Below are 104117 nucleotides of genomic sequence, written 5' to 3'. Positions count from 1 at the left end.
TTTGGCCGCCTGGTGCCTCTTTCCATTTGGAAAGATGGATTACAGTCGTTAGCAGATAATGTCAACAAAGCCTCTGAGATGATTTGATAAGACTTGGAAGCAAAATGATTTCAGACTAGCAATGAGCTCTCGTGGTTTTTTTGTTTTTACCTTGGTTTCCTTTCTTTCTAAAGGAAATGGTAAAGAAAATAAAAAAGGCACTCCCAGGGCGAAGCAGTTTATTGTCAGGATGTCACAGTCACTGGTCACTGGTACTGATTATGATCTGTTATTTATCGGGCAAATAATCCTGATATGACCACTGGTTTCATGAACTGCTTAACTTAATTGGGGTCACGGTATCATTGAAGTCTGGAAGCTGGAAGCCGGAATAAGTGTTAATTAAATTAAATATTATCTGATGAGCCCTTAGCTAGGCCCAATGGAAGAGAAACTGAATAGTACAATAAATGACCTTTGCCATTAAATCCTTTGGGGGAAAAAATGAAACCAACACAGGAGTATTTAGCACAGTGCATGTGTGAAGCATACATGCTTGGAATCATAGCAGGTGCAGGGAAGTCGCCAAGAGGAACAAGGTACCAGCAAGAGAAGGGATTCCTGAGAGGAAAGAGCTGCTTAGCAGCTGAACATCCAGGGAACTCAAGGAAGATGAGAGCCCAGAAAAGTTCCATTCGATGTATTAGAAATGGAACCAGTGATGAGAAAAATGTCATCATAGGAACAGGGAGCAGATTTCAGGGCTCTAAGGAGGGAGTGCAGAGTGAGAAAACTAGGGGAAATGTGAAGAGAGGGAAACAGTATACGGTGGTCTCTTGAAATAAAATGAGGTTCTAAATGGCACTATAATCGAAAGTGACAGAACCCAAGGATGAGAATGTAATTCCCATTAATAGAATATGCACTGGGAAAGTATTATGTAAGACACATGCCACAGAATTTTTGGTGTATGTCATACTAAGGTTAAAAAAATAGCACAGTGAGAGTCCAGAGATTTCTAGAGATTTGTATCAAGACAGAGTAAAACAATGACATTACAGACCATGCACTCCACATTGCTGATTCACCTGAGCTCAGAAACCACATGAAATTTAGCAAGTCCAGCATCCATGCCACTTAGGACTTCTGGTACTCTGGGTACATCATTCAAACTCCCTCTGCCTCAGGCTGCATAAGAGAGAATCAAAGTGTCTACCCTACAGGATTATTGGGAAGATTTAATGAGACAACGCATACAAAGCGGTTAGTGCGGGGCCTGCTACTTGTTCATGGAGGTATTCTTTAGCCACGCTGATACCAGAAAATACGATAGCAAGCTCCCGTGGACAAACTGGCAGCAGTTAGTTCATACAAGAGAGGGCAAGTTTTGCTACTATACACACCTGCTATAATACCAATGTTTTCCTCTGGCCCTAGTGCTGTTCCAAGTGCAGGTCACTATGAAAAATGTCCTGGAGTGATCAAGGTCCTCTGTGCACACAGTCACACGCGACAGGGAGCTCCCCCTGTGACCTAGGGCTGGGCATTTGGACAGTGCAGTCTGGCCAAACTCATGTCCCATTCAAGGTTATGGCAGTTCCACTTGCTAAATATGAAAGCCCATCTGCTCAGGGAGAAACAGAGAAGCCTGAATTATCTATTCCCTTTTAACTGGGAAAACATTGCTTATTGATTCTGCCAAGAGAGCACAAGCTATTTATTAGAGCATGGGAAATAAATGGAATATGTTGGCTCTTTACTTCAGAAGGGAATTTATTTTTCTTTTCTTTTTTAAACTGTGTTGCAGGGATGCATGAACATTCTGTCTTTGGCTTCTGTAGGTGAACTGTTAAGGTAAATATTGAAGTTTAAATTTAATTTCAAAAAAAGGGGAATAATACATTTTTAAGCAAGGACATAGCCTCTTTATGTACCTATTGCCATGGGGTAAGATAATAAACTGAGAAAATGTTCTGAAGATTAGCTTGGGGCTTGGATTAGCTTTTTCTTCTCCTTTCTTAGATTTTCTTCACTATGCCACCCCCTGATATACTTATTTCCCTGCTCCAACACTCCCCTTTTGTGGCTACAATACCACTATGGACCTCCAAAGTTGGTACATTTATTCATTCACTCAAGAAATGTTCTCTGAGGGTGCATCCAGTCATTCTGCTTGGTTCCAGGTTGAGAGCAGTGAAACCCAAAACCAGCCACAGACAAAGCCAAGATGAACATTTCAACTAAACATAAGATGTTCAGATGATCAGATGAAACGTAGTCTGCATTGTGTAGGCAAGCTGCTGCAACAAAAAGCACCCTCCACCCCCCGCCAAATTTGGTGGCTTCTCACAGTAGACATTTATTTCCTGCTCACGTAACAGTTCACTGCATGCATTTGGTGTGTGGCCTCCATGTGGTGATTCAAGGACCCAGGCTCCCCTAGGGTGTTGAACCCTCTGCATCCAGACAGCAAGTTAAGGAAGACGACTGAGTGAGGGGTCATACAGGAGGACTTGGGGATCACACCTGGAAGTACTGTGGATCACTTCTGCCCATTTTCCAGAAGTCAGTCACCTTATGTGGTCACCTTAATTAAGTCACCTTAATTATGGTCACCTTAATTGCAGTGGGTGCTGGGACGGGTAAACAGTCACCAAGAGGGCAATGCCTCATGGTGAATGACTAGTCAGTCTTTGTCAAGAAACCTGAAACTATGGTACCAAAAGCCCAACACACCATATGTCTCCTATGATATGTCTGCTGGTGGCATGGACACCGCCCCCCCCACTACCTCCTACCCCACCCGTCCCAGGATATTCTCTCTTGCTGTCTCCTCTTCCTTTTGCTCCTTCTTTCCATTCCTCTTTGCCTTGCCCAGCTTGCCAAATCCATCTCCTTGCAGGCTCTAAGGTGGGCCATCTCATAATCTTGCCTTCCCCACGTCTTGGCTTACAGGTTGCACATTTGGAGTATGCCCTTCCCTCTGTCCTGGCTTTTCAAATTCCTCTCCCACCCTCAGTGCTTGGATGGATTCCAGTGTCTTCCAGAGTTTGGCTGATCACCGATCACCATGCATAGCCCTCCACCTATAATGCTCACTGTCTGCAGCACCCCTAGGGCTTTCTCACTCACCACCAGGTCGGGAGGCTTTAGAGTAATGCCTCATCTTTCAGTAAAATGGATGCTGTTAGAGAGGATGGCACCTGTCATCCAGACCTGATAGCTGGGGGAAGGAGACTGAAGTCATAGGAGATGCTGGCCCACAGCTCTGGTCCCTGTCTGGGTGTTCCCTGCAGCATGGGCTGTCTCCAGAGCCTTACCTCTGCTCCTGTGTCCCCACACAGAACCTGAAGATGACAATAGCTGCCCCACCTCTCCTCCCAGAAGGGTTTTGAAATTCAAACAAGGTAATTTAGATATATCCAGAAGGAGGACAGGGAAGATTATTCACCTAGCTCACCTGACTGGGAGGCAGCACACGGGGCGTCCTGGGAATGGGGCTCAGGTGATGTCCCAGCACCTGCCAAGGGACCAACAAAGCCCTCATTGTGTCAGCAGAACAGAGTGGAGACGGAATGGCCACCTGTGGTGCTTCCTGGAAACTGGAGAAGTTTTATCTGAAATGAATAAGAAGGGGTACATCAGGAATGAACACCCCTGGCTTTGGGCTTTGAAATGAATAAAATATTTTTCTTCAGACAGAAGAAATAGCAGGCTACCATCACTCTGGTGGCGACTCAGAGCTCTACTTAGAGGGCATTTAACGCCCCTCATGGTAAGCACAGGTGTACTGCCCAGGACCTCTGTGTGAATAAGCCCATTCACCTGTCTCCCTGGGAGCTTTTGCTTTTGCTTGGGCCCTCTGAGTTCACTCCGGGAATGTCACCGCCCCCATAGCTGGAGTGACCAGAGGAGGGCCCTGTGAGTCCCTTGCTAGCAGCTCTGGAGTCAGGGCCATGCAGGGGCTTAGATAGGACTGTGATTTCCTTCCGCTTTGCTTCTCCCATTTGCAAACCTGGGAGCAAGTACAAGCCATATCATGGAGATACTCAAGGGACTTAATTGTTAATGCTTAACACCAATGCTGCACACGTTAAACATAAATACCGCTTTGCCAACAATGGCCTCTTGATGAGGAGATGCACAAGTCCTCTGAATGGATGTATCATTGGTTAAACCAATTTTAAGCTGGCTGAATAAACCGAAAAGCACAATTTCTATAGGACATCTCATTTTCTCCCTTTGGAGAAAAGCAGATTGAAATCCAAGTGTCTCCTGCTCTTTTGCACCATTTTTGAAAGCTTACTGGTAGAAAGGGTGCTGGACATGCTCCCTCTGCTGTCTCTCCAGTTAGTCCTGGAGATGACGAGTTTGTGCTTTTATCAGCGGAGGCATCCCTTGGTACATTAGTGGGTGCCCTAGGAATGGGGTCAGGACAGTACCGCTCTGTCCACCTCATGGGAGAGAGGTGATACCCCAGTCATATCATGCCCTCAGTGTGGTATACTGGCCAGCAGTGTGCAGAAGAGGCACCAGCAAATCACTGTTGGTGGCTAGGGATCCCAAGGAGGGAGCTACTCGCTGTTGGCCAGGGAACCGGGCCTGTCCCAGTCACACTCTGGGGACAATGAGGTACGAAAGCAAGGCAAGGTGTGCTGCTGTGGGCATTTTCTGAGGTCATTTTGTCTTCATGTACCATATCTCCACAGATAAATGTACCCATGGAGAGAGGCACATGGATCTACAGACACCCCCACACCCAGCCACACCTTCACAGAAACTTGCCCACTGACATCCCAAATATCCGCAAAGGCAAATGTACAGACTCTTCACAAATGCCCTACAAACACCCCTACATACTCCAGAGTAGAACAGCCCTACACACTCCTACATTCACACATTCACCCCCATAAATGCCCTATAGATACTTTGCAGGCACTCTCACACACCCTACAACCCCTCCACACCCCACTGACACCACATAGACACTTTTACTAATATCCCAACATCCTTCACAAACATCTCAAAATATACCCTCCAAACTCCTGCACACACCCCTCCACACATCTTCCACAGATTTCCTTGCAACAGTCAGCCAAATGTATCTCCTGATTTTACCCCTCAAACTCCCACCCAGACAGTCACAGCTACCCCCTCCAGAACACTGCACATTACCCTCTGACACACACACAGGCATGACACAGTCACTTCCAAACACCATCTAGAGATCCAGATGCACTGCACACAGTTACCACCCCACATAGATCCCGTGTGCAGCCACACACACAGGTCCTGTACACACACACACACACACACAGTCACACACATGTAGTTGCCCCTCACAGGTCCTTGTGTGCACACAGAGATAGACACAAGCCAGATGTGCAAATATGTCCATACCTCTCCTTGGATAGGCCATACCACACACACAGACAGACTCACACAGAGACTCATCACCTGCAGAGGCTTTTGCCAAGACCTCACAGAAACTCTCCCTCCAACACGTGTAACACAGACACTCAGGGGCCTAACAAACACAGCTGAAGACACAGACATACAGACACCTTAGCTTCAATTCCTTGATTTGTCATTTCAGACAGTCTTCTAGCTATAATCTTGTAAATCAATAAAAGTTCTATATTGCAGACAACTGGGGATAGGGTGCACCACTCTATGGTCATGGAAGATTGGAACAGAAGAGCACTCAAATGAGATCAAATGGTGCATTTTTCCATCACCCTGGCCGGCTGGTTAGAAAGCCAGGATGGGGACCAGACATCTTGCTGTGCCCATGAAGAGTGCCGAGCGCAGCTGGAAGACTGTGCTGTGGCTTCTGGATTGTGCCGGATGCATTTGTTCCCCCTATAGCCTTCTCAGGGAACAAAGTCTGTTCTGACCCCTTTCATGCAGGAGGTTGTTGTCTTCCTCTCAGGGATAGCTTTTCTTCCCACATGGCCCTGCAGCTGGTTTTCCTTATAATACAAAAGGAAAAAAAAAGATGTAATGCTCCAAAAAATCCTCACATTCTCTTAGAAAATAGGTGCTTCCAAAGAGGGGTATAATAGTATGGTGGCTGTTGGAAGAAGGAGGGGTAAAACATGGAGATCAAAAAGAAAACCAGGAGGATGGATAAAGGGATTAGAATGCAAGAAATAGCCCAGACCAGCTGGTGGCCATCTGGGAGCTATGAAGAAAGAGAAGAACAAAGTTGTTGAGTTTCTAGCAAGTGGGTACAGTTTTATCATGAGAGGAGGTTACTGCTTTGAGGAACTGGAGAGAAGCCAGAGCCTTGCTGCCATTAAAAAAAAAAAAAAAAAAAAAAAACACTAGTGGTTTCCCTGAAGAATGGATTACAGTGAATTTGCTCCTGTCTCAAGTAAACTAGCTAAAGACACGATAATTTCAGGGAAAGTTAGAGGGTGTCGGGTGTGTAGGGATTCAAAACTTAACCTCTGAGTGTCAATGTGAAAATGGACAATGGGGAAATGAGAAAGGAGCTTGGGTGTGCCTCATACAGAGGTTGTTTTTAAAGCCTCAGATAAAGACCATGGGGAAGACAATAAATTATTATCATCAGTTATTTTGATTTTGGCAAAAATTGTATGTTTGCATCAGGGCTGTACAGAGGGGAGAGAAGCCATAAAGCCCATATGTACGCCATAATACATAGAGACAGTAAGCACCCATTCACCTGTCCCACAGAGAACTGAAGGACGGCATGTCTGAAACTCAGCTCATGATGTCTTTGCCATTCACCGACAGCGTCTCTTCTCTCTTCTTCTGCCTCTGCGAATGGTATCACTAGGTGCCCACTCCAGGCTAGTCATCCCACTCAGCCCTACATTCAAATAATTGGTCACCAAGTCCTGAAAATTCTCTCTCCTTAGCAATTATCACCTGTGCCCTCCTTTCTCTCCCCTCAGCCACTTCCTGCATCCAACCTATCATTACCATCACAGCGACAAATTCCTCACCCACCTCCTCAGCCTTCAACATCAGATCCCCACAGATCATTTCCCATATTTTTATTGGGTGTCTTTTTGTAAAACAGCAAGTCTAATCTTCCACTCATTTAACAAGCATTATTGAGCGTCTGTTGTGTTCCAGTCTTCATCCTAGTTGCTTGGGACATGATAGTGAATACAACAAAAATGTCTGCTAGATACCTAGTCAAGAGTCTAGTGGGAAGAAGAAAGCAATAAAAATAATAAATTATATGATATCTTTGAAGGCCCTGTGGATAAAAGGAAAAAAAAACAGCAGGGCACAGGATATCAACAGTGTTGAGGGCATGTATGCATGCATGCACGCACGTGTGTGTGTGGGTGCGTGTGTGCATTTGTGTGTGTGTGTGTGCCTGAGTATGGGCTAAAATAGGGTAGCCAGGGTAGTCCTCACTGAAAGGCTGGTATTTGCTCAAAGGAGGTGAGGGAGTGAACCATGGGATATTGGCAGGGAAGAACATTCCTTGCAAATAGAATAACCAGAGAAGTACTCTAAGCTCGCACAGCAAGTGTGCCAGTGTGGCTGGAGCAGAATAGGTGCAGGGAATAGAGAGCATGAGGTCAGAATTAAGGGAAGTTACTTGAGGCCTTGTAGCAGAATGGAGCCATGGGAGGGTTTTAAGCAGTGGGGGATATGCTCTGACTTCCGTGTTGAAAAATCACTGTGTTGATGATGGTGACTCATACCAGGGAGAGGCAGAGGAGACTGAGAGATGGCGATATCTCCGTTCTGTGGAAAATCCATCAGCGACTTTTCCTTCGTCTTCAGATAAAATCTGAACGTGTCAGTGTGGCCCACAAAATATTTCAGGATTGGGGCCCTGCTTATTTATTCATCACTTCCTGGTACTTTCACACTCCCAATGGCCTCGATGTTCTAAACTGCTGGGTTTTTAATAAGCATCTTCTTCTCTCCTCTCATCATGCCATGAGGCTGTGTAGATGGCTTCCTCTGCCTCAACCACAGTGTCCTTCTGAGACTTCACTAAGCCCCTTTTCCTCAAGGAAGCCTCTCTTCTCCATACCATGCATCCCAGAGCAGTTCATGCATACTTCAATGATTGGGATTATAGCTCTGAGACAAATTGTTCTGTCCACAATCTGTCTTTCTTACTAAATTGGGAACTCCTAGAGGGTAGTAATTTATTTCTGAGTCCTTAGTGGACATTAAATGGATGCATGGATGATAGACAGATGCATGGATGGGTGGTTGCTGGCTCTTCATCAGATCTTGAATTCAAAGGATTTTATTTTCAGTTTAAAATTAGTTAAGCATTAGAAAATGCTTAAAAACTAGTTATAAAACATTAACTTCTTAGTTGTTGAAGGGATGGCTGAAGGAGTGTGCTCAGGTAACTACTTGTGAGCGTATATGCTCATCAACTGCATGTGACGGCTGTGTGAGTGGAAAGTTAAATATAAGAGGAATCTTGATAAGTGGCCTCTTATTTGTCCATTGACCAAATACAATTTCAGTCGTGCATTATTTTCTTGACATGCTATTCAATTAGCAGTGGTTCACACTATAATCTTATGTTCCTTAATATTTAGCTTTCCCTACCAGCATCTGTCAGATGCATCATTCAGCTGAAAGGATTAATTTCTATTTGGCAAAAGATTGAGGAGAACCCTTTTAAAACATGAGGAGTCTTTTTGCAATACATATGCATTTCCTAGTTCATCTGTTTTTCTAGTGTTATCATTGCCCAGGTTGGGCCTCAGGGTCTTCTCATCATGAGAAATATTGTAACATGTTGGTTGTATGTGTCAAGCTGGAAGCAGACTCCTTCCCCAACTATTGCTTCAGGAAGGCAGAGGAAGCAACTCCCAGATGGTGGCTAGAGACATATTTCTCATCCTTTGTAATCCTTGGAGGACAGAACCCAAAGGAGCAAACTCTCCCTCAAAGTGTCACTTCCTCACCAAGGCCATCCCTCACAAAAGTACACTGTAGACTGTATGGAAATGAAACAAAACAATAGCACATTTTCTCAGATTTGAACATTTGAATATTATTCTAAGCCTGGAATAACTGTAATGTAATCAGAAGGTTTAAATAAGAGATGTGAAGGATTCTGAGTGAGGTCTCAGGTAGGCACCTTATCTAATTTGTGACCAAGCCAGTGGAATTAGAAGCCTTTCAACCACATCCCTGAGAGGTAGACATTTCAAATTGGCTTGGCCTTTGCAGGAAAAAGGAGCTTCTTTCTCAAGGCAGCCCCCCAAAATATGGATTATTTCTAAATGTTAGAAGGCAAACCCTTGTATGACTCCAAATAGACTTTCCACCCTTCCAGGAAACAGGATAGGTTGAACACATGCCTCTATTTTTATTCCCGCCTAAACAAAATTCATCGTAACAACAGGAAGGGGATTTTTTTTCCTCTGAAGGTACAGCCTCACAAGGATAAGGTAAATAGAAACAGCAGCAGCAAAAATGTGGAGTTTGGAAGACAGATAAACACATGGTAAGTTTTTTAGGAAACCCCAAAAAACTAAATCCTTAGGTCAGCTGTGGGAAAAGCTGAGAGCCAAAGAACCATTTTACAAGGCAGAACCCCCTCCCCCACAGGCCCCAGAATTGGTAGCCCTACTGGCTAAATCATTGATGCCATACCTTCACCTTTTAGGCAGGAAAAAGCAATCCAATGTCATTATTATCTCTGGGAAGACGAGATAAAATCCATTAAACAGGAAGATGCCATTATAGAAGAAAATTCGGGAAATAAAAAGTTCTTCGAATTTAAAATTGTGACAAACATTTTTTAACTCAATAGAATCGTTAGAAGATAATATTTTCCCCAAGACATAGAACAAAAAGACAAAAAAAAAAAAAAAAGAAATAAAAGAGAAAAGATAAGAAAACCATAGGACCAGTCCAGAAAGTACAATATCCAAGTACTGGGCATACAAAAAAGAGAAAAGAAAGGGAAGAAAATAATCAAATAAATGGTTTGAGATCACTTCCCAAAACATTAAGAGCAGAGAGAAGATTCTAGAAGTGTTGAGAGGAGGAAAAATTCAGTTCATCATACATAGTATTAATACTCACAATGGATTTGGAGTTCACCCAGCAATATTGGAAGCTAGAAGGCAATGGAGCAATCTCTTCAAAAATCTGAAGGAGGGGCACCTGGCTGACTCCGTCAGTAGAGCATGTGACTCTCAATCTTAGGGTTGTGAGTTTGAGCCCCATGTTGGGTATAAAGATTACTTAAAAATAAAATCTTAAAAAAAAAACTTGAAGGAAAATTATCTCCAGTGTTGAAATATACACCCAGATAAACTATTACTGAAATGTGGGAGTAGAACAAAGTCATTTTCAAAGATGCAGTGTTTCAAAATGTACTTCCCATATATGTACACTTTTAGAAAAGCGCTAAAAAGATTTTCTTTATAAAATGAGGGAGAAAACTGAAAAGAGGAAGAACAAGAGGAGACAGCAAACAGGAGGTACGAAGAAGAGGAGCAAATGGCATCGCCCTGATGACAATAAAAAGAGGGCCCAACATGATAGCTGTGAATCAGGCTCAGGGCAGCCAGAGCAAATCAGAAGATGAAGCCAATGAAATGAATGTCTCACAGGGCTGGTTGTCTTGAGAGGAGATTGAGATAATGGGTAAAAAATGCTAAGTACTCAGAAGTCTAAGCAAATGAAAATAGAGAGTCAAAAGATAATACTCCAGTCTGAGAAACCAAAAGAAGCAATACAGCCATGTTATTTAAAGACATGGAATAGATATCAAATAATCATCTAAAAGGAGAGAGTGTGGAGACCCTTGGGGATGGAAATGGGGAGAAGAGTCAAGCTTTTCAAATGTGCAGAATTATTATACTCTTTAAGCAAGTACATGTAGCTCAGATAGAAATAAAAATAATTTTTAAAGGAAAAGAAAAAAAAAATTCCCCCAAATGCACTTTTTCAAGTTTTTGAAGATGACTATTGTTTTCTCTTCTTCCAGACAAACGTTTCTAGTTTTCTCAGCTGTCTTTCATATGACCTCATTTCAAGATATCTTGTCATGAAGCCTCTCTTCCAGACACTGTCTGGAATACTCAGGACTGGACACCATAAGGCACCATATGGCCCACCAAACCTTTACTTACTGGCACATTACTTCCCACATTCAAGCCATGTATTCCTCATCCTTTCTTATAAATTGATGTTTTGAACCTAAATGCAGAGCCTTCATTCTTGCTAAATTTCATTTTATTGATTTTTTTTACAATAGATAAATCTATTTGGTTAAAATAATATTAAATGCTGACATTGACATCCAGTATATTCTTTTTCTTAGCTTTGTGCAGTCAATAAATTTAGCAGTACAGAGGAGACTGTTGAACATGGCACAGGGAGAACAGAGTCCAGTGGCACGTCAATAAAACCTCCCCACAGGGTGGGATTCACCTGGTACTATTCATTTCCCTTTGACTAGAGGTGTTCGCTCATTTGCTCAAAAGATATAATACAAGGACACCTTTGGGAGAAGAATGAAAAAGAAACAGTACTGGTAATAATAATTGCAGGAAGTTTTGGTTCTCTCAAGTCACAGTAGGACAATTGATTGTATTCTTCACTTGCATCTAGGTGAAAAGGAATGAATCTGTTAGAGCTTTGCCCTATAATGGATGAGCCATCTCACCTAACACACAGGCACGCACACACATAAACACACACATACACGCACAGTGAAAAAATTTCTCAGTATACCTGCTGGGAACCAGAGAACCCGAGTCCCAAGTGACACTGGTCTTCCATAGCCATGGAGCTTCTGAAGTGTGGGAAGGGTTCTCATGGGTAACCATAGAGAGCCCTACACTGCTTCTTAAGGGGTCCTGGGTGGGGGGCTGGGAACTTGAGGTTCCAGATGCCTTGACAGCCTCCCTCCAATCTCTGTGTCCTTGGAAATTAATCCTGGTGCTTGGATAGTGCTAGATTTTTTTTTTTTTTTTTTTGACAAACTGAAAGATAAAGTTCAACGTGAACAACTGGCTCCCGATACAAACATACTCAAACTCATCAAGCCAGAAATGTGGAGAGGGTTCTTCAGAATGGATGAAAAACTGATACAAGAAAGATGATTTAATTTTCTCCTGTAGATATCTTCAGACAAAAACAGCTTTTGTCATAGGTAACCCAGGAAATCTATCTGCTTTATGCCTGGTGGAGATTAAAAAAAAAAACAACAACAGATTATGAATCTTGTCTGAATTAAAAAAATATTGATGGATCAAACAGAAACTATTATGAGAATGGAATATAAATTACAATCAAGTACTTATTCCTTGTTTTAGAGACTTTGTCCCCATCAGGTAATTCAGCACGAGAGACTGAATGCATGTTTCCCAGCAGAATTTAAGGGTGTTTTCTAGAGTTTTTTCTCTTGAAATATGAATGCATGTTTAAAATCAGTCACCTTTGAGTCCTGAGCACCATCATCATCTCCTTAATCTCACTAAATCTGTAAACTTGGCCAGTTTTTCTCTTCTGCCCCATTACTGTCATGAAAATTCCTTCCAAGAAATTAAATGTATCTAGAGAAAAGTAACAGATGGTGAATGGTATTATGAAGAAGAGGTTAATGGAAGGAGGTCAGAAAAGTTTTTATTCGAGAGAGAAATTTAAATGAGAGGTTAATTGACAGAAAAAGTGAGTTGAGGGATTCTCAAAGTACCACAAAGGAGAGTGCAGCCTGAGGAGATGTACTTGTTATTTGCTCTATTGTTGAAGAATAGGTACTTCATAAAGTAACAATACCAGACATTTTAAACCGCTTCTTGAAAACTGCTTTTAAAGAAAAAAGTTCCATTTTACCAGTGAGATCAGATTCATTGAGGGTATTGTTATGGAAGCCAAATCAATTTAGACCATAAAATAAATCTTAAAAGAACAGCTCCACAGGTAACAATGGAGGTTGTCAGGTAGCCAGCATTGGTTTCTGAGGTGCCATAATCTGAAAGTAGAAACAAGACAAATAATGGGTCCTGAGTTCTGAAGTTTGGGAAATGAGCTCTACTCAATTAATAACTTTCTGTACTCTTTGGCTTAGGTTGGTAGGGGATGAAGGGCCTTGGGTGGAACATTTGAGAAAACTCAGCAATAAAGGGCTTCATCAGGCAAAGATGGTTGGAGAGGCATGTGTAAGAGGTGAGGTAACCTGAAAAGGAATTTGGAGACGTGAGTCTTTGCACAGACTCTCCCTCACCCCTTATGATGTGAGATAGCACGGCAAAAGTTATAACCAAACTGAGAGGAAGTGAGGAGTGATCACCAATTTAGACGGTCTCTTATCAGTCTGATAGAATCATTACTCACAGAAGAGTCTCAAGGAATAATTTTTGAATGGCTTGAAGCATACAAATTTAATACTTACAAGTAGTCAAAAGTAATGAACAATTTAAATGAAAAAATAAACTGCCATGATAGCAATGAAAAAATACAGAGTAAGATCAATTTAAAAAATAAAAAATAGAAAGTGCAGACTAAGAGAACTTTATTATGATATAACTAATACAGTGGGGGAAAAACCTAATTACTATGGGAAAAAAAAATCCAATATTGGGACTGCTTTTGGGGAAGCCAGTGCACTCCTATGGTTGCTGGTGGTATATATAAAAATGCCTTACTTACAGGTTTCAGTGAGTCAGAGATCACCGTTCCAGGTTAGATCTAACTCAAATATTTTCAAGGTCATCTCAAAGGATCCCTTGCAGCTCTAAAACAGTCCATAATTCTGTGACTTGCTGAACCACCCAAGCATCAATTATAGACTCTTGTGTACAGTTAGTCTAGCTACTAAGAATGCTTTAAGCTGCAATCCAGGCTGCTTGGGTCTGAATCCTGACTCTTCTACTTGTGAATTCTGGCAAGTTATCTAACCTTTCTGGGCCTCACATTCCTTATCTTTTAAAAAAAAAAGAACAATAGGAGATCCCTGGGTGGCTCAGAGTTTAGCACCTGCCTTTGCCCTAGGGCGTGATCCTGGAGTCCCGGGATTGAGTCCTGGGATCGAGTGCCACATCGGGCTCCCTGCATGGATCCTGCTTCTCCCTCTGCCTGTGTCTCTGCCTCACTCTCTCTCTCTGTCTCTGTCTCTCATGAATAAATAAATAAAATCTTAAAAAAAAAAAAAAGGAACACTAATAGTGCCTATCTCATAGGTTTATGCTGAGGAGTAAATAGGTTAATATGTATAATGTGCTTGGAAGAGTAGTTGACACATAGTAAAAAGTTAAGTGTTTGCTATTTTTAAATAGCAGGATAAAATGGCAAAAGATAAAGGAATTTATCTTTCTTTCATTAACAAAAATGTCAGGATATAGGTGGTTGCTGCCTTGCTTTAGCTTATCAGCGGTGTCATGAAGAGCCTTCAGTCTCTATTATGTCCCTTCACCATCTTTAGTAGGTTGGCTTTTTGTCCTTCAACCTGTGCCTCATAGTCTCACAATGGCTGTCATAGCTCTAGACATCATCTCACATATTGACTGTGTTTAAAAACAGAAAGAATGCCAGCCAGGGAAGAGGAAAAATTAGAGAGGGAGAGAGAGAGACAGAGAGACAGAGAGACAGAGAGACAGAGAGACAGAGACAGAGAGAGAGAGGAAGAGAGAGACTGCTCTCACACTATTTTCACATTTTCTGAAGAAGCAAAATATTTTCCCAGAGTCCCTTGATGATTTTACCTTATCCAAATTGGCCAGAACTGAGTCATAGGACATCTCTGATATCAAGGGATCTGTGCCTTGGTTTTGTTAGCAGACAAGAGGTATGAGAATACCTGTTGGGCAGACATGAGTCCTCCACAGTGAAGCATTCCTCTGGTTTTTTTTCAAATGTTTTGCTCCTGCTTCAGCTGTGGAAGGACAGTCTGTCTCCCAGAACATTCATGTGAATTGCTCAATAATTAAAGAGCTTTTATAACTCTGTGTGGTCACTGATGCCATTTCCAAGTTCTTCCCATTTGACTTCAGGATACTCAGAGTCCTTAGATAGTCAATATTAGTTGAATCCTTATTCTCTACTGGGCCTTGTGGGGGCCCTGAAAGCCTTCTGGTTGTACATGTCTGAGTGAGAAAACAAAAGCAGTACACATCAAGCATATCCTGGAGTCCAGAAAAGGAAGGGATCAAATGGTCTAGCACAATCAGAGAAGAGCCCATCAAGGAATTAGTGAGGCCTCAGAGGTTGGGAGGGAATTCCTGACCGGAAGGATAATCTGAGAAAAGGCTCCTGGTTGGAATAAACAGGATGTGGGAGGGAATTCATTCATATCCAATTGAGATTTTTATCTTTCTCCTTAGAACGTGGAAGAAGCTGCCCAAAATTGAGAACATGCCAAACATTAACATTAATAACGCTGTGACCTCTCCAAATGTAAACTATATTCGCTGGAAAGTGCATAGAGACTGGATTACTCAGGTAAAACAAAGGAAAAAATAAAGGAAGGAAATAGAAAAGAAAAAGAAAGAAGAAAGAAAGAAAGAAAGAAAGAAAGAAAGAAAGAAAGAAAGAAGAAAGAAAGAGAAAAAGAAAAGAAAAGAAAAGAGAGGGAGGGAGGGAGGGAAGGGGAAAAGAAAAGAAAGAAATGTTTAAATGAAAGTAAATTGGGATCTGCCAGACTGATGTATCTCTCCAGGTATATCAGCCAAACAGCATATATATATTGTTTAATGAGTGACCACTATTCCCAAGGTAACTTTATTAACTAAGCTGAAAACAAATAAAAATAAATGTTGCATGAAATACCCAGAATAGTACAAAGAATGATAAACATCTAGTTTCTAGAAGCTAGTGAGACTGATCAGTTTGAACTCCTGGCATGCTTGTTTTGGGGTTCCCATTCATCATCATTTGGATCTGAAGACAATAGGTGTGATTCCCTTTCTCTTTTTGTTTAGGGCCAGTAATATGACTTTAGACCTGAGAGTCCTTTCCCTGAAATTTTACTGGCTCTGAGAAGCTAAATTAGTGTTTCTTAAACACAAAAGCAAGCAAGATAGTGTTCTTTATGTTAAGGCAGCACAGAAACCCAATACAGAGTGGACACTTCCTGAGGATTAGAGAGAGAAGGGTTTTCAGGGTTGATAGAACACCAGGTAGGGGAGGAGAGACTCCTGCCAACATCTTTTGTCTATTCCTAAACACATCGGGCTTAAGGCAAGAAAAGAAAATATTAGTGGGTGAAAGGAAAACTAGGAAAACAACCAAATTTATTTGCTAAGTGAAAAGGAAAATTCAAGGGGAAGAAAAATTGGACCAAGAACATAGCATTTGTCTAAAAGATGAACACTGACCAAGTTTCAAACACAAGAAGAAGAAAATAAAATACCAATTCTGGAGTAGAAAGGAAATGAGAATCAAGTAAGAATATAAAAACAAAACAATCCAACTAAACAGCCACATGTAAAATTGCCGTATGTAATACCTATTATTTTTCAAAGGTGATTGGTTACAAGACCCTTACTTTCTTAAACTTTTCTGAGGTAGCTGCATATCATAAATTTATGCATCTTGAGTGTACAATTAATGATTGTTGATAAGTTTACTGGGTTATTCAATTATCACTGTAATGCAGTTTAAGAACATTTCCATTACCCCAATAAGACCTCTGTTAACCACGTAGAGTTAATCATCATTCCCACCCCCAGTGCCAGGCAACCACTAATCTACTTTCTATATCTATTGATTTGCCTTTTCTCTCCATGTCATGTAAATAAAATCATATATTATGTGGCCTTTTGTGCCTGGCTTCTTCTACTTGGACATTTTGTCCCACTGAATTGCCAGCCCTCATTGCCTTGGAAGGTGAAAAGAACAATACCAAAATCTAGAGTCAGTGCCATCCAAGGGATGACCACACAAGGAGAGGTGGGGTTGGGGGGGGGGTGGTAAACAAAGCCGGGCATTGGCATTGGCCATGTAAAAAGGGGGCTAACAGAGAGGGGCTATACCAGAGAATTCCCCATCACCCCAGGGGTGTGTTCCTGGAGTCCCCATTTGGAAGTCTGCCACATGAGCCAGCTTGAGGGAGCCCATTTCAATAGAGAAAACACAGAGACAGTTTTGAGGTTGCTCAGGGCACTGGATCCTGCTCTGCTGGATCAGGCCTCAAGCTCCAGAAACCCTGTCTCCTCTCCCAACCCCACCCCCCCACCCCACCCCCGCCCCTGCCCCACAGGCTTACTCTTTGTCTTCCTGTGTCTCTGGTTCTCTGGTTTCTGCCCTCCTTGAGGGTTAGAACTAAGGGTTATCATCTGGGCATGCCCCTCTGAACCTAGCATAGTGCCTGGAAGGTCTAAAAGAGAAACCAATCATTTCTTGTAGCTAATATGTTGCTCTTTTAACACTACTATGGCCTTATCCATTTTACATGTTTTATATTCTTCAATTTTTTTTTTTTTTTAAATGATAGTCTCACAGAGAGAGAGAGAGAGAGAGAGGCAGAGACACAGGAGGAGGGAGAAGCAGGCTCCATGCACCGGGAGCCCGACGTGGGATTCGATCCCGGGTCTCCAGGACCGCGCCCCGGGCCAAAGGCAGGCGCTAAACCGCCGCGCCACCCAGGGATCCCACATGTTTTATATTCTTAATAAGGACTTCCTCCAGGGAGGAAGTGTTCCAAGATCAGAAAAACTCCTCAAATCCCACCAACCCCTGTTCCTCGAACCTGAGACCAGCCCTGGCACCAGCCCGAAGATCCTGGTTCCCTAATCCTGGCACATCTGCTGCTTCAGAGCCTGGCTCTTGATTTTTAAAGACAGGGGAAGAGAGTCTTTTACCCTTCCCAGTATGATACTCAGCATAGTGTCCAATTTAAATATGATTTATAGTGAAGGATATGCTGTTTTCTCTGTGAAACCCCTGCAGCTATGTAGGCAGCATTCCGATTTTCTCAGAAATATCTAAAATACATAGTATAAACTTCAGCACAGTCTGCCAGACAGGATACCCAGGAATTGTTGTTCTGGTGTTAGCCTTGAGCGAGCGTCAAGGAGAGAGAACCCCCACACGCTCACTCCGCCAGGCCACCTACACATGTCTGCCCACTTGCAAAAGTGGGTTTTTAAAAATATGCCTATCCTCTGAGGAAGTTGTTCCTTTCTCTTTCTCAAAATGGGTGTCAAGAGAATGCTTTAGGTATTGTTACAAATTCTTTCTTGACCTGGTGTGTGATCTTCATATTAATTAGCATTTTGTCTTTTTTTGTCATTTCTAGCTGAACTACTATGATTCCATCAAAGCCGTCATTTCAAGCTCCAACCATGAGCCCACTGCTCTAGTAATAGGTACTGCTTTCACTCCCCTTACGTTCGTAATGTTCTCTGTGTGCCAGATCCTTGGATGTCTCCCACCTTTGTAATTTCTGCATTGCAACAGGCATCCCACACTCTGCAGCTCAAAATGTGACAACCTCCACTGTTCGGTTTGCCTTTAGCTTTATAAGCCTCACACTATGCTTTTGGAGAGGCAGAGTGAGGGAGGGCACTCCTATCAGGGCTTCACAAATACTGAGAGCTTGATCGATATTTGTTGATTTGAAATAAGAGCAAAATCCACTTCAGGCAACCTCAGGCTACACCATTTGAGCACCTCTAATGTGTTACAAGATATTAAATATACAGTAATGTCAACATAGGACTGCAATCTTGGGGCATTTGCGTGAAGTGAGAATGAGGAATATCTACAATTCAAAAGGCACACTGGAAATAACATTTTCTGTGATGGCAACAGAAAGACCCAGAACCTGAAGACCTTTGCATTTTTTGGAAGCTGGACTTTGACCAAATGCATTCAGAGAAAGGCCGAGGGAGAACCCAGATCTTAATCCATCCCTCATCTTACATCCTCCAATGCATAGCTAGTCTGGGTATGGGCTTGGCAAGGCTGACCCTGGGTCCATGAAGTAGGGAATGTGGCAGAACAAGTCTGTGCCGCTCACGTGGGAATCACTTTGTCTGGACCAGATGGAGGGCAGACATCCTGGTACTGGGTGAAGGACTGGTCTAGATTTGAACCAAGATCCTTTTAAATGGATCACTCCCTGGATACCAGCTCATGGTCAGAAGTAGATGCAATCTCTGGCCCTAAACACTAGTATCAGACACTGTACTAAGTCCCTTCATTGTATTATTTTAATCTCCAAAACAACCTTATGGTTTAGGTCCCACCGTTAGTGTCATCTTACAGATGAGTAAAGCGAAGCATAGAACTTGTCCTGAGGTATCATTCAAGGCTTTTTTTTTTTTTTTTCAATATTAAAAGAAATGTAATTCAAATGGGAAAGCAAAAGGAGAATTTCTTGGATGACATGAGAAGGGCAGAAGTGCAACCCAGTGTTGGGAAATCCTGGTAGCAGAGGCTCAGATGCTGCTCTGACTGTCTCTCTCTTTTTCTCTTCTGCACAGTGGATCCCTCAGAGGGTGAAGAGCCCATCTGTCATGCCACTTTGCCACCAACAGACTGGCTGCCACTCTGGGTCCCCAGTCCAGCTGCTCCTGAGAAGATTCCCAATAGAGCATGTTGGCCCATCTTTGGGACAATTGCAAGCCAAATGACCCAGGAAAGGCAGGGGCAGTAAGAACCTGGCAGTGTCTGTCCAACCACATGATGTATGAAGAGGTGTGCTTTCAGAAGTAAGAGTGAAGAGAGGAGGTTTGCTAAAAAAAAAAAAAAAAAAAAAAAAAGTGAAGAGTGATGACTGCACTGAGTCACACAACTCAGAAATGGAAGACCAAGGACTGGAATCCGGGTTGTCCAGGCTGGTGCTTGTAATCCTTGAATGCACAGCAATGGCATCCCCTGTGTGTGCACTAGAATTCCAGGGTCCCAGGCCCCCCTTGGAACAATGGAATCAGTCTACACTTGAAAAAGAACTGAAGGTGACTTATGTACATGTCAAGTCCAAGAAGCATCCTTTAGTCACAATAACAATATTTTCTCTTTTTTTGTGTTATACTAATATTTTTATAGTTTTTTCTAATAATTTGCCCTTTGAAGATCTCAATTCCTCATATTTACTTCATTAAACTTTATACTTATTTTGTGAAGCCCTTGAGAGTATGTTGGAAAGCCCCATCCAATTATTCAGCATCACTATCACCATATTTAATTTTCAAGTTTATTCTAACAGTGATTCCTTCCATGTGTTTAGTGTTTACTAATTTGTAAGAACTTTCACATTCATTGGTGGTTCTCAGTCTTCACTGCCTATTGGAATCATCTGCGGACTTAATAAAAGCTAGATACATGGGTCTTATCCTCAGATATTCTGACCTGACTGGTCTGGGATAAAGCCTGGGCATCGACACCTTTAAAAGCTCCCCCAGTGATTCTAAAGATTTAAAACTACTGTTCAAGGAGGTATGGCCCAGACTTCTGCATTATTTGGACTCTTTACAGTGGCTTTAATTTGCTGCCAAGGGCAAGAACCACTCACATTCATTACATTTCTTGTTTGATATTCATGATAGCCAGGTGAGGTATGAATTGTGCACATATCCCATTTTACCAGTGAGGACACCTAAGCTAAAATTTGCCCATTGGGTCACTTAGCTGGAAGAGGGAATTGGGATGCAAATCTGTTTTTTCTTACCCTAAGGCCACGAATCCACCTGAAATCCTGTAGAGTTGGGCTGGAAAAGTTTGCCCCTCGGGTCCTGGGACTTGTTTTAGGACAGCCTGGTTTCAAAAGGAAGATTCTGATCCTGGAGCAGAATAAATGTCTTGACTGCAGAGAAAAAGAAATGTTATAATTCATCTTCACATAGTAAGAAAGTTGTAGCCAATAAAAGCCATCTTTGACCGCTTTTGTGTACCTGACAGCAGCAGCCTGAGAAAGGAATCAGTGAAGAGCCCAGACATAGACACTCGTGTCTACTGCCCAGCCAGGTGCGCCTGGCTAGCTGCACCTGAGCATTTCTGAGATTTGGAAAGGCTGAAATCCTAGAGTTTTTTGTTTTGTTTTGTTTCCTGAGGTCACAGCTCTGTTACTTACAGAGCCAGGGCTGGAACTCAGAGACCTTCATTCTGGATTCATTGCTTCTGTCTGCATAAACACTGAATTTCGAGCTGCTTCAGTTTCTGAAGGCTGAATTTTAGATTCTTAGGATTCATATCCATTATCGTTCCAGAAAACCACAATTTCCCAGTTCCAAGAATGTCTAATGAAAATTCCCAAGAAACTTCATAACCACTGCACATCTTTTCCTAATGCTTTGGTGATTTAAATGTCAGTGAATCAGAAATGTATAAAGGAAGATTTCCTTGAAAGACAACGTAAGCTCGAAGGCTGTGAATCAGAGGTGGAAAGGGCCTCGGGGAAGCAAGGTGGTATTTCATAGGAGGCTGAGATCTCAGGCATGACTCATTACTGATTTTCCATGATGTTCGATGGCAACTGGAACAAAATTCTAAAGGGAAGTAGGAAACAAAAAAACCCTAGCATTTCAGCCTTTCCAAATCTCAGAAATGATCAGGCACAGTTAGGCTGAAAGGCATCATGAAAGAAATGGCTGTTGTCATGTGGGTGGGTGACTTCTGAGAGGTTTAAAAAAGTGTTAAATATTTTATTCATTATATATATACTGCTTGGTGAGTTCCAAACAGGCCCTTAAAATCTAGGGGTGGAGCTGTAGGAAGAAAAAGAGAAGGTGAGAGCCTGTTAGGAAGGCTGAAAGAAGAAGGTGATGATAATTCCAACAAATGAAATATCTGCAACTAACAGAGCTGTGACCTCAGGCCCCCATTTCTAGTTCAATAAAATGCTAGACATGAGCTGTGAGGATCCATCCAGCTCACATGCCCTGATCCCTAATTTTGCCACGAGTCTCCTGACCATCCCTTCTTCTGTCTCACGTTCCAGAAAGCAAGAACCACTAAAGTTGCTCATACTCAGAACCGCTATTAAGTCTAGACAAGTCTGTGATAAGAAAAGTCAGCACCGTCCCCACCCCAGTTACCAGCTCTGTAGTTTCTCGGGTGTGGTGCTGAGAATACTGGGACTCAGAGAGACTTTGCAGCCAGACTCCTGGAAAGAGCTACCTGCAGTTGCTCCTTCCAGTGCCTCACTTCCCAGTCTATGACCCACTTTGTCCCTGTCACACCTCCCAACTCACTCTTGTCAGGGGCCGTCAGGGCCACCGGGGCCCTGTGTGCTGCTAAATGCAGGGTGGATGCTCATCCCACTGGCCTCTCCACACCTGAAGCAACAGGTAACTTCAGCTCCCCTCCTGTACTTCTCTCACTGGGCTCTGGCCTCCAGCCTCTCTTGGTTCTCTCCACCCTGCTCATCGCATTGCTCCTTCTCTGCCTTTCTCCCATATTCCTACATGACTCCATGACTTGCTGCTGGAGCTCCAGACTTCTATCCATGCTCTTCTTCACTTCCATCTCCATCAGCCCCTCGGTGACCCCCTCCAGCACCATTACTGTCTGTTCCCAAATTCATGTGTGCAGGCCAGCTCTGCCCCCAAACTTCAAGTCTGGCATTTCCAACTAACATAGAACATCACCATAGACATCAAAATTAAATCCAAACCTGGACCCATGTCTTCTCCCTCACACCATCCTCCCCAGCTAGGTTGGTTCTAAGTCTATCCTTCCAGTTGCTCCAGCCAAAACCTACTAGTCACCCTTGGCCATCTCTTCCACAGCCCACACCAAGCCCGTGGGCTTTGTCTTCATACTGCACCCAGGATCTGGCCATTTTGCCCCAGCTCCACCCCTACTACCATCTAGTTGGAATCACTCTCTTTTCTCTCCTGGATTACAGGAGCCTTGCAATTCTCCATGTTTCCATCCCATCCCTATGGTCTCTTTTCCACACAGCAGCTAGGAAGAGCCTGGAAAACTAGAAGTCAGATCCATCCACATCCTCCTTTGGACTCCCATCTCCTTCACAGTAAAAACCAAAGTCCTCTAGGGCCCTGTGTGTCAACCTAGCCCTTATATCTCTGGCCCAGTTTTCTACTTCTCTCCCTCACCTACTCCATCCCACTCACACCAATCTTCTGGAATATATGATCTTTTCACCGGATCCTCTCTCTGCTTGGGAGGTTCTCCCTGCAAATGTCTGTCTGCATCGTTCACTCCCTCATTTCCTTGAAGTCTTTGCTCAGCTGTCGCTTCTTGGTGAGGTCCTCCTTGCCCAGTTTTTTTCATACATATTCTGGAACAACCCAGCCCCTAATCTTCCTTACCTTATTCTACCCTTCTCTACATCCATAAATCCAGTCACCTTCTAATAGACTATATTATTTATCTCTTGCTTGCTGTTTATGGTCTGCCCCCCCCCCATCAGAAGGTGAGCCCCACAAAAGTAGAGGTTTCTGTTTTGCTCAGTGTTGTGTCCCAAGTACTGGGACTAGTGCCTGGTACAAAATAGGTGCTCAATAAACATTTATTGAATGAACTTCTTTGTGGTCAGAATTCAAACTACATACGTCTCTCTTTCCAAGTGGTCTCCTGAAGCATTGCCTTCCAGGAAAAGTAGAATTCTGTGGTGACAAGTATTTTCCTCCTATGCTATATCCTCTTTCCATCTCCCCATCTACTGCCCCGCAAGCATGTTCTCACAGTGTCCTACACATATATCACTGCTTCAGTCAGGTCTCCATGTATTCACACACACACACACACACACACACACACACACACACACTCCTCCACAGGGTGCTATAGCACCAGTTCCCCACCCCTAAATGGGAGTTACAGAAAGGGCTCTGAAGTATAGGAAGTGCTTTCAAGTGTATTTGTTTACTCAAGGTCATAGAAGACAGGAATCTTTGACTTCATTTTGGTTATTAGTGAACATGAAAGGGAGATACATCTTGGTAGAGACCATGGAGAAACCGAGGCTGGGCCTTGAAAGTCTTACGTCTGCAGACGTGGGCAGGGCTCCATTTATTACTACAGATCTGTGGGCTCCTGCCACACTGAGGAAACTGATGGGCGGGGGGAATAAGATAAAAGGAAGGATGGGCAGGAGAGGCTCCAAGCTCCACCTCAAAAGAGGAAGAGTGAAAGTCTGAGCTTTGGGGAAACGCATCCACCTCACTGCCAATCCAAGGGGATGCTGGGAGCCCATAACTGTGGATGTGGCTCCTGGGTCAGCTCTGGTGCTAGCAGCTACATAATCTACCATCCTGTATGACTCCAGCACCTGAAGACTTGTCTGCTTGTTAGTTAGAGTGCTGGGGATCTGAACCTGCCTTGAATCTGCTCTAGGTTTCCATGGTGATTGCTTTAAACTTTTCATCATCCTCCCTTCAGACCTTGGGGGAGAGCTAGGCTCTCTGGTTTCCATGACAACCATTTAAACATGTATCTCTGTCTGGCTCTGTTGGAAGAGAACTGCAAGAGATCATGCAAATGAACTGGCTGCTCTCCCTCTACTTAAAAAAATAAAAATAAAGTGACACACCTGCTTAGAAGTTTCAGATCTTTGCTCATAACAAGAAGGGTGAAAGTGTCAAACTGGTGTTTGAGGAGGGTTTGCTGCATTGCTTTGATACTTCAAGTGCTCACACAGATACACGGGTTCACTCTGCCGTCTGAAGTAATTATCTGCACTCAGCGCTTATCCTCCCTTCCCCTCTGTCTAGCAGATGAAAGAGCCCTGGGTTCAAGGCTGTTTACCTTCCTGCTGCATACCAGAGGAGGAAGGGAAGGACAGGGCCAGGGGGACTAGCCAGCTACCCTACCCAAGCCAGCCCTTCACCACTGCTCAGAGAAACTGTGGACAGCAGGGTTGTTACCTCAGCATACCATCAATAAATTGTCCCAGCACTTGGGCTGTAGCCCCAGATAAGGTGGAAATCACATACCCCAGTCATTCAGAAATGGAATTCAATAGCCAGATGACTCTGAGGAAAAAAGGCTCAGAAGAAGTGGAAAGATGACAGCCCCGTTTCCCTTCCCAGACACCTTCCTGTCCTCCCCTACAGCAACATGCTCCCAAACCAGAGGTCTCCAGAGGCAGCAGTGGGACAAGCAGCCACAGACAGATTTAAAATATGTTTTGAAGCTGTGCACTAACTTTTAAAATTCTGGAAGTTTCCAATGAAAATAGATATTTCCCACTTCTCCTGAAACTTAGCAGATCTGCATCAGAGTCCCACTTGAGGAGAGTCTACTGGATTGAAGAAGCACACCCGTCTGAGAAGAAGCATGCACTGGCTTTGGTCCAGCTTCCCCAAAGAACAAATTCTTCTCTTTGTTCCTGGGAAACAGTTGAACTGGTAACTTCTTACCAGTAGATATGTAACACATAGGACATCCAGACAAAACCAATCATCCCTCAAGTAATTGCTGACGTCACAAATCACGAAAGAGAATTCTTATTTGGGCATAGGGGCAGGGGGAGGCTGGAAGATGAAATATTCTTCCACCTGCTTCATACAGGGCCCTTCAGCCACCGTGGACACAGCTGAGATTGGAGGTCAGAGTAAGCTAGATGGGGATTTCCTTCATGATCTTCTGGTGAGACTCATGTCTGACACCTACAGGAAGGCCTTTGATTGTTTCAGTATGTTGCTCCTATTTTCATTTTACTGTTCAGTAGATTCATAAGCAAAATAGTCATTTGACTAAATATATATGTCAAAATAATTATAGGAGAAAGTTGGCTGGTTGGTGGATGAAACTGATAGGTCAGTTCCATGAGCTCTGATTCACAGTTTGAGACACGGTTTCATTGTCTTCTTAATGACAAGTTCCTAACCCCTATAGTGTAAATTTTCCTATCTGTCCCATGGAGATAAAGTTGCTTCTCTCACTGAGTTTTTCGGTGATTCAAACAAAATTATGTATAGGGAGACCCTGGCACAGTGCTGGTTCTCAGTAGAAATTTGCTAGGTTCTTCAGAATGATTTGGCCTTCTTCCATTTCCTCCTTCCCTGGGTGACCCTTCTTGCCTTCTTCTAAAAAAGGAGGGGAAATGAATCTTGCTGTTCTTACAGACACAGTTTTAATCCTTCGCACTCCATGGTGTAACACCAGGGGCCAGAAAGAGGAAGAAAAAAGTAGACCTTGCTGAAAACAAGACCAAGACCTTTAAAAATCAGCAACTTGTCAGAAAATTTACTGATCATATTAATAAGTCGTGTTTTGTTTTTCTGTAAATATTTTTAGGGTGCACTATGGAAACAACAAATGTCAAGCAAAAGATGAAAGAGGTAAGGGGTGTTAGAAAAGATGTCGAGGCAAGAAGAAAACAAGCATTCCTTGGTTTACCCCAAAGGCGGGCAGGATGTGATCAAACTGTTTTTCACATCTACAAAGGAGTCAAGGCATTTTCATTCTGTAAGAGAAGGAACCTGCTGCTGACAGGTGGAATGGGCCGAATCATTCGAGTCTGGAATCCTTATCTGCCAGGGTAAGTTTTCTTTTTCTCTCTAACCCAAAGTGCCACTGACCTAGTAAAGTACATGAGCGCAAGACAGGGGATGGCTAATTCCCTTTGAGGATAATTTAAGAACCCGTTCAAAATTGATCTCCCATACACAAAGCCCGGGAAACTTCTGTTGGTGGCCACTAAAGAGTCCTTCTTTGGGGTTACTAAGCAACTCATTGGCCCCATTTACCAATGAAGAAACTGAAGCTTAGAGCTTAAAAACTTAAATAACTTTTTGGAAACAATGCCAGAATTGAGGTTCAAATGCATTTTGGCTGATTCTAAAAGACTATGTCATTTTCGTTGGTAAGTGTTGAAGACGGAAGAAGAGTGGAACATGGGGAGTAGTCTTCTTGTGCACTGGTAAGTGAGGATTTGTAGACAGGAACAAGTCATTTAGGGGGTGCCAAGCTTCCTCATTGAGCCTGTATACCAGGCATCAGTGGAGGAACGTCAAGGTGACCCATGTCCCTCAGCATGGCAGGCAGCTGCAGAGACAGTGCCATGAGCAGGGGGGCACATGGGACCTGATCCTACCCCTGTCATTTTCTAGCCCAGTGATCCTGCAGGAGGGCTGCAGTCAGCGTCCCCCTCGATAGTGGTGATCACAGGAGTACCTACCCTTCCTGTAGTAATAAAGATCATAAATGGGATCACCCATGTATAGCGTTTAGCACAATGTCAGATGCCTAAAGAGAAAGAAAGAAAAAATGATTTTCTAACCACTTCTATTATCTTAGACTCCCATTTTTCTGGTGACGGAGAAGAATTGACTTACCTTCCAGTGACTTGGTTATAAAATGACATTGTGTTCTCCCCTTCAACCTCAGCCCTGCCTCCCTTCTCCAGGCCCTGCCTCCCCACCCTCTCACTACACACCCAGCCCTGTGACCCTGAGGGCATTGTGATCCCTCAGAGTTCCTTAAAATAAACTCATATTAAAAATACCTTCCCCCTAGATCTGAATACTGTTAACTGTGGCCTGCATAAAGCAACAACCTGACATAGAATCTAGTCCAGCACCATCCTGTACTCTTCCTCATTTATTCCTTTTATAGTGATATTGTCAGCAGTTGGAGAAACAAAGCCCAGAGCTTCATCTCACACTGAGTTATGTTGCTATAACTGGGTATTATTTGCTTCAGTCCTTTTATCACACAAGATATATACTTGTGTGATTTCAGAAGGAGACATAACCCTCCTCCAGGCTGAATAGAACTGCCAGATCCGGGCCAAGTTTAGTCTTGCATTTTTATTTAGAAATAGCACATAGGAACTGCTTGGTGTTCATCTGTTCTTTTTTCCATTCTAGAAAACCAACAGGTATGCTGAAAAGCCACATGGCTCCAGTGGTCTACATCCATGTATCCGCTGAGGATAACAAAATATTTTCCATGTCTACCGACAACACTATTAAGGTTTTTGCCCTTTTACCTTTCTGATGCATTGTCCAACAGAGTTGCAGATAGAGAATGTGTATGTTTCAAGTTTTCTTTCCCCTCTGTGAAGCTCTGGAAGCCTCTGCATCAGCAGATAGTCAAATGGCAGTTACATTTGTGGGTTTGCTTTGGAAAGAGTAGATATGTGGGCAATTGAGGGGTAGTCTTTTAGAGAATTTTCTATACCTGGTATTGTTGGTATGAGTAAACCTTAAAGCATCTCAGTCTCTGTTTGCATGCTGTCCTCATTCCTCTGGGAGAATGTGTATTGGAGGATGGAGAATGGGGACATTGTGGAGGCAGCAGTCCCTCATTACTAGTGGTTATCTTATTTTGCAATACACATAGGGCAAGTGGGCCCTTTCTGAAATGTTGTCTGTAAGTCTTAGAATTTAAATCCTTTTGGCCCTGGTAGGAGTAGTGGTATCATCACCTTCATTTTGTTTGCCTTCACACCTCTTTTTATATGTACAGTTCTATCCACCTCTAAAACTCAGCTGCCCTGTGACCTTTGTATTGCACTATTTTTATACCCCCAAAAAATTTCATCGATATGCTTTAGCCATCATTTCATATGCATTTCATATGAATATGAAAAAGTTTTCATGACTTCATCAATATTTCTTTTTCAACTGTCATGGGGTCAAAGGGTGGGATTTTAGATCAGTCTGAATCAAAGGAATTGGAGCGTGAGGCAGGTCGGTATCATAGCTTTGCATAGGTACATAAATCAGTCACTGACCACACACATAATAAATGATTTATAGATGCTATGGGCTGAATCACGTCCCTTTAAAATCTATATGTTGAAGTCTTAACCACCGGTACCTCAGAATGTGATTGTATCTGGAGACACGGCCTGTAAAGAAGTAATTAAGGTTAAACGAGGTTGTATTGGTGGGTCCTAATCCAATATGATTGGTATCTTTATAAGAAGAAATCAGTACACTTAGATGGAGGGGCAACTGTGTGAAGGCATGTCAGGAAGGTGATCATTTGCAAGCCAAGGAGAAAGGGCTCAGAGGAAAGCAAACCTGCCTATACCTCAATCTAGGACTTCAATCCCTTACTTGAAACCATACTCAAAACAAGCCATAGACCTAAATATAAAAAGAGCTACAATTTCAAAACTCTTAGGGGAAAACACAGGAGTAAATCTTCATAACCTCAGACTAGGGAATTATTTCTTAGATATGACATCAAAAACAAAAGAGAAAAAAGGAGAAAATGAGTGAGTTTCATGTCATCAAAATTAAAACCTTGTGCCTCAGAAGGCACCAATAAGAAGGTGGCTAGACCACCTACAGAATGGGAGAAAATGTTGTCAATCACACATCTGATAAGGGACTTGAACCTAGAATACAAAAAAATCTGTACGCTCAACAATAAAACCACAAATAGCCTGGGCAAAGAACTTAAATAGAAATTTCCTCAAAGAAAATATTCAAATGGCCAGTAAATCCCGGACAAGATGCTCCACATCATTAGTCATTTTGGAAATGCAAAACAAAACCACCATGAGTTACCACTTTATACCCATTAGGATGGCTAAAATCAGAAGATAGAAGATAACAAGCATTGGCTAGGATGTAGGGAAATTGAAGCCCTCCATGCATTGCTAGTGGGAATTTAAAATGGTGCAGCCACTTTGGAAAACATTGTGGTGGTTCTTCAAATGTTAATCATGGAGTTACCATATGACCCACCAATTCTACTCCTAGATTTAAACCTAAGAGAACTGGAAACTTATGTTCACATAAACACATATGAATATTCATAGCAGTATTATTCCTTATAGACTAAAAGTAGAAATAAGCCAAATGTCCGTGAACAAATGAATGAGTAAACAAAATGTGGTATATCCATACAATGAAATATCATATAGTAATAAAAAGAAATGAAGTGCTAATGCATGTTACCACATGCATGACCCTTGAAAAGCTTATGTTACATGAAAGCCAGTCACAAAAGGCCACGTTTTGGATGATGCTATTTATATGAAATGTCCAGAATAGGCAAATCCTCAGAGACAGAAACTAGTTTAGTAGTTACTGAGGGGGTTCAGTGAGGTGGGATAGGGATTGGCCACTAATGGGCATGGGGGGTTCTTCCTGAAATAATGAAGATGTTTTAAAATTAGACAGTAGTGATGGTTGCACAGCTCTGTGAATATGCTAAAACCCACTGAGTTTGTACACTTGAAAAATGTGAATTTTGTGGGATGTGAATTATATCTCAATAAAACTGTTATTTTGTAAAGGAGGGGGAGGGGAGAGAGGGAGGAGTCAAGGGGAATGCAAGGCTTTGGGCTGGAGCCCACTGAGACAGGGCAGATGGCGGAGAAAAAGAGCATAAGATCAGGAACTCTGTTGTACATGTGTTGGATAGACTCATCCTGAGTTGAGGGGAGATGTCAAAGCTAGAGATATAAATTTGGAAGTTATTAGCATTTAGATGGAATTTTAAGCCGTGGAGGGGATGAGATGGAAAAGAGAGCAAGAATGAGCAATGGGGAGAAAAGCCTCAAAGACTGAGCACAGGGGCGCTGTGATGAGCTTTGCTCTCAGGGTACATGGACATGGCTCCTATACTGTGAGCTCAGAGTCCATCTCATGGCAATGATGAGGACATTTTACACAAAATTAGGTGCTGAGATCACAGTTGGTGATGCAACCAGGACCCAAACTCAGTTCAGTCCTTCAAGCAAATTTGATTAAAATGGGAAGATTCATGGACCTCAGTATTTGATTTATTTTGAAAATCAAATCCATCCTAAGGTATCCTCCAAAGCCACAAAGTTGGAGACTTCATATTTTTAATGAGCTTTTTTTTTCTCAAAACTTGGCACCATCAGATAATCATAATTCTGTATGTGAGGACACGTCTCCTACCCTATTTTCTTTTCCTAGTGCTTCTCCATTTTCTTCCAATCTAAAATCATGATTACAAGATTAGCATCTTGCCTGTGATGATTCAGGCATATTGAATCACTTCCCAAAATGTGTTTAAAATATATTGAAATCCTATCTTGGAAATATGGTGTGTAATTTATTTCAGAATACATTATTCCTATCAAATAAAAAGTAATCAACCAGGAACCAAACAGCTAAATTTCTAGCATGCCTGATCAGATAGTCTTCGTTCTTCAAATTGATTTTTCAGCCCAAATATTTCACTTCTCTAAATCATGGGGACATATGAAACGTTTTGGGAGTCTGCTGGTTTCTGGCATTACCCTAAAGGAAAGTAAAATGACAGGTTCAGTTTTTTGTTTTCACTTGTTATTTTCTGTGAATTTAATATTACATACCGCAAAGAGGGCTGTTTTGTGTCAACAGGAATTAGCATAGAAAAAAAAAGTTATTTCTTGAAGGAAGATAGCATGGTGTATTAGTTAAGATAAGGCTTGCCACTGTAACAAATAAACCCCATATTTTCCATAGGTTGAGATAATAGAAATTTATTTCTGTTTGCTGTCACACCCAAGGCCAGTGCTCCTGGTGAGGGGCATTTTTTCTTCCATTCAACCAGGCTGTCTTCATGCAGGGTCCCAAGGTTCTCAGAATCTTCTTCATCCCAGGACAGTGGGAATGAGAGAAGATAAGGCATATATGCCTCTTAAAAATTCCAACCATAAATGACCCATCACTTTCTCTCACATTTCACCAATGAGTTCATAACTCTGGGTGAAAGGGAAACCAGGAAGTGCCTTAGTTTGGTGGCCACTCCCCAGCAACACCTTTCCACTGTAGACAGAGAGTGTGCATTGAGGGGCTGGGGCACAGCATGGAGAGATATTGGAGAATTACAGACTTGAATTTGAACTCTGAAACTATCAGAAATTAGGTGATCTTGGTTGAAGTATTCAATCCCTCTGAACTCAGTGACTTAAATCTCTTGGACACTGGTCGCTTTTCTGTAAAATGGAAGAAAGACCCACCTTGTAGGTTAGTTGTGCTCATAAGCGATAATGTATGAATTGTGCTCATCATGAAATAGTTTTACCAGGTAAGACTCTTGGGCCAAAGAGACAAAAATCTAACTCAAGTAGTTTAAGCTAAAAAGGGATAATTTATTGATTAGCGAAACTGGATCATCAGATAGATGGTCTCATGGACAGCTGGGTTCAAAGATGGCACTGTTATTCCCATGCTTTCTGCCTGCACTTCCCTGGCACACTGTTATCCACTCCTAGTGCAGAAAGGCTGAGAAACTGGAAACTTATGTTCACATAAACACATATGAATATTCATAGCAGTATTATTCCTTATAGACTAAAAGTAGAAATAAGCCAAATGTCCGTGAACAAATGAATGAGTAAACAAAATGTGGTATATCCATACAATGAAATATCATATAGTCGGGTCCATCGATGCCCAGTCTGAACTCACAACTCAACTTCAGATTCACTGTCAGCTTCAGCCAGAAAAATTTGAGGGAAGACACAGATTGACCAGGTTTGGGTCTCCTGCCTACTGCTTGCAATCAGAGAGGCAATTCTCCTCACAGAAGATGAGAGGATGCTGGACAGGCCATAGATAAGTCAGCGATGCTAATTCGTTGTAGCTTCTTTTACTTTGGGGATTTAATGCCAACTTTCCGAGTCAACCTCAGCAACAATAAGGAGAGTATATTCCCACCTTTCCTCTTCACAGACCTCGTAGGGGTCCCTCTATAGCATCCCGTCTAAAATCACTCTCCCAGGCTTCAGAATTACCTCATCCTGCCCCTCATTAAAACTTCCTCTCTTTCAGTAACATTATCTCATGAAATAAGAAGAAATTACCAGACGAATGGATAACTGCTGATAAAAACTGGGTGTGTTACCTTTCTATTACCTTTCTATCCAGGAAAATTAGCATTTTTCAAGCAATCAATACTCCAGAAAGGAGTGAGAGATGCCTCTTGAACAAGTAGTTGTTGGGGTCACCTTTCCATAGGACTATTTTACTTTGATCACTACTATCACCCGCGTACTGACCTCCCAGAGTTTATTGCTTCCTGCCTTTTATGCCATGACCTAAAATAACAGATAAAAAAGCAGGCTAGAACTTTCAAAAGAACTTTGCTACCCGCTGGGGAGAACTAAGGAAAATAAACAGTATAAATAGAACAAATAAGGGTCTTGCTTAGGGGGCAGAATGCTTCAAATTTCCTGTTAGCTGATTTGCTTCCTGGAGTCACAAAGGAGGGGAAAGAAATGCCATCCAAGGACATCTTACCCAGTTTAGTCCTCGGATTTTCCAGTGCAGTCTTGGAGGGTGATAAGGCTGAGAAGGACTCCTACTCTAGCTGCTCACTGGCTCTGTCCCAACAGGAGAGTCATTGAACCTCCCTGGAACTCAGTGGATTATACCTACCTCCCAAACTTGGTTTAAGATCATATTCATTTGTAAAAAAAAATACCCCAAACTGAGTGACTTTAAGAACCCAAATTTGTGTCTCACAGTGTTAGAGGCTGGAAGGCTAAAGTCAAGGTGTCAGCAGGGTTTGGTTCTTCCAAGCTGAGGAATACTCTGTTCTAGGCCTCACTTCTAGCTTCTGATGGTTTGCTGGCAGCCTTTGGCATTTTTGGCTTATAGAAACATAACCCTAATACCTGCCATCATCTTCACAAAGTCTCCTCCCTCTTTCTGCGTCTGTCTCCAAATTTCCCTTCCTACAAAGATGTCAGTCATATTGTCTGAGGCGCTTACCCTACTCCATCACGATCTCTTCTTAACTAATTTTACTAGCGACAGCCCTATTTCCAAATAAGGGCACATTCTGAGATACAGGGGGGTTATTCGACATACAGATTTGGGGGAGGGGGACACATAATCCAACCCATAACAGAATGAATAAAACAATGCACGGAAAGCATTTAGCACAATGCTGGCGCACGTCAGCTCACTACGCAACAGTTGCCTTCGTGATGATTCTGTCTTCCCAGTTTTACACTTGGGCCCATCTGCTCTTCCCCAGGGATGTGGCCATCATCCCCTGCAGCTCTCATCAGATTACAGTACCTTAAAATACTACAAAAGCCATGGCATGACTTACATAATAATCATAGTAAATGATTAACAATAATATCATTCTAATCATGTGCCATCTTACCATGGCCTAGCAGCTAAAACACTATTTTTCACTAATATTTAAAAAAATCCCTAAGATTTTAATCCCTATAAATTAGGCATCATTATCAGTCTCCCTGTTTTACAGATGAAGAAACAGAGGGAAAGGGAATGTGGTAATTTGGCTGAGGCCACATACCCATTAGGCAGTAGAGCTGGGATTTCAAACTAGCCATGGGGATTCTGAACCTCCATGTCCTTGACCAAAAGCCATGCTGAGGTTTGTTCCCTGAGCCCTCCAAATATCCCCCCAGTGTCTGATTTTGAGGAACTGATTGAAAAATGGGAACACAGCTGGGGGATATAGGTAGCTCTGTGCACACATCGGACCCATGGTATCAGACCTACACTGTGAAAGATGGTCCATGAGAAGAGAAGCCACTGGCCACTCCTTGTGGTGGGGAGTGAGGCACAGGCATCTCTGCTCCTTGCTTGGTTTTATCACTGCAGAGGGGCTCAGGAAAAAGGGCCCCACTTTTGGCCAGGTGGGAGGTTGGACAGTTTTTAAACATTGGTCAGTCCCAACCAGACCCCCGCAACAGGTAATGCCTTTGCAAACACGGCAGAGTAACCTGTCCCAGACCTCCAGCTACTTTGTCTTCATTTCTTCCTCAGATCTGGGACCTAGAGACTGATAGCTGCTTGTTGACCACCTCCTCCAAAGCCAGCCAGGTATTAAGGGGGATTTCGCAGCCTGCCTCTATCTCCCCCTCTCCAGGGCCCTGTGTGTGGCCACGGACACAATTGTACTCCTACACCTGAGACTGAGGTATGAGGTTATACTCTTGGCCTCAAGCTGTAGCTCTCTGGAGGGTACTGAAGGGCTCAGGGTAGCTGCTTGCAACCTTCTACATAATGATCCACAGTTAAGATCCCTGGGTAAGCTCCTGAGCTATATGCTCCCAAGTCTTTAATCTTACATATTGTATTTGGTGAGCTCCCTTTAACATTTCCCATTAATTACTCCAACACCACCTCCCTGTTATCCAAAACATGGAATCTACCTCTTGAGTCCTTATTGCCCCACTTGCCCTATGCCTATAGTGAGTTGTCCAAGAAGATCTGGGGGCTTTTAATTCAGTCCAAAAGCATCAGCCCTACTTGCTGCAGCAGTGGCCCACATCTGAGACCTTGTCTCTACAGCAGGGCAGCCATTCAGGGACAGTACAAGCCCAGGTGATGGAACAGGCCCTTGAGGAGGGTCCCCTTGTGGGCTTTTCCTGCCCAGGGCCTCAGGGTCAGGGAGCTTGAATGTCTTGAAGACATCTCGGATTCCTCTGCAAATGAGTCCACCTTAGTTTCCTTGGCACACCTTTGCCAGGCCACATTTCATTTCCTCCTTGGCAAGGAAAGTGGTGCCTGGTTGTCTTTTCCACACTCAGGGAGGTCATTGAGACATTTGTCCCCTTTGCATGAATGTCCATTTCAGTGCCTGCCCCTGTTCTGCCGAGGCTGCCCAATCTTACAGAAGAGTTTAAATCCTGCCTCCCAGATACCCACAAGTCACCTAGTGTGATGCCGCAGTTTTACCGATGAGTGAACAGAGGCCTGGAGAAGGAATGAGTCGCCCAAAGTCAGGCAGGGTGTCAGGAGCAGAGCTGCGACTAGAACTCCTCTCTCAGGAGTTCCCGCTGCCTTCTTCCTGCGTCGTGCTCCTCCCACCGGATGGGCAAAAGTCTGACTGAGACTTCAAAGGGGAAGGAGAGCTTAATTTGTTTTGTTTTGTTTTTAAATTAGACAATGGGAAGCACATTGTCTAGTCTTCCTTCTGCAGAGCCTGCAGAGCTCCTAAAAGACACCTGTGAGTGGTAGAGAGAATGGGCTCTGCCTCCCTGGGTCTAGAGGCCTTGGGGTAAGTTGCAACTCCTGCCCTTGGCCTTGGCAGAGCTCGCAGGGCACACTGCCTGCGCCTCGAGAACTTTCAGGCCCTCTGCATACATACTAAAACTAGAAACATCATTATAACCTTCTCATGGTTCAAACATGGTCCATGATTACTTTCCCCACTTGCTGCACTGAGATAAACACATTCCTCATTCCCCGCCTGCCTGCAGCTTTTCCCTTCACTCTTCAGCAGGAGGATGACTCCCAAATCCATAGTCTTTGAGGACTAAGGAAAGGAGGAAGGGAAGGTTCAGGCTGAATAGTGTGGTTTGCAGGGTTCACATCCCCTGTATATGATAATGGCAAATGGATTTCCTGAGCCTAAAAGGATGGCAGACTGTCCATAAAGTGAGTTTTTTAAAAAAGAAATTTGTGCACATAGGCACATAGGAAGAATCTTAAATATGTCTCTTGTGTTTGGTGATTAAATCACAGATCAAGAATTGACTTTACAGAAAACTGATCAGGTTTCACGGCATCAAAACTCTACTGAGAAGGCCAGGTCATATGGCTGCTGCCTATGTCTATACCTGCTCTTCCTAATTTGCCCCCATAGCTGTGGGAAAGGCTCACATGGATGGGGAGCACCAGGGCAGAACAGTTGCCCAGTCATCAGTACAGCTGGGGCTGGAAGTGCGGGCTCTCTGCTCAAGATGCCAAAGCAACCTGCTGAAAAATGGGACTACAGTCCGTTGAATCGCTGTTTGTTCTACATGGTATCAATGTGTAGAAAAACAGCCTGTTGGATTGAGTGTTTTTTTCCTTTAAGCAAAGTGACTGAAATTCTACCTCCTAGCAAGAACAGCCGGGATCTCTAGCGCCAACACTTAAGTGTCAGATAATGTCTGCCAGTCCCTGCTCTGTCGCAGGGAACTTTGTGATCTTGATCAAGTTACCTGGTCCTTCTTAACTTTCTGGTGGCTTCCTCATCTGTGAAGTGGGGAGACTCAGACTCAGCGCCTTCTCTTCATATTGGGGTAGGGGTATATAGGTAATGCCAGGAGGCTCTGGCTTGAGGCCCAGCACTTTCTCTCTGCGACTGTGTCCCCCAAGCCCTTCCTTCGTCCTTCCCCACAGGCCAGACTTCACTTACAGCAGTCCAGAGACCATTCATGGGAAAGTGCTAGTCGTCCTTCTGCCAAGAGCTATTCTTCCTTGAAAGGGATTTCACCCACTGGAAATAGTCTGGCACTAAGTCGGAGGTTTTAGGTCCACTGAAACTTTTTGAGAAGCCCAGCTTTAGGGCCGAGTACTGGGAGGGACAAGAGAGAGAAGGCAAAGTAGTAGTAGTGGGAACCAACATTCATTTACGAAGTATCCCCCGCATGCCAGGCTTCTCCAGACATTTGACATCCTTTTCCTCGCTTATTCCTCACAAAATTTCTGTAAAGGATTCCATATTCCAGATGAGGAAATCAGCGCAAAGCATTCGATTGCTTAACTCCTGTGTGCTGTCTCCCAGAGGTGGCACACCGGGAAAGGCCCTTGGCCCCTGGGTGCCCATGGGAGGTGCACTGTGGTGCCTCGTCCCTGCTGTGAGTGAGAGGTGCTGCCCATCAGGATGGGATGATACAATTTGTGTTTATTTGAGGGAAGATGTAAATTCATAGGGAAGAAGGTCCACTGTGTAGTCGTATGAAACACACTCCTCTTGCCCTAAACAGGAGACATGTGCCATCAGTTTTCATGGTCATCATCCCCACTTAAGCAATAAGAATTTTCAGCAGTTAAACAACTTGTCCAAGGTCACAGACCCATTTCTATCCTCTTAATCTTTCTTTCTTAAAAGATTTTTATTTGTTTATTTATTTATTTATTTGAGAGAGAGAAGGAGAGAGAGAGAGCAGGAGGAGGGCAGAGGGGGAGGGAGAGGGAGAAAGAGAATCTTGAGCAGACTCCACACTAAGTGCAAAGCCCAACAGGGTGTGAGGTGGGGAGCCTCAATCTTATGACCCTGAGATCACAACCCTGAAATCATGACCCGAGCCAAAACCAAGAGTGATAAGCTTAACAACTGAGCTACCCAGGTGTCCTTATCCTCTTAACTTTTCTTTATAAAGCAATAGATGCCTCATCAATGGTATCCATGTCATACATTGGGTTCAGGTTTTCATTCTTCCTGTTTTTCATGAGGACGATCTCCCCCGGAGCCTTACCTAGCGGTCTCCCACCAAGAACCCATGCTGTGCTGCCGCTACAATCCAGCCTTCAGGCAGGTGGTCAGCTGTTCTGAAGCATCTGTTAAGTATCAACTCCTGCTTTCTTTAGCAATGATGTATTTGGGAGTGTGGGCCCAGCCCCATCGTCCTCACCTTGGAGCAGAGTAGAATGTTCTGGGGACATGCTGTCCCTGGAAGTTAGGAGTTCTACTAGAGTTCTTCAACTCTACTAATTATCAAGTATTGTTTGGACATTCTTGTTAGCTGGGTGGAAGACCTCACAGTTTCTCTAGTGGTTTGTCTTGTGAGCTATTTGTAAGGGCCATCTGGTACTAAGAAATGGTATTATTTCATGGTGGTGTAGGATGATTAATACAACCGTATTACCTACTTTATAACACTAATCCAGAGCTGAGGCTATGGAGTATTCCACATCCATTTGCCCTTTCACTGGAGTTCACGAGGATCACACTCATCCTCTCCTAGATGAATGGCACATCCTGGTCCAGGAGGGTACAGAACTAGTGCTTCTTGAATAAGGAGTGAGAGCAGAGAAGCACACACATCCCATAACTCATGTACTCCTGTCCTTGAGCTAATCGGGGGCCACATCCCAAGTACATTCAAGATATTTAAGTGTTCTGAAGTCTCCTAAATATCAGTTCAGTCACTTTCTGAATCACTGGCCTAAGCTCTGACATTACAAGCCGGTGTCCCAGGCCATCTGGCCACGCCCTCTTTCCTTCTTTCTGCAATTGCCAGGCACACCCTGTCTTTAGGATTTATAGCCCCGGGGGCACCACAGTCTGGACATGTCCTCTTCATGTTCACACCCACTTTGGCTTCATTCCCAGAGAGACTCAGTTGTCTTTGCTCATGTTCTTGCCAGTCCCTGCTCCAGAGATTAGTCATCACCATGGTTTTATTAACTATTGAAAGAAATAGATTATTTGGTCTGTTGATCAGAAATTTTTATGATGACTCAGTCTCAATTCATCTCAAAGAAGGTGGATTCCTGCATAGTTTGGGCTCATACTTATAAAGAATCATTTATCCTCCAGATTTATCAGAATCACCTGTTACTCCAAGGGCTCCAACATTCTAGTCTCAGTATCGTGCACTTGTCTGTCCCTGGTGCCGTCCAACATTTTCCTGTCTCCACTCTGGAATTTCCTGCTTCCTCCTCTTCTCTTACACACACCTCAGCAATCTTTCAAGGTCCAACTCAAGTCCTATCTCCTCCACAAAAATTGTCTTCAGTGCTCTCGACTCATACAGGCACCTTCCTCTTTGTGACCACCCAAGCTGATGCCTCCTATATAGTGCTGGATTCAGTTCTCACTTGCCTGCTCTGTTTCACACTCATGAGCCTTGTGTCTCTAATTATTCAGCAGGAACTTAGGGCAACAAGCAACTCATTTGTGTTTCCCTCTTCTTCCTTCTCTTTTTTTTCCTCTTCTTCCTTCTTAATCTGTCAAAACCCTTCTTATTCTTCAATGCACAACTCTGGATATCGGCTCCTCTGAGAAAAATTTCTAGATCCCTCCCACATCCAGGCAGAATGAAGGGCTCCATTAGCATCTGGGCTCCTAATTCTATGCTAGCAGTCTCCTTCAATAGCTTACTTTTGATATGCATTATCTTCCCTGCCTGTGGGTGGCAAAGAGATGTTGAATTGAGATATAAATACTCTCTTAGCTCTTACTGTATCCCTGTAATAAACTCTCAGATACTTACACTGGTAATAAACTCTCAGATACTTACTGAATTGAGTTATTGATTTAAGTATTTGCTCATCTTGCAGATCTATGTGTAATCTTTATAACATATGTCCACTGTCACGATCCACAGCATCTAAGCCACATTGCAGTTATATTTGTGGAGGAGAGAATATAACCCAAGATCTTCATGATGTCTGAAGTTATGAATACCACTACACCACATTTTATTCATTGAGTTGCAAAGCACAGTGCTAGGGACCACCAACTTACAATGCCTCTGAAAATGCTTGAAAATGAAATGATTTAAACTAATAAATATGCAATTAAATGTTTACAATGTGTTACATAGGAACTGCAACTTACACACATCCACATATACAGTTTTATTTAATATGGAACTTTACTTTTTAAGAATAATGAATAATTTTTCATCAACAGAGCTTACAACTATAAATATTTTGTAAATATTTTAAAATTAAGAGCAAAATTATATTTAATTTGGGATGTGGTTGCATTTTAATATGTTTAATTGAATGGGAACTTCAGAAGGAAGAAGTGCTTGGGGCAAGGAAGTTCTTAGAGGAGCCCTGCTAGGGCATGAAATCCCCTCTACAAAATGCACCTAAAAAGTATAAATAGCACCTTTAGACTTTTCTTGATTCTATAAATAGAACCCTGAAGTCATTTTTAAAGATATTGTAATTGCTCACTTCAATCTTTTCACTCTCATTACCTGCAGTAGCAGGTGATATTCTTGGGGGGTTTTCTTTTTAAGGAAACAAACGTGTGACTGTTTAATTACTTAATGGGAAGACAGGTCCATAAGGAAGATGTCTCCTTTGGGTGTCAATCCAGAGCTATTTTCCTCACTCAGGGCCCCTCTGCTCATTCAATGTCAACAGACACTTCATTCAGTTCTGGATCTCAACCACATTACACATCACTGCATGTTGTGAAACTTTGGGATGTTTGCAAATGTCAGAATAACTAAAGTAAAACTGAGTAATGCTGAGGGTCTATCACAATACTAAGGAGAACAAATTGGATGCACCTGAGCTGTAGACATCCCCAGAAATCCTGACATCATAACAGGACAGAGGGGAAGGAAGCAAAGTGTGCACTACTAAAATCTCGTCTCAGGTATATGAAATCAACAACAGTGAGAGGATGCCTTCTGGTTTCTGGATTGGAGGACTGGAAGTTTCTCTATGTCAATGGAACAGCCTCTTTTACAAAGTGGAAGACTAAAAGGAACATTCAGTAGTTCTGAGAAAGGGTGGTATCCTCAAGCATTTCTCCTCCCACACTGTCACTGCCTTTGGGTGCAGGCTTTCTGGAGGAAAAGCTCCAGAAAGTGCTCTCCTTATGGTGGGCACTTACCTATCCTAAGTCATGAAAGATACCACTCAACTCCCTCTATAGATGATTCTAATTCAAAAGTTGCTCAAGGGATGGAGCTGAAAGAAAGTAATTTCAAGACTGGAACTAGGTGGACTGAGCAAAATCTTAAAGCTGAGGGTTGAGAAGATATGTCTGTCCCTCCAAATAGGCGGTCTTTCTCACTCAGCTGTGCCTTGGTCCTGAATACATTTTGCTGCTCAAAATTCAATCAGCACCTATTCCTCTCAGCCTAGGTAGTCAGGAGATTTTTATCCAAAGATTTCTAAATTTCTAATCTTCTCACTGAGTGTTATGGGCTAAATTGTGTTCTCCCAAAATTCATATGTTGAAGTCCTAACCTCAGCAGCTAAGAATGTTACTGTATTTGAAGATAGAGCCTCAAAGAGGGGATTAAATTAACATGAGGATGTTAGAATGGGCCCTCATCCAATCTAACTGGTGTCTCTATAACAAGAGGAAATTTGGACACATAGAGACCCTGGGTGTGCAAACACAGGGGAAAGACCATGTGAGGACACAACAAGAAGGTGTCCATTTGTGAGCCAAGAAAAGGTATCTCAAAAGAAAACAGACCTGCCAACAACTTGATCTTGGGCTTCTAGCCTCCAGAACTCTGAGAAACTAAATGTTCATTGTTTGAGTCCCCCATTCTGTGGTATTTTGTTATGCAGCCCCAGCAAATGAATATGCTGAAGTAAGCCAACTTGTATTGGATATATAGATACTTTCAGGGTAAATTTTCATCTTTCATATCTATACTTTTTTATCTAGACTTCTAAATGCAAATTCTCTTTAATTTGATAGTCAATATCTCTAGGTCACGTTTTTTCAACTTCTGGATATAGGTGGTAAAAGTGTGGGACTTTGAAACAGGAAAGCTGTTGTCTGGATTTACTGGGGCTCATGGCAATGCTGGAATCACATGTCTGACCTTTGACTCCAGTGGAAGAAGGTATGTGTCTTCTCCAGTATCTTCAACCATTAGGTAATGAGATCCCTGACATGATTTCCTGACGGGAGACTGTTTCCTAGGCTAATCACTGGGGGCAGAGACCGCTGTCTGAAGATATGGAGCTACAACAATGGATATTGTCTGCACACACTGAAACATGGCAAGTCGCTTCCTACCAAGGATGTCCATAACATAATGTTGCGAGGGTGGAAATTTGTTGTCAATACAGAAGAAACAAATGAGATGGAATCTAGAATGCATGTAACAATCCTACACCCTTTTTCTTTGGCACTTTGTTTTACCAATGACTCTAAACTTCTACTGAAGAGAGACATATTTTACATAAATGTGTGTGCTCTGAGCTAAGCCTCCTGCACTTGGTCTTTTATTACCTGGTATATTTATGTAAGTTCTTAAATGAGCTTAACTTTTCTAAACATTTTAATCATCACATAAGTCAAAATCTAGATAAACAAACTAAAAGCCAGTCTGTTTTGTGCACTACTGTGATTTTTTTTCCAAGGCCTTTTATTCCACTTGTTCATGTGCTGTGCCTGATCCTCGTAGAATTTCCACAAGTCTGACCTGTCATCCTTCTATAAGGAAGATAAGAGAAAGACATTTTTTCAACTATCAGAGAACATAAATGAAGTCAAAGTAAAAAAGACATAAATTACCCAGGGTAATGAGTTTGTGATTCCTAGTTCTGCTTTCGACCTATATACATTCACTTGTTCACTCACTCACTCACTCACTCACTCACTCAACAAGTGCCAGGCACCGTGTAGGGTCCTGTCAGCAGAAGGCGAGCCTCTTTCCAGAGCTGAGCAAGGGCAAGTCCAGCTTTTTAGGGCAATGAATGTGACAAGAAGCCAGCAGTACTTTGATACCTTGAATAACCCCTAGATGTGGTCTGAAAACTAGAAAGTAAGTACTGAAGTTTTCTTCAATCATCAGTTTAGATGAGTCAATCTGTTCAAGCTGATTCAAGAACCAGTAAGAAAATTGTCTAATATACTTTGATAATGTTATCTTTCTAGATGAAAAGCAAAGTGAAGTGTGTGATTGTACCTACTTGGAGGTGAACCAAAATAAGTGAGTTATATTCAGTTTGGATATAGAGAGGCATCTTTTTGATACAAAATCTATCCTGGAGGAGGACACCAAGACAGTGAAGGGAATTTTCCAGGAGGAAACATGTCAAAGAATTCCCAAGGACCCCAGTTGCTCCCTGATGGTAATTTAGGCAACTAGCCTCTTCTAGAATATTGCAAGCAATTCTCTGCATGTTTTGATGACTGTTTAGAGGTAGGGATAGGGAGTACTGTATCTCTCCACCAAATGCTTTCTCAAGGAATAAATCACAGACTAGATTACTAGACTAGTTAAATTCAGTACCCACAGGTTAAAGAATAAAAATCCCATAAATTCTCTCCTGAACACTAAAAGAATAAAAACAATTCCTGATCAGTTTCTGTTTGTGTCTTGCCTCCATGGTTCAACCATGCTTTTAGGATCGAGAAACCCTCAGGAGGGTAGCTGCTCAGGGAGTAGCATCTGTAGACCTTGGAATTATAGATCCCTTAAGCACCAGTGAAAATACTGGCCCTAATTTATCAAATCACATTTTATCTTATTCTTCATAAAAAAAATTTTCCTGCTCTATTTATCATATTGACATGGCAAAATTAAACCACAGTGTTGATTGCATGCAAAAATTAAAGAAATGATAAGCTTAAATACTGAAATGTACTAGTTTGTTACTGTTCTAGGTGTATCATAGCTGTTGGATGGGACAAAAGAATAAATGTGTACTTTGTAAGGGAAATGTACAAAATCAGGTCTTCAAAATTCTGCTTACAATTGCTATCCTCCCCACACCCACACCCGTTGGTTCTTTCCCCACTAAAAACAAAGTTCGTAGTAATTCTTTATGCTCCTGCTCTCTAGTACAAGCCAAACCATGATAGAGACAGAGAATTTCCTCCCTTCCTCCCTCCCTCTTCTTCCCTTTTAAAAACCTTTTTTACTTTGTTTTTTTGTCTCTTCCCTCTAGTTCTCTTTTATAGGAAGAAGTATAATGACACTGCACCTAATTCTGGGAGGGGGGTGGTTCCCACACAAACAAGTAATTCTCTAATACCTACAATGTCCTGCAATTCAGCTCAATCCTGACACCCTCTCCCCGGGGATGGCATCTGATCCCAAGTTACAGGCTCACTCCCACGAGCCTGCCCTTCTTACCACCACCCCCCGCCCCCGACTTTAGACACCTCCCATGCTCTCATCACTTAAGAAGTTCCAAGAGTTTTAGGAGTCGTCTGCCAGAAATGGAGACCAAAATTAAATACTTATTCTTATCACAAATTGCAATATCACAAAATATTAGCTAGAAGAGCTGTCAGAGGTACGGAGGGCATTCCTGGGAATCCAAAGCAGATGGTACTTGGAAAGCATAGCTCTCCACACCTTACTTTGTGTTCTTACCCCTTGTACAGGCTGACATGCTCCCTACTCCCTAGAATGCAGGAGCTTCAGCTCTAACTCCTATGCCCTCATCCCTAAATGAGGGTTAGCCTCTCTGTCAGTTGTCCAGCCTTTTACTTTCTTCCTTCCACCTTGTCCTTTTGCCCCTGAACCTCTCTAAGTGGAAAGGGGAGATGAAATGCCATCCATAAGCATCTCTATGGGGAAAAAAATCTTGTTTTTATGGCTTAGAGATGGAGAAGGGATTCAGAGAAAGGGGAAGTTGAAAATGCTGACTGAAACTAAGTTTTAAATCTACCTGTGACATTTTATTTCCCCTGCTTGCTATGCCGGATGGTCATGGATTTCCAACAGTCTTTAAACATTGTAAGTTCTTTATTCATTTGAAGGTGTACTGTATTTCACAGCCTAAGCCTTGCATCCCCAGATGATTTGAGAGATGACTACCTGAGAAGCCCTGGCATTGAATTCATCCTATGGTATTATAGGTTCCTGAGCTAAAGGCTTTTGTTTTAACGAATGCAACCGTTATGGGTCTTATTATGAAGGCAAAGCTATGCAGACCATCCAAGGAGAGTTTGTCAGTTGACATATGATTCGTTGAAATGCAATCACCCAAACGTCAGAAGTGGATTGCTTTTTATTCTCACTAGCACTAGGGGAATTTGCTTTGACATTTTGAAAATCTACATCATTGGTGGGGTGAGGGGTAAGGTTATAAAATGTGCCAACACCTTCTCTCTGAAGTTGTGAGTGTGTTGGCAGCTCATTTCACTGCTTATACAACGTCCCCTCTTTGGCTTTGCATCCAGGATGCACCATGTGACTTTCATCACTTCTGGAAGCCTCAGCCACACTGGCAGGATGACCTGGTGAGCCCTGGTCTGCTGTCTTGCTCTCAACCCAAACAGTGGCACATGATGAGGATATACTTCACTCACAGCCTCACCCTGACTCTCCTGGGCCTGCTTAAGGTTATCACAAACACCTCAAAAGCCTCTGCAGTGGCAGGATTCATGACGGGTCCAGGTAGAGCCAGGAGCACTGATGTCCAAGCAGCTGCTTCCCTTCCAGGAAGAGTGATGGCCTTGTGTTCAGATTGGGGTATGGGGCCTCATTGACAGGCAGTGGGGGGGGGGAACCACAGGAGGAGGATCCCAGGTATATGTGGTCACAAATCACAGAAGGAGGCAGGATTTGTCAGAAGATTGTGGAAAAGAGAGAACCATTGACCTTCTCTTTTCTGTCTTCTCTTTTTCAACTGTCTTATACCACCACCCTGCCAGCTACTTGAAGGCAGAAGGGACATCTTAGATGACAAAGGACACTCAGTGGGAAGTATGTGGAGGCAAGGGAGAAAAAAAATGTCTTTACAGTGCCAAGAGAAGTGAATTCTCTTCATGTGGAAACTGTACCCCAGTGAGAAAGTTGAGAGGATAGTGGCCAGGAACTCTTTAATCTCTGAAGCACTGGTCTCAAAAACTCCATTTTGGTTTCTCATTTTCTTAAGGATCCATATCCAAATCCTCCTTTCAAGGAGAGTAGGTGATCTCAATTCCTAACTGCCTGTGTAAGCCACAGGTGGGAGCCCTGTAGGAATCAAGTCAAGGGATAACACACTCTGGGATTTACACTTGAGCTATTGGGAAGCCAAGCCCTTGATCAGAGTTGGTTTCCATTATCCCATTGCCATCAACATTTCAGCCTCAAACAGGCATCCTTGCAAATACTATGCTTGCCAGCACAACGCAGAGGTCAGGAAACTGTTAAAAGTATCACTTCCCTGGGGAAGGTAATAAACTGACTCAAGGAGAGGCAGCATCTCCTGCATGGAGTGATGCCCTGATCTTTGGGTCTGGGCCTCAAGGTTCCAGATGAGTCTTCGAGGTTCTAGAAGAGTTTTCTGTGGGCCAGCTCAAAAGGAGGAATACGTCTGCATCCTCTATCTTAGGCATCAGATGAAGGGGAGCTAGCCAGGGGTGACTGAGGATTTGAAGTCTGACCTTGTCCCTCTCCATCTCTTTCTTTAGAACCATGGGCACAGGGAAGACATCCTCTGTGTGGCTCAATGCCCACCTTTTCTTCTTGCCACCTCCAGTTATGATGGGGAGATCATCATTTGGAATGTCATCTCAGGCCACATGTACTGTAGGCTGAATACTCCCAGCCCCTCAGATGGTGCAGAAGACAGAAAATGTAGGTGAGGGGTAGGCTCCATGGCTGGTCTGCACAGGCCCATCAGGCTTGGATTCCTGGTATATCCTAAAGAGATCTCAATTCTGGACAGAGTCCCAGTTAGAAGGGATGAGCCAGGTTTCAGGTTTAACTTGTCAGGTCTGCCAAAGCTGGAAGAGGGTTTAAGAGTTTGGCTAGCTCAGTCCACACCCCCAGGCACTAGTCCATCAGAGCCTGTCTTAGACTCACCCACCACCTCTGGGAGCCTTTCCTCATCCACTGTCCCCCAAAGGATTCTCTCCCCTGTTGAGCCTGTTAGGCCTTGTTACAGTGCCAATTTTACCCCTCTGTCTTTACAAGCTCCTTTTGCCCAGCTAGCAGGCCTGCTCTCCCAACTCACCTCAGATACCATCTTCTGATGTGTCACTCAGCTATCTGCCCTCAGAATTTATGCCACCCTCTCCATCAGCCCCTTCAGGTGGCCCCCAGGGTCCCAGAGTCTTCACATTGCCCATGACCCCCTGTACTCCTCCACATGGGTCAGTCTTTATTACTTGTGTGTGTGTGTGTGTGTGTGTGTGTGTGTGTGCATGTGTGTGTGGTGTATAGTTTTGTTTTTTTACAGTTTGTTTGTTTATTGCATGCAAGGATGGTGGGGAGGAGCAGAGGGGGAAAGAGAATCCTTGAGCAGACCCCCACTGAGCATGGAGTCTGATGCAGGGCTTAATCCCAGGATCCTGAGATCAGATCTGAGCTGAAACCAAGAGTCAGATGCTAAACTGACTAAGCCACCCATGCACCCCTTATTACTTGTATGTTTTATTGCAAAACTTTTCCCCACGCTCCCACCCCATTCTCCCTAGTTTTTCTGCCCTGATTCCATTTCTTCAAGACCCTCTCTCTTTGCTAATGTGATTGTGGGCCCATTCTTTCACATCTTCATTTAAAACATATTGGTGTGTTTTAATGATGAGTTCCTGCCACGTGCCATGCCCAGTGCTAGGTACTGGGGATGGTAACCACACCCGTCTCCCTCCAAGTCATGAACCATTTGAAAAACGCACTTATCTATCAGTTTCATGGCAGGTTGTACTGGATGGAAAACCATGGGAACACACAGCCAAAGGCTTCCTATCACTCCTTGCCTAACCTCTAGTGTCCAGGATCATCCTTCCCAGTGGCAGTCTAAAGACACCTGCCAACAGCCAGGAGATCCACTATCTCACACCCATGGAACCCAGGGGAGACACAGGGCACTGGTGATTTTACATAGAACTGGGGAATTCTTGCATTTCCTGAAACCCAACCAGCAAACCCTCAGAGAACCCCATACTGTAATCCCCCACTTCAGGCATTTGATAAGTTACTAGTCAAGGAACAGCTCTAATGACTCATTTGATCAGAAAATATCTTTGAGCCATTCCCCTTGGGCATACCCTAAGGGAGATGCATAGAAAAGACTAGAGAGGGATCCCTGGGTGGCGCAGCGGTTTGGCGCCTGCCTTTGGCCCAGGGCGCGATCCTGGAGACCCGGGATCGAATCCCACATCAGGCTCCCGGTGCATGGAGCCTGCTTCTCCCTCTGCCTGTGTCTCTGCCTCTCTCTCTCTCTGTAACTATCATAAATAAATAAAAATTAAAAAAAAAAAAAAAAGAAAAGACTAGAGAGAGATGTGAGGCTTGATGCTGCCTTCAAGGGCCTCACAGTCTAAATTCAGAGACGAGATGTACATGCCCAAGCAGGTAAAATAATGGTAAAGCAATGCCATCATCTTCTGGACTGCTGTGGTTGAGACACACTCTGGCAGGCAGTGGTTAGAAACTGAACACCATGAGATTAAAAAGAAACTCTTACCTATAGACTTATTATCCAGTCTATTCCTATCCACTTTGCTATAACGTAAAAAAGATCCTTCTATGAGGCTCTTTCCAAGAGTGCTTAAAACCTTAAAAAAATCTTCGGGGAAAAAGTGGTGGCATTTTCTTCTAAGTGATTATTTTTATTGCCATTAAAATGAAAATAAAGTCACTGTCCAAGAATGCACTGTTGACCTTTCAGCCAGCAGCTCTAATTTAAAATCCTGTTTGCAGCGGCATTTATTGCTTAAAGTTATGTGACTGCTGGCTTTGAGAAACTCCTTTTCTGCTCCCAAAATGTAAAGCCAGCCATAACTACCATAATTCACATTTCTACATTGCACAAATGAGATGAAAATATGTGAAAGTTCCCTACCCGTCCAGGAAAGAGCAGTATTGGCTGTTCTTGAAGGTCAAACCAGGACCTAGTGGTTTTTTCACCACTGGGATTAGTTAAGAGGTCATCATCTTATTTGGAAAACTGTCCAGACAGTTCTTCTGAAGTCATTCTTAGTAGAGAAGGGAGCTAAGAGAGAAAGACAATTGTGCAAGCAAAGCCAAATGAGCTAAAAACAAATTCCTTCTGCTGACTTTTCAACATTTTACCTTCATTCTTCCTTATATTGGGGATTGCCACATCTTCCTTGACATCAAAGAGAAAAAGATTGACAGTGAAAGAGAGAGAGAGAGATTTCAACCAGCCTAAAATCCAGGAAAGCAGCGAGCTCACTGAAAGACTAAGGCTTTTTCTTTCTCCTCCTGCCCTTCCTCCATCCTCCACCTCTCCTCTTTCCCCTCCTTCTCTCTCGTCTTCATCTTTCTTTGTTAATTGTAGTAAAATACACACAGCAAAATGTACTGTGCAATGGTATTAAATATATTCACATGGTTATGCAACATCATCACTGCCAATCCACAGAAACTTTCATCATCCTCACCTGAAACTCTGTCCCCACTAAACACTAACTCCCCATTCTTACCTCCCTACTGCCCCTGCAACCACCATTATACCCACTGCCTTTATGATTTTGACCGAGTTCTTCATGTGTATGGAATCATATAGTATTTGTCTTTTTGTGGCTGGCTTATTTCACTTAGCATAATGTCCTCAAGTTTTACTCATGTTGTAGCATATTAAAGAATATACTTCCTTTTTAAGGCTGAATAATATTCCATTGTGTGTGGATATGCCACAGTTTGCTAATCTGTTTTCCCATCAGTAGCCACTGGGTTGCTCCACATTTTAGCTATTGTGAATAATGTTGCTATAAACATTGGTGTACAAATATCTCTTCAAGACCCTGCTTTTCAAAGATTTGGGATGTATATTCAGAAGTGGAATTGCTTGATCATGTGATAATTTTATTTTCAATTTTTTGAGGAACCTCAGTACTGTTCTCCACAATGGCTGCACCAATTTACATTCTCACCAATAATGCACAAGGTCCGAATTTCTCCACATCATCGCCAACATTTGTTCTTTTCTTCTTTCTTTCTTTCTTTCTTTCTTTCTTTCTTTCTTTCTTTCTTTCTTTCTTTCTTTCTTTCTTTCTTCCTTCCTTCCTTCCTTCCTTCCTTCCTTCCTTCCTTCCTTCCTTCTTTCTTTCTTTCTTTCTTTCTTTCTTTCTTTCTTTCTTTCTTTCTTTCCTTCTTTCTTTCTTTTTTTCTCCCTTCCTTTTATAGTCACCGTAATGAGTGTGAGGTGGTACCTCATTGTGGTTTTGATTTGCAGTTCCCAAATGATGAGTGATGCTAAACATCTCTTCATGTACATATTAGCCATTTGTAAATATTTTTTGGGTAAACCATCTGTTCAAGTCCTTTGCCCACTTTTGAATCAGGTCGTTTGGTTTTTCTGTTGAGTTTTAGAAATTCTCTCTACATTCTGGATATTAATTCCTTATTAGATATATGACTTACAAATATCTTCTCTTAATCTGTAGGTTGTCTTTTTAATTTGGGTAGTGTCTTTTGATGCACATTTTAAGAAATTTTCATGAAGTTCAATTTGTCTATTTTAAATTTTGTTACCTGTGCCTTTGGTGTCACATCCCAGAAATCACTGCCAAATCCAATGTCATGATATTTTTGTCCTGTGTTTTCTCCTAAGAGTTTTAGTGTTTTAAGTCTTATATTCAGGTCTTTGATCCATTTTTTAGTTAATTTTTATATGTAGTATTAGGTAAGGGTCCAACTTCATTCTTTTGCAGGTAGATATCCAGTTTCCCTACACAATTTGTTGAAAAGACTGTTCTTTCCCAATAGAACAGCCTTGGCACCCTTGTCAAATATTATTTGACTATAATTGTGAGGGTTCATTTTTGGGCTCTCTATTCTATTCCATTTGTCTACGTGTCTGTCTTTATGCCAGTACCACACTGTTTTGATTACTGTAGGTTTTTTTAAAAAAAGATTTTCCTTATTTATTCATGAGAGACAGAGAGAGAGAGAGAGAGAGAGAGAGAGAGAGAGAGGCAGAGATGCAAGCAGAGGGAGAAGCAGGCTCCATGCAGGGAGCCCAATGTGGGACTCGATCCTGGGACCCCAGGATCATGCCCTGGGCTGAAGGCAGGTACTAAACCACTGAGCCATGCAGGCGTCCCTGATTACTGTAGTTTTATAATAAGTATTAAAATCGAGACATGTGAGTTTTAATCTTCTTTTCAAGATTGTTTTGGGTATCTGGGGTCCCTTGAAATTCCATACAAACTTTAGGATGGGTTTTCTATTTCTGCAAAAATCATCACTGAGATTGCATTGAGTCTGTAGATTGCTTTGTGTAGTATTGACATTTTCACAATATTAAGGCTGCAAATCCATGAACATGGATGTGTTTCCATTTATGTTCTAAGTTTTTTTCAGCAATGTTTTGTAGTAGTTTTCATTATACAAGTCTTTCACTTCCTTAATTCCTAAGTATTGTACTTTTTGATGCCACTGAAAATGTTTTTGTAATTTCCTCTTCAGATTTCTCCTTGTTTGTCTATAGAAATGCAACTGATTATTTTGTGTTGGTTTTGTATCCTGCTACTTTGCTGAATTCATTGATTAGTTCTTAGATACTAAGGCTTTTTAACTAGGAAAACAATATAATATTATTTATTTATAAATAATGATATTGTCTATTATAACAATATAATATTTAATAGATATAATAATTTAAATAATATTTAATTATAATTAACATAACAATATATAAATATTATAAAATAGTATATTTAATCTTTTAAATATAACCACACCTGTCTCCTCCAAGTCATGAACCATTAGAAAAACACAAATCTCCACTTCATCTGGCTATGGAACTAATGCTCCAGTATCATGGGATTTCATGTGGTTTACCTCTTGGTAAATATAAAAAGTGACATAAAGGTTAATTTGTATTCCTCCAATCCAGGAATTTCTGGAGATCGGGGACTTCTTGAGAAGCACCTGTAAATTCCCAAAGTCTCTCAAATCCTTGTCTCTCTCCAAAAGTCCAAGGGCTCTGGGAAATGCCAGGGTTCCTGGGCTGCTGGGGCTGTTAACCTTCACACTTGACTTTATCTGGGTTGGTTCTTAAGCAGCGAAGGTACCTGCCCGCTTGCCCGCACACCTGTGTGCACAGCTCCTGCTTTAGGCCCACTGTGTGTTTGGGGGGGGGGGGGGAGAGGGCAGAGCTGCAGAAGAGGGAGGGGGAAAGAAAGGGCTGTGAGCATTGTGGAGAGCACAGCCAAACTCTCCCTGGTCACCAGGCCCAGACCAGAGTGTTTCCTGCCTTGCCTTCCTGAAGACACGGGCTGCCAAGTTTGAATCACCTGCTGCTTCCCTAATCACCAATGGGCCCGAAGGTGAGAATGGCATGTCATTACCCCCACTCCCCCAGAGGCTGTGCTGCTCTGTCTAAGACTTGGTTACTGCAGGTCCAGGCTTGGAGAGGGAGGGTCCCCAAGCACTCACTGCTCTCCTCTGCACCCTCTGCAATTCCTCCCTCCTGCTGCTCTCTCTCCCTAGAGCTCAGGCTGACTAGCCTCCCACCCCAGCCTGCTCTGGCCCAGTCCTGCCAGTCAGGGCGGTGGTCACACAGGGAGTGAGGCCTGACTCCCACTCCCTCCAAATCAAGTTTCCTTGCCCAGCTGCCCACTCAGGGCCCTCTGCAAGTGAAGTGGGCCATGGAGGACATCATTTAGTCAGGCTCAGTAAACACCTAACCCAGCCTGTAAGGGTAGGGCCACAAGCGACCACAGGCAGCCTGATGGAAGAGCCTGAAGAAGAAAAACAAAGAATCCTACATGGAAATTAGCTATGTAACCTGCTTGTTTTAGGACAAAGAAGCCAAGGCTCCCCTGAGAGCTTAAGAATGAGCTTCTGAGTCCAGATCTGCCACTAACTAGCTAGGTGACACTACACAAATGACATGACCACCCCTCCGCCCCCCAAGGCTTTAGTAAAATGTAACAAGTGGGCCACAGTCCTGCTCCAAAGCTCTAAGATTTTAATTAAAATTTCCAGTTGAAAGCAGCCAGCCACCTGTGTCTGGTTGCAAGGGGAGGCTCAAGTTGTGTGTATTGATCCCAGGGTACTTGAATGTTTGTGTTCCTCTCATCAAGTGGTAATGGAGGCTGCCTCCTCCAAGTTGCAGACTCACAGCTCCAGCCCCAAAGCTGGAAATGCTCTTGGATGCTTCTCTTCACCCTCTACTCTGAGGCATCTATGGCTTCTGCTTTACCCAGTGGAAGCACAGAGCATCCCTTGTCCCTGAGAGAAGAGGAGGAAACTGCATTCATTAGGGAGCTCCCAAGAGGAAGTAATATGCATGGGGTCCCCACTTGCTACATGAGCACCCATGTATAAAGCACAGTCAAGAATGGTGCATGACTGGTAGGCAAAAAGAACCGGCCCCTGCCAAGGATCCCTTTGACTAGGCAAGTACCAGAGTGTATTTAAAATAAGTGCTTACACATACATGCACATGTGCACACACACACGTTAATTATTGCCATAGCCCAAACTTCTGGACCTTTCCTCCATAGGCAAAGCTGGAGACTTTCTCATCAGGAAAGCTGCCTAGATTAGTGGAGAAGGAAAAGGCTACTGAGCCATTTAATCCAAAACCCATAAAGAGGACCCCGTGCCCCAATACTCACTGATAATTCTAACTGATCGGTTAGCCAAGGGAAAAAGGAAAAAACCCTGGTGTCACGAGGCTGCAGTGCCTGTCAGCAAAGGCTCAGAGACTCAGCACTGCAGGGCAAAGTGTACCCTTCCTGCTGTTCCCTCCTCACAGGTTCTGTCACTTTCTGGAGGCTGTTCAGTGGAGCCTGTCCCATTGCAAACTTCATTCCTGTAAGTTGGGCAATTGATTGGAAATAACTTCCATGCTTTAGGTTTGTTGTTTTCTCTTTTTCTTTCTTTTAAGATTTTATTTATTTAGTTGAAAGAGAGAGAGAAAGCATGAGCGGGGGGAAAGGGAGAAGCAGACTCCTGCTGAACAGAGAACCTGATGCGGGGCTCGATCCCAGGACCTGAGATCATGACTTGAGCTGAGGGCAGATGCATAACCGACTGAGCCATCCAGGTGCCCCTATGTTTTTTTTTTTCTTTTTTGACACTAGCCTGACTATGTAACACAGCAACTCTTCTGGGCTCTATGTTTTTAGCTTTACTTTCTATATAGCCTTCCTATCTTGCTGAAAGATTAACACCAGCACAGTGATTACTTCTAACTATAAATGAGATACAACATTCCACTTGCCATTGTCTGACAGGTAAGCTTTATCTGCAATGAGCCCCATGTGCATCTGTGATGGGCTGTGTGTGTGTCTGTGTGTATACGTCTGAAGGGCCCTATGTCTGTGTGTGTCTGTTTATGAGTGGTCCCGTGTGTATGTGACTGTGATGGGCTATGCTTATGTGTATGTGTCTGTGATGGGCCATGTCTGTGTGTGTCTGTGATGGACCTTGTGGATGTCTCTGTAATGGGCCCTATGCATGTGTTTTCCAGTCCAAGGACAAAGAGCAGGTCAGTAGCATCGCAGTGACAGCAGATGTCCTTGTCTATGTGGCTGACCAGAAAGGCTTTGTGCACGTCTACGACATCAAAGAGTATGGCCTGCAGGGACCCGAGCTGCAATTCCCCAAAAGTAGGCAATGAACTCTTCATGTTAAATACCATGATAAGCACAGCTTCAGTTTTAATTTGATATTCTCGTTGGCAAAATTAAATTGTACCAGTGAGGATGGTGGGGGGGTCTCTTAAGCCTTTTAAGAATGGATTTAGAAAAAAAAAATGGATTTAGAAACAAATATTTTCAGGAAAATATTCATGGTTGATGAGGTTACTGGGAAATGGGCACTCATATACTCTTGGTAGGGGGTCAACTGGTATATACTCTAGGCAAGTTGATAATACATATCTAAAGCTTCAAACCAGCAGCCCTACTCCTAGGCATTTGGCTGAAAGAAGTAATAGGACATGTGCACAAAGATTCAGATATCAGGTTGTGAATCAATACATTGTTTGTAAGAGAGAAAGACGATAATTAGAGACAGCCTGGATATCCAACATAAGGAAAATTGATTCAGTACATGATGGTGTGACAAATACACTGGAATATTACCTAGTCTTAGATAACAATGCTGTATATGAAAATGTATTCACAGAAAAATACTCCTGGTAAATTAGTAAATGAAAAAGTTCAGATTGCAAAGCAACATTAAAGTATGAGTCTTTGTTAAAATTAAGAAGTATATGGAAGATTGAAAATCTGGAAAGACATACACTGAAGTTTTAACAAATGTTATCTCTTTGAGATAACACTGAGGTTATGGATGTGTTTTGTTTTTTATTTTTGGAAATCTGTATTTTCTAAATTTTCTGGGAACATCTTGCTTTAGCAGTAACAAAAATGTTTAAAATTTTAGAGCTCTTTCATACAATTGTAAAAGTGCTTAAGTTTAGAAAAAAATCAACACAAAAGAATGGAAAATGAAAAGTGGTAGTTGTTACTCTGACCTCTTCTACCACCTAACCTGCCATTTCTGCATCCCAGGAACACTGTTAATGAATTTTAATTTTTTTCCAGAAGATACACACACACACACACACACACACACACACACACACGGGCATCTATATATACACAATACATAATTTTCAGTACTTGTTTGGTTTTTTTCTTTGTATCCCTTAGACAACTTTCCAAATAAGTATATTTAGCTCTGTTTAGAATATTTAATATCTAACATGTCTAAATGTCTATATGAAATCCCATTAAATACATTTCTATAAAGCCAATATAGAGGTAAATATTCACATATTTCCATTTAGTCACCTTTTCCTGTTCACCACAAAAGTTTAAATGCTACTGTAAAAGAGATTGGAATCTAGAAGTAAGAGCCACCTGCCTAGCCTTAGTTCTTTACTCCAGGTACTGGGAGCACAGCTCTTACCAGGCTATTTTACAAAGCTTTTTTGGTTATTTGTCTACTCCTGCATGCTTACCAAACCATAAACACTGAGGGAAACTATAACATAAGCACCTAGCATGGGAGCCATTTTATGTCTTTGGACCTGACAGGGGGTCTTGTGCATAGTAGGTGCTTGATAAACACTTATCAATTAATGTAGCAAAACCAACAAGTGCCACACCAGTACCTTTCTCTTTTCTGGACACTCACCCAGATCTGACCCCATCCTATAGGAAGTGTTTTTTTTTTTTAAATATGTATATTTTTTTATTGGAGTTCAGTTTGACAACATATAGTATAACCCAGTGCTCATCCTGTCAAGTGTCGTACAGCATCTAGCATCATGGTGGTTAACTCTCCCACTGTACTCAGGTGTGTTCTTCCTTTCGATTCAGATGTGATGGTCTGGCGGGCCCATGTCAGTGTGATGAGATCGTGAGTACCATCCATTTTAGAGTTCAAGAATTTGTAAGAGTTAAAATATGTTCATAACTTTCATCAAATCAACCATCTCAAGAAGGCCTCTGAATTAATAAAACTAGGAAAATGGTATTACAATCCTGCTGTTGGGGAAGCAAGATGTATGTATCACTTGCACAGCATTGACTAGAAGTCTTTGTTTTTCTTGTAAATGGTTAATTATCTTCCTTGAATTGATCTGATCTGGTATTTTACTGTAAGTTTAGAAACTTCGTAAATTTATCTATCTATCTATCTATCTATCTATCTATCTATCTATCTATCTTTTATTTTTCTACTGAGTTGAAAAGACTCCGTGCTCACGGCACGACCTGAACTTTGGCCAGGCTATTTACAACCTCTTGATCTTCCCCCCAGACCCATCATCCATAAGATGGTTTCCATTGTATCTTGTTTGATATCTTGGGGCTGGAGCTGGAGAATTTGGAGAGTGTGGTGTGGTAAGAGGGAAAGAATGGTACCAAGAATAATTCAGAAGATTGGCCTGGCTTCTATATTAATGGAGCATTGATCCAATGTCCCTTTTATGCTGGAGCAGGCTTGGAGCATCTATCCTCCCTTTTTATCTCATTCGTTTGGAGCTGGTAAAAGAAAAGTTTCTGTTGTCATCCTCCCTTGACCGCACTGTGTGCCTGTGGAGCAGGAATGGGGGAGTACATAGGTATGGAACATCTACCTGGCCACCTCCTTAGTCCCATTTCTGGGCTTCTGATGTTGCCTCTGTCAAGTCATGAATTCTCTGAGGCCAAGTGTACTAGTCAGCTCAAGCTGCCTAACAAATACCATTGACTGGGCGACTGAAACAATAGACATTCATTTCTCACATGAGAATAGTTCACAGACTAGAAGTATGAGATCAGGTGCTAGCATGGTCAGGTTCTAGAGAGAGCTCTCTTCCTGGCTTGCAGAGGGCCATCTTCTTGTATCCTCACATGACAGAGAGACTGCTCTGTTATCTCAGATTCCTGTCAGATCAGGATTCCACCCTCATGACCTCATTTTAGTCTTAATTACTTCCATGAATGCTTTATCTCTAAATATAGTCACATTGGGGGTTAGGGCTTTAACATGTGAGCTTTGGGGGGAAACAGAATTAAGTCTATACCTCAAAGTCAACTTATATTCACAATAATTATTAAAATCAAAGACATTTAAATGTAGAGAACTCAGCTAGATTGAACTCGGTGAGCTTGGTAAGGAACCGCATTATCATAGGGTCATGCCTTGGTAGGAACAATTCAGGACTGGGGAAGCTGTGCATGGGGAAAGGCCTAGCCAGAGTGGGCTGAAGTACTAAGATTAACTTGAATTACTGTGTAGAGAGACTCTGTACCTATTTCAGCAGGTCATCTGGTCTCCCTAACTGATATTCCTGGAGGCAAATGCTAAAACTGTTTAGAATTTATCCTGTAAGTCCTTAGTATATTACTGAGTAGATTAAGCACCCACGTGATGCATTTTGTAGGAGGCACACCAGGCTCAAGTCTCCAGAGCCAACTGCCCTGGAGTTGTTTCTTATGAACTACAGAAGCAGAACTAAATTTGATTAGGTTGGTTGCTAGGTTGACCTAGCAATCTTAGCAGTAAGCTTTGCTCTGATTAGAAGACAGGTCAGTTTCCGTACTATGCTTATTTGTCTCTATTCTTCCAGGAACCTTTGGGCAGCATAGCCCCAGGGATATTTTCACTCCTGCCTCCTGGAGCCACCCTAGAGTGCCCTATGAAATTTTGACAGATCCCCGGAGCATGCCTGCTCTCCCAGTGCTGGAACAGGATGTGGCTGCTATGCACACAGAAGAGGAAGGGCAAGACAACGTGGTGGTGGAAGAGTTTAAGGTTGGTTCCAGCACATCCAATTCACATTTTTGCATTTTTAGAATTTTGTGGTTTCCAGGCAGATCAGCATGGAGTACAAACTGCAGCTTGAAAGAGTCAAGTAACGATCCAGAGAACCAAATAAATATGGGAATTAAAAGTGTGTCCCTAGATCATGATACTGACCAGAGTTGGGGTGAGATTTGTTGGTCCATCTGTGGAAATGGTCAAAGCTCATCTCCCAGTGCCACTTGACTTTGTCTTCCTTTTGACCAACAAAACAGTGACTGCCCATGGCCTTAGAATGTAAGGAAACTCAGCCTCATGCTCAGCCCAGCAGTCACATCTGAGAAGGACAGACACTGAAAATTCAGCGCACTGCACACACTCCCCATTAAGAAATACACACAAAACCTTGGCTTCCTAACAAGTGAAAGGAAGAAATGATCAGGTTAGTACCCCAGTCTATGAAAGTCAAAATTGGAGCAAGAGATTTTGAGAAGGCTCTGGTAGATGCAGTCTTGATTTAGAGCTTAGTGAAATATATGGATTTCCGAGAAATGCTTGCCCTTTAATAAATTGAAAAGAAGGTCATTTCATGAGCTATTGCTCACTGGTTATGTTACAACTCAAAGCAGAACACCTGCTCTGCCAGCAAAATAATGTGTCTCGGGTTTTTCCTTGGCAGCCTCCTAGAATACTGATCACACAGTATAACCTCGTCACTGACTTTTGTGTAGATCCCCAAACATGTTCAAAATAGGAAATAAAGGGACTGGGCAAGCATAGATCAAGAAGACCTTCTGTCTTGTCAGAGGCCTCTCACATTTCCACAATCGTGTTCTCAGAAGCATTCCCAAGGTTATAAAGAGGTACGACGGTGGCTCTCAGGATATCAGAATGTGTCTACCCAGCACTATCGGCCTATTTAGAAATACAATAATTTCAGTGTGCATTTGATATAGAGCAAATAAATGAGTTCATTAATTTTGATAGACCTGCAATTTGGAAACAAAAGCACACAGGGAGGAGGGAAGAGAGGAAGGCGAGAATGAGGGAAATGTGCTGACGTGCGCAGAAGCCAGGCGGATGTTTGGCTGAGAGGCAGTCCTAGAGAAAAATCCGCTAGCAAGTCTAATGTAGGAACAGGAAGGAGGGAGCAGAGGGAGAGCAAAGCAGGAAGAAGAGGGAAAGGAGGGGAGAACAGAGGCAGGAGGGGAGGAAGGCTACTCAGTTCAACAAATCAAAATAGATAATTTACATGGTGTTTGTTCTCTGAGGGAAAAGGGGGTTGCAGTAGACTCCAGGATTGACCTAGGTCTTCATCCACGGTACCTCAGGTAATGGACTGAAAGTTCTTTCCAACAGAAATACACAGGAAAGAGGAAAATAATCTGAGCCCTTATATACTGTATTTGGGCCAGTCAATGGGAACCCAAACTGTGAAATTGCAGAATAAAGTGTTTGCTGCATAGTTTACAAGATAGGGCCACCTGAGTTCTACTCTCCAGTTCACCTTCATTAGATGTGTGACCTTCAGCAATCACTCCCAACAATCTATGAAATGAGAAGGGGTGTTAGCTGATCTGTGAGTTTTATTCTAGCCCTAAAAATGTTACATTTCTCAGAATTTCTGTTTTGCAAAACTGAATGTGTTGATTAGGTTTTGGGTGTCAGTAGTGATTGTTCCAGAATGCCAGCATATCAAACATAACCATAACTAAAATAAGGTGATGGGATGCAGAAAGTCATTCGCCTGGAAAATACCACATATGAGTTAGTGGTTTGGAAATTGAGTAAAACCTCAGGGGGAAATGCTCTTGTTTTCTAACCAATTCAGCCAACCGGGATCTTGTTCCAACATGGAAAATTCATGTAACTGACAAGTTATCCGTGTTCCCTGTCACCATGGCCATAACTGTTCCTTCTTCTTTCAGCCTGAAAAGACTCCTAACTCTTGCTCTCTAGAAGAACCCATCCTTGAAGCTGAAATAAAAGAAGACATAAATCGATGGTATGCATTTCTCAATGGCAGGTCAGCCTAATGCGAACAGCCAGGTTGACGCAAGCCACCCCACCCCCTACAGTAAGGTAGCCTTTCCTGGCTGAGGAATCTTAGGACACTCTGTCATCAGTGTGAGTCACTTGTCCCTAAGCCCCCATCCTGTGAGTATAATGAGGTCACCATTCAAATCTCACCCGTTTAATATCCTACCTGCCTAACTGGACACTCTGAGCCCCAGTTCTGTCTAGCCATCCCAGGTGGTCAAGGGCTATCTTTTTGGGTGCTTTACCTGGAGCTCCATGGCTGATGTTGTTGCCCTCAAGGCCACGTGAGACAGCGCCCCCATTATTATTCCTCCTGCAGCCACTCTGACCTCCTAAGGGTGTGGGGTTGGGGGCAGGTACTGGGGGTCCCAAAGCTCAGATAACATGGACAACCACAAAGGCCCTGTGTGCCCTCCAATCTTCCTGCACTGGGATGTGGCTGGGCTCTACAGAGAAGTAAGATGAATGAAAACCTCTCTTGGCAGTTCGGTGAGGTGGGCCCCAAACCAGCCTTCTTGGGCCCCAGCCACCAAGATGCCTGGAAACAGCCCCTTCAGTGTCACCTGCTGCTCCTTTCATCATGGGGTTTATATCTAGGCCATGGGGCCAGATGGGTGATGACACCATCCCGACTTGCCCAGTTCCTTGATGAGTGGCTCCATGTCATCAGGAGCCCAGGCCCTTTCTTCATACTTCTGCCCACTATCTTAGCTCTGGCTTCTGTCTTCACTATCATCCTATGGTACAAACAGTTACTAGGGCCTCTCATCTTCCAGACAGTGTGAAGAAACAGGCCCATGGAGAACAGAGGTCCAGGACAAAAGGGAGGCCCATTCCAGCCAGATTGGCTTCTTTTATAGGCTTTTCCAGGAGGTTCTACACACTTCTGCTTATATCCTGTTGGCCAGAACTTAGTCGCATGGGCCACACCTAGCTATAAGAGAAGTTCAGAGTTCTGTAACCAAGGAGGAAAGCAGCAGAGGATTTTTGGTAGATGGCTAGCAATCTCTGTTCCAGTGAGTCAAATAGAAAAACGTTTCAGATGCTATCAAAGTCAGAGGGCGTCACACATGGAAACACTACCATGAATATCATGACAGAAAATGGCTGACGGCCATGAATCTAAAGTTTGGTTTGGGAGAACATTTGGCTGGTTAGAAAATGACATGGGCTAAGATTATAGTTACAGGTCTGTCTCTGAAAACAGTGTAACCTCAGGCAAATCATTTAAACTTCCTGTTGATACACCTAGAGCTCTCCCAGGTGGATTTGCAATCTAAGGAAATGAGCATAACAGTGTATTGCTTTGGAAATGGAAGAGGATAGGGCTTCTCCATCCACAGACACCTGGGGTTTGACATCACCAGCGTCTTCACCATTGTCATCATGGGTAGCAGCAGAATCAACATTATTATTATTATTCTTTAAACATCTTCACACAGAACCACCCTGGGTTTTAGTTGTTTCTCCTCAGAGTGTTAATCTGCTCAGGCTAATGTAACAAAATATGAGACCAGGTGGCTTACACAACAGACATTAATTCTCATAGTTCTGGAGGGTGGAAGTCTGAGATCAAGTTTCTGGAGAACTCAGTTCCAGGTGAGGGCCTTCTCACTGTGTCCTTATGGGGTGAAACAAGAATAATCCCTCTTCCTCTTCTTATAAAGATGCTAATCCTATCCTAAAGGATCATGACCTCTCAACCCTAATTATCTTCCAAAGACCCATCTCCAAATAGCATCACACTGGGGGTTAGAGCTCTAACATCTGAGTTTTGAGGGACACCATTCAGTCAATCACCAGAGATTGCTGTGGGTGTGAGGTGGAGCAAGGCTTCCAAAAAACATAAACCAACAGGGGAGGCAGCTGCAGGAAGATGCCATCACACTCTCTAGGTTCACTCCAGGTGGGGCAGCATGAAAGTCTGCTCTGGACCCAGCATCAATTCTCTACTGCTCCCTGCTGAATGGCCACAAGAGTGAAACATAAAGGAGGAGCTATGAACAGTGAAGAAAAGAGGCCAGAGTGGGGCTGCTTAGAGAGTCCCAACCAGGAGGGAAACCAGTGGAAAATACTCCCATCCAAATGGATTGATGCCAGTGGTGGTTGTGCTACTTAAAAATATGTTTTTTTAAGGCAGGGAACCAATGTACATATGGTAAATGTTTTATTTCAACATGCAACAGTAAAATGTATCTTCATTTCCTAATCTTTGGATGTCGGGCCAAGACCTGTTCTTCAACTAAGAGGAGTTCAGCACAGTCTTTCATAAATACATCGTATATGACTTTCAGTTTCTGCTTTAAGTGCAGCAAGAACTTAAATATATTTGCAAGGCAACATGAGCACAGTAGCCTCCTAGATTTTTAGAATTTTCTCTAAGCTTTGAAAGTTGTCCCATTTATCCTCAATTCAATATCACCCTTCATGTAGTCTTTCCAAAGAATTCATGTTAGTTTCCACATGTTTGTCTTCACACTAATTTCATCAATTTTCAAATCATTTAAATTAATTGATAATCACGGGGTGCCTCAGTGGCTCAGCTGGTTGGGCGTCTGCCTTCAGCTCAGGTTGTGATCCCGGGGTCCTGGGATCCAGCCCAGCTTCTGGCTCCCTGCTCGGAGGAGAGTCTGCTTTTCTTTCTCCCTCTGCCACTCCCCCTGCTTGTGCTCTCTCTTTCTCTTTGTCAAATAAATAAATAATATTTAAAAAATAATAAAAACAAATTAATCAATAATCACAATAAAATGTACCACTGGCATAAATAAGATTGGGAACAAATGCAGTGAGTCCTTGTTAAGCATTCAACTCAACCCTCAACCATTGAGAGCGGACATGTCATGTAGCAGATGTGACCGTTGGGAAGCTGGGGGCATCTGGTGATGTTTACAGAGTCAGTCAATCCATCAGTTCAGTCAGGAGGGACGTCTGCCTCATGTGATCCTTTTGAGTAGCAAAGATCAAAACAAATCAAACTGATGCTTTCCCTGGACAGCCTAGCTGCAGCCCTGTGGATGAGAAGAAGAGAACTCAGGTGGGAAGGAGGAGGGGGAAGGTCCTGTCATTGGTCCACCCATATTGATTTTACAGATACCTCATCTACATTCTCTCAGTGGCACCCACCCTTCTCAAATAATAGCACACACTTTAGCCAACACCACAAAATGTTGAGGATCTTCCAGGTCACCTCTACTATTTAGGTGGGAATTATTCCTTTATTTTGTTGCATTCTCACAACATCCTGGAGATGTACTGTATGTTATCTATACTTACATATAAGGAAACTGAGGCTTAGGAGTTTGTCCAAAGTCAAACCAGTCATCGGTGGTAAGGCAGGCACATGGTACCACTGCTCTGGGAAAGGAGCATACCTCAGAAAAGGGCTTTTATAGGATCGCAGAAAGGAAGGTGTAGCTTTTTTTTTTTTTTAAGATTTGTTTACTTATTTGAGATGGGGAGGGTCAGAGGGAGAAGGAGAGAGTATCCTCAAGCAGACTCCCCGCTGAGCACAGAGCCCCAGGGGGGGCTTGATCTCAGGACCCTGAGATCATGATCTGAGCTGAAACCGAGTCAGTTCCTTAACCAACTGAGCCACCCCGGTGCCCCAGGGAGGTGTAGCTTTCAAATGCTCCAGATACTAAGTAGAAGCTGTTGGCAATGGGCAGACTATTGTGGAATCAAGCATCCTGCCCCAGATGCAGGCCTGGGTGACAGCGCTAGTGTTAACTAGCTGAGGTTCACGTATACAGAAAGAGGTGAATAGTGGCCAGAAGTAGGTACTTTCCAGGCTGTGCAAGGTGAAGTGAGGGTGGGAGAGGCTGGCAGGGAAGAAACTCGGCACCAGGAAGGCAAGTGGATGACCTAGTGGCTGTGCATGGAGCAGAGGGACGCTCAGAGACACAGAAAGAGTGCTGACTGTGGCCATGGAATCTAGTAAACAGACAGAGAATAGTACCCCAGAGACAAACCACGCTCTCGCAAAGGGTAGGCAAGTATACCTCCCATCCCTGATGATCACGAACATTCAGGCTTGGCCTCAAGAGTTTTGCTGGAAATTGTGCATGAATACTTCCAGGGAGTTCGCTCAGCATTCATGCTACACTACTTGTTGAGTGCTACTCTGTGCTGGGCACAGTGGGAACAGAAAGGAGTCTGTGACCCGAAGGAGTTCACACACTCAGGGAAGCAGAGGGGGGTCTCCAGGCTCTGCCCCTGCACTGCTTGGCAGCCCCCTGACAGCAGGGGTGCAAAGCATCCTGGAAACAGTTGGGGGGGTGGTGTGCTGCTGTCAGGCTTCCTGGATGAATGGACTTCATACCCAGACCTGAAAGTTGAATAGGATCTAGCAATTTGAAGGAAACTTTTAGAGAAGGAAAAGCTGCTATCCTGTGGACAGTAAGTGAAATAAGCTAAGTGAATAAGCCAGACACAAAAGGACAAATACTGTAGGACTCTACTTAATGAGAAACTGAGAGTATTTAGATTTATAGAGACAGAGCAGTGGTTGCCAGGGGCAGGGGGAAGAGGGGAATGGGGAGCTGTTGTTTAATGGGGATAGAGTTTCCATTTTACAAGATGCAAAGAGTTCCCGATATGAATGATGGTGATGGTTGCCCAACAATGGGAATGGGCTCAATGCCACCAAACTGTACTGTGGCTAACAGTGGTTAACATGGTACATTGTGTGTTATGCATGTCTTACCACAATTAAAAGTCCAAAGAAGGGTAGAGAGAGGGACAGTCGGGGGGGGGGGGGCGTGAGAGGAGCATGAGGCTAGGCAAGGCAAGAGAGAAAAGTGGAGGAGTTCTGGGGAGTATGAGCAGCTCCATGTGTTGGCATAGAGTTTGGAGTGTGGAGGTGACAGTGGCAAGAACTTGACAATGAAAGGAAGGCTCCTAAGGGCTCAAGGTAGATGGCTTCCAAGGTGTTGAGAAATAAACAGGAGGGAGAAGAGCTGGAGATAGAGGTGAAGAGAGCAACCTGCACATGTTTTTGCTAATGGAAGCCGTCCTATGGTGGGGAGGACCACCGTGCTGAGCTGGGGCTTCCGTTTAAGCAGGAGGCAGCAGGTGCCCAAGCAATCCACACGCTCGCCTGGTTCTTTTCTTCCAGGCTGCCACGGGACCAGAACCTGTGAGCGGGGTGGCCCAGCATCTACCAGGCCCTCTGGTGCCACCAGGTCGCCTGCGCGTCAGCTGTCGGGGAGAAGCCAGACTTGTCTATTATTGGCTCAGATCTGTTTAATTTAAATTTTCTTGCACAGGGAAAGGAAAGAAGTGAAGCTTCCCAGAAGGAGCACTGATCACACAGCAGTTTCCTTGTCTGGGCTCTGAAGAGACCAGGATGCAATTTTCTTGGCAAATTCTTCCTCGGTTAACCCAGATGTCTGAGTGAGAGTCAGCCTTGCCCGACAGGGGCAAGGAGGAACAGAGCAAGAAATGATTTCAGCCGGTGTGGGCTTCCTCCCAAAGCAATTAGAGTTTGAATTGAAGCAGCCGACTCAGATTCGAGGTTTTTCTTCCTTGGATGCCATGATTTGCTGCGTGACGACAGCACAGAGCCGATGGGCTGCAGCTCTACCACAACCCAAATATCACGGCAGCCTCGGCCTGCAGGTGGGCTGGGAGAGCAGGCAAGAAACGGAGGCTGTTGGTAACAAGCGGACAATTTTGAAAGTTTGCTCTGTGCCAGGCGAGCCTCCATTAAGAGCTGGAATGTATGATTATCTCCTTTATTCCTAAGTTATTAGGAATGAGTAGATGCTAGTATTGCCCCCATTTCACCAACAAGGAAACTGAGCTCTGGGAGGTTAAATGACTGGCCGATGGCTATCAGTTAAGTAAATGGCAGAAGAAAAATCCAGAGCCCACATGTTCTAACTACCAACAATGCAGACTGTCAGAGTAGAGAGAAGCAAGCTCCAGGAATAAAATCAAAGGTCAATTGCCCTCTCCTTTTCAAGTGTGGTCCTACAGAAGCCATTTTAAAGCTATCAGCCCTCTCGGAGAACCCGACAGTGGTAAAAAAAAAAAAAAAAAAAAAAAAAAAGAAAAAGAAAAGAATAAAGCTGCTGCCAGTTACTGAGCACTTGCTATGCCAGTCTTTTCATGAGCATTGTTTAACCTTGAAGCAGCCTAGGGAAGGTGCATCCCAGCTTTATAGATGAGAAAACTGGTCCTCAAAGAGATTATGGGTTTTTTTGCACAAAGCCACACAAGCCAAAACACTCAAACTTCAAACCTTAGCTGGGCCCCAGTAACTGGCTATAAATCTCTACCCCTAATTCAAAGCCATCCTTTTGTGAATAAGAATTGTAAGGTACAGAGTCCGTGATGGCAAACACAGGAAGTCTCTTGATCCACCCCAGTCCTGTACTTTCCAGTACGCACTCACCTGCTCTTTGGTCAACGCATGAGCAGCAGCCTTCTCAGAGAGGCAAGAGGGGTACTGTCTGGGCCATGTCCTTCCCCATGGGGCAAAGAGTCTGCAAGACTAAGGAGAAATGTCCCACTTCTGGACCATACTGCAGGTCCTGGGAACTGGAAATCTCATGCCCAGATATCCCTGGATCCATGTCCAGAGCCATGCCACAGGCTGTCCTCCGTGCATTGTCACATCACCATGGAATTATGAGGACTCCAAAAGTTCTACATCCATCCTGGCCTTTTGGGGTCTTCTGAGTGGCCAAGGTAGGAGGATAGAACATTCATCATCTGTTAATATTTTACTGAACACTTTGTGAACTTGATATTTAACTTTTGAAGCCTGAGCCTCCATTTGTAGTCTTGCCCTGGTCCCCCCAAATATCAGGGGTGAGCTTGCCTCTACTTCCCTTTCACTTCTCAGACTCCACTGTCCCACACCTCAAGGCACCTGTGACCACAATCCCTTTTCTGCCCTTGCCAAGAATGTTGGATCCTCACTGAGCAATTTTTAGGGGCCCCTCCCTGCCCCCCACCACGAATGGCGTTCCACAGTTTTTTGTATTTTCAGCAGCTCCAGGGGAGATGCTGCTCTCCTTTCTGGCTCAGTTGCCTGATTGCTCCCTGTGACTTTTCTGACCCAGCCACGCAGGAACCCAGACCTCAGTACCTCCAGCTGGTGCCGGTGGTGATCCCTCATATCAGCGAAGACTCTTGGGTATCCATTAGGCAATCCAAATTTAGGCAAAATAAGAAACGAATCTATTCCTAGAACCATGGGAAAAATCTGTCCAAGAACTCAGTCCCAGCAGTACTGACTTCTGTCCTTGTTCGTGTGGTTCCATCTGTTCTCTCTCTCCAGACTGGTTCTGCCACTTGCAGGAAACATGGCCACAACCATCCCTGGGTTTAATTTGTAGCTTTAATTCCACAGGGAGACTGACATCAAGTTCTCTTGGGCTCCAAGTCTCAAATCCCTAGCAAAGGGACATGCTGACAGTATCTTGGGTCAGCCACTTACCTTGGCTCAAACCAAGCAAAGGCTTGGCATTTAAAAATGCCAAAGGCATTTAAAAATGTCTGGTCTCTTAGAGCCACAGTGATGCAAAGGCCCTGCTGTCCCCTGGAGAAGAGGAGGGTGCTGGGTACACAACCAATCCTCTGCATATCCCTGAAAGCTAGACCGTTGCCTTCCACTGCCTCAGACTATCAAACAACGCCTCTCTGCCTGGTTTCTCCTTCCCCTTCCCGCCCTCCCTACTTCCTTCCTTTCTTCCTGACATGAGTTTAAATCCTGAGTTTTTTCCTTCTTACTGAATCCAAGCTCCCGAAGGATGGGGAGGACAGGCCCTCAGCTCTGTCACCAGCCTGCTGATGGGCCGGAGCACATTATTACTTTATCCCTTTAGTCTTAATATCCTCAGCTCCTGGAAAAGGGAAGGGGGAGCAGTTTGCTCCCACACAGGTTTTGTCCTTCTGTTTCTGAGTCTTGGAGCCTCCTAAGCAACCAGCCTACCTTGGCCAGACCCCTTTCCCACCCCGCTTTATGTAAACCTTTAAAACACTGGATTTCTCCCTATTTTAATGAAGTACTCATTTTTAATCCTTTATTTTTGGACCGTAACATTTAGAGTCTAATCCTCGGGGTTCTAGCCTGCCTACTTGGTACTATTTTAAATTGAGAGCTCTGCATTAGTGCTGTTTTGCTGAGGGCAGTGTTCTCTCCATTAACTAATCCCTTGAGGAAATAATGCCATTATATAAAGTCAGCAGCATTCAAAACAAAACCCATCTTATAAATCATGCCGAGCAGGGTTCCAGATACCTCCAGAGGCAACTTCCAATTGGTCTGGCCTTGTTGGAAGAAAACGGGGCAAAGAACACCAGAACTTTTTCTGATCCAGGTATTCCTTCGGCCCCACTCCTACCTCTGCATCCAGAGTCCTGCTTTCTCACCTGCCCCCTATCGCATCACAGCAGGAGCACAAACAAGTCCAGCCATTATCCACAGGTCCTTGCAGAAATAAGTTTGGGAAATGCTGGATTAAAGACAGTTAAGCGGGTTTGTTTACCTCTGATCCCATCTCAAGCCGATCACCTCCCAAAGGCATCACCTCCTACGCCCACCACATGGCAGTTAGAGCTTCAACATCTGGATTTGAGGGTGCTACCAACGCTCAGTCCATAACAGAGAGGTGACTTGTTCAGGATCATAAGCAAGAATGTGGCTGAGCCATGGCTAGGACAGATGTCTCTGAAGCCCTACAGACCTGTCCTCTTTCCCTTGTACATAAAGGACACTGTGAGGCATCATGGATTGTCAAGTAGAAAGAACGTGCTAGGCAGCTGGTAGGAAGGATAAGACTACATAGGATTTGAGAAGCTGATGAGGCCTGGCATCTGACCAGTGGCCCCAGGGAGTCTGAATCTGCCCTGCCAATAACCCCTTCTTCTAGTGAGATCTCAGAAGGAGACACAGCAAGGACTGATGTAAGATGGAAGCAAGTGCTATTTTATTGCTAGCTGAGATGCCTGGTAGTCCCTCAGATGGACCGCTCCAGGAAGCTGAGCTGGGGTTATGACAGGCTCAGAGCCTAAGCAGGTCTTCCTTCTCTGACCCAAATCTTACAACTGGACTTTGGTGAGTTGACAAGTCTGAAGTGAGTGACCCACCATGAGGGGTAAAGCCCATCAGGGTCCCTGTCTCTGACTGGTGGTATTAGAGTGATGGTACTGTCCTCTCTCCTGTTTGGAAAACCCAGCATAGCACCACTTGGAGTACAATTTGTTTGCCTTCCTAGGATGCTCCGGTAGAAGGTAGGGGCCCATCAAAGAGGAGCTGCAGCCTTTTCGCCACACCAGGTGCTTGAGGGAGGCTGGCTACAACTCTATGATGCTTGGTCAGCTGCCTCTGAGATTCAGAACAGGGGCAAGACCATTCTTCTAGACCGTGGAAGCCACTCGGCCCTACCTGAATCCTGACTAGTCCCAGGCCCCTCTTTGAGGCCAGCCTGTCCTCTCCATCCCTCATACCACCACCTGCCCTTTCTGATCAGGTAAAACCTGATCAGCCCCTCACCCTCAGTTCCAAAATCCCAAGAATATTCTATAGTTTAGATGCTAGTCTGAAATAATATGGCCGGTTTGATATATCATGCCCTCTCCTCCCTCCCATCCCAATACGCACTTTCCAGCCTCCCCTTTCACTTCTGCCTCTTGTTGTGGGAACTCTCATGAAGAAAGACGTCATGTGTGTGCCTCTTTATGATCATCGGAGGTATTACTAAAGGCTTACAAATTTTAATTACTGGCTTAATATGCCTATACAACAACAAAGGAAGCATATTTTCTCTGGGAGATTTCTCTCTGATGAAACACAGACAGGAAAACACTGCAAGAAAGACATAGGCAATATTTCTTCTCATCCACTGTGGGGCAGGTATGGGCTGAACGATGGCCAGCCACAGCTAGCGAGTTCCAATCCCCAGAACCTGTGGATGTGACCTCCCTGGGTAGTGGGTCTTTACAGATGTGATTAACCTCAGTATCAGGAGAGGGGGAGATGACCTTGGATTATTTGAGTTGTCCTTAAATGCTATCGTAAGTGTCCTTGTAAGAGAGGCAAAGGAGATAACATGGGGGAAAGATGACGTGAAAAAGAGAGATGTGGCCACATGCCAACAGACACTTGGAGCCACCAGAAGCTGGGAGAGGAAAGGAAGGATCCTCCCCGCAAAGCCCTCAGAGAGAGTGGGACCCTGCCACCAATTTGATTTCACACCTCTGGCCTCCAGACCAGTGAAAGAGGAGCGAGACATGCAGAGCAGTGAGTGCTACAAAGCCACCAGAGGAGATGAGGCCCAAAAGATCACTAGACTTAGCTCCAGAAAGTTCATGGGTGATTTCTGAGAGCAGAGCAGTTGGAGCGAATGAGCATGAGGAGACAATGGACGCTGTGTTTGCAGAGCACTCCCCCACATGTAGACTTAGGAGAGTGGGCAGTAAACTGGAACCCTAAATTACCCACTGAGTAAACAGGCCCTGGAAATCAGAAGCACGTGTTTCAGGCACCAGCATCAAACCCAGAAAGAACCCCGGAATGTCCTGGGTCCTCCCTTCTGTCCATCTGGTGTCACCCTGTCCTCGCCCCATTGCCTCTGCCTGTTTCCTACCTGGGGGACCCTCTTGAATCTCGGCTGCAGCTGAGAATTGACTTTCTCCCCTTCCACATGCTGTCCAGAGTTTTAGCCAAGAGTGAATTTCAAACTCCATCTCTCACAGACACTGTAAAGTTGCATGACACAAAGACCTCTTTGGAATAACAGGGTTGGAAAGAGAAATCCACCTGTGGCCTATCCTGCTTTGGGTTTGTCTCGTGGGGGCAGAGAGGGCATGCATGGGGCAGGGGGCTGCCACTGGCCCCTTAAAACAAGTCCGCAGAGAGGTCTCGCAGGCCATTGGGACCAATTCCAGGCTGAGGCCTACACAGATCATGTTCCTGACAGGGTGCATCATTTCTTACATAAGCTAATAAATCCTCATTTACTTGTAAGAGGAGAAGTCAGAGTGTCACAGCCAGTTTGGACAAGCAAGGAGAGCAGTCCGAGGCTATTCTCCTGTTGTTGGCTGGGGAAGTCTTGGGTCCCTAAGACAGTGACCAGCCTCTCCTCGGAAAATGGGATGATGTGGAGATGTTGGAGCAGGACTGCAGCTTCCACTGGAGAAGGAGTGACTCCTAGGGACCCTGTGTACCCCATATTCTGTTTCACTGGACACAGTGGCCCTGCTCTCCCCACCCACCAACCACCCACCCTTCACCCGGGTCCGTATATGGCCCAGTTGTTTGTCTACACTGAGAGCTTGAGGCACTGCCTCCACTCTAACCGGCAGTCTATTTTAGCTCAGACCTCCCTCCTGGGTTCTGCACCTGCGAGCCCCCCTACTCACTGGCTGTCTGCCTTGGTTCTCTGCAGACCTTTCTTTCTTTCTTTCTTTCTTTCTTTCTTTCTTTCTTTCTTTCTTTCTTTCTTTCTTTCTTTCTTTCTTTCTTTTTCTTTCTTTCTCTCTCTCTCTCTCTCTCTCTCTCTCTCTTTCTTTCTTTCTTTCTTTCTTTCTTTCTTTCTTTCTTATTTTATTTATTCATGAGAGACACAGAGAGAGAAAGAGGCAGAGATACAGACAGAGGGAGAAGCAGGCTCCATGCAGGGAACCCGATGTGGGGCTCGATCCCAGGACCCCGGGATCATGTCCTGAGCCGAAGGCAGATGCTCAGAGGAGACCAGGCTAGAGGGGGAAGTGAGGAGAGCTGACTTCACCGTCGTGCGTGTTTGAAGTGCGAATTTGAAATGTTTGCAGAGGGACCCCTGGGTGGCTCTTATGACCCAACTCATGAGATCACCCCCAATTTCTTTTATAAAGATGCAGTTGATCTAAGTGAATACAAGTACTATCTAATTATTTGACTAATAAAGAACCATCTTCTAATTCTTCAGTAAAGCTCTTCTTAGGCAAAACACAAACAGTATTGCCGTAAAATGTCCAAAGTTCTCATACAAATTTAATTTACATCATTTAAAAGGAGGTTGGGCTGATAATGACAATCAAGGTGTATAATCCTTGATTGTATCCTGGATCCAAAAAAATAGCTCTAAAGAACATCTGGGAGACAAATGGACCTGATAATGCTATTGTGCCAGTGAGGGGTTCCTTGGGTGTGGCAACAAACTTGTGGTCTGGGAGAAGGAGGTCCCTGTTCTGAGGAGGTGGGTGGGGAAGAGAGAGGTGAGTGGAACCATGACTGGCCAAGTGTTCACTGCAACATTGTTAACTTTTCTAAATAAAAAGTTAAGGCACTTAAAAAGAATGCTACCTTGGTATTTATTGTTGTTTTAAGGAAAAGGGATGTTATTTAGGCAACTCTTTCAGAGGTATTTGGTGTTTGTTTGTTTGTTTGTTTTTTAAGTAGTCTCCATGCCCAGAGTGGACCCCAGCATGAGGCTTGAACTCAAGACTGTGAGATCAAGACCTGAGCTGAGCTCAAGAGTCAGATGCTTAAGCATGTGAGTCACCCAGGCACACCCCTCTTTCAGAGGTTTTTATGCTAGTAAACAGGATAATTCACAAATCCTGACAACCACCCCTTCTTCGGAACTGGGAAAATATTGTCCTCTGCTTATGGATTATAAAGCCATGGTTCCCAAGGGCGGTTTTGGGCACCATCTGTCTTTTAGAACATTCCTATCCTGAAGTGGTTAGCAAAAGGGTAGCCCTGGGCACCCAGCAATAATAAATAGACCGAATTCCCACTAACCCCACAGCAGCTGGTTGGTTCACTGAGCAGCAAGATGGGCATGCTTTGACTGCCTATGTCTATTTAAAGAGTCACGCTTTTCACAGAAAACATGAAAGGGAGGAAATTAAAAATATCAATGTGTTTGTGTGTGTGCAGTAATAACAGTAAACAGTACATGCTGATATTAGAGAGGAAAAGTAGCAGAGGAAGTGATTCTCTACTCTTGGTGTGGCAAAGCCTTCACTGGGTGCCTGCTCTGTGGCAAGATCACCAAATGCTTCATGTATAGAAATTCCTTTAATCCTCACAACCACTTTATAGAGGGAGAAACTGAGCTCGGAGGAAATTGGCTGGAGCGGGAGGGTTGGGTGTCAATGCCAAAACCATGCTGATTGTAAAAAGTGGAGCCAGAATGGAAACTGCAGTATGTTTGACTGAAAAGCTATGCAAACACTTAATTTACTATCCCTTACAACCCCCAACTGAGTTAGAGCCAGTACTGGGTAAGTAGGAGATTGTTTCCTGATTCTCTCTACTATACTTATTTGATTTTTAATAATAAAAGACCAAAGCATCTAAAAAGAACACATTTGTAGGAGAATATGCAGAGGATGTTGGGGTGAGGGGTGGTGGTGATGCTGGGAAGGACCCCCAAGAGCACTAGCACAAATAACTACTACCATTCATTCAGTTGGCTGCACAGTTGGCTCATTCTCAATATGACTCAAGCCTTAAGGGATGAAAGCAGAAGCCATTAAACGATGTACACAGCCATCAGTCCCCAAATTCTCCTACTGTGAAGTGACAGGACAGGTGTAAAGAAGTTGGAATTGAACATCCCTAGCCAATGAGAAAAGTCTGAGTACAGAAAAATGTAAATAGATGAACATATACCAGTTTACAGAACACAGTATCAATGCTTGGGAAATGGAACTTCAAATTCTTAGGGCTGAAATGTCGGTTAACATAGATGCCATATAGTCAACAGCCCAGTGGTTCTTGCACTTGTACATTAGCCTCATCTGGGAAGTGATGAAAATCCTGATGCCAGGGTCCCATCCCAGATCAACTAAATCAGAACTTCTGAGGGTGCTTGTGTATATATATATTTTTTATTTTAATTTTTAATTTGTTAATTAAATTAATTTTAATTTTTAAAAAATTTAAAAAAAATTAAAGTTTTTTTTATTTTAAGCCTCTGAGATCTTTTAAGTTGCAGCCAGTGTTGCAAATCACTGCTTCTAGGGCAAAGTTTAATGAAAAAGGCAAGCTTGGTTTTTGTTTTTTGTTTTTTAAGGAACAATTGCAATAGCCTAACAAAAGCGTGATAAACAATTGCAATTGTCTCAGAACCAATACTCATCTTGACTGTTTTAGATTCACTGATATTTTGCTTAATCCTCGTCCCCATTCCCTCTTCTTTTCTGTCCCTCTCTTGATCAGGGTCAAAAACACTGGATTAAGAGTCTGTATTTCGTAAAGAAAAGCTTTGGTGTTTCATATAAGCATGAGTTTAGGAAGCTATATACAGCCTGGTGAAAAAAAAAACAGCAAATCTTAATATGGTTGAATTCAACATAATTTCAAAGAACAGAATGAGTCCTCTCATGAAGCATTTGCAATGATGCTAAAAGTGTATTTTGACAGTGCTGACCAACTTTTACACCTAAGTGCGTGCTAACATTTATCACTCTACTGCCACAGAGAGAAGAGGCTTTGAGTCCATCAGATCTAAGTTAGTCGGACTGTCTTCCACCCCATTTCTCCACTTGTAAAATGGGAAATAAACACCCCTCAAAGGATTGTGAAGCCTGAGTAAGAGCACCTGGCAGAGTGCTGGGTCACTTAGAGGCAGTTAAGTGCCAATTTCCGTCCTTCACTTTTTGTAGGATTTTGAAGTTCACTTTCCTTAGAATGGATCTCAAGGTACAGGGGGCAGTTTGGGTTGTCACAACAGGGGCATCTAGTGGCAACTAGTGGATGAGGGATGCTGTTCAATGTTATACATGGTACAGGGCAGCCCCCGACAACACATTATCCAGCCCCAAGGGTCAATGGTGCTGAGGCTGAGAGATGCTGCCATCGAGGGATGCACAACATGAGAGACTTTGCCAAGGGTATGTGATGTAGCTTCGGATAAGGAAATGGGAGATTCAGGAAAGTCAGGTGATCTAAAAACCATAGTATTTGGGGAGGGGCCTGAGGGAAGCACAGTTTGAACCCTTGGACGTGAAACTATATCCTTTTTTACCTAAAAAAATGTTCTTTCCACTATATCATAGTGCCACCTGTCCTTAAGCAGAATAAGAATTATTAAGGGACCCACACTATGCTACAATACTGAGAAAATAAAACCAGTAGACACTGGAATAGCGAATTATTCTAAAGCTTTCAAATGTGTCACACATGCTCATATTATTTACAAAACACATGCAAATACAGATTCAAAAGTAATGAATTTTGGCTGGTCGTCCTTCAGGAAGTACCCCAGTCTAGCAAAGCTAGACAGTCATAGCACATTTGCCACTGATAGCAGCAATGGCATAGCAGAAACTTCCTCATCATCCTGCCCACTACAAGAGCTTAACCATGTCCAAATTACTCAGTTCTTTGGGAGAGTGAATTTATCTTGCCAAATACCTTTGAATCAAGACTCAATCTCTCCAGAAAAGTATGATATGGTTGTTTTGTGCTGATTACATACAGATAGTGAGATATTCCTTCACTGCAAATACCACAGACAAGACAACAATCTGGGTATAAATTGACAAATGGTTATGTCCAAAAAAAAAAAAAATATTGAACACTGTTGATAAAAGCAAGTCATCGACAACAGCTAAAGTTTATTTTTTTGGCCTTTCTAAAAGTAACTCTTTTTTTTTTTTTTTTAAAGTAACTCTTGATAGCTATTTAGTAAAGAAGCATATACTTTTTGATGAGAAATCAAGGACAAGAAAAATCAAGTAAATATTGAAGAATTTTACCCAAGAAAGTTAATCATTGCTCAGACTTCACCAATGTTCATGATGAACTAGACTTCAGGGGTCCATTAATGATTACTAAAGTCAGTATTTTTATTTTTTCAAGTTTTTATTTAAATTCTGATTAACATATACTGTAATATTCGTTTTAGGAGTAGAATGTAGTGATTCATCACTTACATATAACACCCACTGCTCATCACAAGTGCCCTCTTAAATGCCCACCACCCATCTAGCCTGTCCCCCTGCCCACATCCCTATAGCAACCCCCAGTTTGTTTCGTACAGTTAACGGTTTCCTGATTTGTCTATGTTCATGTTTTCTTAAATTCCACTTATGAGTGAAATCATATGGTACTTGTCTCTGACTTATCATAATAATACCCTCTAAAGAGCTCCATATACATTGCTAATGGCAAGATCTCATTTTTTGATGGCTGAGTAATACTCCATTATATAGACCACATCTTCTTTATTGGTCCATCAGTTGATGGACACTTGGGTCTCTCCATAGTTTGGTTATTGCTGATAATGTTGCTATAAACATCAGGGTGTTTATCTCTCTTCAAATCAGTATTTTTGTATTCTATGGGTAAATACCTAGTAGTGTGATTGCTGGATCATAGGGTAGTTCTATTTTTAACCTTTTGAGGAAACTCCATACTCTTTTTCAGAGTGGCTGCACCAGTTTATGTTCCCAACAGTCCAAGAGGGTTCCCCTTTCTTTGCATCCTCGCCAACACGTTTCCTGTGTTAATTTTCCATCCTGATAGGTGTATCTCATTGTAGTTTTTAGATTTCCCTGATGATGTGATGTTGAGCATCTTCTCATGTGTCTTTTTTTTTTTAAATCTTCTTTGGGAAAATGTCTATGTCTTCTGCCCATTTAACAACTGGATTGTTTGGGTGTTCAGTTTTTTAAATTCTTTATATACTTTGGATACTAACCTCTCATCAGATAGGTTATTTGCAAATATCTTCTCCCATTCCAAAGGTTGCCTTTTCATTTGTTTCCTTGCTGTACAGAAGCTATTTAGCTTAATGAAGTCCCAAGAGTTTATTTTTGCTTTCGTTTTTCTTGCCTTGGGCCTATCTAGTAAGTTGTTACCACCAGTGTCAAAGAGGTTAGTACCTATGTTCTCTAGAGAGTAGACATTTTTAAAAATAATTGTCATGAAGTTACAATTTAAGTGAAAATTAAATATAAAATTCAACGCTTTGTTAAAAAGAGCACTTACCCAAACTAGTCCATGTCCTGAGGATTCTAGGTGATTACTAGATATATCTAATGCAGGCTCACACAATTGTTAATACATATCACAAAGTAGTCAACGTTGACATTGTGGTTTTCCCCCACATCCAAAAACGCAATCCTGAGGTCATTTTATAAAAGATTTTACAGAAAAGTGATACTACAGAAAATTTCTAACCTTTAATTACAACAACTTAGGCCAGATGATAGTTCCTTTATCATCACCAGGTACTTTTCTGGGGTGGAAGAAAAAGTTCTCCCATTCATATTTTTAAAAATCTTTCATTTTTTATGGGCTTCCCAATAGTACACAGATCACTAACCTATCTTCATGTCTCAATGGGGGGCCACATACCCAATGAGTATATATTAATATGCACTAAGAAATAAGAAAAACCACAAGAGACAGACTCTTTATGGTTAAGAAAGGTGCAAAGAAATTACAAATTGGGAAAATGTGTGAAGTATCGGCAAATGGTTAAGAGTGTTACTAAGAACATTTTCTAGAAGATCAACATTCAAACATTATCAATAAGATATTTATGAACTGCAAATAGGAACACTTACAATGCTAAAGTACACATCACATTCACAAAAACAGATTACTTAGTACTTAGTGGCCATTTTTGGAGTATGGGCTTTAAAATTTGAGTAACTGGAGTGCCTGGGGTATTTGAGGACTGTATCTAACCTAAGCATGCATGTCTTCCCCAGCAAGCCAACCCTTCTTGTCCTTAGAAAATAAGCAGATAGGATCCATTGCAGCCTCAGATAACAAAAACCTTCTCTCCACCAACACTGGGACTGGTTAAAATATTTGTATGTCTTTATATTGGGACTCAGGAAAGCAGTGCAGTTACAACACCTGACTATATTCACTTCTTTCCTTGGTTATACAGTTTTAAAAAACAGCCTACACAACCATGTAACACGCATACCTGTCCCAACACTTCCCCATTATTAAGACAAGGTTTGAAGGATATGCAAGAAGTTAATGTTCCCCTCCCCCTGCCCCGTGCTAGGGCTATATTCAACTTTATATTTTAAAAAAATTTACCGTAATAAATATATGCTACTTTTCTATCAGGAGAAAGCACATGTAAGAACAGCAAAAAAGGAGAATCAAATTTTCATACTAAATAACTTCATTTCTGCTACAATTTATACACCTTCCCCTCCCCCGATTCCATTTTGGAGTTAGTGACAAAACCGTTTAGAAATAACACCATAAGATGAACTTTATTTTAAAGCTCATAAAAGGCTTCACAATATCAGTTACAAACAGAATCAACATTTCTTCCAATTTACACCTCCACATGACAATGTACTGTATAACAAGAGATATAGTTGAAAGTTTTTGTTCTGCATGCTAACACATTTCACTAGCTTTTGCTTTACTCATTGATTTTTAATATCAAAGCAAAAAGTTGTATTCTATTTTTCAGAATTAATATTAGAAAGCCCTTATGAAGTCAGACTTAGTCTTGTTTATAAACATCCACACCCACACACATGCTGAAATGGAGAGCAAAATGCAAGAAAACTACCTTGGCAGGAACAAATGCCTCAAGATTTTAATCACAGCCTTCTTGAACAAGCAGTACAGTTTTAGTTTCTCCAAAAGACAAAAGTCAATTTCATCCTTAGTGATGCAAATGGTAATACTGCACAGAAGCTTAGTATGAATTCACAATTCCACAGGAATCTGAAAGTTACCAAGGCAATTTTCCCTTTTAGGATCATAAAGACTACAGACTTAAGCTTTTTTCTCTTTCCATATAATACACAAAATTTCTAAACATCCTTAAAAAAAGAAAATATAAATAGTCTCAGTATGTTATGTAGAATCACATACTATGGCAAAAATATTTTATTCATTGAAGGACTAAGCCAACATAATATTATCTAGTCCAAGTCCATATTAATGGAACTCTTCTCATTAGGGTAACATTCCCCATTCTGATGTGGAGGCTCGGCACCAAAATTTTCTTTGCCTTCTAAATCTTCTTCCTTTTTATCAATATTTGGGCCATTTGGAGTTCTTTCCAGTTTGGGCGATTCAATTTTTGGCTTGGGTTGTGTTACGACGGGTTCACAAGTGTTATTCAACTCCTAACCAAAGGAAAAGAAAACCAGTAAATAGGTTAACTCTGATCCATCTAGTCATTTTCAATTACTTTCCTAACACACCTGAACTGTTATTTTTCTACCAATCCCAATTATACACGTCTCAAGGAATTCAATTTTCCCATTACACTTGCCCAAAACTATGGCTTGAATTCTGATCAAAAGAGAAAAGAGCACTGAATATTTTTCTATGATGAGTCAGGAACCTGCAAAGTACTAAAAGTGTTAACTCAAATGTTATTACTTCATTTAAACCTCACAACAATATTGAAAGGTAGAAATTATTATCCCCACCTATGCAAGAGGAAAGATGGTTCAAGAGAGGTTGGGTAACTCAACCTCAAGATCAAGAAAGCTAGTGAGTGAAGAACAGGGATTCAAGCTTATAGCCCTCTGACTTCAAAGGCTCACGATTCTTGGAGGCACCTGGGTGGCTCCCTCCATGGGTTGAGCTTCGGGGTCTTGGATTTCAGCCAACGTCATGATCTCAGGGTCCCGGAACCGAGCCCCATGTCTGCACGACTCCTGGGATACTCTCTCCCTCTCCCTCCCTCCCCCCAACTAGCATGCATGCTTGCTCGCTATCTCTAAAATATGTAAGTAAAATCTAAAAACAAAACAAAAGGCTCACAACTCTCACTGTGTTTGAACATTTTTCCAGATGGAAAGCATTCTTTGGTTTTCTACTCAACTTTCTTCAGAGCCTCACACACTTAGCAAGGCCTTTCTTGATAAAATACCATTCTGAGTCCTCCTCCAGTGCCCAGAATCTCCTAATCCTTTTGACTACTTTATTTTTGTCTTCAGCATGTGACACCATCTGATACACTTCCTCTCATACTTGTTGCTGACAAGCCTTCCTCGAACCAGATGACTGCTACAGGGGCAAGGACTGACTTTGTCTAAAATTAACCTGAGAACAATGTGGTAGGGGCTCAACAAATATGTTTTTGAATGAATAATGAAGCAATGGAAATTTAAGAAAAGCATATAAGGTCTTCAATATTTTGTAGTATCAATGATGAACTCAGAAATCTGGTCTCAATCAGGAGGAGGTAAAAGATTGATCAAAGAAAGAGCTTATTTAAGGTTCACATGATTGCAGGATGCCTGGGTGGCTCAGTGGTTGAGCATGATTCCGAGGTCCTGGGATCGAGTCCCATATCAGGCTCCCCACAGGGAGCCTGCTTCTCCCTTTGCCTGTGTCTCTGCCTCTTTCTGTCTCTCTCATGAATGAATAAATGAAATCCTAAAAACAAAGTTCACATGATTGCAACTTGAGTCCCGAAGAATACACAGCAGTAAACATTAGACAGTAATGCCTACCTTTATTTTTGCTTTAATTTCCTGAGCACGTACAACTGGATCCTGATCAAGACTCTTTTTAGCCTGAGCATTCATGATATTATTCATCCATTCCATCACTTCATTAACAGACTTCTCCACCTTTTTCATCTCAGACTCATCAATATGATTGTATTTCTCATCCTGAATGGAAAAAGGCATGGTCATTCTGTAGACTTAATTACGTACAGTGGGGTGCCTGGGTAGCTCAGTTGGTTAAGCATCTGCCTTTGCGTCAGGTCATGATCTCAGGGTCCTGGGATCAAGCCCCGCATTTAGCTCCCTGCTCAGCAGGAAGTCTGCTTCTCTCTCTCCCTCTGGCCCTACCCGCACTCATGCTCTCAAATAAATAAAATATTTTTTTTAAAAAAAGATAAGTATTTAACAGTAACCTCTAACCTGGCCCAATTTTCCATGAAGTTCAAATCTACCTCTGGTCTGAAATACGAAATTTCTTATTTAAGAAGATGTGTTCACAGTAAAGGTTCCTCAACTTACTATTAGCTTATTAAAACCTAAGGTAACTTACAACATACAAGACTTACATTATTTCGGAAGTCTGCTGCGATCTTGGCATAGTGCTGCAGCCTCTGTCCCAATTCTTCAAACACTGTTGGTCGTTCCTCAGCTTCTTGAAACCGAACTTTAACTGGAGTGCCAATTTTCTAAAACAAAATGTAATAACTTAACATTTGTTTAACTGCATTTCCAAAGTCTGTAGTCTAAAACACAGTGCTTTCTAGGGGGAGAGAAGGGCCTACCATTAATTCTTCCAACTTGTCCACATAGGCTTGTTTAGCTTGGTCCTCTCCTTCTTCATAAAGCCAGTTTTCTGTCTCTGTAAGCAGTCTCAAAAAATTTTGGTGATCCTGTATATGTAATGTGAGAGTCAGTGTATCAGTGGTTAAGTGTACTTTGAAAGTTTTCATAACAAAACAGAGTCATCCTAGATGTGTTAAAAACGAAGTCACCAATCTATTTCTCAGAAGGCACTCTGATTAGCTGGATTCTCTTTATGGAAAAGGATCAAGGAGCAATGAACACTAGTAGCTCCATATTTTTTACATGATGGATTAACAGTAATTCCGCTTACTGACTTAACAATAATATCTCAGAAGTCCACTCTAGGACAATCTGTACATTGGAATGGGGGGGGGGGAGGGTTATGGAAGGGCAACGATCTTGCTCTCCAAAGCAATTAGGTCTTAAGTAACTTTCTAATCACTCCCACAACTATCCAATACTGGAAAGGAAAGAGACAAGTTGACAATTCCATCACTGAAAAAAAATCATCCCGAACTAACTCCCATAACGTATTTCTACTCTATCCTTAGGAGGCCTATCCTGCTTTGGGTCATCTCTCCTTCAGAATCCCGATTATAAGAAATCCAGGAAATGTCAGGGCAGAGCCCAAAACTAACATGTATTACAAGGTAGCCCAAGGATCCTAGAACTAAAATTGACCCTTAAGTTTCAAAATTCTTTTAACTCCAGAGTTAATCCCAAAACCATCCCAAATTTCTACCTGCCAATTGTTTTCCAAGCCCCATTTTCACAGTTGTGCTTTTGGGATTTACTCAGAGCCACACAAGGACTGTGGGAGCTTAGAAAAGGCCTAAAGGGAATAATGTGCCCGATCAACTTTGGAATGACTGGAGGAATAAGTCTTATGGGATAAAATAATGACCATGACCAACCAAGGGAACCAGAGTCATAACAAAAAAATAGAAACAAAAGGTCTGAGGTGTTTAAAACCAAGGATTTTCTCTTTTTCTCCTTCTAGCCCCCATACCTGTAGTGTTATGACTCTGAATAAATGTTTGATAGGTTCTTTCTGGATGGTAAAAACTAAAGTCATTGGGACGAGTTAGAGTAAAACCACACCTCACTAATTAGCCTCTCTTCAGGACTCTGTTTATACAATCTCTGTTTCAAGTTTTCTGTTCTCAGAAAGCTCATTAGATAATCTAGTAGAAACATACATGTCAAATTTGATGTGAAACACTTTATGAGATTATCTAAATAAGAACAGAGCTGGGATCCCTGGGTGGCGCAGCGGTTTGGCGCCTGCCTTTGGCTCAGGGCGCGATCCTGGAGACCCGGGATCGAGTCCCACGTCGGGCTCCCGGTGCATGGAGCCTGCTTCTCTCTCTGCCTGTGTCTCTGCCTCTCTCTCTCTCTCTCTGTGACTATCGTAAATAAATAAATAAAATTTAAAAAGAAAAAAAAAAAAATAAGAACAGAGCTCCACACATACCTGCTCAGATATAAATTTTTCATATGGTCCACACAGCTTGTCCCTGAACTCATACACATATTCCTCCACTGCATTTTTAGCATCGTTCCTTTCCTTTTCCAATTTATCCTGCATTATCATCTTACCCTGTCAGAAAACAGAAAAGGTTAATTCCAGCCTTAATCTTCTATTGTAACTAAACGTTAACTAGACTCTAGTGTAAATCAACAATTATATCAAAAAAAAAAAAAAAGTGTTTACACTTTTACAACTCATGAAACTTATAACAAATCTTACAAAGTTCTTCATTTACTAAATACACATAGTGGGTTTTAATTTTTTTAAAGTTATATAATAAATTACATAACTTTTGCATCTCAGGTTTAAACCAAGAAGGAAAAAACCCAATTCGTTTTAATTTTCTTTTAGATCATTCTATGGTTGTCTCATATTGGGATTAATATTGGCCAATATATAATGATCATAGGATGCTGGAACCATATTTGAAATCAAGGACTAGAAGTAAATTTATTTACTTATTTATGAAATATTAACGAGGTATGATTATTAAATTTTGAAACACGTTGCCATCTCACTAAAACAAAACAAAACAACAAAAGCAAATCTCAAATTATTTCACATACTCTAGACTACAGAGAGGTACAATGTATTTTAACAGAAATATTTAGTGTGGCCTGAGATACCAACTGTATTGTGCCCTGTGCTAGGACATCCTGGCATCCAATTTCTTCCAAGAACTTGGGCTATCAATTATCTATCACACAGAATGATCTATGGTATACATCTCTCTCGTAGGATGCAAAAATGTGATTAAAACTTGTTAAAAAAAATTAAAGGACCACTGGTTTTGGATTCATCTTATTCCTAAAACTGTATAAAACTTGGGGTATGAGAAAGAAGTAAGTACAGCTATTTCTCTATTACAAATATGGGTAACAGGGCCAAACTACTTAACAGATTCCAGAATGGAAAATATTTACCTGAAGTACTTACCTCTGTCTCAATATACATGTTAAGGAGGTCTTTTCCTAACTGCCAGACCAAGTTGGCTTCAATAGGCAGCTCAACATTCACCACCTTTATTTTGGGCTTTTTAGCTTCTGGAGGCTGGTCAACTTTCTTTTCATTTGCCTTAGAAAAGGAGTAAAAAAAAAAAACAAAACAAAAAAAAAAAGGAAAATTCTTAAATAATCCTTGAAAACAACAGCAAAATCTCCCTATCATACTTACTAATGACTTAGGCAAAAATAAAGCCCCTAAAATCCTAAGTTAGAAGAGTGCAGATCATCTAATTGCCACCCACTCCTTTTAAGCCGGCCTGCAATTACAAGTGAAATAGGTCATATTTTTCCTCAAGAATTCACCAGGATATTTTTCTCTTTGCATGTTACACTTAAATTTAATCTCTCCTGCTAACACTTTTCTTTATAGGTCCTTAATTTTTAAGCCCCATAAGCAATGTCCAGGACTCCAAAAAAGCCAAAACTATTATTAAATTATCACATCTTTAAATACCAGTCTAGAATCTAACAGTAACTAAGATAGACTGTGACCAATGCTAAGCATATTAGAATCAATTCTATTCCTGTGATACAGTCCTGAGTCCCTATATCCCAGTATTATACCTGCTTCAATTACAATTAGCACTACACTGATGAGTGCATTCTGAAGTTTCCTCCTGAATTTGGGGATTGTATATACACACACATACATACATATATATATGTATATACATACATATACATATGTATACATATAAATATCCTTATTCCCGCTATCTGCCTTGCAGTCATACCCCTTTTCACAAGCAATTCTGGGAGGTAAAAAGAGATAAAAGAGCCTTAAAACAGAAAATGAAATGCAGCAAATTCTAATGGTTTACTGCAGATTTTTCAAAATACATAAATACAGGGCTAAAGAAGTAAGTATCTCCTATGGCCTTTAATTTTCCAAGACTTTTCTATGTATTTCCCATTTCTACAGGTTCCTACCAGCTGAGAGGACAAAGACCACAATTTAGGAAACTAACTCAGCTGCAGAACAGATCAGAAAATAACCGAGGGAATAAAACATACACCCTGACTGGCTGAACTGGTCAAGCAGGAGGGACTCATCATTATAATGAGCACCACCACTGGTTAATTCTGGCAAGTTAAAAGGTTGTTAGAACTCTAAGCAATTCATAGAAGAAACTGGAACTTGAAAGCGGTTCAGTGGCTTGCCTAAAATGACAAAGACAGATGTGGGACTAGAACTCCTTTTTCTCAGACTTCTAGTTCAGTATTCCTGTAAGTCACAGGTCTCAGAAGTGTAGCCAGTTGTCTCACCAGCAAGGATCTAGTCAATCAGCAGCAGTCCCCATGTCTTCTTCACCCTAGAGCACCTGAGAACCCATCAATATACTGTGTATGCTCTGGGGGCACAGACCACAAAGAAAATGAATTAGAGGACACCTATACCTCGCAAAACACAGGCATACGACGGATATTTGATAAACAAATGGATGACAGTACACATGTGGCAGTTAAAGTCAGCATAAGACTCTGACGGTACAACATTAGACCAACTACTGACTAAACCAAAATTATTACAAAATGGCACTCAACAAGGCATGGATAAAGAACCCTCCAAAGGAGTGTGTGAGAACGTTCCAAAAGGCCTGACGCCAGCGGTCCCACTTACAACTAAGAACATTAGATAGTACCCAATGGCATGTTCCAGACAGGCACTGAGACTACCAGCACAAGTCAGTTAATACTCAACACTAAGTGAAGGGGAGGGATGGGACATTAAGCTGTTGTGGCAAAGAAAGCAATGCTGCTCTACCACCATCATTGTGGAGGACAGAAAGGCAGCTTTCAGAGTCAGGAACTAAAGCTCATAGGAGGATCCCCACAGGACCAGTCAGGGCATGGTAAAAACTGGAAACTTTACCAAGTGTAAAATGTATATTTGCCAATGAACAAGTCTGTAATTCATTTAAAGGTAAGAGAAATACAAACCACTAATGAAAGGCTAGTAATTTAACAAGCAACCTGTACAAAGAGTGAAGTTCTGCAAAGCACGGAATGATCTGGAGTAACAATAGGAACTTTCCAGTATCTGACTATGAATTTTAAAAGTCTGATTAGAAGCTGTTGTTTTTCAAGGGACAAAGCACAAATATTGAATTTAGCTTCCAATACATACTGTGGAAGCCTGGCAAAGAAAAAGGACTTTGAGGTACAATCTGGTTAACAGCAGACCATCATCATTAACTTAAATTTGACAGGTGATTTGACAGGAGAAAAAGTTTACTAGACTCCTATAGCCCATGTATTTATCATCAGACTAATTCAAGTGAAAACTCATCACACAGCAGAGGGATGTATCGATTTCTGTCCCTTACATGCAGGTACCTCTAGCATTAGAGAAGACAAGAAATAATATGCATTTGCCTCCTGGTGCTTGAAGTGGCAGTTAATCAAGAGAAGCTTTCATGTCTAAAGCAGGATATTCAATTCTCTTAGTTGAGTTTGAGCACCTCTAACTCGTTTTAATTGAAAAACATGTAAAAAATTAGAAGAAAAACCCTATACAGAATAAGGTAACTTGGTGCTTGCTCTTGAAACTGCAGATTTAATGATATCATTAATGATCACATGTTGCAACATTGTCTAAAGGAATGAACTAGAAGAGTCACTCACTTTGTCAGCATCTGGGATTTTGTTTTCTTCTGAGGTAAGTTCAGGTGAAGGGGGAGACTGTGAGGTTTGTTGACCATCAGTTTGTACCTGGGGCTGTGTTCCAGCTTCACTGTTGTCTTGCTGGATATTTTTCTGAAATGAAAGCCCAGGCACAAAGGATGTAGAAAGCAGGTGTACTTATATAAATTTAAAAGGTTATAGGGCACCAAAGACAGTACACTCAATTTCTGAAATCTTAGTAGGTGGAGGAGAACAGATACTGGATAAAAGCAAAATAAACACAAAATATTTGAAAACTCCTTATGAATCTTAAACCTGTAAGAAATTCTTTGAGTGATAGCAGTTAATATTGTTAAATAACCAAGCAGTAGGCATTTTGATGTGATGACAATGAAGAACTCTCCTTTAAGAAACTTTCACCTCACTTTACACAGCTATTAACTCTCAAAAGCAGAAGAAAGAGGTTAACTCCAGGCCTCTCTCCCAGAAACAAGATTCCAAAACTTAAGTTCACCAGCAACCATCAGCAGCTCGACTTACTGCCATTTCAATGAACTGAACAGTTGCATAAAGGAACCAGCTATCAGTAGTTCAGGGACTCATCATTTCAGCTTACAGATAGATACCCAAGACTCCTCTCTTTTCTCACCTTCTTTTTGTGATCCAGCTACTTCCAACTCAGAAGAACTCAGGATAAAGAATATGCGCTACAACATGTTAGTAGACCTCAATCCCCAATAAATCAGTGCTTGCTATAGTCTTCTCATCTTTGGGAGAAGCCCAAAACATTCTAAGTTACCTACTTTCTGCCCACCCTGAAGTCTCTCAAATTTTTCTTTCAGAGCTTCAAGATTCTAAGGCAGGTACTGAGTATACTGAAACAAGGCACTCATGATGTAAACAGATCCAAAAGATACTAAGAGATTGATACAACAGGCATTAGAATAATGGTGTCTGTAGCCAAATGGAAAAGTACAAGGCACTGATCATTCAATACATTATTTTGAAATTTTTAAAAATGAGAACACAACTAAGGCTCAGATATTAATGTTCCTGAAATGTTCTAAAAATGATAATTAGGGATTGTCTGACCACAGGATACCACACTTAATCATATTCAACCAGAACACTGTTCCACTTGCCTCTTCGTTTAAGCTACTTCTGATTATTATCCAGAAGTAAACTCTAAGAGCTAATTTATTTCAAAGTTTCTTTAAATTCTTCTGCACTCATGCTAACTGGAAACATATAAATGGTAACTTTCTATATTCCATGCAGATAATTCTCTCCCTTCCCTCTCACAATACATCTCCCTTCCCTCTCACAATATAACAAATCATGTAAATTAAAAAAAAAGTCTTAAAATACTAAAGTCAATTTTGCAATAGTTTTTTATGAATCAGCTTTAATATTTGGTATATATTTCACCGAATTTGTTTTTTAAGTCTTTTTCTTTTTTTCTTAATCAGTCAACACTGCTTTCTCAGTATGTGGTCAATGCCATAAAAAAAATTCAGAGACACTTTATTATTTTGTAATCAATTATTACAGTCTTATTATATAATGTGCCTGTTCAAATTAAGCTATACAGAATTTAAGCAGAATTCACCAAATTCTGGGCTATACATTATCACCATCTAGCAACTGCTATCATCATTCCCCAAAATTCTAAATAAAATTAAGGAAAACATTTTTGAGAACCCTTCCCTAATTCTTTTCCTCTGGAGTTAAGTCAAATATATATTCAAACTCAAAGGCTTATACAAAAACTTACATCAGTGTCCAAGTTTTCTGCTGGTCTCGGATTTGGACACTCCATGTCTCCTTCAACAGAAGACACTTCATTCTCCTCAGTTGGGATTTTCTCCACCATAGACGCTGTAGAGATGGTGAAAATGCCATGTGTATTGACTCGCACTTTGACTTTCACTCTAGATTTTTCTCCATCTTTCTGAGCAGAAACATTCTGAACTATGAAACGGCCTGGAACAAAAAGAAATTGACAATTTTTGAAGTGAATCTAAATGTCTGTAAAGAAGACAAAGGCCAAGAAATACAGTTGAAAGTACGGCTATTCCCAAATCCTCCCATTTTCTCTACCAATTGAATTAAGACATAAACAACAAACATAAAATAAACTTAGTTGTATGGTATACTTCAATGCCTGGAATTATTCTTAATGTGCCAGAAAACCTTCAAAGGTAAAGCACTCTTGGGATTTTTATTTAACAGATACTGTAAGACACTAATGATAAATAGTCCTTGCATCCTCCTACCCTATTTCTCCAGATGGGTAAGCACAAACTAGACATGAAAATCTGTTACACCAAGTAAAAGGCAGAGATCTCAGGCAATATCAAGCACCAGATGCATTTTAAGCCTACAGGGTCTTTAGGGAATACTGTTTTTCTGACTGAATAATCAAAACATTTTCCTATGCCTTCAATAGGAGAGGTTTGATAAAACCTGTTATCAAAACCCGAAATAATTATGCAAAATACAATAGCTCCAGAGCATTACTGAGTAGGAGTTAAGAGTATGGACTCTGACCCAGAGTCTCTGGACTAGAATCCTAGCTGTGTAATCTACTGCAAGTTACTTAACCTATGTGTGCTTCTGTAGATAGAGTTGGTAAGTATTTACAGTGAGCACGTAAAACTACAGAACCAAGTGGTAGGTGTTAGCTATCATCTCCAATGGTCTTGTTATTCTAGAGGCTGCTAAACCAAAATGAAGTATTTGGAACATAGTATGTGCAAAGCACTATGTATGGGGGTTTGACATCTTCAAATTTCAGGTGCTGTCTACACAAGCACAGAAAGTTGCAGATATAATTACCAGGTCAGTGAAAGATGCTGGAATAGGTATTCAGTAATGATCAAATCAATGGCCCTCAGGAAATAATTACTGTAAGACCCATTTAAAGTAACAGCATTTACTGTGGGGTTTCCAAGCAAAGATGAGTTAAAGGAGAGAGAGATGTAAGATCATTCTTCAGGTATGTGCAAGCTTTTCAGTTTTGGTGATAACCTATCGATTTAATGTCATACTGAAAAGTTTGGATTTCATTCTTTGCACGATGGAGAATTAATGCATAGAATCCAACCTATTAAAATTTTAGTCTCTATTCAACAATTTCTCTAATTTCTTAGCAATAAATTCGTAAAAATGGTTTACAAACATAATAGCAAAAAACTCTTCTGCATCAGAATATTTTTAGTGTTAAGTAGTAAGAAAGAAAACATAACTGGTCAGGTTAGACTTCTTCAAATAACTGTTATGAAAAGGTGTGGGGCAAGGGTGAGTCCTCAACAGACGTAGCAATACTGGCAAATTTTACCCTCAGCCTGGGAAAGACACATGGCCGCTTAGGAAGATATCTCCCATAAATTTTCAGTTACCAAGAGTCAAAACAAATGGATATTATCAAACCTCTCAAAGAAAAATGTACCAAAAAAGATGTACCTTTAAAAGGATTACAATAGAAAGGTACATTTGAGAAGTCGTCACAACAGTTTTAAACTGGAAGTAACAGTCTACCTAGAAGAAAGGTTAACATTAAAAATAGAGAGCGACTGCGTGGCTCAGTTGGTTAAGCATCTCCCTTCAGGTCGGGTCATGATCCCGGGGTCCTGGATCAAGCCCTGCATTGGGCTCCCTGCTCAGTTGGGAGTCTGTTTGTCCCTTTCCCTTTCGCCCTGCGCATGTTGTCAAACAAATAAATAAAATCTTAAAAAAAAAAAAAAAAAGAATAAAAATAAGTGGTAATCCTTTAAGTAGAGACTGTAACAGAAGAGAAAAAAAAAAACTAATGTGTCTGTCCCTAAACACAAACACATGGAAGAAACAGCAGCACTATAAGCAAGCTGATTTCTACAGGCCAATTTATTCATGAATAAAAGGAAGAGATTTCTCCATCATCATTATTCTAAACTGACAATGCCTTTAACAAGGAATTATGTTCCATTCAACATCACTGAGGAGAAAAAATTTTACATTGGCACACCAAGTCTTTAAAAGTGTAAACACACAAAACTTACTTACCTATTTTTGCTTCGGGATATGGAACTCCCTGAGGATCAGAATAGAAAGCTTCTAACTCAAAAGGCCCCCTTCTCAAGAAAGTGAGGACTTTGGAGAAAGGAGCAGCATGGTTTCGACTAAACACTTCATGGACCCTAGAGGAAAGAAAAAGGCATTCAGTATTCCAAGCACTTAAGCTTATTATGCTACACAAAATGGAAGAAATGCTCTGAAATCTTCACCAATTCTACTTCGCGATTTATTTACACCAAAAGGAGAGAGATATTGATAGGTTTGGTTGTTAAAGATCCCAAACAGATTAATCAGACCCTCAACTGCAAAAGCCATTTGTGTCAATTTTTCTTCTCCATATTAAAATACAGTATCTGAATAAAGTTATCTTCAGTTACATACCCTTCAGTATCTTCTGAATCATGGTTCCACACCAGAGAGATTGGAAAAGGAACTGCATCTGTGATGGAAAATTCTCTAACTTTAAATGCTGGGGAAAGAATTGCACACTTAAAAAAAAAAAAAAAAAAAAAAAAAGAAGAGGAGAAAAGAAAAAGGATTACTGTAAGATTATGAAAAACTACATTCACCTTTTAATATAAAAAACTCAATTCAAATTGGATGGTATGTTTAAACTCAAATTCAGAATTGCTTACAGTAGAAGTCATTTTAAGTACAAAGGATTTTAATATCTAAGTACTAAGCCAATCAATAAATATAGGCAGATAATATAATGACTCTTAGGACAATTATTAACTAATAGCAACTTTCATAGGAGATTAGGAATAAATCACTGGCCTTGCCAAAAATGCCCTGATAACAATTTCAATCATAAGCTGTATCGCTTTTGAATCTCTGTATATATCCACAAACAGCTCTGCCCACATCACCTTTCAAATGTTTAAGAAAGTCAAAAAAGATAAAACCCAAAATGTTCGTATTTTTAGGTAATTTTATAAAGGAAGCAATGGTAAATTCAAATCTGGGGTGGATAACACCCATCGACATATGGATTTAGATTAATCATATAAAACTGACTACACGACTAAACTAAAAGTTAATCTCTGATTAGCACAGGATCCTTCAAAAGAGAGGCCAAAATAGCCCTACATCTATAGACATACATTTCCAATGTTCTGGGGAATTAGAGAAAAAGGCACACTCCATTATCAAGGAAAAAGCAAAAAGGAAAACTCCATGATGCATCCCAAGGATCCAGTGGATTTATCAGCAGTCATGAGCATCAACATAGTCTTCCTTTTTTAAAGTACTAAGTATACTCCTTCCAAAGATCTTTGTGTACAAAGACTCTTGCTGTTTTGTATTAAAAATAACTGTGCTAACTAGATTAAAATTTAAGAAGTTACCTTGAAACTTTAGTTAAAACTACTTAGTGACTATATTATTATCCTAAATATAAGTAGTCATTTTCCTACCAGTAACTTCCAGTTTTGGTGCTTTTGCTTTGCTGAACAAACTTAAACCTCTGAGCGGCCCACTTACTTGATAAGGAAGTTACAATCAGTTTGGAGTAAGAGGAGTTATTTTCTAGAATCACTTGTTAACAAATACTTTTAGCCCTGCAAATCTTGCCCTAAATCATTTCCTTATTACACCATGTTGCAGTTCTCATTCTCCTCTCTGCGCTTGGGAACTACTATCACCACCACATAGCTAATTCGTGCTTTATGGTTTCCTGTGTCCCCTCAGAATCATGCCTGTTCCTTAAGAAACATCAGCTGCCAATTTCCATTACTCAAAAATTTCCTCAATCCTCCAGATCTGAAGATCCTTTTTTCCCCACAGCCATGTGGATGTGCTTAGAAGTGAACTCCCTTGTGTTACCTAACTAGACACAGGGCCTTGCTTACTATATGACCCCACCACAATGAAATAAAGTAGAAATGGGTTTAAAGAATTAGCCCCAAGAGAAAGAAGGGCCGAGAAAGCAGTACCTGTAGTGCACACCCTCTAGCTACTGCTTCGTCTGCATTGAGTGTTGTGCTAATGTCCTTTCCGAAGAATCTGGCAATTTTTTCTTTCACAGCTGGAATTCGCGTAGTGCCTCCAACTATCTCCACAGCACTCACATCTTCAACTTTGAGCTGAGTTTGTTCCATCAGTGAGTGAAGGGGAACTTCTATCTTCTGCAGGAGGTCCGCACAGAGTTCTTCAAATTGTGCCCTTGGCAAACAAGACAAACACTATAAATCTTTAGAAACATGATCTTAAACCAGTATCCTATCCTATCCAAAAATTTTTAAAACAGTATTAACTCCGTGAATTTTTTTTTTTTCCTTAGACAACCTTGATTCCACATGGGCCAAGTTTAACTGTATTATAATTTGTAACTTTAAAAAAATATACACATCTACAAAACAGGTACAGAAAAGAAATGGGAGAGAAAACTAGTTCTACTGGTATTACTGGGAAAAAAAAAATCACTTTTATATTAAGATTGCTGTTTTACTCCAAAAACTTTGTGAAACCATTATTCAATTACTGGCCTAGAAATACTAAGAGATGATAAATACAAAAAAAACAAACAAACAAAAAAAAACACCAAAAAACTCCAACATGAGGGCAGTTAGCAAAGATCTTTTTTAAAAACCTCTTTGCATGGGGCGCCTAAGTGGCTCAGTTGTTTAAGCATCCAACTCTTGATTTTGGCTCAGGTCATGATCCCAGGATTGTGGGATCAAGTCCCATGTCAGGCTCCGCGCTGGGCAAGGAGACTACTTGAGATTCTGTCTCTCCCACTGCCCCTCCCTGCCCTAAAAAAAATAAATAAACCACCCCTTTGCAGAAGTGACCCTAGTTTCTAGTGATGTGAACAGTCCTAGTGTGTAGATACAATCTTGAAATGTGGGCCATGACACTCAACACCACAGCTAGATTAACATCTGGGCTGTAGTTTCAGCAAGAAGTTCCTTCTATTTAATCTAGCAGAATACAAGACGCACCTGTTCATCTTTCCTGAAACATCTTTGTCATTCATAAAGCACTCGATATTCAGTGGTAGGTCCGTGCTGTTAGAGCTCATTAGCTTTTTCAATTTTTCACACTCTTGATACAGACGAAGAAGTGCTCGAATTTTAGATTTTGCATCTAACTTGTACTTAGTTTTAAATTCTGTACAAAAATGTTCCACTAATTTTGCATCAAAGTTTTTTCCTCCTAAGAAAGGATCAAAAGCTGTGCCCAGTACCTAATTTAGTTAAAACAACAAATAATCTGGTTATTTTCAATCATATTTTTAATTAGAATCTTAAATATTGCTACTCAAACACTAATAGAATCAAAACTTTTATCTAAATTACAACATGAAATCCAAGTCAGGAGAAATTATTACTACCAAATCCAAATGAAACGCTAAATCGCTGATTTACTTTTAATGATTACATACAAGACCATCTTAAAAAACTGCTCTTTCTTAAGCAAGTATACTTACAAATATGCTAAAATAATTACATCATGTTTATAGACAGCAACCTTAGGAATAATACCTTGGTGATATTACCCAAAACTCTTCATTACCAAGAACCACAAAGTCAAGAAGCTCAGTCGCTTAAAGTAATGACAAATACAACACATTTAATATCTTTTGGTCACTGAATTCCAGTTTATAACTTACCTTCAATTTTCCCTTGTTAAAGGCACAGGCAGACACTTGAAAAGCGGAGTGTCCCATATCAACAAAAACCACTATCCGAGGTTTCTCATCCAGGCCTGGAAGATCCTGCTTATAAATTCCATAATTCAAAGCAACTACAAAAAAATAATTATTTCAATTCTTTGGCTCACATTTTCTCAGGAATTTCATCATTACCAAAATTATTATACATGCAGAAAACTTGACTATACTTCAAACACTTAAAGGTGAACACATTCCTTTTTTACCTGACTTTGAACTAATTTTCATGGCATCAATAACTTTTTCCCTTTCTGATTTTAGAACAATGCTCTATCACTTTCCAATGTATGAAGAGATGTGACAGAGAAAATGTACAAGGTGCAAATACAATGAAATGTAACCACAAACAGTAGCAGGCTCATTACACAATACTTACATTTGAACCACAACCTGCCAGGAGACTGCTTATCCAAAAAAATTAAGAATTTAATACACAAGCTACAGCAACTGCAGTTCCTATTAGTTTCTTTTTAGATCCAAGGCAAATAAATGATCTACCTTAAAGAGACTGTTAGCTTTTTCCAAACTCTGAAACCACTGAATTTTTAGATACATATACCTTGAGAACACATCTTTATCGATGCTTTAGGAGTTTTAAAAAACATATATATTAGATACACACCGGAAAAAAAGTCTTACTTGCTTTGTCTGAATACACTAAATTGTAACTGACTTTTTGTTCACCTATAATCATAAAAAAACAGTAAAGGCTCTAGGAGGAACAGTGATTGCTTTGCTTACCACTATATCTGTGTACACAATACCTGGCAAATGATACAGTTTAAGTCAATATTTGACAGAAGATGAATGATCAAATGACTAACTGCATATATGCAGGAAATATAAGAGGGAAAATTTTTTTTAACTTAACTAATATTTATAGTCAAGGCAGTTGTGAAACCCCAAATTCTAAGGTTTTGAGAAAACTGAAGTATAAAAACCATGTAAGGAAATAAAAAACTAAATCCAAAACACGTAATTTAAAGGATTAAAATACATACATAAAAGAATTTCTTAATGAAAACAGATTCTCACATCTGGTAAAGTGCCAGTTTCTCATTAAACAAAAGCATTGGAAAAGCTAGAATTCTTTACTTTCAAATCTAACCCGTATTTTTTAATAGGCTAGGTTTTCTACAAATACATGAAAAAGTGTTTGGTGATGGTACCTGATGTGTCTTAACTCTAATTTTGATAGTATAATTCATTTCTACACAAAAATATAGTTTATTTTCCTTACCAGCTGTCATGTCATTCATAAGTCTTAGGCAGTTTAGGCCAACTATTTGTGCAGCATCTAATACAGATCGCCTCTCAGCATCTGTGAAGAAAGAGGGGACCTGGGAACAAGAAAGGAAAGAATTTTAACTAGTCTAGAATATGCAAATTTCTCACAGCACTGACTTATAATAAATCAACAACAGTCCATCTAAATAGGTGCCTAGTGAAGCCATAAAACATTAGAACTTCAGACTTAGTTTCCAGTAAAAGCATCTTAACTTTCAGAAGAATAAAAAAAAATTGCCCCCTTGGGCAGCCCCGGTGACGCAGCAGTTTAGCGCCACCTGCAGCCCAGGGCGTTATCCTGGAGACCCTGGATTGAGTCCCACGTCAGGCTCTCTGTATGATGCCTGCTTCTCCCTCTGCCTGTGTCTCTGCCTCTCTCTCTCTCTGTCTCTATGAATAAATAAATAAAATCTTTAAAAAAAAATTGCCCCCTAATTGTATTATTAAAGTAATCTTTATTGTAACCAAATTTTAACCCAAAATAAAAATTAATCAGGAGTATTTGCTAATATTGCCAATTCTATCTAATAGAAAAGTTTTTTGGGGCAGCCCCCCAGTGGCCCAGCGGTTTAGCGCCGCCTTTGGCCCAGGGCGTGATCCTGGAGACCCGGGATCGAGTCCCACATGAGGCTCCATGCATGGAGCCTGCTTTCCCTCTGCCTGTGTCTCTGCCTCTGCCTCTCTCTCTCTCTCTCTGTCTCTCATGAATAAATAAAATATTAAAAAAAAAGTTTTAAGTGTATGCAATACCATTTCTAAGCTAATCTTAAATTTCTGACAGCTGGAGATCACAATGCTAAGTCAACATTTAATGTCAAATATATAATTGAACTACAGATAAATACTGCAGGACCTTAAAGATAATATGGAGCTAATTCTAGCATATGCCACTACCCTACAGTTTTGCTATTTATTGCATTCAAGCATTAATAAATGGTGGGGTACATTCTAATTCTGTAGATCTGTTAATATTACAAAAACATTTTTAGGCAAAGCCTGTTGATATTCTTAAAAGGAAAAAGAGCAAAAACAGCTCAAGGGATAGGATGTAGTTTCTTATGGTGCTGACTTGTGCTTACAGCTAGGTTAATTCTTTTGATGACTTTCTAGGACAGCACTTTAACTAGGACACTCTTTAGGAGGAGCATCTAACAATACAGCCACAGAATCACTTAACTAGAAAGTACCGAAGAGAAAACTTAGTATAGTGGCTTTCATTTTTTTTCCCCAAAGTATTTGTAGCTGCTTCAGAAAGAGGCAAGAGCAGAAGTGGGTCTCTGCTCACCTTTCAAATCAGGAACACTGCTTTCATCAGTTTTCCATATTGCTTATTTAAACAAAGCAAAAAAAGGAAGGAAGAACCATTGACTTATAATTCTTTAATTTTACCATATATTATTTTTTCCAAACGACAGCCAGATATTCCATTAGTAGAATACCTTCTGTCCTGCACAGGCAATAGGAGAAATTTTTAAAGCCTCTGCCTCTATTCTTTCATATCCTAGGATACACTGCCGTAAAAGCTTCTGAATGGTCTGGGCAGGCCACCCTGCCTATGTTAGAATACAAAGACCATGCATGATGTAGGTTAAGTCCAACACAGACGGCCTTAGCCCAGGGTATAATCACAGCAGATCAAAGAGTAACCACAGACATCTGGGAGAACAGAATTTACAGCTGCCTTTTTAGTGTCCAAATAAAAGATGGCTTTTGTCCATTTCAAATACGCCTTGATAACCTACCAACTGCTCGTTGAGGGTAATGGGCTTGTCAGTGTTAAAAACCTTAAGTTTTGTCACTACTGTTAGGGGACATTGTAAAGCTCCTAATCAACCTGTTCTCAACTGATGATTCAATTTTGAAAATCTCCCATTAAGTATACAAATTGTCTAACAATGTGTTAATTCACTGTATTAGAACATCTCTTGATTCAACCAATCAAGTCTTTTTTTCCAAAGAGCCTCACAGGAGATTCTGATTTGCAGCACATCCAGTCAAGAACCTCTGCAACTTCTGGCTAAAAACACCACTCAAACATTCTGAAATGCTCCTGAATACTATGGTAATATGGTCCAGTAGAATTTTGATCTCTAGTAATAGAACAGTTTCACACATTTGATACTTAAGAGTAGCAAAAAAGGCAAATTAAAATAAAACACATTGCCTTGCTGAATTCTACTTACTGAAATAACACAATCTGTTACTGGTTTCTTGAGGTTGTTTTCAGCAGTTTCCTTTAATTTAGTCAACAGCATGGCTGTGATCTGCTCCACACTAAAGAGATGTTCTTCATCCATGTACATTACCTATATTGAGGAAAGAAAACATATAAAACATTATAGTACTTAAAGCTACATGCTAATACTAACTTCCAAATGTTATTACATATCCTGTTCCAGAAAATCTTTATTGTTGCAGTGGTTTAAAAAGAAAAAAGAAAAGGGAAACCAAAAGAACCCCCAAAAAACAAAAAACAATAAACTTCTCTCTGAAAATGCAAAGGAGCAAAAGAAAAGCTAGGGTAGATTATTCCTCCATCCAAAGTACTAGTCAAAACATTATAGAAATCAGTAAATTTCCGCTCTAACTGAAGAAATGAATCACTATGACAAATACTATTTTGTGTATATCCTTCTGCAAGTTTAAAAACAGATTTCTGGTTGCATTACACTACTGCTCTCCAAACAACCACAAATGGGCTGTCATGGAATAGACTTTAGTTTGATAAAACAACACAACTGAGATTTTTTTTTAACCACCACTAAGGTGACCTAAATTTTAACAGTTATAAAAGTTATGACACAAATTAAGTTACAGCAGTATATGCCACTTGAATAATTTTCAGACATTAGAACATACACCTACAGTTTACAAGAACTGGACAAAAAAAAAAAAAAAACCCTCACCTAATTAAGAAATTGAGTTAAATATTTATTAAGAATTAAGCGTTTTTTCTATAGGTGAATTCCATTGCCTATTAAGTATTCTAAGGTTGCTCGGTTATATTACCTTTATTCCAACTCCACCATTTTTCATTGGAACCAAATCGTAACTTAAGTTCTCCTTCTCCTTTTGAATGAAGGGGTCATTGAATGCTCGGCCATGAAATCTTTTGAAGTTAGACACTGTATTGTTTGCATGAGTGATTTGCTGCAAAAGAAATTAGAACTTTCATTTTTTTTCTAATTTGAACATCAGCAATTACAATTTTATAAAAAGTCAACTGTACAACTCAAACCATTAAGAATATAAATAACTTTCTTCACAACCCTGGGAAATGCCAGAAGGTAGGCAGTGAGAGGGAACAGGAGGCGATACTGTCACCAGACTTTTTAAAAATCTGCAAGATAAAATCTAAGATGGGGAAACTAGCACTAAAGCCCTGAACAAATCAACTGCATCCGTTTATTTCAGCCTTTCCCCCCACTAAGCTTATAAGTTTTATACCCAATGTATAAATGAATAAGGAGATCTAGAAGCACTACAAGTCAAATTACTTTTTTTTTAAAAAGTTAATTGTGTGTGTGTGAATAAAGATCTTCTTTATTCATGAGAGACACAAAAAGAGGCAGAGACATAGGCAGAGGGAGAAGCAGGCTCCCTGCCAGGAGCCTGATGTGGAACTTGATCCCAGGACCCTGGAATCACGACCTGAGCCAAAGGCAGACACTCAACTACTGAGCCATCCAGGTGCCCCCAAAAAGGTAATTGTTAACAGCCTAATAAATTGCCAATTGGTCAAGATAAACATTTTGTGTAATAAAATACATAGATTGGGATAATAATTGGGAATGTTAATTATCTATACCAAAAAGCAAAAGAGGCAAGGAAAATTCAAGAAGTTTCTAAGTGAATGCCTTCAACTGCATATTTTTTATGATTAGGCTTTGGAATGAAAAGACCCATACTTCATAGGATATTTTACTCGCAGAAGTCAGCAATGGGAACTTTATTTAAAATACAGAAATAATTCAAAGATTAAAAGCTGAGACTTCTTAAGTAACGAAAATACCAAAACAATTTAGTATTTACTGTTTCCTCTGGTCCACTTCTTTTAAAGGGAGACCACAAGTTGGCAGTGCTAGTTTTCCAAATAACATGGAATTGAAGCATATTTATACACTAAAATTCCCTGGAATTCTGAAACTGACTTGAAGTGTATCTAGTAACCTATAGACCAGATCTGAGCCTCAACTGACTCTCCTCATATAACTACAAAAAAATGCAAGAGAATTTTAGGTCTGGTTATCAATATTCTAAATGGCCATATTTAGGAAGAGTTACTTCACTAATGTGTCTCTATCCTTTTGAATATGTCATTTTGAGCGTTCATAGCTATCTTTCTTTCCTTCCTTTTTTATTTATCTTGTATCTCTCCCAACTAGCCTTATTATAGCATTCCAGGATTTAGAGTTTTGTTTCTGCTTCAGCAATACTATTTTCTGTATCTAAAATAATTTTTTCAGGCTCTTTTCAAAAGCCTCTCAGAAGAGATTTCATACTTCGTGCTCTTTTAACTTTTATTTTTTCCTCCCCAACCGTAAGGGTCCACCATTTATAACATGAGCATACATAAATTTTCTAGTCATGTTAAGTAGCAGGTGAAATTAATTTTAGTAGCCTATTTTAAAGCCTAATAGATCTAAAATACTGTCATTTCAATACGCACTAAATATAAAATATGAAGGAGATACTTATTTCTCTTTAAGACTTCAAAATCTCATGTGTACTTCATACTTACTTCACATTTGTACATTTCAAGTGTATCTAACAGATAACCCCCCAAAATAGCAAAGGTCTATATAGAAAGTTCTTCCAGTCTTACCCTAATTATTAAGTAACCTGAAAATGTTTTTAAATATAGAACTTCTAGAAGGAATCTTTAACTCTTAAAGGTGTATCATAAAAAAATCCATATGAAAGAACTTCAAGGGCCTTACTTATAATTTTTAAAAATCAAATAAACTAGAAGGTAGTAAAATTACTAAAAATTAATGTTGGCAGATTAGGAAGTTAAGGCAGATCTTAGGAAGAGGAAGGGAACAGAAGGAAAAATATCTATCTAAGGGCTCATAAATACTTGCATTACATTTCTAAAACTCCAATAAGCCATGCTATTTCATACTTTTGTATGCCTTTGAGATTTTACGTTGAAATTCTCTTAAAGAACATACCTGATTTTTGGCTGCAACTCCAATTGTTCTGTTTTTTGATCCAAATGAAATCACTGATCTAGAAGATATACAAACCACAATGTCTTAAAAACGTTAAAAGGCATAGACATGGATACCTTTAAACTGACAAAATAGAAACTTCATCCATTGAGGAGGAGGGCAGCACAACTATAGCACAATTTTGAACTCTAAAGCTTTGGTCAGATACTCAGTGGAAGTCCACTTCATTGCCAATCCAGGTGGCCATCTTACCCAAGAACTCTGCTCATGGTTCAGGGGGCATTTGCAAATACTTCATATACTAGTATAATTCTCCAGGTCCCCAATTATTAGGAAGTGGACACCAACTCTGAAAATACTCTGAATAAAAGATATTATTAACCTGTCCTTGGACACATAATCAACAAAACATATGTTACAATTCCACTTTTTGGTTGGCAACTCCACATAAATCTAAGTGTCACTGTCAAACCCACTGCTGTCTTGATAACACCATCAGCCTCTTTAGGATCAAAAGGTTTATATAAACCCAAAGAAGTGTGCCCAAGTGATGTTTCTAGAGTCTAAAAGCACAAGAGAGGGCCGGGCCTCTATGGAAGACTTTACTTAAGGAAGCCAAGTAAAAATGATGCAGAACAAGTACCACAGCAGAGCGGAGTTGAGGGAAAGCAGTGAATAATTAGTTACATTAAGTCAGCCTTGAAAAGATGAAAAATGACTTCTGTGAGACAGGCTTCTCTGCAATGGAAATGGAATGGTACCACAGAGCACACAGTCCTATCAGGAGAAGGTAAGCAAATTAGGTTTTAAATCAGAAAGCAGGGAGGAGTGATGAACAAAATGGGAATATGCTGAGGATATTAAACATGAGACTAAATCAACTTCAAATCTGCTAATAAAGGGAGATACCCTAGACCTAAATTATCTGAGCAGGTGCTAAATAGCATCCTAAAAGCCAGAGAAGTGTTCAAGCAAAGGCCAGAACCTTCCAAAAACAGTGAATCATTCCAGGCTCAGAATAACTATTCACTTGCAGAATGACTTAACTCATTTTCCACACTGAAATTAATAGTAGCCAAAGCAAATAAGTGAACATCTATTATATCAAAAGATTAAAAGGAATTCCAATGGCTGCCTCTGTTTACCTTTTATAGACATATCTGTCGTCTTTAGTTTCACAGTGGTCACTACAGCTACATACCCAATTTTTTCCTACTCTCATGTGAACAGCTTTTCTTCCTTTTATTGGATCAAAGAGAACAAAGATATAAACTGTACCTAAGCACAAAAGCCTGACATACTGTCTTTCCTACTACACTACAATTATAGAGCCCTTTACACAGCCAAAGAACAGACTGTAAATTTGCAAATAGGTAAAATCACAGAATAAGTCTTTCCAATGCTACTCGTTGTCAAATATTTGCTTATTTTCCATGCACTTTCATAAATGGCCATCTGTACTCAAATAGTGACATAAATACAGTCATTTTACCTTTAGGCTTACTCTCTCATTCTACGTTTTTTATCTTGGGTTTAAGGCATTTAAATATAGACATCTATATTAATTTTCCGGAGAAGTAAGCAATTATTTTCATCAATGTACACGCAGATCTGTTTGCATGTATTATCTCCAGAAAACAAGCCCCTCGAAAAAGTTGCTTTAATAAAATGTTCTCTCTGTCCACCCCATGCCGCTGTAGAATATAACATTTAATTTAGTGACAACACTCCTCTCCGAGTTCTAGCGCAAAGTGTGCAATTTTCATTTTACCTCCTTTATTTAAACTGTGCAAAATTAACAAAGTAGAACACGATTTAGGATGGCTCTCATAAAATGAGCAAAAGGACGTTTCCATCTTCACAAATGAGCCCAGGCACTAAGGCTGACAGCGTTAGCAACCAAGAGTGCGCAGGCCGAGGCATCAATGAAAGGAGGGATTCCGTGGTCGCTAACAACAATCCGCCTGCTCGCTGGGAAGCAGCAGCACAGAGGCTCTGGAAGCTTCCGTTCATTTCGAGATTCACAATGCGGAAGAAAAAACTCAGCAGCCCCGCATCTGCGGTGCGCAAAGATGTGCTCGGAGGGAGGGGGACAAGCTGGGGGCGGCCCCGCGAGCTCAGAGAAGCCGCGTGGGGAAACGGGGGCGGCCGCGGAAAGAGCCAACCGAGGCTTGCCAAGAAAAGGAGCCAAGTCGCGGGCTCGCCCGCAGCCCCGCGCCGAGGCGGCGACCCCGGGAACCGCCAAGACCCCCCCACCCCACTCCCGCTCGCAGCCCGACCGCAAGCCCCCGCCGCTCCTCCGGGGCGAGCGCCCGCGCCCGCACCCGCGCCCGCACCTCCCGAGGGGCGCGCCGCCCCCCCCCCCCTCCACCGCGCTCCGCAGCCGCCCCGCACGCTCCCCCGGCCGCCGCCGCCGCCGGCCTTCCCCCTCACTCCAGAACCTCTCCCAGCGCCCCCGCAGGCTCCACTTACGGGGTGCACCGGTCGCTGAACTCGTTGGCGATGGTCTCGATGCCCCCGGCCCGGGCCACCGCAATGTAGCAGCTCTGCGAGCCCACGTCCAGCCCCACCACCGACATGGCCGGCTCGCGATCCGCCTCCGCCTCCGCCTCCGCCTCCGCCCGGGCTCCGGCTCCCGCTCCGGGTCCGCTCCTTCGGCAGCGCCTCCTGCCCCGGCCGCGCGCGGCTCCCGCGGAGCGCGGCCGCTCCCTGTCACTCGGGCGGACGCACGGACTGTCGGCCTGGCTGGCGCCTCCGGCTCCCCGGGGACGGCGGCGGCGGCGGCTCTCGGAGGGGCAGGCGCGGGAGCGGGCGGCGATCGGCCTCCGCGGGTCGCTCCGCAGGCTCGGGCTGACTGCGCGGTCCGCACCCACCGCTCACCCGCGCGGGGCTGAACTACAGACCCAAAAGGGGAGGTCCCAGCCGCTCAGCCTTATGTATCGCACTGATCAGAACTTTCCAGAATCTGCGGCATTTACTCACCGGCGCCTCCACCGGCCCCTCCACGTGCCACTTCCGCTTCCTTCTTCTCGAGCCTTCTCGAAAGATTCTACCCAATGGGTGGCTGGTCCCTCCGGGGACGGCCGCGGTTGCCATAGAGGCAGGGAAGCCGCTCCAGCGCCATTGGCTCGAGCCGACCAGGCTGGCTCCCCCACGTCCCCGCCCGCCCTAGCCACAGGCTCTGGGCCGTCCTGATAGAACGGACAAT

General features: G+C 41.9%; 2 protein-coding genes and 4 long non-coding RNA genes across 13 annotated transcripts; 3 read left to right on the top strand and 3 right to left on the bottom strand.

Annotated features, from left to right (window-relative positions):
• Positions 1-3196: 3196 nt before the first annotated feature.
• On the bottom strand, positions 3197-25246 carry LOC112670092 (uncharacterized). Of its 4 annotated transcripts, XR_007405776.1 has the most exons (4): positions 25019-25246; positions 20576-20710; positions 11695-12144; positions 11253-11567 (listed from the first exon to the last, which is right to left on the bottom strand). It is a non-coding gene; the product is annotated as an uncharacterized LOC112670092 (long non-coding RNA). The 4 variants fall into 4 exon arrangements; XR_003142753.3 differs by lacking the exons at positions 11253-11567; positions 11695-12144 and adding an exon at positions 3197-3596; XR_003142754.3 differs by lacking the exons at positions 11253-11567; positions 11695-12144 and adding an exon at positions 12424-12937.
• Positions 25247-25334: 88 nt separating this feature from the next.
• Positions 25335-36972, top strand: LOC112669451 (WD repeat-containing protein on Y chromosome-like). Its single transcript, XM_049101462.1, is given in 7 exon segments — positions 25335-25461; positions 26113-26156; positions 26263-26356; positions 27687-27792; positions 34545-34598; positions 34601-34698; positions 36891-36972. Coding segments are annotated over 7 exon segments (504 nt in total). The 5' UTR covers positions 25335-25435.
• A 3746-nt stretch (positions 36973-40718) lies between these two features.
• Positions 40719-42412, top strand: LOC125753600 (uncharacterized). The gene is made up of 2 exons (XR_007405777.1): positions 40719-42046; positions 42127-42412. It is a non-coding gene; the product is annotated as an uncharacterized LOC125753600 (long non-coding RNA).
• Positions 42413-59314: 16902 nt separating this feature from the next.
• On the bottom strand, positions 59315-67342 carry LOC112669452 (uncharacterized). 2 transcript variants are annotated; one of them, XR_007405773.1, is made up of 3 exons: positions 66753-66998; positions 60604-63366; positions 59315-60295 (listed from the first exon to the last, which is right to left on the bottom strand). It is a non-coding gene; the product is annotated as an uncharacterized LOC112669452 (long non-coding RNA). The 2 variants fall into 2 exon arrangements; XR_003142272.3 differs by lacking the exon at positions 59315-60295 and having other exon boundaries at positions 63129-63366; positions 66753-67342.
• On the top strand, positions 66858-88880 carry LOC118355189 (uncharacterized). Of its 3 annotated transcripts, none has more exons than XR_007405774.1 (3): positions 66966-67048; positions 72747-72840; positions 85017-88880. It is a non-coding gene; the product is annotated as an uncharacterized LOC118355189 (long non-coding RNA). The 3 variants fall into 3 exon arrangements; XR_007405775.1 differs by having other exon boundaries at positions 66999-67048; positions 72744-72840; XR_004817162.2 differs by lacking the exon at positions 72747-72840 and having other exon boundaries at positions 66858-67048.
• On the bottom strand, positions 78518-103769 carry HSPH1 (heat shock protein family H (Hsp110) member 1). 2 transcript variants are annotated; one of them, XM_025462568.3, is made up of 18 exons: positions 103382-103769; positions 100910-100967; positions 98745-98885; positions 97919-98041; positions 95689-95788; positions 94389-94522; positions 93718-93962; positions 92710-92938; positions 91157-91263; positions 90764-90897; positions 88494-88702; positions 86720-86851; positions 84027-84164; positions 83034-83159; positions 81538-81645; positions 81322-81441; positions 80759-80920; positions 78518-79417 (listed from the first exon to the last, which is right to left on the bottom strand). In XM_025462568.3, the coding sequence occupies exons 1-18, from the start codon at positions 103486-103488 to the stop codon at positions 79211-79213; spliced, it is 2580 nt and encodes an 859-aa protein (XP_025318353.1). In that variant the 5' UTR covers positions 103489-103769; the 3' UTR covers positions 78518-79210. The 2 variants fall into 2 exon arrangements, with proteins under 2 accessions (XP_025318353.1, XP_025318352.1); XM_025462567.3 differs by lacking the exon at positions 86720-86851 and having other exon boundaries at positions 103382-103620.
• Positions 103770-104117: the final 348 nt, after the last annotated feature.

Source organism: Canis lupus, chromosome 25 (genome assembly GCF_003254725.2).
Source record: "Canis lupus dingo isolate Sandy chromosome 25, ASM325472v2, whole genome shotgun sequence".
Lineage (NCBI taxonomy): Eukaryota > Metazoa > Chordata > Mammalia > Carnivora > Canidae > Canis > Canis lupus.
Note: the sequence above shows the minus strand (reverse complement) of the source record. Positions and strands in the feature narration are given on the sequence as shown.

What these genes read in the sequence shown, in the direction of transcription:
- HSPH1 (XM_025462568.3), bottom strand. Translation starts at nt 103,488, where the DNA reads ATGTCGGTGGTGGGGCTGGACGTGGGCTCGCAGAGCTGCTACATTGCG. An exon ending in TTCAGCGACCGGTGCACCCC is followed by an intron (nt 100,968 to 103,381) that starts GTAAGTGGAGCC and finishes TATATCTTCTAG; the next exon opens with ATCAGTGATTTCATTTGGAT. An exon ending in GATTCAGAAGATACTGAAGG is followed by an intron (nt 90,898 to 91,156) that starts GTATGTAACTGA and finishes TCTTTCCTCTAG; the next exon opens with GGTCCATGAAGTGTTTAGTC.